The 144179-nt window shown below is 36.6% G+C and overlaps 1 protein-coding gene across 1 annotated transcript; it reads right to left on the bottom strand.

The window, feature by feature from the left end:
• Positions 1 to 72222: 72222 nt before the first annotated feature.
• Positions 72223 to 142660, bottom strand: DTHD1 (death domain containing 1; the record flags this gene model as incomplete). Its single annotated transcript, XM_082838135.1, is given in 15 exon segments — positions 72223 to 72597; positions 72599 to 72646; positions 107235 to 107479; positions 114469 to 114758; positions 116458 to 116622; positions 131690 to 131768; positions 131771 to 131933; positions 133007 to 133186; positions 135797 to 136127; positions 139839 to 140149; positions 140153 to 140194; positions 140196 to 140416; positions 140419 to 140454; positions 142390 to 142441; positions 142445 to 142660. Coding segments are annotated over 15 exon segments (2754 nt in total).
• Positions 142661 to 144179: the final 1519 nt, after the last annotated feature.

Here is a 144179-nt window from a genome sequence, read left to right as displayed (position 1 = left end):
TTATTTAGCTTAGATCTGAAGTGTTATGGTGTTGGTGCATGACGGATGCTTTGTATCTGCAAGGCTAATTTTATTGTAATGAGAGCATAATGAGCAACAGGTTACATTCACATGCAGGAGAGTCCCACCTTTCCCCACCTTTCTTTGTCTGCTAGCTGGACACATATCACACAGAATGTGTGGTTTCCTGTCAGTCTGGAGGTTCCTGCTTTCCTTTGTCTGCCTATGGACCCGCTGTTTACAAGATGCATGATTTCCTGCCACCTGGCCCCTGCCCCCATTTCTCTGCTCATACCTAGCTACCTGCCTGCTGTGACAATTCTAGTCCAGGGTGTCCGTGGACTACACTTTGAGAAACTTTCTTCAGTGTTTAGAAATAGTCTTGTAGCTAATTCCCTATAGTGCCAGGATGCTCTCTGGATAGCACATTGTCTCTAAGTCACCACATTTCCTGTACTTTCCCCTTGCTTTCCAACCCATGCCTGATAGAATTGGAGCTTTGTTCAGCTCTGCATCCATGTGGATGAAGCTCTGACACATAGCCTAACAGTTAATGACTTCTTTGAATCTCACTACTGCTGCACTTCATTCCCTGGCTGTAAAATGGATAGAGCACCTGGATCCACAGTGATGACATCTGTCTGACCTGGTATATCACCACCTGCCATTTGTGACTACCCCCTGGCCATGCCATTTGGATGGGCTGGACGCTCACACCCTGCTGTACACTGTCACTCTCCAATCTCATCGTGTCAAATGTGAACCTGAACTTTGCCTGAGTTTGCCTCATCCCCTGCCCATTGTTGGACTATTCATTTAGCTGAAGCAAGAGTGGCCACTGTCCTTTCTATAATTTTTGCTTCTGCTCAGTCTCTAGTGGCAAATGTTACTAAAGTTCAGAATCCTTATACCTGAATCCCTTCATATTATAAAAAATATCTAAGCAATAATAAGCATAATGGATAAGATATAGTAGCTTATTAAATTCATTAATGACCTAGCTGAGAATAGGACCCTGAAATAAAAGAAATCATGTATTCGTCTGCTTTGCTTTTTTTAGGAGGAGGAACAGTTTCATGAGAATTGGCCCAGAATGGGAAATATGGTGACTTAGCAAACTAGGTGCTTGGGCAGCCTGGTGGTGGCGTGAAATCGGGGGTTTGGAAAAGAACAGATGCAAATGTGTGCTGATGAGTAAAACGAGTTGATGCAATGGACAATATGGGGTTTCTACCCTTGAACTCTTTCCAAGTGTTTCCTGGAACTTGGGTCAAAAACTCTGAATACATCTGCTTAAAAATCCCAGTAAGAAATCTTCCTCTCTCTGCAATGGGTTGACTGTTGATCCACTTTTAGAAGACTGGGATTTTATTCCATAGAGAAGGTAAAACAAAGATACTCAGAACTGATGGATACCAGTCACTGATGCAAGCAGGATTCCTGTGCTGAAAGAAAATAGATGGAAAGGCAATTGTAGGCTGAATCCTCTCAGATGTCTTGCCCAACTAGGTTCCCAGAATTCTGCCAGCCTGTCCCTCCCAAGACCTGGAAGGTCCTTCTCTGAGGACTCTGACCAACGGAAGGGTTTTGAAAAGCTATTCCTGTGTGTAGATTAGCGCAGCATGGCTATCTTTGGATCATATAGTTCTTCTCTCCTTTACACTTCCCTGTATTCTTCCCATTTTATATAATAAGCACGTATCTGTTCTTCTATAATCATAAAGATTAACATTCATTGAGTAAATACGTGTTCTGGGCTCTGAGAAATGGAATATTTCCTGCCGTATCAGTAAACAAAGGATGTCATCAGCGATCGCAGCCCTCTAACATGAGCCTGTGAACCCATGAGCCCTGAAGGAATTCAGGAAGGAAAGAATACCTGCCATCTAGCAGCCATCAGATTGATGCCACTCCCTAAGGTGAGCCCTGAGGAAACTCAGGATATGAAAACACAGGATACTGGCCCCAGATAGCTGAGGTACATATCAAAGGAATGATTTCAGTGAGCCCAGACTTTTGCATCCTCCCGTACATAGAGAAGCCTAAATTCCTTAACTTGGGATATCTGGTTTTCTTTAATTAGCAATAATCTTTTGATGTTATGACTACCTGTCCTTTGTTGCAAAACTCCTATATATTTAGCTCCCCACCTCACCTCCCGGAGCTGTTGTCTCAGGGTAACTTGAGATGCTGCCTCCTGGGCTTGAAGGCCTAAAAATTCCCACCGAATAAAACGTAACTCTCAACTTTTAGGTTTTGAATAATTTTTTAGTCGACAGCACTATGCTAAGCAGCTTAAATTCATTATCTCTTCATTTTTACAGTAATCTTATAAATTAGGTACTATTTAATTTTCATTTAATATTTAAGGAAACAGTGTCTTAGAGATTAAATTGTTTAACGTCCAGTAACTAATTAGTGGCAGAGTTAGATTTGAACACAGTCTGTCTGGCTCCAAGCCTGTGTTTCTAATCATATCCTAAAATGCCTCAAATAATTTTAAAACGTTTTTAAGAAGGAGGAGTTCTAAACCCTTCAAAGTGTTCATTCTCTTTATTCTCATACCTCACCCTAATAAGCTTCAAATTATGATCCAGAATCATCTCTTTTTTCTCCCATTTCTGTTCTCATAATTTGTTTTTGTTATGTGTTTGTTTATGCCCCAATATACCCTTTGAACCTGATCGTTGATATCTGACTCTGCTTTGATTGATATAAATGGGTAAAGTGCTGCAGGGCTTTGGTGACACCACTAGGCAATGGCTCTAGAAACTCTTGTTAGAACATGGCCAGTCTAGTTAGAGAAGTGAGAGCTCCAGAAGGATGTTACCGGTGGTTGTGTCTCCCTCTGTACCTGATCCACCTATGAAAGCATACATATTCAGTTCATACCATGAAATCTTATAGAGCAATTAACTATCATATTTCCAAATAATATTTGAATAATTTTATACAATTCTCGTAAGATAATGTTACAATAATTGCAAGATCCAGAAGCATATGATTCCAATTTTTAAATAACAGCATATATGTGGTGAATGAATATACGTATGTGTGTGTTATGACTTAGTTAAATTAACATTTGTTAAGTAGAGCACATGATGCCAGAAGTTAGCTGCAGTTCAACGACAGACCACAAGAGAAACTGAAATAGAGAAGGCTAACTCATAGGTCCTGGAGGAAATACACAATATGCTTTGAGGAGCCACATGGGGGAGTGAAGGCTGAGTGCAGACAGAGAGAGAAGCAGGACCTGGGGTACCAGGCTTGATTAGGGTCCATGGGTATAGTGCTTTGGGGTTCCCAGGCTGGGCTGGATTAATCAGTTCAAACCAAAAGAGCAGTGTGCTGATAAACTCTGCAGGGGTCTTATGAAGGGGCACATAAGGGGAGGCATTGATTACAAGGGCTGTTGGGAAAGTCACATCAGGAGCTTACATTTGCTTGTGAACCTGCAGGCTGCTATCTAGGGCTTGTGCTTACATAAGGTCCCTGCAGGCTACTTGGCCAAACAAAATAGATGCCATAGCAGTAATACAATGGAGTAACTTAGCTAAACTCTTAACAGCGTGTCAAACTATTGACATTAATATTGTTTGCAATATGATGGCCCATTCAGATCATTTTCAGTTGAAGGCAAACAGCAACAAGCTCCATATATGCTCAAAACTGCCAACCAGATTATAGTGTCCTTTCTTAAAAAATAAACAGAAAGATAAGTCATTGAATATATGTGTCAATTTTTTAATACGACACGTATGGGAACAGAACAACCAACCAGAAAAAGCTATTAGAGGGGAACAAACAGATAGATACTAACCTGGGAGAAGATAATTTTTTTAAATGGGAAAAGAAATAAATAAACTACCATTAATATCCTGAGAGAAATAAGAAAAGGTATTACATTCATGAAAAAACAGAATATTTAATAAAATGGGTAGATTCAGAGACCAGAAGAATCCTGGAATGTTAAAAATACAGCGGTAGGAAAGGAAGACTCTATAGAAAATTGAAGAACAAAGTTGAGGGAAACTGGCAGAAATAGAACAAAACATTGAAAGATTGAAAAAGAAGAAGGTAAAAGAAAAAAGCAGTTAGAGAGCAAATCAAGAGAATTCTTCATTGGGATACCAGAAATAAAGAACAGAAAAACCAGAAAGCATGAAATCACCAAAAAAGTTGCAGGAATATTTCTAAGAACTGAAGAAAATGAATTTTCAATTTGAAAAAGCCCATAAAAATCCATAAACATGGAACAAAAATAGACCTAATTTATGGCTCTTGTAACAATGTAAAAAAATGAGTGGAGAGGCAAGATACTGTTTGTCTTGCTTTGACAGAAGAAAAAGTTAAGTGTTTTCATATTCTTCTAAATACACACCACAAACACTAATTCAAAAAGATATTTGCCTACCTATGTTCATAGCAGCATTATTTATAATAACCAAGATATGGAAAGAACCTGTGTCCATATATATATATATATATGTATATATATATATATATATATATCCCACATCTTCTTTATGTAAGTATATATACATATATGCAATGGAATACTACTCAGCCATAAAAAATGAAATCTTACTATTTGTGACAACATGGATAGACCTAGAGGGTATTATGCTACGTGAAGTAAGTCAGATGAAGAAAGACATACTGTATGTTATGATTTCACTCATATGTGGAATATAAAAAGCAAACAAAATAAATGAACAAACCAAACAAAAACAAACACATAGTACAAAGAACAGACTGGTGGTTACTAGAGGGAAACGGGTTGGGGAGGGCAAAATGAGTAAAGGGGGTGAGCTGTATGGTGACGAATGGAAGCTAAACTTTTGGTGGTGAGCACACTATAGAGTATACAGAAGTTGAAATATAATGTTGTACACACATGAAAGTTGCATAATGTTATAAGCCAGTGTTACCTCAATAAATTTTTTAAAAATTAATAATTTAATTTTAAAAGTTGGATGCAAAGGAAGACAAACTAGAGAGAAACCTTAAACACCCTGAAGACAAAGTACAGACATTTTAAATAAGACATGCAAATTCTAGAAAAGTTTACCTCCCATGTACAATTTCTTGGGAAGCTCCTTGAGAAAGCCCTACCAAAACGAAGGAGGAAATCGAGTAAGTGGAAGACAGGAGATATGGAAATGAGGGGATACACCAGAGAAGCAAAGGACATTTTCAGGGTAATGGTGATGAATGAGAGATCCCATGTTGATAATTGTGCTTCATGCATGGAAGTCTATCAGTGCAGATGAATGCAAGTCAGTAGTCTCCAGTTGTGTTTTCAAAATGACATAAAATCTAAAAACTATCTGATGCATCTGAATATCGAAAAAGTTTTGGTAAGCTCCAGGGAATTTCTAATAAATCAGGATGATGGCCCTGACAGCAATGTATTTACTGTCTAGTAGCGAAGTAGAGTAGCCAGATTAAAGATTAAAAATAATTTTAATATATAGTATCATGATAAAACATGATAAATGTAATAAAAACAAATGATAAAAATAACATGGGGATAGAGAAAAAAATGGGACAATAAATTAAATATGGAAGAACTCATATACCCTGTTTGCTATATTTGACTCTGAAAGAATATGATGTCTTCCAAAAGTTCCATTCATTCTCTGAGTTTTTCTGTGGCTGAAGATTTCCAAAATAATTTTCTGTGGTCTTTGAAGATATTCCAAAAGAGTGCCAAGTGTGCTTTGGGCAGTATTAGTACTATTAGGAAAAAGGTATAGAAGACTATTCAAATGAGGAGAAAGTATCAGGTTAGATTAGGACAAGTATGTTTGTTTAAGAAATTTTCTCACTAACTTATAATAAATCATATACAAATAATGAAACCACAGAATTTTAGAGCCAAGATGTAGTAGATTAATTTCCTCATTTTATGAACTTGATACAATCACTTTTCTTGTACATTTCACTTAAAACTCTGAGGAAGGCACATGTCAGAGCCTCAACTGAAACAAAAATTCTCCCACTTTTTTCTGTTCCTCTGCCTCCATTCAGGAGAAGAGAGGGATGAGGGTGTAACTAAATCTCATAAAAACTAAAATATACATATTTTACATTTAAAAAATTAACTACAGGGCAGAACAGGTCACTAAATTATAGAAATCACAGTGTGTATTTCTCCAAGTAATTATATATCAATTTCCAGTGAAAAAGAATTTCATATCACATTTACCAAATAAGAATGACTGCAAAATAATAATTAAGATACCCTTTCCCTCTAAAACAGATAAGATGATGATGAAGTTTTTTGTATCAGTAAGGTAGGTGATAACTTTTTTCCTCCATGTTATAGCTAGAAATGAGTACATAAACACATTTGAAAAGTTACTACTTAATGATGAAATTCTTTTTAGAGTAATAGCCCACAATTTTGCCAGAGTCTAAGGATACTATTCCTTTTACCAAAGTCAGAATTCAAGGTTAGAGGATTCCTTGCATGTGTCAAGAATGTACTCAAATTTTGCACATTTTCCTCAAAAGTTGTCTATTAACTACAAACATTTTTGTAGGTCATGGGGAAAATTCAAGCTCTTATGTGAATGCCAACTCTCAGTTACCCTTCAAGATTTTCTAAATAATTGAAGAGCAAAGGGAAAAACTGAACACATGCCAAGTTTGTTCTTTGTGCAATACTTCTAGAATCATAGGAAGAAAAATAGGGGAGAAAGAGACTGTATTTTCAAAAGATAACATCTCCGCCAGTTATTTTGAAGAAAAGATGCTTATTGTTTGTCTTTCTCAAAAAGAAGACATTAAAAAATACTAAAAATTAATTAAACATCCACCGTCATTTTGTTCGCAAGTAACAGCATTGAAGTTTGGACACATGCAGAGAACTAAAAGTTTCTGAGTGCCCCCAGGTGGAAATAAGCAATCATTACTGCCTCTTTCAATTTTGTTCCATTTGTTTATTTCATACCTGGTACTTTGAGATTTATGAAGACTTCTGATGAAAGCTGCCCAATTAATCATGTCAAAAAAATTATGATTTATCAGCTTCTCAATTTATTTGATGACACCACTGACGGATGCCAACTGAAAATACAGACAGCGTCATTTTGTTTATCCCTGCATCCCTAATGCTTAGCTTAGTGCTTGGCACAAAACAGAAAGTAAATATTTTTTTGAGATAATAAAACTATGATTATGCAGTCACATAAGCTGAAAATCTGAAGGCAACATTCATTCATCTCTTCTTCACAGCCAGCATCCAATAATCCAGTTCCATCGATCCTACTTCTGAAACTTCACTTGAATCCAGACCATTTCCATTTTGCTGCCTAGGTTTAGGTGTAAGTAATCTCTTCTTTGGTCTTTGGCAATGGCCCCTAACTGGTCCAGTCTGACCCAGTATTTACTGTTAGAAGACTGTCCTAAAACAAAACTGTCCTGTTGGCCTTTACAAAAAAGTGTGGAGAGGTGGGACTTCCAGTATGGCAGAGTGAGGAGGCTGGCACGTTCTTTCCCCAGAAAACAACTATAAAACTAGATAGAAAATTTAAAAATAAACATTTCAGAGCTCTAGAAATCCATGAATGGTAATAGGCCTAAATAATATCTTTTCAGTAGCCGTTAATACTTAATGTTCCAGGTATTCATTTGGGTGAACACTATTTGAAATAATTAAAAGAATAATATATGATTGAATTAAAATTGTGGGTTCCTAGTACATTTTTAAAAAGCTTGCCAATCTTAGTGTATTTGCTTATGTCTTCATTAGAAACTATTTTGATTTCTTTTCAAATATTTTTTTAAAAATTCAAAACCCAGGTTAGTATGAATGCATTAAAAATTAAATTCTTTGTTGGTAGGCTAACGTTATTTCTAATAATAAAAATTATGGGTATATTTTTTAGTAAATTAGTACTTTTATGTCCCTTTTCATAGTTCATTGTCATTGGTATAAATAGAAGTAACATAACTTTGAGCTAGAATTCTCAGTACTAATTAAATTTATTCAGATTTTACTCATGAAGAAAAGGAGGCCTAGTTATTTAATGGTGAGAATTCAGAGTACATATCCTGTGAGATATTCTGCTTTAAAACTTCTCATTTTACCAAAATAATGAATAATTAGTTTTAAATTTACATAGCAAGAATTGAGAATCAAGTATAGTTTTTTTTGTTACAACAATGTGAAGAAAACAAATTCTTATCTCTTTTCTGCTCCCTGTTCCCAGTTAATTTATAATTATTACACAAAAGTTGAAACAAAATGATATTCAGCAAATTGGGGTCACGGTCTGTGCTGTTATTGACAATGTTTAGCAAAAATGAGTTTTAAGAGTTCTTATATTAATTTACCAATACTGCATTAGAGACAGGCATGCGGTACAGTGATGACAAGCTGCTGACAGTTCCTGCTCCTTCCCCCACCAATTTCAGTAGATATTCAAAAACCAGCTTGACTTGGAGTGTGCTTTCTACCTGTTGAATATAGGAATAATTGCCATCCAGTAAACTGAGTTGTTTTGTGTTCCTATGAAAAAAAAATTAAGAGCTTTTCTGTTCTAAACAAAAGTTCAATAATATGTTTTAAATGTACATTTCATAAAATACTACTTGTAGCCATCAATACAAAAATCTCATTTCTCGTCCTATGAATGTATCCTCCCAAATATTGATACAAACAAGAAACACATATGTTGAACTCTTAAAGAATTGTTGATTGTTGCAATTCTGATCAAATATATAATTTTGTTGAAAAATGAGTCTTGTAATTTCATGACACACTTTGTTGTGTAATGATCCCCTTGCGTAGGCCCCAGTCCTTACCCTGATGCCCAAATCATCTTTTCTTGTTTCACTACCACGACCTTGGATAAGCACAAACATGATGATATCACTGCTGTGCTTAAACTATAGTACATCAGGGGTTCTCTGTTGACTCTAGAGAATTGCCAGAGCTCTTTGTATTCCTTCATGATCTCCCTCCTATTTTTCTCTCTAACCAGATTATTCTGCTACTCCTTCTCAATTATTATATCAGCAACAATGGACTCTTTCCAGTTACCCAACCAAACCACGATGCTTCATGCCTCTTTGCATTTACTCAAGCACTTTTCTCTCGGAAGAATTCCCCCTCTGACTCTCAGCGGACCCTCTTCACCCTCCTTCTGCCACACCTAGCAGATTATTATTAATTTATTGATCTCCAGATTCCCCAAGAAACTTTTCATAACTTCCCACCACAAGAGAAAGTTAATCACACCAATACTCTGTAACTTCTGTTTCTTGTCCATGATTCTGTTGTTGCTCTTATGCCACTAATGCAATTTGCTCATTTTTCTATCTCATCAGGCGGGCTGTGAGCTCCTTGATATCAGACACTGAATCACCAACATTTTATCAACATTCTGACACACAGTGGATTCTAAATAAATGTTTGCTGAAAGAGTAAAAGAAAAGAACTGTAACTACACAGGGGCTTGGGAATAGAAACTAAGCAGAAATTCATGTTTGTGGAAATTGAATCTATGAACAGAGAGCCTACCAAAAACTTGGAAGCCACTGTACTATTTATTTAATATAGATTATCCCATTTTTGTCTTTCCTAGACTTCAATCATTGGCATATTTTTTAATGCTTTTGCCATATTAGCCTAACTTTTATACATGCTATTTGCTTGATATTTTTATTTAGATGAACTCACATTGTACTCACTATATTTATTTTAATGGAAACTTTATATCATAACTATAAACAGAAAATTTCGCATTATGTTTCAAATACGCAAGTTATACTTAATAATAAATGTAATGGGAATTGAGCTTAGCTAATGGCATAGTAGGTAATTAGAACAAATCCTTCTACTAACACCAATAGGAAAAGCTAAACAAGATATTTTGTAAAGTTTGTTTCAGCGTGTTGAAAATCTACCAAGACTTGCAAGAATTTAAAAGGCAAGATCTGGGAGAATATAGGAAACCAGAGGGTTGATTCTTGCATTTACAGCCACTTTTTTCCTACAAGTACTTGTTCTTAGATGCTTCAGAGCCAAGCAAAGCTTTCAAAATAGCTGCACTTCTAAAGAGGGGGCAAAAAGAGAATTTCAGGACTTGACAAGGAGGGAGGCTAGTAAATAAGCAGGCTTTTGGTTTGGGCCCCAAAAGTGAGCTAGAAATATGCCAGTCCTCACAAGGGTGAGAGTCCAGCTCTCAATCTCCAACTCTGATTGGATTAGGCTGGTGTCTGTAACCTGACCATTTGTCAGAAAGAAAGGTAAATCTCTTCTGTAACAAGATAATGTCAAACAGATCCCAACAATTATCCCTGCTTTGTTTTATATACAAGAGACAGGTCATGGATTGATAATTAAAAGAAAAAAATAGCCAAAGAGCCATAGTTACCAAGCATAGACTTTAAAATAATTATACTTATTTTAAAAAATATTTAAAATTCCACTTAAACGACTGTGGAACACAGTTGAGATTTTGACTGAGAACTAGAAAATAGATATAAGAAAATAACCATATTGAGGCAAGGTGACAAAAAGGATGGAAACTAGGTATTTTAAATATAAACCTTAGACTAATGAAGTTCCCTTTGGTTACTAATTTTCTAATTTTTTGTTATGGATAGATGTTGCCTTTTATCAAATGCCTATTCTTCATCTATTGAGGTTATTCTATAATTTTCCCCTTTATATTATTGGAATTTCCATATTTTCTATTTCTTATATCAGTTTTGATAATTTTTTCATAGGATTTTGTCCATTTTAATCTAAATTTTCAAATTTATTGGCATTTTAAGTTCTGTAGGATATTCTGTTTGTAAACTCTAATTTTGGTTATTTGTACCTTCTCTCATTTTTTTCTTTTCTTATATCTATTATTTTTTTCTTTACAGTTGCCTTGAGTTAATCTGCTGTTCTTTTTAAAAATCTCTTACATAAATTTGTTCTTTTATCACTTTCTGGGTAACGCAAGAAACTTTGACTGTTTCAACTGCTTTAAGCCTCTTCCAGCTAATATTATATAGACGTTAGGTATTTTAATTTTCTATGTATTTTAAATGTCAAAAGACTATTTTCTGTTGTTTTGTACAGTAGAAATTTGGCATTTATTTAGATTTCCATGAGTGTTTGTGCTTTCCATTGCTAGTCATTCCTTCCTGCATCTCTTACCTTCTTCTGTCCAGGATCATTTTCCTTCTGAGGGTCTCTTTAGTCAGGTTCTCCAGGTGGTGAATACTCAGAGCTTCTGTTTTTTTGAAAAGATCATTATCTCACTTCTTTTCTGAAGCGAAATCATCTGTTCTGAGTATATAAGTCTATTTGGTTATTATTTTTTATGAGCCCTTTGACAATTGGGGGAAAAGGGAGAAAAGAAAAAAGGCAAGGTCATGTGCCGTGATTTGAAGCTTGTATGAATACAGGGGGTGAGCACAGCTGAGACCAGCAGGAAATGAGACCACAAAGAGATTTAGGACTAAATCAGGTAAAGTTTTAAGGATTTCTTTCTTTTAAGGTTTTTACTCTAAATGAAGTAGAATGTCACTAGATAGTTTTGAGCAAAAGGTTCACATGAATTTACTTATGTTTTTAGGCAAAATTATCTCTATCCTATTTTCTGTACTTAGAATAGATTGGGAAGTGATTTGAAAACTGAGATCCCATTCAGGAATCCATTGTAATAATCTACATATAATATGATGAAGAGTTGGGCTAAGGTGATAACAATGGAGTGGAGAAATATGGTTAGATTAATATATTTTTAAGGTAAATCCAAGAGGTTTCACTGATGGATTGAAATGTTTGGTATGAGGAAAAGAGAAAAAGTCGAAAATAACTCTAGGGACTTCCCTGGTGGCACAGTGGTTAAAACTCCATGCTTCCAATGCAGGGGGCCGGGGTTCGATCCCTGGTCAGGGAACTAGATCCCACATGCATGCCGCAATTAAGAGTTTTCAGGCCACAACTAAGGAGGCTGCCTGCTGCAACTAATACCCCACACAACCAAATAAATAAATTAAAAAAAAAAAAACTCTAAGTTTTTGACCTAAGCAATACAAGAGGGAGATTTTTCAATTAATACTTGGATGGTAAAGGGACAAATATTAGAGATAAAAATCAGAAGTTCATATTGGTTATAGTGAAGAGGGAATAAGACCCTGCTTTCAGACTGAACATTTCAGAATGAACAGATACTAAAATGTTGTTCAGTTCACCCTAGGACCAAATGAGTAAGTCTGGAAACGCTCTAGTATTTGCCAAACTGATACTGGAAAAAAGGCTAACTCATTATAATTTCTATTTTTGTATTTTAAAAATTCATCCAATCATTCCAGAATTAAAAAGACTCCTCTGGGGAGGGGTGAATGAGTGGAACACAGAGGATTTTTAGGGCAGTGAAAATACTCTGTATTATACCATAAGGATGGATACATGTCATTATACATTTGTCCAAATCCATAGAATGTACAACAACAAGAGTGAACCCTAATATAAACTTTGAACTTTGGGTGATTATGATGTGTCAATGTAGGTTCATCAATTGTAATAAATGTACCACTCTGGTGGGAGATGTTGGTAATGGGGAGGCTATGTGTGTGTGAATCAGCTCTGCTCATTTAAAGTACAGAACTTGATCATGGTACTTTCTTCCCCTTGTCTGTATGTGTTTATCCACATCTAAATCTCAACCACCTCCTGAAAAGACTACTATTTTTTTATTGCTCTTACATTATAAGCCCAAGTCCTGTGTCTCACTGGTTAAATGGTCGTGCTTCATTAAAGATAGTTTAGAAGTTTTGATTCTAACCAAGTTTTCCAGCTCTGTGGAGTTCTAGGACAAAATGGGATACCATGTTATATCTTACAATGGTCAGCCTGTCCATTTGGTTATAAAATCTGTCTTGCAGTGCACTATGGAACTATCTCGCACAGATAATCTAACATAAAAGAGGTGGAAATTAACAAATCAGCTTCTTAGATCTTTTAAAACTTGTAGGTATACCTGTGCTAATTGGCTTATGAAGATTTAAAAGGGCTTATATAAATTTAAGATATGAGAACTGACAAATTTCCAAAGGAAAAATAACTTTAATGCTTTAAATTTGCTCATTATTTAAGGGGAAAAAAAGTTATGCAATAATAATAGTGGCCTTTTGAGGGTTTTTTTGTTTTTTGTTTTGGCGGTACATGGGCCTCTCGCTGTTGTGGCCTCTCCCGTTGCGGAGCGCAGGCTCCGAATACACAGGCTCAGCGGCCATGGCTCATGGGCCCAGCCGCTCCGCGGCATGTGGGATCTTCCCAGACCGGGGCACGAGCCCGTGTCCCCTGCATCAGCAGGCGGACTCTCAACCACTGCGCCACTAGGGAAGCCCCCTTTTGAGTTATTTTGAAACCTCATAAAGCCATTAAACTATGGGCTGTGGGGCATTCATTGTTTTTAAGTGATTTAACAAGTTTCAATAATTGGCATATAGCTCTAAAAAGGGGCACATTCAATTAATATATTTAATCAAGATGAATTATTGGAAATTATACTGGTTTGATAATATGCTTTCCCTCTGATTTTATCAGAATATAAAAATAATAAAATGTAAAGCAATGCTAGAAAATATTAATATTCTAATTTATGCAAGACTTTTCTTTTTCAATAGAAAGCCTAAATAATTGGAACTTTCTAAGCTTCCTATTCTGGCTTTACTGGTCAAATGCACTAACACCGATGTTATATATATTTCCAATTATGAAAATAAAAGCATGTTTTTAACCTAATTTATACATAATAACTAAAGTTTTTATAAAACAGATTGATTATTACAACTTCCGATAGTGCTGTAACTTCTGTTAATCTAGAGAGCTATCCTACTCAAATAATTTAGATAAATTCTAAAAAGCACTTTACTTCTATAGAACTTTGTAATGTCAACAGTGACCATATTGTTTTGTAAAGAATGACTCTAGGGCTTCCCTGGTGGCGCAGTCATTAAGAATCCTCCTGCCAATGCAGGGGACACGGGTTTGAGTCCTGGTCTGGGAAGATCCCACATACTACAGGTTAACTAAGCCCGTGCGCCACAACTACTGAGCCCACATGCTGCAACTACTAAATCCTGCACACCATAGAGCCTGTGCTCCACAGCAAGAGAAGCCACCACAATGATAAGCCCACGCACCGCAAGGAAGAGTAGCCCCCGCTCACTGCAACTAGAGAAAGCCCACACAGAGCAATGAAGACCCGATGCAGCCAAAAGTAAATAAATAAAAAATAAATAACTTTATATACAAAAAAAAAGAATAACTCTAATTTACTCTCTAAGGCCTGCAACTGAATTTGAGTACTTGAAAGTCATTAGTGAATAATTTTTTATTACAAAAAATAAAAATTCCTATAGAAATCAGTCTCCCTAAATCAGAGAGAACAAATATATCCCTAAATCAGAGAGAACAAATATACAGACTTGTCATATAGTATTTACTTACAATCTTGCAAGAATATTCTTGCATATACAGTTGACCCCTGAACAACATGAGTTTGAACTGCATGGGTCTACTTAAATGTGAGTTTTTTTCACTATGTCCATACTAAAGCATTACACCGTCCATGGTTGGTTGAATCTGCAGTCCTGGAACCTCAGATTGGGAGGGCCAACTGCAAAGTTATATGTGGATTTTGCGGGGGAGGGTATTGGCATCCTTAACCCCTGAGTTGTTCAAACGTCAACATACATCTATGCATTTGTATCTTATAAAGGTTAAACCACAATGCTAAAATCAGTTGTATATAGATACTGTCTTATATATAAATAAGTTTAATTATATTTTAAGGCCAAAAAAAAGAGAGAAACTTTAAATAATATTGTCATCTAACATTGTGCAATATGACTATGCTTTATGTTTAAATATATTATGCCATATCAAAAACAAAAGAATAAAGTCTTAATTATAATAAAAAGGAGAGAACTGATAGGTAAATGAAAAATGTGTTCTTAGATTATACTTTTAGCTTTTAATATGAGGGGGAAAAATAAGTACTGTTTGGCACTTATATAAATATTTTACTCAGTAAATCAAAGCTTTTTTTTTTTAATGTAGACTTTCAAGTCTCATGAGTCTAATTTTGTGCTTTCATGCTGTCTTTTACCACACCCCTAGTTTGTTTTAAATAGAGCAATAAGAATTATTCACTCTAAGAAAAACTAGAATTTTCAATATGTATTATGTTAAACTATGCATGTTTATTTTAAATATTACATGTTATTCTGACTAACAAAGGGGGCAACACACCAAAAATTCTTTGTGTTTTGAGCAAAACGTTCTGACAATGATTTTTAATAATGTCTTTCCTAATTCTGGCCCCAGATGTTTAAAAAATGAAATTGTTATGGTATCTTTTAAACCTAAACTATTACTAGATTTTCTCAGGTGGCCAGTGGCCAACCATAAATACTAGTTCATAAAAGGTAGGACAGAGGAGTTCATAAGTGACATACTCTTCAAATTTTATTTATTTTTGTTTTGTTAACTCAAAACAATTTGAAATCTCTTTTGGTTGCCAAATACAGGATTCAAAAATACATTCACAAATCAAAAGAGAGATCATTCCTCCTGAGTTAATGATATATAAGTAATGTGTTATTAAGACATTACTTTTCAGACTGAAAAGAGGCATACTCGTGCTCGCATAAAAGACTGACACTGTGTCTATAATTTGATAACAAAAATGATTTTGTTCCTATATTTAATTGACTTATAATTGTAACATCACTTATACTAGGAGAAAAAGAGCACTAGCACTTAGAACGCTGGGGAATGGTGCCACAGAGTTCTGCAAGGATACAGGGCTCCCTCACAATTTCATCTTATTCAGTTGTGGAGGAAGGTGCATCCTCTGGCCCCTCCCAAGGTGGGTGAGCACATCTTAACGTGATAAAAATACTAACTTTCCAGTCTCCTTAAGACGATGAACACCCTCCTCTAAAGTATACCAAGACAGTCTTGGCATTTCAATTTCCTTTAGTGTAGGCCATGTTTGAGTCCATGTTTCAGTTAACCAACCAAACAACTAGAGCTTTCTCCAACCCCTCATGCTAAAACTTTGAATCCAGAATCTCTTATATTGGGCTCATATCAATAAATTTAGCTTGATCCAATTGTATATTCTCCCACCATGATCCTAAACCTTTAAGATCCATTCTCACACACATTCCCAAGATTTTTGTCTATATGAATTGAAAAAAAACCCATACAGTTCTTTTGATACACAGTGAACCTCTTCTTGGGTTACCATCTCTACCTTAGCCTTTGGAGCCTACTGTGAATTGAGTCTAATAATAATAGGCTTAGCATCAAAGAGGGGTGGGTGGTAAGGGGCTTGTCCTGAGAGGAATTAGTAGGTACCTTGTCAGGCAACTGCTTCTAGGAGGCCATTATGGTTTCTTTAGGCAAAGATGAAAGGGCTGCTTTTCCTGGCAAAGAAGACTTGGCAGAATTTAGGGGTTCAGTAGCCCCTAAATTATTGGGACCTAGCTAAATGACCCTATTCCGAATTTTATTACTTTCCAGTCAATGCCCTCACTTTAACAGAAGACACCCTGGGAGGTTGGGAATTCAATTTGTATTGTAATTCAGTCAGTCACAGGATGAGACTCTGGGTTTGGTTTTCAGAAATCTTAGCCCTGAAACTACAGTAGACAAAAGTTTCTTTTAGGGAAGATATAGAAGCTTTAAAGTTATTTATACAAAGCTTGTGCTGGGAATTTGAAGTCTGGAGATGATCCTTTTCTTTCTCCACTTTCTATAGCTCAGTTAGGGGCTGGCAATCAATTTCATTATGCTACTTAGTTTGACTAAAATGCCCTATAATAGCAAATACATGCTCATCCAGAACTTTTCCTTCTATAGATATTTGATTAGTAATGTCCAATGCAATACTCTGCATATTTCTGTTGCCACATCAAGCCATGGATTAGGTGCTCTCTTTACTACTGGAAATGGAGTCATTAGTGCCTTAAATCTATCAACTAGAGAACCAGTTCCAGAAAACCCAGAACCAATTCAGAAAACTCATCTTTCATATTCTGTTCCTCTAACCTCACCAAAATTTGTATCAGTCAGTGTTCAACAAAAGAAACAGAACCAGTAGGAGGTATATAATCATAGATTTATTGTAAGAAATTGGTTTATGTGATTGTCAGAACTGACAAGGCAAGTCCAAAATCTGTTGGACAGGATGTCAAGAAGGGCAGCCTGGAACTCTTAGGCACATACTGAAGTTGCAATCGTCTTCAGGGAAACTTCAGCTCTGCTTTTAAGACATTTCAACAGATTGAATCAAACCCACTCATTTATCTAGAATAATTTCCTTTACTTAAAGTCAACTTAAAAGACCATTATATGCTTCTTTGGGTTTTTTTTTTAGTGTAGAGCATGTACTACTTTTGTAATTAAAAATAATAACTATATGACTGAAAGCTTCTCTGTTTAAATGACAGCAGACATGTTTAGACTGAAGTTTGTTTTCTTCTTTGTACTTTACTTAGGCAATAACATAATTGGATCCCTTTTTCTTCCCTGATTGACCTTTCTTTCACATTTGGCCCATTTTCCCTGTGTTTGAACTATCAAAGACAGGTGATGTAGCACACTTAACAGTTCTTGGATGGTGGTTCCAAATTAATACAGCTTTCAAAGATAGATTGCTTTTCCTAAAATGATAGGTTATACCCTGAGATAATTTTACCTTTAAGTCCCAGAAGCTCCATCAAAGCCACAAGGCATTCTTTATAATATTCTGTATAATATTCTGAACTTTAGGTGAATAAATAGTGCACAGTGACTATTGGTTAATGAAGCAAAAGACACATTAATTTAAAAAATAAAGGGGGAGGCACTTTGCCCTAGTTTCTGTAACAACAGAGGGATAACCCAGTTCTACACAGTTTGATATTCAGACTCTTCATTGGCATGGGCTTATTTCCATGGTAGATTCAATTATGCTAAAGGCATGATGCGAAGTCTTTTTAACACATTTTATATCATTTAACTTTGCTCTGTAATCTTGTTTGTTCTCTGTCATGTTCTAAATAGTTCAGCAGCAAGATTTCAAACAAGTATCCACATTCACATTGATTCATTTTCCAGGAAATCTCAATGCTGTCTCTTTTCATTAGAAAAGAAATGACTAACCAGTCAACCAGCAATTTTTGGTGTCCTTGGCAACAAAACAGGGTGACTTCTTTTCAATAAAGACCCTAGAGAAAGTCATTTGTGTTCTGAAAACATTTTTCTCAATATTTTTAAAGGAAAAAAAAATGCCATTCTACTAATTGAATCACCCTGGACAGAAACCTGTTAAAAGTATAATGAGAAACAAATCACACTTAAAAGAATGCATAATTTTAAAATAGGAGGAAGATGTTGCATAGGAATTAACACAGGGAATCCACCTATTTGTTATTTGTGAATTATTAAATAGGTAACTTGTTTTTACCCTTAAAACTTTTTAGTCTATTCCTGTACTTTTTCCTTTATCATTTTCATCAAAAACTGAGAATAAGTTCTGAGGATCAAATGTACAGCATGGTGACTATAGTTAATAATACAGTATTGTATACTTGAAAGTTGCTGAAAGTAGAACTTAAGAATTATCACCACAAAAAGATGAAAAAAAAAGGAGTTAACTATGTGAGGTAATGGATGTGTTAATTATTTTGATCTTGGTAATTATTCCATTTTATTCCGTGTGTGTATGTGTGTGTATGTGTATATATATATTCATCTCATTGTAGACTTTAAATATATACAATTATTTGATATTTGTCAAATACTCATCAATAAAGTCAGAAAAAGAAACTGAACGGGAAAGCTGTCCTATATAGAATTGCTTCCTAAGAATTATTGGTTTGAAAGGGAAGTCTTTTCATACAACTTGACCTCCAAGCAGTTGTGGAAGGAAATTGTTTATATTCAATTGGTGTATTTGTCTTCTCTGTCTGAAAGACATGGGTGGAGCTTCCTGCCCAAGAATGATCTGATGCAATCTGAGGTAATGTCTGTAAGATGTTATTTTCGTCTCCCTGAAACAGAAGATTCCCAGGCTGGGTGGGGTGAACCAGGATATGTATATAATTCTTTACAGTTTACAAAGCATTTCCTTAAAGTATCTTATTTAATCATTTAATCCTCACGGTAATTCAATAAATTAGACACTATTGCCTATCTTTTTAAAAAGAAGTATTTGAACCTTTGACAGAGTCCCTTGCCCAACTTCACATAGCATTTAGCTCATTTCTGACTCTCAATCTCATAGATTTTTCTGTTAGAATGACTTTTTCTCTCAGATGAGATAGCTTATGCAATGCTTCTGTGTTAGTCTGCTAGGGTTGTCATAACGAAATACCACAGACTGGGTGGCTTAAACAACAGAAATTTACTTTCACACAGTTCTGGAGGTTGGAAGTCCAAGATCAAGGTGCCAACAGGGTTAGTTTCTGATGAAGATTCTCTCTCTGGTTTGTAGACAGCTGGCTTCTTGTTGTTCTCACGTGACCTTTCTTCTCTGTGAACTTGTGGAAAGAGAACTTTCTCACCTCTTCTTCTTATAAGGACACCAGTCCTACAAGATGAAGGCCCTACTCATATTACCTCACTTAACCTTTATTACCTCCTCCTGCCTTTGTAAGCTCTATTTCCAAATACAGTTATATTGGGAGTTAGGGTTTAACATATAAATTTGGGGGTACACGATTCTGTCCGTAACAGCTTCCTTACAGAGAGATGAGAATCTGTGTGCTTCATATAGACTCAAAGATTTTTACAGTCTGAAGGAAATTCATTTTAAAGTAAAATAGAGGCCCAGAAAGAAAAATAACCTATTAATATAAACGATCTAGTAATAGTAGAATTGGGACTAGAACTCTGTCTTTAATTTTCATAGCACTACCCTTTCCATTAAACAATTCATGTCTTATGATGTTATTGTTCATATAAAGTTCCACACACAAAGCAGAAAGTAGATGCAAACTCATCAATTTGGAAGGGACTTCCAAGGACACCAGTGAAATTGACCTAAATTGTAAATTGATCTAAGGCAATGTGGGCCCTCATAGTTGCTGCTTAAGTTTGGCATCATAGCATCCAGTCTTTATTGTTAGGTGAGTGCTAAGAGCTCTCCTCCGGACACCTATAGCCAGGTATCAAAGCAATCATTAGAATAAATTTTGTACACATACAAATGTTTATTAGCAAACAGAAACTAAGACAGCCATGCAACCTGTCCCCTTAAGCTCAATGAAATCCCAGCTTTCAGTCCATGGTTAAATGCTTTGACTATGCTTGGCATGAAAGCTTCTCTGAGAAAAAATGTGACAATATGCTAGAGACAGGAGTCTGCTTATCTATTTGTAAGCAATGTACAATTAGATTCTTTCAAAGTAGCTACTGAATACCAGCCACCTTGGGAATAAAAATCCGATTGCTGGGTTCACTCTTTGTGTGAGGGCCAGTGTCTCTATGGTGTTTCTAACGAATATAGTCTTGACCATTACTCACTTCATTAATGAAGTCTTTCTTGTAACATCTGTGATGCTAGGTAAATAACCCCTTCTGTTGATTAGAGATAAATAAAGCTCAAGTCTCCTGACAACATCTCAACAATCTTTCTTCATCACTTACTCTGTTCTTAGCCCCACTAACTTTCACTAAATTTCTTCTTTGAATATACCAATGGCATTCTAATATACATTTATATTTATAATTGGTTCTGTTTTTCTGGAGAACCCTGACTAATACATCTATGTGTGCCCCAAGACTTTAGTGATATACATATATAAGACATTGTTCTTATACTGCTAGGATTGTATTACTAGGGTTTCTTAAAAATATCTCATCTAGGGACTTCCCTGGTGGTCCAGTGGGTAAGATTCCATGTTCCCAATGCAGGGGGCCCAGGTTTGATCTCTGGTTGGGGAACTAGATCCAGCATGCATGCTGCAACTAAGAAGTCCGCATGTTGCAACTAAGAAGTCTGCATGCCACAACTAAAGGTACCACATGCCACAACTAAGACCCGGTGCAGCCAAAATAAATAAATAATTTTTTTTAAAAAAAAAGTATCTCATCGAGACAACCCCTGGTTACATAATACTATGAAGTCTTAGACATAAAAGAGAAGTCTAAGGGCCAGTCACTTGGTTTAAGAAAAAGGCTACAGTGATGACTTTTAATCACCAGAGAGCACCACTGGCTCAGCCACTGGTTCTATAATGCAGAGATATTTTATTATCTGGTGCATAATTAAGATTTCTTCATTTATTCAAAAAAGCAGTTACTGAGCACAAAATATGTTCTAGGTCCTGGGGGGATACAGCAGCGAATATGAGAAATAAGGTCTTTATTACTGATCTTGTTTAGGTTTCACTCAGAAATGATGGTTTGAGCAGCCTAAACTAGTTAGAATTAAGACACAAACAAATGGAAAGAAATCCCACACTCATGGAATGGAAGACTTTATATTGTTAAAATGCCTATACTACCCAAAGCAATCAACAGATTTAATGTAACACCAATCAAAATCCCAATGACATTTTTTTTTACAGAAATAGAAAAACCAATTTTAAAATTCATATGGAACCACAAAGGACAAGGGATAGCCAAATCAAACTTGAGAAAGAAGAAATCCACAACTGATCTTTGACAACAGTATCTGAAATACACAGTGTGGAAATGACAGTCTCTTCAAAAAATGGTACTGAGAAAACTAATTTCCAAAATATATAAGGAACTCCTACAACTCAATAGCGAAAAAAAACAAAACCACTGGTAGCTCAATTTTAAAATGCGCTAAGAAGTTGAATAGATACTTCTCCAAAGAAGACATACAGATGTGTAGCAGGTACATGAAAAGATGTTCACCATCTGTAATCATCAGGGAAACGCAAATCAAAACCACAATACCATATCACCTCACACCTCTCTGGAAGGCTGCTATCAAAAAAACAAAAGATAGCAAATACTGGCAAGGATGCAGAGTAATTGGAACCCTTTCACACTGTTTGTGGGAATGCAAAATGGTACAGTTGTTATCAAAAACAGTATGGAGGTCCCTCAAAACTTAAAAATAGAACTATCATATGATCCAGCAATCTCACTTCTTGACATTTATGTAACATAATTGAAATCAGAATCTCAAGAGATATTAGCACTTCTGTGTTCATTGCAGCACTGTTCACAGTAGCCAAGATGTGGAAAAAACCTAAATGTCCATCAGCAGATGAATGAGTAAAGAAAATGTTGTATACATATACAATGGAATGCTATGCAGCCTTGAAAAAACAAAACTCTGCAATATGTAACAATATGGATAAACCTTGAGGAAATTATGCAAAGTGAAATAAATCAGTCACAGAAAGACGCATACGACATGATTCCACTTATAAGAAGTATCTAAAATAATCAAACCTACAGAGTCAAAGAGTAGAATGTTGGTTGCAGGGATTGGAGGGAGGGAGGGAGAAATGGAGAGTTGCTAATTAATAGGCATAAACTTCTAGTCAAACAAGATGAATGTGCTCTGGAAATCTGTACAACATTGTACTTATAGTCAACAATAATGTTTTGTACACTTTAAAAATTTTTTAAGAGTGTAGATCTCAAGTCAAGTCTTATAACAATAAAATAAAACAAAAATGATGAAATGCTGGGGCAGGGGAGACTACTGTAGGCCATTGTATTTAGACTGGGTATTCAACGGTGAACAAGGTTGTCTTAGTTATTGAATTTACAACATAGTAGGGGACACAAAATTAATTTTTAAATGTCCAATTATGACCAGTGATAAGATGGTAAATAAATGGCAAGGTGATGCCACAATACACAATAGGGTAACTTTTTAGAGTGTAGCAAACACTTTTCTGAAGAAGGCGAACATAAGGATGAGTAGAAATAACCTGCAAAAAATTTTCCAGGAAGACATTCTAGAGAGAAGTAACTGAAAAGAACTCAGTTAACCATAGCATGATATGAGAATGAAGGAAGAACTAAGGACAAAGAGGGTTTGGCATAGAAAAGTGGCTGCTTAGGAAGCTCTTCTAATTTTCTTTTCTTTGTGGTGTTCTGGGACATAGCTGTTAATCTGGCACCTAATCCAGAGTAACCTCAGCCTTAAAACAGCCCCATGACCAATCCAGAGCCATGGATGTTGCTTGTCAAGAAAAAGTAAAACTCACTGAGTTTAATTAGTGTGAGACTGACTTTCGACCTATAATAAGTTAAATAACAATACACATGACTCATAAACAGCCAATGATACAAAACACGCCTAGATCCAGGACAAAAATGCAAGACAGCACTACACAATCAAAATCAGTTCCATTTTAAGTAAGAATGGCAGTTAGTGTCTCAAAGGTACTAGAGATAGAGGAGGACCAATAAGAAATCAAGGTACTCTCATGAATCTGAGGGAATGAGGGATTAGAGATTTTAGGTATATTTAGTTAGCTTCACGAATGAAATAACTAAGTTTGTTATATTTCTGCTTTTTAAAAATAGACCCAAGAAATCACTCTTTTTTGAAAAGTGAAATTGTCTTTTGCAAATAATATATATTATTAAGCTTACATAATTTTTTTTCTTTTGGCTTCCTAGGAACGTGATTTGAAAACGGGCCGAAATTAAACATTAAAAGAAAATTCTTTAAAAAAAGACTCACAAGGGCTGAATAAGAAGATAAAAGAATGCCAAAACAGAGATAGGGAAAAAAGGATAGTAGTACATGTAATTATTTACCGTAATTAGTAATCATCTGTTGAAGACCCACTAAGTGCCAAAAACTGGATTAGACTCTGAAAATGAAATAATGACAGTATTTTTTGGTAATGTTTGCATCTTATCTTTAGGATTTTCTGAGTTTGATCAGGGCAAGAAATATAAAAATAATCACAAAGCAATATGATAAATTCTGTAATCCGGGATACAATCCAAGGTCAGGTGTGAGAATAGTTAACTACCATTATTTTTGCCTTTTTGGTATTTATTCCCCCTCCTTTCTCAGATGACAGAACTCTTCTTTTCAGAGAAAAAACATTTCATGTGGTTCTGTAAAGCCATTGGAATATTTCTTATGACCCCAGTCTAGCCAAACAGGGCTCTGTAGAGCTCTGGTCAGAGTGACTAGTTCAGTAATGATCATGTGCTACATGCCAGACAAATATGTCTTTTTGTGGACTTTTCTTTAAGGACTATTGGGAAAAATTATCCTTCCACTGAGGTCAGTAAGCTTGAAAGATATAAGTGTAGGGCTTCTGGCAGCCATTTTGTGAATCACTGCAACAGCAGAGATAACAAGAGATACAGAATCTGAAGGAGCCCCAGGACCTAGCCATGCCTAAAATTGACCATACCTCATCACATCCAAGAAATTTAGCATGAGATTTTTTTCCTCCCACTTGCAAGTAAAAATAATTCTGACTTACACAGTGGACATCACTATACTACAGTCAACTAGTATATACGTTTTTTTTAAAAAGAAAAACTATCTTGAATTTCAATCTTGAATATTTCATTAAGGAATTATAAGGTCATAATTTTTCCATTCAAAGGCGGACATGTCTAATGAATTCTGATTTTTTTTTTGCATTGTTGATTAGGTATATCTAAAACAGTTCAGAAACATAAAAGAGAAAAGCAAGTTTAAAAGCAAGTTTATGAGATATTAGACTACAGGACTGCTGAGATTATTCAAACAACACAATGGCTTGTGTTGGATTTTAAGATTGTGAATCTGGCATGAAGGTAAAAATACATACAGGAAATTAGGTGGATTATTGAGTGTGTGGAGAGAATCTAATTTAAAACTCATTGTAAAATTTACCTATTAACAACTTAGTCCACTACACATTCACTTATAAGTGTATCTTAATAGACCACAAAATGAAAGAGAATGTATGAAATGTTTAGCTCCCAGCATAAAGCTGCTGGAGTTGACAAGTTCATTTTTAATATTTGATTTGAAAACCTTGGGCACAGCAGTAGCAAGTTAAGATGCAAATTAAATTTTTCAGGAAACAGCAGAGATGCACATTTCAATTGAATTTCCCATGAATAAAAGGTTATAAAGTCCCCACTGGAGGGGAAGCATCCTTGTTTCACAGCCTGAATTTCACTTTGGGTGGTTTGGGAGGAAGACTTAAAGTTATCTTTTTTCTTATTTTGTTCTCCAGTTTGAATTAAGAATCTCAAAATATTATCAGAAGGACTAGCAGAACATAAGCTTTATTTTAAAAACAGTCAAAGGCAACCAGGTGAATGAGTTCCATGTGATTTGAGATCTGAGGCAGATGCCTTGATAAAGGCAATTCATTCCCTCAAGGACACCTGCCCAGGTAATGCTGGGCTAGCATTTGCATTTAAATGCCATCTACAAATTTTTCTCTCTGAAAAATCTCAGTGAGCCTAAACTAAATATTAAATCCCTTATTCTTTGACCACCTAAGGGTAGCCAGCCTTTTCTCCTCATGTACAGGTAGCCCTTCACAGCTTCATATTCAACTTTTAAGACAAATACAGAAGGTTAAAAATGCTATTATCAACTCTACTAATGTTGTAATGAATTACAGTATTCTTTCCCTGAAAGACCCAGAGGCTCACACATGATAGCCTCCCATTTCGTGTCTGATGCTTTCTCCATAACGCTATAAACATACAGATGCATGAGAGTTTGCTAAGACAAGAGCAGTAGAACGAAAAATGGCATCAGGAATTGCATTTTGAAAGGGAAAAGATTATCATGTTCCTTTACTGATGACAGGGATGAGATTTCAGAATGAAGCTCCCAAAACAATATCAATAGAGAAATGACAGGATGGGAGGTGAGCGTGTGGCTTGGGTCCAGAGCCCGGGGCTGTCATGTTGCAGCTGTGTGAAGTCAGTCCAGTTCCAGACTGAGCTGGTCACCACAGTGACAGCTGGGACAAGAGAGGAATGAGACTGAGAGACACTGAAGCCGTGCAGAAGAGGTGTTTGCTACATGGGGACCGATGGAAAACTTAGATCCAAGTTTGTAGCCAATGAATGCAGAGAACATATGCCATGCATTGTGTATATTAACTCCAGTTGTTTTAAATCAAATTTCTAATTTTTCAGACCTTTACCCAAACTTACTCCATTTATTTTTCTTTGCCTTGAAGCAAGCAGGATTTTGCACCTGTAACCAAATTTGTAACAACAGCAACTAAACCCCACTGTGGCCAAAGACTATACTATGTGCAGTTTATGGCTGGTAAAATTCAATGTTGTATATGATGAACAAAGAGAAAATCTGACATTTTGTTACATTTGAGATAGTTGGAATTCTACCAGTACAAACCTCTGGTATCAGAAACTTCTTTTCCCTCTTATAGCAAAAGACGTTTAATATATTGAAAATGCCTTTTGGCTTTTACCTTTATATGCTATTTCTATCTTAGAAACTCAATAATTATTTCATAACTTCTGAAATGTCCATAATTAAGTTTTTATTATATGTGTGTAAGAATATGTAGAGTACGTTGTATGTGCTACATGACATAAATACAAATAACATATATATACATATATATGTATATGGAGAGAGAGAGGAGGAATTGGGGAGATTACATACACTTTATTATGTGCTACTCTGATGAAAACATGAAGTTGATGTTTGTATCATTTATTCTAATTGGTCTAATGTGCATTTTAACAAATTACATTAAACAGAAAGCCAGTTGCACTTCAGTAATGGCACTGTCCTGATTAACAATGATCCAGAGAAGAAATTACATTTCAATTTAGTCTGCAGCTATTCCTAGGAAATGTAAGCTATTACTGTGTGGAATTTTGCACATTTAAATATTTATGATTGGTTTATAAATATTTTATACTTTAATAATTCTGTAGATTAAAAGTAAATGAAAACCTGCTATAAATACATACTAGAACTGAACAATTATGTGAATGGATGGTGGGTGGTAGGTGCCAGGTTTCTCAGTGTTATAGTGGGAGGTTACAGATAAGCAAAGCCAAGAGGCTATAATGATCTACATGGTAGTGGATTATAGTTGGAGACATCAGTATGACTCATTTAGCTTAATGTAGTTTCAAATGGTTACATGTGGAAATATATAGAGATATGTGTATATACATAGGCTAGTATATGCACATACATCTCCTTGCTTTGTCAGCTGAGAAGGTCTAGAAACAACTTGGTAGCAACAAGCACACCTAGTGCCCTGATCTTGGTTGCTGATACCATTCTCCAATAAAAGACACCAGGGCTCCTCGGATCCTTAGAGAAAGGGTTGACAGTAATATGGGCAGGAAATATACAAGATGAGACTGGAGCATTTTGTGGTGTCAGAAAGTTAGGAAGTGCTAAAATTTTAAAAAATAAATATAAAAACTATGTTGATGGGAGTATGTTAAAAGCACTATAGGGCCTAATGAAAGAGCTCCAAATGCCAAAGTTAAGCAACAAAATAAAGTATCATTGGATTATAACCCAAAGTATAAAGCAAGTACCAATGAGTCCATCCTAATATAAATAAATGCGTTAGACTATAACTCCCCACTCTTCAGGTGTGCATTGCCTATAGCAACTGTTATGGGTTGAATTATGTCCCCCAAAACTACATGTGTTGAAGTCCAAGCTCCTAGTACCTCAGAATTTGACTTTTTTGGGAATAGGGCCATTGCAGATGTAATTAGTCAAAATTAGGCCATACTGGAGTGGGGGAGGGGGGCTCCTAATCTAATATGACTAGAGTCCTTTTAAAATGCGGAAATTTGGACAGAGTCACAAGCACAGGGACAACACCAAGTGAAATGAAGGTAGAGATCGAGGTGATATGTGTACAAATCAAAGAACTTGACAGATGCCAGCGAACCGCCAGAAGCTGGGAGAAAGGCATGGAACAGATTCTCCCTCACCACACTCAGAACAAGCCAACTGCTTGACCTCAGATTTTCTCGCCTCCAGAACTGTGAGACAATAAATGTCTGATATGTAAGCCAGCCAGATAGTGGTACTTTGTTACGGTAGCCCCAGGAAACTAAACTGAAGCAACTTCCTTTCAAAGAGTAGAATATGGAAAGAAAAAAGAGTAACTTTACAGTGGAGAAACCTGACAAACACCATCTCAGCCAGGTGATAGAGGTTAACATCAATAGTGATGAGTCACATTTATTTATCCTTAATGTAATGTGATGAAAAGGGCACTTTCCCTCTGTGATCTTCCTCACAAAAACCCATAACCCCAGTCTAGTCATAAGAACAATATCAGACAAATCCCAACTGAGGGACAGTCTATGAAATACATGACTGGTACTCCCCAAAACTGTCAAGGTCATCAAAATCAAGGAAAGCCTGAGGGACTGTCACAGCCTAGAGGAGTCTAAGGAGACCTGATGACTAAAGGTAATGTGCTTTCTGGATGGGATCCAAGAACAGAAAAAGGGCATCAGGATAAAAGTAAGAAAATGTGAATAAATTATAAACTACAGTTAATAATGTGTCAATATTGGTTAATTAATTATAATAAAGGTATCAAACAATATAAGATGTTAGTAATATTACTTATTAAAGAATAAGAAACTGGGCCTGGGTTATATAGGAATTCTCTGTATTCTCAACTTTTATGTTAATCCAAAACTTTTCAAAAATTGTTTATTTTAAAAAGTAAGTGAAAAAAATTGGATCAGCTACACATCTGGTACTGTACTTAAAATGCGTAAAGCAAAGTATTGTGAAATACAGGTATATTTTATGTGAAATTCAGTTTGCAGTAATTCCCAACATGCTCATAAAAGCCAATGTGCACATTAAATAAAAAATAGTGTGATCATAAATTATTAATACAAATTATGCAGTTCAGTGAGGCAGAATGACATTTCAAACATGATCTCCAACAGTTTTTTTTCACGCAGGCTCAGCGGCCATGGCTCATGGGCCCAGCCGCTCCGCGGCATGTGGGATCTTCCCGGACCAGGGCTCGAACCCGCGTACCCTGCATTCGCAGGCAGACTCTCAACCACTGCGCCACCAGGGAAGCCCCCAACAGTTTTTTTATCCTTTCAAAATTGAGACTAGTAAATCGTTTTTCCCTGTCAGTTTACTATCATAATATTCTTTGACATATTATCCTCAGACAGTTACATAAACAACTTGTGGTTCATTTCATTTCAGTTGAATAATTTTTTATGTTCTACAGTAAAGACTTAAAAAAAGCAGAGTCAGATATTTATCAGTATTTTTTAATCCTGTGTATTACGTGCAAAATCAAGCCTGTTTTGGGATTTGGGACAGACTTGTCAATTTCAGGCTATTGCTTTTTAAAATCAACAGAAGGCAAGGTGGACAATTTTAAAAAGCATCTGAACCATTAAACTACCAAGTCATGTGTATTATATTAACTTTCTCAACAGGACAAATTTTTTCCATAATTACTTTGTGTGTGTGTGGGGGGGGCAACATTTAAAATCTACTCTCTTAGCATAGGTTTCAAGTATATAATACAGTATTGTTCATTATAGTCATTATGCTACATATTAGATCCCCAGAATTTGTCTTATAACTGGAAGTTCGTACACTTTGACCAACATCTCTCCATTTCCCCCAGCTCCCAGCCCCTGGCAACCACCATTCAACTCTGTTTTTATGAGTTTTATACTCTCTATGAGTTCAGCATTTTTGGATTCCAAATATAATTGAGTTCAAAGGGAATTTGCCTTTCTCTGTCTGACTCATTTCACTTAGCATAATGCCCTCAAGGTCCATCCATGTTGTCACAAATTGCGTGATTTCCTTCTTTTTACTACTGAGTAATCTTCTGTGTGTGTCTGTGTATTATTCATTCATCTATTTATGGACACAGGTTGTTCCCATGTCTTGGCTATTGTGAATGATGCTACAATAAACATGGGGGTGGAGATATCTTTTCAAGATAGGAAAATCTTTATAAAAATTGAGATATAGTTGATGTACAATATTATATAAATTACAGGTGTAGAACATAATGATTCACAATTTTTAAAGGTTATACTCCATTTATAGTTATTAGAAAAGATTAACTATATTCCCTGTGTTATACAATATATCCTTGTAGCTTATTTATTGTATACATAATAGTTTGTACCTCTTAATCCAATACCTCTACCTTGCCTCTCCTCCCTTCCCTTTCCCCACTGGTAACCACTAGTTCTCCATATCTGTGAGTCTGTCTCCATTTTGTTATATTCACTAGTTTGTTGTATTTTTTTAGATTCTGCATAAAAGTGATATCATACAGTCTTTATCTTTCTATGTCTGACTTATTTCGGACATAGAAGTGATATCATACAGTCTTTATCTTTCTATGTCTGACTTATTTCACTTAGCATAATACCCTCCATGTCCATTCATGTTGTTACAAATGGCAAAATTTCATTCTTTTTTATGACTGTGTAATATTCCATTTTATGTATGTATGTATGTATGTATGTATACCACATCTTTTGTATCCATTCATCTGTTGATGGACACTTTGGTTGTCCATATGGAACACTTTGGTTCTGTGTCTTGGATATTGTAAATAATGCTGCTGTGAACATTGGGATAATGTATCTTTTTGAATTAGTGGGATTTTTTTTTTTGGATATACACCCAGGAGTGGAATTGCTGAGTCATATGATAGTTCTATTTTTAGTTTTATGAGACACTGTCATACTGTTTTCCACAGTGGCTGAACCAATTTACATTCCCACCAACAGTGTATGAGGGTCCCCTTTTCTCCACATCCTTGCCAACAATAGTTTTTGGTGGTCTTTTTGATGATTGCCATTTTGACAGGTGTGAGGTGGTATCTCGTGGTTTTAATTTGCCTTTCTCTGATGATTAATGATGTTGAGCATCTTTTCATGTGCCTGTTGGCCATCTGTATGTCTTCTTTGGAAAAAATGTCTGTTCTGTCCATTTTTCAGTTGGGTTGTTTGTTTTTTTGGTGTTGAGTTGTATGAGCTGTTGATATATTTTGGATATTAAGCTCTTAAAAATTAAAAAGAAATATAATTATCAGTCATATCATTTGCAAATATTTTCTCCCATTCAGTAGATTGTGTTTTTGTTTTGTCAGTGGTTTCCTTTGCTGTGCAAAACATTTTAAGTCTAATTAGGTCCCATTTATTTATTTTTGCCTTTATTTTCTTTGCTTTAGGTGATAGACCCAAAAATTATTGCTTCAATTTATGTCAAAGAGTATTCTTCCTATGTTTTCTTCTAGGAGTTTTAGATATCTGTCTTACATTTAGGTCTTTAATGCATTCTGAGTTTATTTTTGTATATGGTGTTAGAGGGTGTTCTAAATTCATTCATCTACACATAGCTGTCCAGTTTTCCCAGCACCACTTATCGAAGATACTGTTTTTTCCCCATTGTATATTTTTGCCTCCTTTGTTGTAGACTAATTGACCATAAGTATGTGGGTTTATTTCTGGGTTCTCTATTCTGTTCCATTGATCTATGTATCTGTTTTTGTACCAGTACCATACTGTTTTTTATATTTTATTTATTTATTTATTTATTTTGTGGTACGTGGGCCTCTCACTGTTGTGACCTCTCCCATTGTGGAGCACAGGCTCTGGACGCACAGGCTCAGCGGCCGTGGCTCATGGGCCCAGCTGCTCCGTGACATGTGGGATCTTCCCAGACCGGAGCATAAACCCGTGTCCCCTGCATCGGCAGGCGGACTCTCAACCACTGCGCCACCAGGGAAGCCCTACCATACTGTTTTGATTATTGTAGCTTTGTAGTGTAGTCTGAAGTCAGGGAGCATGTTTTCTCTAGCTCCATTTTTCTTTTTCAAGATTGTTTTGGCTATTTGGGGTCTTTTTGTTTCCATACAAAATTTTAAATCTATTTGTTCTAGTTCTGTGAAAAATTCCATTGGTATTTTAATAGGGATTGCATTGACTCTGTAGATTGCCTTGGGTAGTATGGTCATTTTAACAATATTGATTCTTCCCATCCACGAACACAGCATCATCTTCAGTTTCTTTCATCAGTGTTTTATAGTTTTCTGAGTACAGGTCTTTTACCTCCTTAGGTAGGTTTATTCCTAAGTAATTTATTCTTTTTGATGCAATGGTAAATGAGATTGTTTCCTTAATTTCTCTTTCTGATAGTTTGTGGTTAGTGTATAGAAATGCAACAGATTTCTGTATATTAATTTTGTATCCTGCAACTTTACCGAATTCATTGATGAGCTCTAGTTTTCTGGTGGTGTCTTTAGAGACAACACTTCTTAAGAATAGATTAGAAACATTTTATTGAGAATTATATGTCTGGAAATAAATAATTTCCATCTTGCTTCTCATGTTACTAATAATTAGCATTCATCTTTTGTTGGTGAATCATCCCAGTTTCAATGAGTGGAGAAGTGTCAGTCTGAGTGTTTTTGAGTTATTATAGGAAGTAGACCTTACAGAATTGTTGAAAAATACAGGTCCAGAAGAGGTTTTGGATCAGAGGTTGAGTCACCAACCAGTCAATTAGAGAAGCCATGTCCTACCAGGCATAGATGTAGAACCATGAAAGGAGAGTTTGTGGAGAAGACTATGAGAAACCATTGCTTCTGAGTAGCTGCTGAATCAGTGAGTCCACAGCCAAGGGACTGGGGGAGAACCTGAGGTCACTGTTGGTCAGCATGGCCAGGAGCCAAAGAGGAACAACCTCAAAAGTTGCTGTGAGGAATAATAATGAATGTCTATGAAAACTCAGCACACAATAAGCACATGGTAAGTACTCCATAAACATGAGATCTATGAAGGCAGGGATTTTTTTATCTGATTTGTTCATTGCTGGAAGCTCAGCTCCTAGCCCTGCTTAGTTACATTTTATATAATTAATTGATTAATAGCAGCTGCTTATATTGCTGTTTTTGTATTTGTTGTTAATGTAAGGTCACATGGTTTATGACGTTCATGAAAAGTGATATCATGATTTCTTTTTAATCTCCAACCCACCTAGGCAGGGCCCATCCTTAAAATATTTAGGTAAGACAGGTGTGCTGTTGAGTTTCCAATATATCAGGTGTTTCTACCTTCTTAGACTTTGAGAATCAGTCTTTTCTAACATCCTTATTATTCAACAGCATTTACCCCTGCCCCCCATCTCCCAATTCGTCACATGAATGCACTCTTAAAGGCTTGTGGTAGTCACTTTTGATTTTTACTTCTCTCCTTAGGCATTGTAGCATAACCTTTGCTGAACAAACTTCTGTTATTTCCCAGCTCTCAGAGTCTACGTGTAATACTTTATAACACTTGAAGTCATGTGTCATGCTTTCTCCTCTCTTCCTGTTAGTTTCCTGGGTGTAGCAAATGTCATTGTTGTTTCACCTAACCCTTGCAGTGTCCAGCATATAAAGTGGGGACAAAAGTGTGCCCTTTTAAAGGCTACAGCCATTTCTAAATTCTAGGGTGAATGCCAACATCCTCCCTTTGCTCTTTTAAGGACCTCTTTGATGACTCTTTTAGCCTTGCATATATAAGGACATGAGAAAGTGAAAACACTCATGCTTCAGACCAAGCTGTTGCTAATATTTAATCATATAAAAGACTGCTTATTTTGAGTTGAGTTAGTCTTTGCAAAGATTATTATGTTGTTAGGATACATTGTTTTCTCTGGCTAAGAACAAGTAGGGAGGGTGAATTAGGAGCTGAGAAAAGATGAATTTATTCCAAAGAAAGAGAATCAAGCCCCATTAATATGGAAATAAGCCATCAGCTGACAAAGATGTGTCTAGTGGGAAAATTTAGATCAAAGATAATGAGGCAACACATTAGAGGAAGAAAATTATCAGAGAGCCAGTTTTAACCTTTCCTTATCTAGACTATAATTCCTTTCCATTTAAGGGAATGGACTCTACAGACAGATTGCCTGGGAATGAATCCTGGGTTGATCACTTATTAGTTAAATGTCTTTGGGAAATTTATATATCTTCCCCATGTTTCAGTGTCTTATCTAGAAAGCAGGGATAATAATAATACCTTTATCATAGGATTGGTGGGATAAATAAGTGAATATATATACAGTGTCTAGTCCTAGCAAGTGCTGAATGTATTATTGTTATTATTACCAACATTATGATTATCCCCAAGAGTTACTAAAATAGTAAAGATAAGAGTATCGCTCTAGCTATGTTTAGGGGCCTGTGTCCATGTTTTGGGATGAAGTATGTTCAGGAATGAGAAAGTGGTGATGAGACAGCTGGAGGCAACCTGTAAGACAGAAAAGAAGTGATATGCAAGACAAAATGGATTTCTAGGACACACAAGGAGTGATTTCAGAAATACTTAGGAAGAGAATTAGACTTCTTGCAGTTATGCAATATGGGAGCTCAGATTATTGTTGCACATATATTAAAAGTAATAAACATCCTAGAGGGCTGAAGAACTTCAGGACACTGAGGTTTTGATTATTATTTTAATAAATATTTACATATGTCACAGACAATTTATTGGTCACTGTGTGAGCATAACACTTTCTAGGTGTTAGAGATACAGCTGGAACTCACATTTTGGTTGGGGAGAAAAATAATGAGCTAGTAAACAAATACATACAAGATAATTATGGATGGCGACAAATGCTATTAAGCAGGGCATAATGATAGAGAGTAATTTCTAAGCACATACTTTCCATAAGGTTATCAGGAAAGGATTCTCTGAAAAAGAAGTATTTTGGCTGAAACATAAAATATGTGAAAGACGGAGCCTAAAAAGCCAAGAGAATAGTTTACCAGGTAGAGGGAAAGCCAAGTGCAAGTGTTCTGGAGCAAGAAAAATCTTGATGTGTTCAAGACACAAAAAGGAGGCCAGACTGGCTGGAGTTTCGTGCAGCAGGGAAAGCAGTAAGAGATGGTGCAGGCAAGAGAGGTAGAACCCAGGTCATGCTCAACCTTGAAGACAAGGGTGAGGGTTGTGGATTTTCTTCTAAAACAAGGAAAAATCATTCATAGGTTTTAAGTGGGGTGGGGGGTGAAATAATATATTTTATAACTTAAAAATACTGTAGATGAATTTCCATGTTTCTAAAGCAAATCTCTCCACCGATGCCCAAGATCAAGGACATCAAATTGTCCTTTCTAGTGGATTTTCCCCAGTAACACTCAAATATGCTCTTTTTTCTACCATCTTTTAAAAAATGTTCTCAATCCCCATTCCCACTTTATTTACCATCTTATTTCTCTCATTTCCTTTACATTAGAAAGAAGGAAGGAAGGAAAAGGAAAGGAAGGGAGAGAGAGAGGAAGGAAGGAAAGGAAGGGAGAGAGAGGGAGGAAGGAGGGAAGGAAGGAAGAAGGAAGGAAGGAAGAAGGAAGGGAGGGAGGGAGGAAGGAAAAGGAAAGGAAGGGAGAGAGAGAGGAAGGAGGGAAGGAAGGGAGGGAGGGAAGAAGGAAGGAAGGAAGGAAGGAAGGAAGGAAGGAAGGAAGGAAGGGAGAAAATGACTTGAAAAAGTTGTCTGTACTCTCTTACTGCAAGGTATCTAATTCCATTCTCTTTTAATCACATTCTAAATAGACTTGCACCCCACTCCACAGAAACTGCCCTTTATCATGGTTATCAATGACCTTCATGTTACTAAAGCCACCTTGTCTGTTCTCAGTGTTTTATCTCAGGTGACCTATCAGCAACTGTTGCCACTGTTCATACTACCTCCTCCTTCCATCACTGGCTTTCAGGATAACACGTTCTCCTAACATCCCTCCGACTCTTTTGGATCCTCAGTCACTTTGGGTTTCTTCTTGTCTCCTCAGTCTCTAAATGTTGGCGTCTCCTGCACCACTATTCTATCTGTATTCCCTAGATTACTTTATCCATTCCTGTACCTTTTAAATATCATTTATATTTCTGAAGTCTCTCACATTTAGAGCTCCATCTTGAACCCCTACTCTGAACTTCAGACCCACATACTTAACTGTCTACTTAACACCTTGGATGTCTAACAGAACATGTTAAAGCAGCGGTCCCCAACCTTTTTGGCAGGGACCGTTTTGTGGAAGACGATGTTTCCACGGCCGGGGTGGACGGGGAGACAGTTCAGGCAGTAACGCGAGCGATGGGGAGCGGTGGGGAGCGGCCGATGAAGCTGTGCTCGCTCACCACTGCTCACCTCCTGCTGTGCGGCCGGGTTCCTAACAGGCTGCAGCCCAGTACAGGTCCGCGGCCTGGGGGGGTTGGGGACCCCTTGTTTAAAACGTAGCTCCTGCTGCCTGTCCCCCACCTGCACAAAAAGAAATGGCTCCGTTCTGTTCATGGTAGTTTCATTGTTCCAATTGCACAGGCCAAAACCTTGAAGCCATTCTTAAAGCTTCTTTTATCCACTTTATTGTCAAACCTGGTTGGTTCCACTATCAAAATGTATTCATAAGCTCTCTAGTTATTTTTACCTCCACTGTTGCTATCCTTGAAGAAAACACTATTATCTCTTGTGTAGATGCTTGCAATTGGCTCCTAAATGTTACCTCTGTTTTTATTTTTGTTCCCCTAAATATATTCTTACTATAGCAGCCACAGTGATACTTTTCAAACAAATTTCTCGTCATATCACTCCTCGATTTAAAGAGGAGTAGTTTTGGTAGATTCAGTGGTGTCCCTTCCCACTCAAAATAAAAACTAAAGATTTTTTTTGTCTGTAAGTTATGAGGGTGTACATGATCTGGCCCTTTTTGACATCTCTAAATACTTTCTTCTCATACTCTGCTCCAACCACAGTGACTTCCTGGCCGTTTCTCAAACATTCCAGGCATGCTTCTGCTTTATGAGCTTTGAACTTGCTCCTTCCACTGCCTGGACAATCCTGTACCTAGACATTCACATGGGTGGTTCACTAACTTTCAGCAGATAGTAATCAGCCTGGAAACACAAACCAAATGAAGTCTTTCAACAGAGAAGATTTGATATGGAATTGGTGAATCAGGTGAAGGACAGGAACAGCCAAAAGCAACAGTAAGGTTAACACCAGATAGTAAAGGCAGGAAGCAGCTACCACCTCTATATGTAGGAGAAGAGAATGGAAGGGTTTGGGGCTATCAGAACCCAGCAGCTCAGAAGAGTGGCCATGGAGATGCGGCTCAGACACCTGAGGCTGGCGTGCTGATCATCTGGTGTTGGGACCTCAGGAGCTCAGAGGAGGAACCCAGAAGATTTTGTCCTGTATCGCAGAGGAAGAACCATTGCCCATTTGCACTGATGCCTCAGAGGAGCAAATGAGGGGACTGGAGAACTGAGACCTAGAACTGTGAATTGGATGTTCTCAGGGGTCAGAATGAGACTGGTTCTGAAAGTGCCAACAAAAATGGAAAAATAGAATCAACTTTCTTCCAGAAGGTGCCACTTCTAGAGTGATGCTGACAGGAATAGAAAGCAACTAGGAATGAAGAAATTCCTTCCTTCCTTTTCCTGCATTCCAGTCTCTTCTTAGTGAACTCTGTTGGGAGAAATGGTAAGAAACCAGCTGACAATAGAGAAATACAACTTATAGAGCTCCAACCATCAACCTGCAGAATATAGAATCACAATGACTTGATTCCTGGGCTCTATTCATAGAGAGAAAGTCTGACTCAGTAGATGTTAAGTGAGTACCAAAAACTCCAAAAATCGGTGTTGCTGTTGTTGTTTTTGGCTGCACGGCATGCGGGGATCTTAGTTCCTTGACCAGGGATCGTGCCCTCCTGCAATGGAAGCACAGAGTCCTAACCACTGTCTGTCCGCCAGGGAAGTTCCCCCCAAATTGGTGTTTTAAGGTATCCAGGTGATTCTGAAATTCAGCTAGATTTGGAAACCCTGACCTGGAATAAACCCTTCATTCTCTAGTAAGGAAACTAAACAAAGAGAAGTGTCTTATGGTCTATGATGGCTTATTTTTATGTGTCAATTAGCCTGGGCCATGGGGTGCCCAGCTATCTTAGTCAAATGTTATTCTGGGTGTTTCTGTGTTTTGGAGCGAGTTTAACATTGAAATTGGTGGACTGGGTAGAGCAGTTTGCCCTCAATGATCTGGATGTGCCTCATCCAATCAGTTGTTCTATTCAGGCCTGCATAGAATAAAAAGGCTGACGCCTCCCTGATTAAGAGAGAATTCCTCCTCCCTGACTGTCTTTGAGCTGGGACATTGGCTTTTTCCTGTCTTCAAACTGGAACTGAAACATTGGCTCTTCCCAGATTTCAAGGCTGAGGGCTTTGAACTAAATCTACACCATTGGCTCTCCTAGGTCTCCAGCTTGTTAAATGCAGATCTTGAAATTTTTTTGTTTGTTTGTTTAAAGTGTTTTTTTTTTTAACTGAAGTATAGTTGATTTACAATGTTTCAAATGTAGAGCAAAGTGATTCAGTTGTATACATATACATATATATATATTTTCAGATTCTTTTCCATTGTTGGTTATTAGAAGATATTGAATATAGTTCCCTGTGCTATACAGTAGGTTCTTGTTGTTTATATATTTTATATATAGTAGTGTGTAGCAGATTTTGGAATTTGTCAGCCTCCATATTTGCATGATCTCATTTTTATAGTAAATTTCTTTCTATGTATATTGGTTCCGTTTCTCTGGAGAATCCTGACTAATATATGGTGTGTAACTCTGAAGTAAAATGTAAGAAAAAAATGAAAACTTATCTTCCTAAGTATTTGTCATCAACAATCACTGTGTGCTTAGCACGGATCATTTGTTCTTCTATACTTGGTTTATTGATCCACTGGGTATAAATTATGTTTCACATTCACTTGAATGAAAACATAATCACATATATTAGATTATAATGATACACTGTATTTTTTCCCAAGTAATTAGGAGATGGCCATTAGGGCACCACAAAACCCAGCGTTTAGCCCAGTGATGTCTAACAAATTGTTAGACATTAGACATTGTTAGATCTGGAAGAGAGAAAGATAATAGCAAATGTATAAAATATGTGGGTGATGCAAAGATTATAAATGATACAACTAACAGAAAGGGAAAAAATGGAGTAAGCATTACTTTCAGGGGATTTTATGTATACAGAATGAACAAAGTGGGATTGAATATGGAAAAATATCCCAATCAATGTGGTATGAAGTGAGAAAAATATTCCAGTAAGATGCGAGCCATTTGAGAACAGGGTATGATTGCCCTTTTCTGTGTGACTGTGGGGAAGCTTCTCTGTGTGTTAACAAGCACGTTTGGTGGGGATAATAGCATGTTTTCAGTCTAGAGCACTGTGTCATAAACCTATATGATTTAGATTTAAAAATACTCCAGACTATTAATCAAAGGAACAGAATCAATGCAGGCGAAAGGCACTCTAAACTTACCCTGTCCTCCATACATTTTGGAACACCATAGTTCTAAACTATGAAGGCTAGAATGCCAATGGAGAATAATTAGAATAATTGTACTTTAAGATTCAAATCTGGGACTATCTGATTACTTCTTTTCCTGATAGTTTCTCTTCTCACCAAATATATTAAATATCTTAATATATTGCTGTTCTTCCCCCAAATATATTAAAATATAAACTATTTTTATTAAACTTGCTATTTATTCTCAAAGAAAACAGAGATAATTCTTGGTATTTCAAGCCTATGAGAATTTTCCCTTGATTTCATACACTGCTGTCCAACTGACAGCAATAAGCAGAAAAATACATGCACAGGACTTTGCATGACATCTGCTGGTTAAGAGTGTACATGATACAAGAGCTTATGTTTCTCCAAACACATCAGTGAGTAACTTCTCAAGGCTGCCCATGTAAGGACAATGCCCGCAGAACCAGAAGGCTTCCTTTCACCCAAAGTGTTCCATAGATCCATTCTTTAAAGGGCAGGATTTCATTTTACATAAGTAAACACTAATAAATTAGAGGCCAAAAGACAGTCTGATTGGGACATCCTAACCTCCTCATCTCCTGTATCTGACTATTTTCTTGCATGCCATGGCATTTCCTCTGAAAACACATTAACTTAGCAAATCAGCAACTGCAGCTAACTTAAAAGTTGGTGAATGACTGAAAGCAGCAGTTAGTTCTAGTAACACAGAAGGTGTGTGATAGGGATGGCACCTTGTAAGAGATCAGTATGATCTGAGGGTCAAGAGGTAGCCCTCACCAGCCCAAGGTATTTCTTATCATTACCTTAAGTTACACTATTTGAAGATTATATCTTTAGTTTAAGGTATATCCCTTATTAATATGCAATAATATAGTTTATCCATTTGCAACGTAATTAGAATTACTTTTGTACTCCTAACTCTCCATTTGCCTCTCATCTGGATCCAGTCTCTGACCTCTGCAACCCCAGGTCTTGACCACAGCAGACTGCATCACCCAGGCTCCCTTGCTCTCTGGCTTCTGGGTGGGTTGGCCAGTGCGAGGCAGCAGCAGGAGAACAGGTGGCAGGAGGAGTGAGAGATCACAGTGTTTTACTTTACTCCTTCCCTGCTTGGGTGCTGTGCCTTTGGCAGGGGCTGTGTCTCTCCATGAGCATAACTCCCATCTAGGGTTCTTCCTTCTGGGTTCAGGAACTTGCCATTGTTAGTTTCTGAGTGTCCCCACCATCCTTTGTCATTCCTGTAGCTTTGATCATGCCTCTTTAAGTAGTGGCTTCAATAATGGCTCTTTATTTGAACCCTATCCTTATTTACCAGGACCTTTAATGATAACTTTCTATGGGAGACCCACTTTATGTAAAGGGGAAGAAACAAAAGGAGAGGAGGGGTAATAGAAGAAGGAGGAAGGGTGATGAAAGGTCAGGAGGCTACAAGGGTGGGCTCCACACTTTATTTGGGACAGACTTTCCCAAAATGACAACACCTAGGTATGTGATAGCCCCTACTATACAAATTAATATTCTGTGTCTGGGGGTGATTTTTGTTTATTACTCCATTAGAACTTAGGCTCTATGAGAGCAGAGTAGTTTTTGGTTTTGTGTTGTTTCTTTTTGACTGTTTTGTCTACAATAACCAAATACCTAAAACTGAGCATATAGTAACTCAACAATAAGTATTTGTTAAATTGGAGTAGTAACTGGATTATTGTTAGAATACATAAATTAATGGATGGATAGATGAATAGTCATTCCCTGATTCATTTTCTTTAAATAGCCTACATATCCTTGGATCCTATCCTGATTATTTCTTGGAGACACAGTGATATATACTAACTAAGGTGCAATCAGAAAAAATAGGGGATGCTGAAATGATATGCTCTGATAGCAAAGGATTCTACTTAATTACATTTAACATAAATACACTGTACAGCAATAAAAAAATTAAACTTCCCAGTTATTGCAAAGATTAAAAACATACATTATAACAAACAGTTTTGTTTTGTTTTGTTTTTATTGACTGGGTCATTCCATCATTGGATGACTTGAATAATATATATATATATATATATATATATATATATATATATATATATACACAGCAGGTTCTTATTAGTCATCCATTTTATACACATCAGGGTATACATATCAATCCCAATCGCCCAATTCATCACATCACCACCACCACCACCCTGCCGCTTTCCCTGCTTGGTGTCCATACATTTGTTCTCTACATCTGTGTCTCAATTTCTGCCCTGCAAACCGGTTCATCTGTACCATTTTTCTAAGTTCCACATATATGCATTAATATACGATATTTGTTTTTCTGACTTACTTCACTCTGCATGACAATCTCTAGATCCATCCACGTCTCTACAAATCACCCAAATTTGTTCCTTTTTATGGCTGAGTAATATTCCATTGTATGTATGTACCACATCTTCTTTATCCATTCGTCTGTCGATGGGCATTTAGGTTGCTTCCGTGACCTGGCTATTGTAAAAAGTGCTACAATGAACATTGGGGTGCATGTGTCTTTTTGAATTATGGTTTTCTGTGGGTATATGCCCAGTAGTGGGATTTCTGTGTCATATGGTAGTTCTATTTTTAGTTTTTTTGGACCCTCCATACTATTCTCCGTAGTGACTGCATCAATGTACATTCCCACCAACAGTGCAAGAGGGTTTCCTTTTATCCACACCCTCTCCAGCATTTACTGTTTGTAGATTTTTTGATGATGGCCATTCTGACTGGTGTGAGGTGATACCTCATTGTAGTTTTGATTTGCATTTCTCTAATGATTAGTGACATTGAGCATCCTTTCATGTGTTTGTTGGCAATCTGTATATCTTCTTTAGAGAAATGTTTATGTAGGTTTTCTGCCCATTATTGGATTGGATTGTTTATTTTTTTTTTGATATCAAGCTTCATGAACTGCTTGTATATTTTGGAGATTAATTTTTTGTCAGTTGCTTCATTTGCAAATATTTTCTCCCATTCTGAGGGTTGTCTTTTTGTCTTGTTTATGGTTTCCTTTGCTGTGCTAAACGTTTTAAGTTTCATTAGGTCCAATTTGTTTATTTTTGTTTTCATTTCTACTTCTCTAGGAGGTGGGTCAAAAAGGATCTTGCTGTGATTGATGTCATAGAGTGTTCTGCCTATGTTTTCCTCTAAGAGTTTTACAGTGTCTGGCCTTACATTTAGGTCTTTAATCCGTTTGGAGTTTATTTTTGTGTATGGTGTTAGGGACTGTTCTAATTTCATTCTTTTACATGTAGCTGTCCAGTTTTCCCAGCACCACTTATTGAAGAGACTGTCTTTTCTCCATTGTATATTCTTGCCTCCTTTATCTAAAATAAGGTGACCATATGTGCGTGGGTTCATCTCTGTGCTTTCTAACTCGTACAATTGATCTATATTCTGTCTTTGTGCCAGTACCATACTGTCTTGATTACTGTAGCTTTGTAGTATAGTCTGAAGTCAGGGAGCCTGATTCCTCCAGCTCCGTTTTTCTTTCTCAAGATTGCTTTGGCTATTTGGGGTCTTTTATGTTTCAATACAAATTGTGAAAATTTTTGTTCTAATTCTTTGAAAAATGCCATTGGTGGTTTGATAGGGATTGCATTTAATCTGTAGATTTCTCTGGGTTGTATAGTCATTTTCACAATGTTAATTCTTCCAATCCCAAAACATGGTATACCTCTCTATGTGTTTGTATCATCTTTTATATCTTTCATCAGTGTCTTTTAGTTTTCTGCATACAGGTCTTTTGTCCCCGTAGGTAGGTTTCTTCCTAGGTATTTTATTCTTTTTCCTGCAGTGGTAAATGGGAGTGTTTCCTTAATTTCTCTTTCATATTTTCCATCATTAGTGTGTAGGAATGCAAGAGATTTCTGTACATTAATTTTGTATCTTGCTACTTTACCAAATTCCTTGATAGTTCTGGTAGTTTCCTGATAGCATCTTTAGGATTCTCTATGTATAGTATCACGTCGTCTGCAAACAGTGACAGTTTTACTTCTTCTTTTCTGATTTGGATTCTTTTATTTCTTTTTCTTCTCAGATTACTGTGGCTAAAACTTCCAAAACTATGTTGAATAAGAGTGGTGAGAGTGGACAACCTTGTCTTTTTCCTGATCTTAGAGGAAATGATTTCAGCTTCTCACCATTGAGAATGATGTTGGCTGTGGGTTTGTCATATATAGCCTTTATTATGCTGAGGTAAGTTCCCTCTACACCTGCTTCCTGGAGGGTTTTTATCATAAATTGGTGCTGAATTTGTCAAAAGATTTTTCTGCATCTATTGAGATGATAATTTGGTTTTTATCCTTCAATTTTTTAATATGGTGTATCACATTGATTGATTTGCATATATTGAATAATCCTTGCATTCCTGGGATAAACCCCACTTGATCATGGTGTATGATTCTTTTAATGTGCTGTTGGATTCTGTTTGCTAGTATTTTGTTGAGGATTTTTGCATCTATGTTCATCAGTGATATTGGCCTGTAGTTTTCTTTTCTGTGACATCTTTGTCTGCTTTTGGTATCAGGGTGATGGTGGCCTCGTAGAATGAGTTGGGAAGTGTTCCTCCCTCTGCTATATATTGGAAGAGTTTGAGAAGGATAGGTGTTAGCTCTTCTCTAAATGTTTGATAGAATTCACCTGCGAAGCCCAATCTGGTCCTGGGCTTTTTTTTGTTGGAAGATTTTTAATCACAGTTTCAATATCAGTGCTTGTGATTGGTCTGTTCATATTTTCTATCTCTTCCTGGTTCAGTCTCAGAAGGTTGTACTTTTCTAAGCATTTGTCCATTTCTTCCAGGTCATCCATTTTATTGGCATATAGTTGCTTTTAATAATCTCTCATGATCTTTTGTATTTCTGCAGTGTCAGTTGTTACTTCTCCTTTTTCATTTCTAATTCTATTGATTTGAGTCTTCTCCCTCTTTTTCTTGATGAGTCTGGCTAGTGGTTTATCAATTTTGTTTATCTTCTCAAAGAACCAGCTTTTAGTTTTATTGAATTTTGCTATCATTTCCTTCATTTATTTTTCATTTATTTCTGATCTGATCTTTATGGTTTCTTTCCTTCTGCTAACTTTGGGTTTTTTTTAGTTCTTTCTCTAATTGCTTTAGGTGTAAAGTTAGGTTGTTTATTTGAGTTGTTTCTTATCTTGAGGTAGGATTGTATTGCTATGAACTTCCCTCTTAGAACTGCTTTTGCTGCATTCTATAGGTTTTGGGTCGTCGTGTTTTCATTGTCATTTGTTTCTAGGTATTTTTTATTTTCCCTTTGATTTCTTCAGTCATCTCTTGGTTATTTATTAGTGTATTGCTTAGCCTCCATGTGTTTGTATTTTTACAGATTCTTTTCCTATAATTGATACCTAGTCTCATAGTGTTGTGGTCGGAAAAGATACTTGATATGGTTTGAATTTTCTTAAATTTACCAAGGCTTGATTTGTGACCCAAGATGTGATCTATCCTGGAGAATGTTCCTTGAGCACCTGAGAAGAAAGTGTATTCTGTTGCTTTTGGATGGAATGTCCTATCAGTATCAGTTAAGTCCATCTTGTTTAATGTGTCATTTAAAGCTTGTGTTTCACTTTGGATGATCTGTCCATTGGTGAAAATGGGGTGTTGAAATCCCCTGCTATGATTGTGCTATGGTCGATTTCCCCTTTTATGGGTGTTAGCATTTGCCTTATGTATTGAGTTGTTCCTATGTTGGGTGCATAAATATTTATTTACAATTGTTATATGTTCTTCTTGAATTGATCCCTTGACCATTATGTAGTGTCTTTCTTTGTCTCTTGTAGTAGTCTTTATTTTAAAGTCTATTTTATCTGATATGAGAATTGCTACTCCAGCTTTCTTTTGATTTCCATTTGCATGGAATGGAAATCATTCTTTTTCCATTCTTTTTCCACCTTTTTCCATCCTGCCCTCACTTTCAGTCTGTATGTGTCCCTAGGTCTAACGTGGGTCTCTTGTAGACAGCATATATATGGGTCTTCTTTTTGTATCCATTCAGCCAGTCTATGTCTTTTGGTTGGAGCATTAATCCATTTACATTTAAGGTCATTATCGATATGTATGTTCCTGTTACCATTTTCTTAATTGTTTTCAATTTTTATTGTAGGTCTTTCCTTCTCTTGTGTTTCCTGCCTAGAGCAGTACCTTTAGCATTTGTTGTAAAGCTGGTTTGGTGATGCTGAATTCTCTTAGTTTTTGCTTGTCTGTAAGGTTTTAATTTCTCCGTTGAATCTGAATGAGATCCTTGCTGGGTAGTATAATCTTGGTTGTAGGTTTTTCCCTTTCATCACCTTAAATATGTCCTGCCACTTCCTTCTGGCTTGCAGAGTTTCTGCTGAAAGATCAGCTGTTAACCTTATGGGGATTCCCTTGTATGTTATTTGTTGTTTTTCCCTTGCTGCTTTTAATATTTTTTCTTTGTATTTAATTTTTGAAAGCTTGATTAATATGTGTCTTGACATGTTTCTCCCTGGATTTATCCTGTATGGGCCTATGCACTTCCTGGACCTGACTGACTATTTCCTTTCCCATATTAGGGATGTTTTCAACTATAATCAATTCAAATATTTTCTCAGTCCCTTTCTTTTTCTCTTCTTGTTCTGGGACCCCTATAATTCGAATGTTGGTTCATTTTGTGTTGTCCCAGAGTTGTCTGAGCCTGTCCTCCATTCTTTTCATTCTTTTTTCTTTGTTCTGCTCTGTGGTAGATTTTTCCACTATTTTATCATCCAGTTCACTTATGTGTTCTTCTGCCTCAGTTATTCTGCTATTGATTCCTTTTAGAGAATTTTAAATTTCATTTATTGTGTTGTTCATCATTGTTTGTTTGCTCTTTAGCTCTTCTAGGTCCTTGTTAAATGTTTCTTGTATTTTCTCCATTTTATTTCCAAGATTTTGGATCATCTTCACTATAATTACTCTGAATTTTTCTTCAGGTAGACTGCGTATTTCCTCTTCATTTGTTTGGTCTGGTGGGTTTTTACCTTGCTCCTTCATCTGCTTTGTGTTTCTCTGTCTTCTTATTTTGCTTAACTTACTGTTTTTGGGTCTTCTTGTTGTAGGCTGCTTGTTCGTAGTTCCATTGTTTTTGGTGTCTTCCCCAAGTGGCTAAGTTTGGTTCAGTGGGTTGTGTAGGCTTCCTGGTGGAGGGGAATGGTGCCTCTCTTCTGGTGGATGAGGCTGGATTTTGTCTTTCTGCTGGGCATGACCACATCCGGTGGTGTGTTTTGGGGTGTCTGTGAACTTATTATGATTTTAGGCAGCCTTTCTGATAATGTGTGGGGTTGTGTTCCTGTCTTGCTAGTTGTTTGGCATAGGGTGTCCAGCACTGTAGCTTGCTGCTCGTTGAGTGGAGCTGGGTCTTAACATTAAGATGGAGATCTCTGGGTGATATTTCGTTGTTTAATAGTACATGGGGGTGGGAGGTCTCTGATGGACCAATGTCCTGAACTCAGCTCTCCCACCTCAGAGGCACAGGCCTGATACCTGGCCAGAGCAATAAGACCCTGTCAGCCACAGGGCTCAGAAGAAAAGTGAGAAAAAAAGAAATAAATAAGAAAAAATAAAATTTAATAAATTTATTGAAATAATTTTTTAATTATTAAAAATAAAATATTTAAAAGTACTAAAAAAAAGAAAGAAGGAAATAAGAGAGCATCCAAAGCAAAAAATAAATCTACCGATGATAACAAGTACTAAAAACTATACAAAAAATAAATAAATAAAATAACAGACAGACAGAACCCTAGGACAAATGGTGAAAGCAAAGCTATAGAGACAAAGTCACACAAAGAAGCATACACATACACACTCACAAAAAGAAAGAAAGGCGAAAAAACATATATATCTTTTGGGACATCTGAGGTCTTCTGCCAGTGTTCAGTAGGTGTTCTGTAGGAGTTGTTCCAAATGTATATGTATTTCTGATGTATTTGTGGGGAGGAAGGTGATCTCCACGTCTTACACCTCCACTATCTTGAAGTTGTCTCAGTATATCTAATTCTAACTTCCTGCCCTGATATTTAGGGATGCCAAATGTCAAAGAACAAGACTGTCTGCTAGAGGGAAGTTTCCATGACAAGAAGTCCAGCTGTGTCACATTTCTATTCCTTTTAGGCTCTTTTTGTACTGTTTCAGTCATTTCAATGTGAAAAACAAAGTGTCCTGAAAACAATATACTGATAAAAAGGGACATATTTGTTACTGTTTCTCCACATTTTTATCAGTTTTATATCTATAACTCTACTTTTCAAAATTTATTTTACAATGAACCTAATATACGTTTCAGCATAATATACTGATATGGTAAATATATATAAGATTAATCAGTTTATTTAACATCCTTCATTTCCAGTACTCCTCCATGTAGGAAACAAGCTTCTTCCTTCTTTGTCTCCCTGATTCTTTAGTTCTGAAAGAATAGGTTGCCCTGCTGGGAGCATTTAGCCTACAGCTCCACCTACAAGCCACAGAGAATCCATTAGATTTTATTAATATTCTCGGCAAAGTATTAAAAGGAAAAGTCCAAAATAATGATGGCAGACACCTGGCCATGTCTGGTTTTGTTTACTTTTTTTTTTTTTTTTGTGGTATGTGGGCCTCTCACCGTTGTGGCCTCTCCCGTTGTGGAGCACAGGCTCCGGACACGCAGGCTCAGCGGCCATGGCTCACGGGCCCAGCCGCTCCGCGGCATGTGGGATCCTCCCGGACCGGGGCACGAACCCGTGTCCCCTGCATCGGCAGGCGGACTCTCAACCACTGTGCCACCAGGGAAGCCCTTGTTTACTTTTATATCCTCAGAACCTAGCATAGTATATGGCACATAGTAGACATTCAAATAATATATGCTGTATGAAAGAATTACTGAATGAAATCTTCTCTAGAAAAAAAAATGTTTTCAGGTTGTTGAAGTCACAGCATCTAACACTCTACCCAACTCTAGCTGATTGGTATTCAGTAATTAATTTGATGAGAAAACAATCATGAATGAATGAATGCAAGAAATGATCTTCTTTGAAAAATGCACAGGTGTTCAATAGGGGTGGATACTACCTCACATTTGCTTTTCTCTATTAGGAGAGATATTCAAAAATTGTAATCTGTCTGCTGACTCTATCATCCTAATATAGTCAAACGAAAACAGTCCCTGTTTGTCTGGTGAGCAGAGTACTATGGAAGCCCCAAGACTGCAAACTGATTAATGGGGAAGTACTTTCCCATTGATCCTTCCAAGATGTGCAGGGCAGCTTTGGCTCTGCATCTGTTTCTATTGCTCATGGTGCCAGTGTCACCACAGGTGTACTTGCTGACTTCTCAGCTGCCAAGAAAAGTATCTTTGCAGAGTCCAAGGAAAGATGGATGTGTTTTCAAGGATATTTCTGGTGTTCAGTTGTCAGATTAATGAATGGAATAGATATTTCTACTAAGGAAAAAAAAATGATAGAGTGGGTGTTTTCCTCCAAAGCAAGGACCACATCCATCAGTCTCATGCTTCTGCCAGAGCTCAGGAGTGAGATGCACTCCTATTCTTACCTACTTGGCCTCAGTGTTGATCCAGGTGCTTGCTATTCAATTGTAGAGCCCTTTATAGTCAACCAGAAGTTCCCTCTACTTTGACTCCCGATTTACAGGAAAAACCATCCCAGAAGTAATGTTTCTTTTAAAAGGATGGACATTTAGGTATTTTATTATTCAAAAAAAAATTTCCTGAATGATGAGCAGACACTAATTGCACTTCTGATCTATCTACAGAAAATTGAAGTAGAGGTATTATATTATAATTCTTCCACACTAGAGTGGGATCTTCTTGAGGAAAAAAAACTGATGTATTCATCTCTGTATGCTGGATAGTATAGATGCTCAATAAATGTTTGCTGGTTAGTTTTGATGAATGGATGGAGAGACAGATGGACAGATGGGACGGACCTGCATATACCAAAACCAAGCAGCCCTCAACATGGAAAGAGTGTGAGGAGGAATCATCTCATTTATTTGCCCTTGGTCCCAGACATGTAATGCTAAATAAAACATCTTCCCAGTGCTCAAAGAGCTTACAATCTATCTGATAAGTGATGCAAGTGATGGAGAGTTTGCTCACTAACTAGTCTTTTGCAAACAGTTCCTTTAAATGGAAATTCTAAAACACTTTTGGAGAAGTGGTATCAAATAGGTGATCACAGCAGTATCTTTCTCAGTCAAGAATGAGCGGGGTGGCAGGTGAGGTACTCTAGGGAGGTAATTGACTGCCTTTGGCCTCAGTTGGGATGAATCATACTTAAATTAGAATATATGGTAAGTGAGAGGTGATTCAGAGCCTTCCCAGAAACCAGGGCTGAGATCATTGCCAGGCTAACTGGGAAACATTTTTTAAATTTGAGAGCATGCCATTTGGTCTCTCTTCTTCCAGTAGAAAATATTCTGTACTATTACATGGAACTTTTTACCTCTTTATGTTCGTGTGAATTTATTGTCTTTTTTCATCAGTAATGATAATAATGGTAATATTTTTTACTTAAAATTTTTGTCTAAAAATTAAGTTTCATGTATGTTTCATAAAAGATTTTGGTGGAAATGTATGAAATATAATACCCCAAAAGAGCAGCCTCACAATTAGGCAAATTTAGTAACCTTCTTTGTGGCAAGAACTGAAGGAGGCCAAGAAAGCTCTCACCCACTCTACCACTGGCTGAAATGTCTGAATTTGCCCATTGAAATCTATATATATATTACTATTTAAGTGTTTCAGGCTTTCAGAGGCCCCTTATGAGATTGATAGCAGTTATTAGTATCAAATAGTCTTTAAGTTGAATTTGCCAGTTATGTGATACATGAGCCTTCATGACATAATCACTCTCTCCTTCACTTTTAAATTGGTCACAGCATTCATGGTGGTAGAATCCTCAGAACAGACTTCTAGGCAGCCATGCCAAGGGATTAGAACTGAACTACAAAATGATACATATTTGCTCTCCCAGCTCTAAACAGATCTACCGAGAGCTGGCAGAGATTAAGAGATTCACCTGCCTTGATCTCAGTATAAAGCATACAAGTGATCACAGAAAAAAATCCCTGTGACAATTTTGTGATTATCAATTATCAAAATGTTAGTCACTCCAAAGGAAAATATAGCAATAATCTGGGCTTCTCAACACTTGAGATAAATTAGCGATGTAAAATTAAAGAAAAGCACAAGGAAGCATTCATCTTCGTACAAATTGATTGTATGAATAAATGCTCCATATCCATTTTGAACATTGTCATAGAGGACCCCAAGGGAATTGAATAAGCATATATGTTTTGCCCTAATGAAGTTTCCAATCAGAAGGAAAGTTATATTGTTGAGCTGTGAAACCATAAAACACCATTAAGGAACTGAGTAAAAATATAAACCCAGGACTGAGAAATTCAGAATTTTAAAAAATAACTTGAAAAAGCAATCTACAGATTCAAAGCAATCCCTGTCAAACTACCAATGGCATTTTTCACAGAAGTAGAACAAAAAATTTCACAATTTGTATGGAAACACAAAAGACCCCGAATAGCCAGAGCAATCTTGAGAAGGAAAAACAGAGCTGGAGGAATCAGGCTCCCTGACTTCAGACTATACTACAAAGCTACAGTAATCAAGAAAATATGGTACTGTTACAAAAACAGAAATATGGATCAATGGAATAGGATAGAAAGCCCAGAGATAAACCCACATACAGATGGTCACCTTATTTTTGATAAAGGAGGCAAGAATATACAATGGAGAAAAGACAGCCTCTTCAATAAGTGGTGCTGGGAAAACTGGACAGCTACATGTAAAAGAATGAAATTAGAACACTCCCTAACACCATACAGAAAAATAAATTCCAAATGGATTAAAGACCTAAATGTAAGGCTAGACACTATCAAACTCTTAGAGGAAAACATAGGCAGAACACTGTATGACATAAATCACAGCAAGATCCTTTTTGACCCACCTCCTAGAGAAATGGAAATAAAAATTTAAAAAAACAAATGGGACCTAATGTAACTTAAAAGGTTTTGCACAGCAAAGGAAACCATAAACAAGATGAAAAGACAACCCTCAGAATGGGAGAAACCTAAGTGTCCATTGACAGATGAATGTATATATGTGTGGCACATATATACAATGGAATATTACTCAGCCATAAGAAGGAACAAAACTGAGTTATTTGTAGTGAGGTGGATGGACCTAGAGTCTGTCATACAGAGTGAAGTAAGTCATAAAGAGAAAACCAAATGCTGTATGCTAACACATATATGGAATCTAAGAAAAAAAAAATTTGGTTCTGAAGAACCTAGGGGCAGAACAGGAATAAATACATAGATGTAGAGAATGGACTTGAGGACACAGGGAGGGGGAAGGGTAAGCTGGGACGAAGTGAGAGAATAGCACTGACATATATACACTACCAAATGTAAAATAAATAGCTAGTGGGAAGCAGCCGCATAGCACAGGGAGATCAGCTCGTGGTTTGTGACCACCTGCCACCTAGAGGGGTGGGGTAGGGAGGATGGGAGGGAGATGCAAGAGGGAGGGTATATGGGGATATATGTATACGTATAGCTGATTCACTTTGTTATACAGCAGCAACTAACACAACAATGTAAAACAATTATACCCCAGTAAAGACGTTAAAAAAAGCAAAAAAATAAAAATTAAGTAAATAAATTGACAAATAACATGGCATAGTATAGTCACTTAACTGTTTTAAATGCAGCATTTCCCAAACTTGTTATTTCCATATGATCTTCAATTATTTTTAATCATTTCTGCATACTACTTGTATAATTATTTAAATGAGATTTAAAATTAAAATTTTAAAATATACATTTTATTTTAGAAGAGTTTTATATTTATAAGAAAATTGTGAAGATAGTACAAAGAGTTCCCATATAACCCACATCCAATTTCCCCTGTTTTTAACATCATACATTAGTATGATGTATTTGTTCCAATTAATGAACCAATACTGTTATATTGATATTAACTAAAGGCCATGGTTTATTTGGAATTCCTTAGTTTTAACTTAATTTCTCCTTCATGTTCCAGGATCCCATCCAGGTTACCACATTATGTTTAGTCATCATATCCCCTTAACTTCCACTGTTTTGATAACAGTGACATTTCAGAGGAATATGGGTCAGATATTTTGTAGAGTGTATCTCAACTTAGATTCGTCTGATGTTTCTTTTATGAGAAGGAGTTATAGATTTTTGTGAGGAAGACCACAGTGGTAAAGTACCCATTCTGCTTGTTACTACATTGTTGCTAGTCTGATGGTAGAAGGAAGCAGGGTCCACCATTGCCTTGATTCAGGTTCAGTCTTAGGTAGGCTCCGTATCACTGCATCTCAGGTCTTTTAGTGATCCTTCCCCTCCCTCAGTGGTAAAAGATATCTTATGGCCTGGGCCCTGGACATTTCCTGCCCCTACCAAGATGTAGAGAGTTTTTTCCTTTTCCATTTTCCAGGCCACAGTGGGTCTTGACCTGTGACCTGGGTGTGGCAGGATTTGCTGCCTATCCCTCAGTAGCTCAAGGCTTTTTTTTTTTCCCATGGGGAGAAGCATCCAGGTGGACTTTCTGTCTTTCCCCTGGTCGTGGCCCTTCCCCTTTTCCATACCTGGACCATGAGGGAAGCTTCCTCTCTGTTTTTACCTCTTCCCAATCTTTCTGTGGGCATCCAGTGGAGAGCTGTGGAGAAGAGCCTCTGGGTGGGTGCAAATTCCCCTTGCATCTTCAGCTCTGAGGGGTTCTATACTCTCATACTTGCCCATACTACACTTTTAGCAGCTTTTCACTAAAATTTTTAGCTGAATTTCTCCTACCAACATGCATGGAAGCCCCATCTTCCACATGTGATCTTTCCTATGAGTCAGTGCCTAAGGCCTGTATCTCCTTGAAAGTACCTGTCTTTCCTTTGCATTCAGGCTAGTTGGTGGACTTGCAACTTCGTCTCTGATGGATTCAAGAAAATGTAGTTAATCTTTCTGTTTCTGGTTGTTAGGGTATAAGCAATGCCTTTCTCAGACTTTTATGTCCTGAGCAGAAGCCAGAAGTTCCCAATGCATTTTAAAATGAATGCATAATAATTTTTAGTGTTCATCCATATCCACCTGGAACCATCTAGTTTACTGCCAGCATTGTTAAGTATCAGAATTTGAAATATGCTACTATACTGATAGGTAAATGGACTGGATATCAAGAAACTTGGATTCTATTCCTGCTTTGCCAATAATTAGGTACATAGCCTATGGAAAGTTATTTAAATACCCTAAACTTTAATCTTGTCATTTGCAAAATGAAGGTGTCACGTAGATCCCTAAGAGCCTTTCCAATTCCAACTTCTGTTATATTTCATATTTTTTGTAAGTAAACTTATATTTTTCACTTGTTTTTAATTGTGTGCACATTGTTTATTGAATAGAGAACTGAAATCAGAACTCAGAGAGACAAATTTTCCCTAGGAGCAAACTACTTCCTGGCAGCAAGTTGGATACTTGATAAATTACACCAAATGTTAATTGTTACTTTAATAAGTGAAGATATTAAATAGCCCACAAAAAGTTCCTCTGCTTTACTAGCTGAGACCATTAATTTAAAAAATTGACTAATTATTGGCAAAATGTAGACAAAAATAACTCCACAAATTGAAAAATTATAAAAAAGTGAGTTTTCTCTAAATAACTCCCATAGAATTGTACCCCAGATTTTAAGTTTATAATTCACTTGAAAGATTAAATTATCAAGAATCTTAATATTTTCATAAAATGTTATATGTATTTGTGTTCACTTTAGTATTCATCATTTTATCCTAAATGAAGTATCCAAATAAATACTACTTCCAACTATCCAAAAAGAAAACTTGTGTTATGTTTATCTGTCAAGATTTCTATTTGTCTTGACTTAAGATATAAATAAGAATTACTTGTTGAATATTTACTACAGTAGAAAAACCACAAGATTTAATATAATTTATAATAGAGGAAAATATATGCTAGCATATTTATTCTTTGGTTGTCTCCAGTAGCAATATTGAATTTTTTCTTTTTTTTAATTGAAATATAGTTGATTTACAACGTTGAGTTGGTTTCAGGTGTATCGCAAAGTGGTACAGATATATATATCTATATATCTAGATAGATATATATAGACATATATATATTAGTTTTTAGATTACTTTCCATTATAGGTTATTATAAGATATTGAAGACACTTCCCTGTGCTATACAGTAGGTCCTTGTTGGTTATCTATTTTATATATAGTAGTGTATATATTTTAATCCCAAACTCCTAATTTATCGCTCCCCACCACTTTCCCCTTTGGTAACCATAAGTTTGCTTTCTATGTCTGTGAGTCTATTTCTGTTTTGTAAAGTTCATTTTATCATTTTTTTAGATTCCACATATAAGTGATATCATATTATATTTGTCTTTCTCTGACTTACTTCACTTAGTATGATAATCTCTATGTCCATCCATGTTGCTACAAATGGCATTATTTCATTCTTTATTTTTTATGGCTGAGTAGTATTCCATTGTATATGTGTGTGTGTGTGTGTGTGTGTGTGTGTGTGTGTGTGTGTATCTTCACATACACATCTTCTATCGATGGACAGTTAGGTTGCTTGCATGTCTTAGCTATTGTAAATAGTGCTGCTGTGAACATTGGGGTGCATGTATATTTTCAAATTATAGTTTTATGTGGATATGTGCCCATGAGTGGGATTGTGGTATCATATGGTAACTCTATTTTTAGTTTTTTTAAGGAACCTCCATACTGTTCTCCATAGTGGCTGCACTAATTTACATTCCCACCAACAGTGTAGGAGGGTTCGCTTTTCTCCACACCCTCTCCAGCATTTATTATTTGTAGATTTGTTTAGTGATGGCTATTCTGATTGGTGTGAGGTGATACTTCACTGTTGTTTTGATTTGAAAATCAAAGCAATATTGAATTTTTAATCTACATCGAGTCTCTTCTTATTCTCAAACTTTATCTGATAAATGTTGGCATAGAATTTATGTGAATGTCTAATATTACATTAGAAATATTTTTATTATGTAGCTAAAATACAGGTTGTAATCTGACCATCCCACTGACCTATCATACTGAGTATTTCCTGATTCTTGCGAGAGAGCAGTGCTCCTGATTGACCTGCATGATGGTTTCCAGGTGAAATGTGAGGCACAGTTCCCTCAGTGTCTGAAAGCAAAACTCAGATTCTAGGTGAAACTCCCAGATGTGCTGGTCCCAAATCCCTACCATTCTCCTTTGCGGTGTCGTGTCAAACCCAGCCACATTTGTTGAGTGCACGCTATGCACAAAATATCAAAAGTGATGATATAGTGAGCCTTAAATATAAGTGAGACAGTTTCTCCTTTTAATATGCTTACAGCGTCAAGGAAAACAAAGGAAGACAGTACCCAATACTGCAAGGATGAGTGTCAAACCCAATACAAGAAAGCTCTTTAGTTTCAAATATCATACCATATATTTTTACAGTGCTTCATAGCGATGATTCTAAAACCTAACTGATAGTCAGAATGACATAAGGGACAGAATCAGGACCACCAGCTTTGGTCCCAGGGATCTGAATTTTTAGAAAACTCAACAATGACTCTGATAGTCAGCCAGGATTGGCAGCCACTCTTTTAGAGTTCAGCAAAGTGAGGAACATTTTGTTTAACCAATTTTTTTCTTCTGGTAAAATAACCACATTGGTATTGAGTGAAATGCCTTAATTAATGCTTAAGTGTAGAAAGAAGGTAAGGCTCTCACCCAAGGCTGGGGCTGATAGTACCAGACTTTAAGGGAGAAGAGATGATGTTCAGCATAAAGATGGAGGGGTGTGTTGATCACTCTGTTCCTTGTCACCATGAGTGTTCCAGAACCTGGTACCCTCCTGGTCATGACGCTATATTGAGGATGGTCCAAATACTATGAGGTGGAGGTTTTATCATTTATTTTGGGTGAGAATCCTTCTCTTCAGAAACATGTGAAAGAATCTAGGACAGTCAGCGCTCTGTATCCTCCAGTTCCACATTCATGAATTCAACTAACAGTGACTCAAAAATATTCAGAAAAAAAAATTCCAGAGAGTTTCAGAAAGCAAAACTTGAATTTACCATGCATGGGCAACTATTTATGCATGTACATTGTATTTACAACTATTTACATAACATTTACATTTTATTCGGTATTATAAGTAATCTAGAGATAATTTGAAGTATATGGGAAGATGTTTATAGGTTATACACAAATACTACACCATTTTATAAAAGGACCTCAGTGAATTTTGGTATCCATGAACCAACTGGTATCCTGGAACCAATCCCTCAGGAACACTGAGGGATGACTCTATGCTACAATCATGGGTGAAGCCAGCCTGTGTACAGGACAACTCATTGACAACAATGGGTTTGAGAGAATCACTGAGAATTAGTATAAAAGCTCCAAAGCCCTCCCTTTATAGGAGAGGATGCTCTAAATTTTTCCCAACTTGTACACTTATCAGTATGTGAACTGACATATTCATTCTATTATCTTAACTACTTTGAGTTAAATTTTGCCTTTCTTGTACCCTAAACCAACTTAACCAGTTTATTTATTAAATATTTACTGAGCACCAATTTTGTGTTACATATTATTCTCAGCACTTGGGAAATATTAAAGAACAAAATAAAGAACCTGTCTGCATTTTGGTGACCAATTGCCCACGTGTACCACAAGTTACTCTTAACTGGAAATAACTAGTTGCTTCTTTGGCGGTGGGGCTGCTATAGTGTTTGCACCTAGCCAATAAATCTAGTTCTTCGATTAATGTGATCATTCATTCAGTAATGATTTATGGAAGCCCTATGAACTAATCATAGTAATTAATCTATAACCATATTAATGTATTTTTTGGGTAATGAGCTTTCTTTCCTAGATAATAGACTGTTTTAACACAGTTCAAACGCCTCTGCTTCCAGGAGGAACTTAAAATGAGAATGAAGAGGTTTACATATTTCAACTTCCTACGGAAGATTGCCTGCTGTGTATAAGAGAACAGACATTATTTTCACTCTCAGCCATGAGTTAGATTTGCTGATGTTTACCCACAACATGATTTTGAACGGGATATATGTTATATTAAATGCTACTCTTTTCCCACTGGCTGGCATTTCCTTCAGGCCCCCATTAGGTCATCTTTCTCTCTACTTTCTATCAAAGCTCCCTCTAAGGGAAGGCTTATAAATACATGTTGCCCCGGGGGAAGACTGTAGCCAAGGCCTCTTTGGCTTGGTCAGCATCTGAATGAAGTCCAGTCTAGCTGACACTCTCATGTTCTCCGACACCATGAGAGCTTTGCACATATACATTTTTTAAAAAAATTAATTTATTTATTTTTGGCTGCGTTGGGTCTCCGTTGCTGCGCGCGGGCTTTCTCTAGTTGCGGCGAGTGGGGGCTACTCTTCGTTGCAATGCGCGGGCTTCTCATTGCGGTGGCTTTTCTTGTGGTGGAGCACAGGCTCTAGTCACACGGGCTTCAGTAGTTGTGGCACTTAGGCTCAGTAGTTGTGGCTCTCGGGCTCTAGAGTGCAGGCTCAGTAGTTGTGGCGCCCGGGCTTAGTTGCTCCGCGGCATGTGGGATCTTCCCGGACCAGGGATCGAACTGGTGTCCCCTGCATTGGCAGGCGGATTCTTAACCACTGCACCACCAGGGAAGTCCCTGATATTTTAATAATTATATTCTACGGGCTATAAATTCTCTAAGACAAAAAACCTTTTGGTTCATGATCCCATTCCACTTTTTAAAATGGAAGACATCAAAGTGTTTTTTTCTTGTTGGTTATATCTGGCTATAGTTACCATATTATAATTAAAACAAAATTCGTGAAATATTTATTAATTCATTTTAAAATAACAATTATAAGTCCATTATATGTTAACAGAAATAACATATTTTCTTTAAAAATACTATATTTTCCAAAACAGAAAAACAATAGAGAAGAGTGGCATGGTTTAAATTTTTGCAATTTAAACAATTTACATTATGTAGTCTCTGGGAAACTCCACTGTATATTAATAAAAGAATGAGAATGAAAAGGGCAAATAACATGTTAGTTATATTGCTGAGAGTTTTGACCTCATCTTCTGAGATCCCCTGACAGAGTTTCAGGGACCTCACCACTACCACCACATTTTGAGAACTGTTGCCCTAAGCAATAGTTAAGATAAAAGAAATATCAGTGGCATCTCACTGTAGTGCCATCTACAGAAGTAAAACTAACATGGGAAAGGTTAAATTTAATGTATAGTTTCACTTGTCCGGTCATGTAGCTTGATGTTTACCTGCTCGGGTTCAAAGATGAGAGAGAGGCTTCCCCCAGCACCTTCTGTTCTGTTGCTACCAGATCTTTGAACGGTGTTGGTACAACCAGAATGGTCCTGGTAGGTGAAATATGACTTGATCTCAAAGTCTTTATTATACCCATCCTTTAGGAAGGGAGTTCATGTCTCCTGTCATGAAGCCTCAGGCAGATAGAGGAAGCCTATGACTTCTATTCAGACTGGTGTTTTCCAGTTCAAAATTAAATACATAAAGTTACAAAGGAGAAATTATATCGAAGTAAAGGCATCAATATATTTTTAATTGAGATACAATAGTCTCTGGTCTTTTAATAACTCATAAAATAACAAAATCTAATGAAGTAAAAATAACCAATGTCATGTCAAAATAGCAATGTGCGTAAACCCTATCTTAAGAAACTGAAATCTGAAGCAATTTGAAATAATTGGAAGGTGATAATAAAATATCCCTGATTTCTATTGTGACAAGGCCAGGTGCTACTACTATTTCTGTGATTTATTGCCTATATTCAGCATTGGTTAGTAAAAACACAAATATAATTTTTTTTCAAATATAATTTTTAACGCATCTTTTTTCATGAACTCTCTGAATTCTATCCATAGATACCTTTGAGATCTATGAACTCTAGGTTAATGAACATTCTTCTAGGGAGCAGTGTTTCTCAAAATGTGATCCTCAGACCAGCAAATCACAATTACCTGGAAACTTATTAGAAATACAGATTCATGTGTCCTACCCCAGACGTACTGAATCATTTACCAGGGTCGGGGCCCAGCAATCTGTGTTTCAGCAGATGCTGATGCACACCAGTGTTTGGGAACCACTGTCCTAGCAGTCCATTCTACTCAGGAACAAAGTATGTCCTGCCTTAAGGAAAGGGCAGGCAAGCAAGGCACGTAGTCAAGAATTGGAGCGAAATGGGACCCTCTTTGAGGTCATGCAAACTTCCTTGTAACAGAAGGTGCAACAAGAAACATAGAACACTGGAAAAATAGAAGAAGATTTGGGAACCATCTATTCCAGGAGTGGTATATTGTTTCATGTTAAATGATAACTCAATGTTAGTAAGTATATTGAAAACCACTGAGTTTAAGAATGAGGATTTTGGTTGAACTTGAATGAATGATTGTATGAATTGTGTCAAGATAAACTATGTGTTATGGATACATGTAGAGATGAGAGAATAACAACCCTCAAGTAGTAAATATGCTATCTCAAATATATCCAATCCTTTCAACTTTAAATGAAAAAAAATGAGACAAAGATATTAAGGGACTTGCCAAAAGTCAACAGTGAGTGAATTTCAGAGCCTGAACTAGAGATTCAGGACATCTGACCCATAATCTAATACTGTTACTTTCACATATGTCATAAGGCAGTAGATTGACAGCCCATACTGTGCAATTTTTACATACTCTAACCCAGACTGTTCTCCAAAAGGCAAGTTGCTCCTCTGCAAGATTTTATAAACTAGGTAAATATAGCTCCTTATTGTATTCTATTCAGTGACTAGAAGTGACAATTTAACTTCTTTACACGTTATTCAAAACAGTGCAAGGCCTAAACAGACAAGATATGCATGAACTATTCTCTTCTAGAAAAACAACTTGAGACATTAATTGAAACAATGTTACTGAATCTAAAGGTAATTACGTTCCCAAATACATAAGAAGAACGAAGAAGATGGGGATTGTTTTCTTGAATAGAGATACATAATTCAGTGTAATGAGTTAAAAATGAAAGAAAAGGAAATTGAACCTGGATGAAGGGCATCCTGACAGCAAATACTAATGAATAATGGAGCACACTTCAAGAGAGACACAAAGAAGATCCATTACTTAGGAAGCTTAGACTACTTTCTCATGGCAAGATCTCCTTTCATAATACTGTAGGATGGAAAACCAGTTTGCTGCTTTTATGCCTTATTTTTGTATTTGGAGTAATATTTTACATAGATCTTGGAATGGGGAAGGGAGTCTCTTAAAATAAAGGTCATTTATTTTCCACATATTTTAGTTAAATGATATTTCATTACAGATACATATTATGAATAGGGAAAATTGAAACTATTCATGAAGCTTTTGTTACAGAAGAATAGTAAGGTTAAATAAGAAAGGATCTTGAAGAAAAATTACAGGGATTTGTCCAAAAAATTTCAAATTGCCAGTGAATATTTAACCCATGCTAGATAAATAAGAAGAGAGGAAAAAACATAACTGAAGAGAAGTCAAGGTTATGGTAGAAAATACATACGTTGACGTAAAAGACAATAGTAATGAAAGTGCCCTTATACTTGTTCATACTATTCTCAGGGGAAAAGCTTTTGCTTATGTGAGACTCCTGAGTCTCACATAAGGAAATAATGAAGAATTCTAGTCCAGCTGCTGCAGAGACTTGTGTAGTCATAAGAAAGTTTTAAAAATGGAAATGTCTAAATTAAATTTTCACAGCCCTGAAAAATATCTCACATTCAAAGTTATATATTACAGGTGGACCAGTACTGCCACAAACTTTTCCCAGAGTCAACCAATAACTCAGTGTATCTGGAAAAATTAATAAAATTCATAGAATAACTTTGAAAAGAAGGGACTTGAGAGGTCATGAAATCATAGAAAATAAAATCATAAGCTCTGATTTAGAGGACAGCTTAGAGATCCTCTATTATATTCATTTCTCATTGCTTTTTCTTTTTCCTTATTTTGCCTTGTTCTTTGTTGAACATATTTCTAAACATACTGTCATACTTTCCTACCTTTTCAAGCAAATAATTCTGAACATAAGTTATAGTTTGATTAATGATGACTCAAAGTTATTAGCCTAAAGGAGAATTCATTAGTTTTCTCTTGCTGTGTAGCAAATTATCACAAACTTAATGACTTGAAAAATACCTATTTATATGTTTATAGTTTCCATGGGTCTGGCATAGTTTAGCTAGTCCTTCACTCAAGCTTGGTCTCAGAAGCCTGAATTCAAGATGTTGGGCAGCTGTGTCCTCATTTGGAGGTATGACTAGGGAAAGATACACTTCCAAGCTTCATCAGGCTGTTGATAGAATTCATTTCCTTGTGGTTATAGGACTGATGTCCCATTGTCTTGCTAGCTGTCATCAGGGACTGCTTTCTTCTCCTAGAAGCTACACTTAGATTTTGCCATGTGGCCCTCTCTATCTCAGGAATTGAGAACCTTCCTTATCTTGAATTTCTTTCATGCTTCAATTCTCTCTGACTTCTTCTGAGATCAGCTCATATGATTAGGTCAGGCCCAATTGAATAATCTCCTTATTTTAAAGTCAACTGTGCCATGTAACATAACCTAATTCTTGAGTTAAATCCTTAATATTCATAATGCTGGGGATTATTCAGAATATGTATGATAAGAGAGTGAGAAATCTTGGGGGTCAACTTAGAATTCCATCAACCACAGAGTCAGATAGAGAGGGATTTAAAGCCTAACTTCACCACCCAGTAATATAATAGGTGCTTAACAAATACTTCTTGATTGGGAATTCCCTGGTGGTCTGGTGGTTAGGACTCTGCGCTTCCATTGCTGGAGCACTGGGTTCGATCCCTGGTCATGGAACTAAGATCCTGCAAGCTGCACAGCATAGACCAAAAACAACAACAACAACAACAAAACCAATACTTCTTCATTGAATGATGAGTTAGTGAATAAATGAACAAATGAAAAAGGGAATGTGTAAATGAATTAACATTTCAAGACCTGTTTCATCATCTAGGAAAGAAAAATAATAGCATCGAATTGAAGGATACTTATGAGAATAAAATGAAATGACATGTAAAAGCTCTTGGCACACCGTCAACATTCAATAAATTGGTATCTATTATTAGTCTTTCTTCAGTGCCATAGTATTTGGGCTTGTCATACCTATAATGACTTTCACTTCCCCCCATTTGCTAGAGCAGTCTGCTGTTAACGCCAACAATTCCAACCTTTGCATTTTTGCTGCACTTCTCGTCACTTTTTCTTCTTTATGCTTTCCTTATAAAGCCCATGGCTCTGCTCCTTTTATTAAAGTCTGATAGCATTGATAACCAACCATAGTTTTTTCTTCCTTATGCTTGGTAAATTAATTGCATCAATCAGGAAAATAGGGAGTTACAATGAAATATATTTTTCTCACATACTTTTTATTCTGTGTGTCACAAATAGGCTATGAATCTCTTCCATACTCCAGGATCCAGGCTGATAGAACATTCTTAATTGAGACATTGCTGATCTCAAAGCAGAGAGAAAAGAAACATAATGGAACCACTCGATGGCTCATGTAGCTTCTGCTCAAATATAATACTCATATTTCACTGGGTGCTCTAAATCACGTGACCAAGAGTAACAACCATGGGGCAGGAATGCATTGCCTTCCCACAAAGAGAAGTGGCAAATATTTTAATACAATCAATCACATTTTAGTAGTTATCCTTGTATATTGACTGTTTTCAGCTCTGCTTATTTTTGCTTTATGTTCAGGGGCTGCTCTCTTGCCATCACACTGTTGTTGGTTTGTGTGTTTTGTGATGCTTTGTGGAGGGGTAATATTCACTTTTTTTTTTTAGAATTTAATCTCAGAAATACACTATTTTAAAATCACAACTAAAAATATTCTGAAAAATATCATTTGATTATTTTTAAATAATAATCTTAATTCAGAAATCCACTTTGAATGTATGTAAGCCAATTTTACTTACTGGCAAACCATAACAACACTGTATTCAGAACATTTTAAAAGCTAGAAGGTAATTATCTAGAAATCAAATCAGTTAAATCAGTTTACTTTCTTAGAAAGTGAAGTGAGTCAAAAATACATTTATTCCATGATACATTCAATAGTTTATACTTTTAATTTTTATTTCGAGATAATTTCAGGGAAATTGTACACATCATTTCCTATGGTCAGTAATAGACTGGAGTCTTATTTCCATTGCTTTGACTGAAGAAACATAAGATATCATGTAATATAAAGGTCTCTAAAAATGCAGGAGTTTCTGTATACTTCGTTTCTTTATATCAAATGAGAATTAGACATTTCAGAACATTAGAGCAGAATTTAGCCACAAAATGATGTACGATTACACTAACAATATATTGACCATAAGTGAGGTTATGCCCCAAAATAACTTATAAAAAAATTTGTAAGCATCATGCAAAACAATCCTTTGACAACATAAAGGGATTTCTCTGTAGTGTTGAATGTTTCCTTAATTTTATCTGAGACACAGAGGCCCTCTTGTGGTGGCATCTAGGCATTTGCAGTGACTATTTTTTTAAGTTTCAACTTGTCTGGCACAGACATGGCCTTTCAGGTGGAGCAAGGCCTGGGTCACTTTCAATTTTCGAGGCCCTCAACATATATAAAAATGGACAAAAAGATGTCTACAAAGAATATAATATAGTGCATTTAAAATTTTTAGCACACCTAATACAATGAAATATAAATTTGCTCTTTAAAATTAGACAGAAGTTCAAAAATACTAATTCACAGTGTACAGTTGGGTATGTAATCTATTAATGGGACCAAATTTAAAGGCATAGAATAATCAGCTTCCAGGGGAGTCAGTTCATCTCTGTGATTTTGGCACTACTGTTCTCATTAAGACAGATTACTAAAACTCTGTATTTAGCTCCTCTGGGTCAGATGTTCCTCCTTCCCAATTATCCCAGTTCCCTGCCTCAGCTCTTGATGCTGCCCTGCCTAGTCTTGTGAACAAATGAATTGTCTCAAAAGAAGACTATAAACTAAGAGAAAAAAAAATCTTTTATATTCAGCACAGCACAGAACCTGCTCTGTTTTTTTTTTTTTTTTTGCTTTCCCTCCTGTGTTACTCTTGGGTCCATGCTAACCATGAAAAATAACAATAAAGTGCTTTGGGCAGGAAGTAAATAGAGTAGGCAACATCCTTCAATTTGTACGTATGTAAACATCACTTGAGGTATTCACTGAGAATACGGATTCCTCAGGTCTACTGACAAAGTTGCTGACTTAAGGGGCTGAGCTGTGTCCTGTGAAACTGAATTTTAGCACCCATTCCAGATTTTTCTAGGTCCATTTGGCCAGAAGAATGATTCTTAGCCTTGGCTGCAGAATCAACTGTGGGGGATGGAGCGGTGGGGGGGCATGCTATAAGATTCTGATTTCTGGGCTTCCCTGGTGGTGCAGTGATTGACAGTCCGCCTGCCGATGCAGGGGACGCGGGTTCGTGCCCCGGTCCGGGAAGATCCCACATGCCGCGGAGCGGCTGGGCCCGTGAGCCATGGCCGCTAAGCCTGCGCATCCAGAGCCTGCGCTCTGCAACGGGAGAGGCCACAACAGTGAGAGGCCCGCATACCGCAAAAAAAAAAAAAAAAAAAAAAAAAGATTCTGATTTCCAGGACTCACTCAAGATTACTTCAATCAGGATTTCTCAGGATGGGTCCAGGAACCTCCTGCTGATTCTAACATGCAGACATTGAAAACTACTGGATTAGAGCACAGAAGCATGGATGTCGGAGCCCAAACAGCCTAGGACTACCAGGCACACACTTAAAGTTTAACAAAGTTGGGTTGATTGACTCATTGCAATGAGGGAGATTACACACCAAAGGAACAGTGGTGTCTCACTGAACAAAGGCAAAGACAGAGTTATTTTAAGTCATAGGCATAGAGTGGAGCTGAGTGTTTTGACTGGCTCAAAGCAAAGCAGAGCTTGTGTAAAGGGATCAACATCAGGTCTGCACTGCAAAGTGGGCCTAGTGTTCTGTTTCCTTGGAAACACTAACATTAAGACAGATGTGCAGTGTTGTATCCAGAAATCCCTTATTTGATGCTCTGCATCCAGGTTGTCGATCAAGACTGCTTTTCTTTGTCAAAGTGACTTAAATCCTCCAGCCAAGAGAGGGATATTTCTTTCTTATGGATATGATTTCAAACAGCAAAGTTTCTGATAGTCTGTGATTTTGGAGAACAAAGTTTCTCAGCATGTAAGAAAGCAGCAGTCACTCAAAGAAAGGGACACTTTACAGCTGTGGTGTGTTTGGGGAAGAAAAATCAGATCCTGGTAACTTTGCAGCAGGTTTCATCTGTGTCTGTTATTCCAGCCTGATGAATGACAGAGCAGATGTTTACAGTCCAAGCTAAATTTTACCTTTTCAGACAGAATATCTGCCCACACCGTGTTGCTTCCAGAAGGAAGATGGAACAGGAGAAGAGGGTCCAAGCATGTCAGTATAGAGATGTCATTCATGCATTAATTCAACAAAGACTTATTGAGTACTTACAATATGCTGTGACATGACAGGGTAATGGAAATTCAGTGATGAACAAAACTCAGTCTCTGCCATCAAGAAACTTACAGACTGGTTGGAGAAAAACACAGATAAATAGGCAACTACAACAGGGTAATAGAAGTGCTATAACTAGACTTAAGAATAGGGTGCCAAGGACCATTAACCGAGCCTTGGTTATTCAAAAAACTGGAAAAACGTTACCCGAGGTTATGGAAGAGAGAGAGCTATGGATGGGAGAGGGGCGAGGGAGCCAGGGGCAGAGTGTTGGAAGCAGAGGAAAAAGGACTTTGTAAACAGAATCATCTGGGCTCTGATCCAGGCTCTACCACTGACTGGGTATCACTGTAACTCTGAGCTGCAATTTTCTCATCTGTAAAATGAGAATAACAAAACAGAGAAACATTCAATGAGTGCCAGACAGAGTTCTAAGTAATAGGATTACATTAATGAACAAAAGGGACAAGCTCCTTGACCCTTGCATGACATACACTAAGGTGGTGATTTACAAAAATAAATAACTGTAATTGAAATATGTTATTTAATATGTTAGATAATAAGTGCAGAGTGATAAAAATTGAAAGTCCCAGTGGAGGACACCAGGGAGAAGGGGCGAGTTGAGGATAAAGGATGTGACGTCTGTCAAAACACCTTGACATAGCACAGGGGCATTCTGATGAGGTTAGGGCCCAGAAGCCGGCTTAGCCAAGATACAGGGGAAACCCGAGACCTGCGTCAGCCGCTCTTTCGACCTCACTCAACATTTCCCTTTTCTTCTGACCTACTACTCTTACAAATTCTTCTAAATTCAGGGAGCCTGACTATGTACCTTAGATGAACTTCTCATTCTAAAGCACAGCTCTGGGCTATACCCCAGGGGGAACCCTCATTGGGGATATTTCTGGGCATGTCATCAGACAGCAGTTGACATTTCTTGCAAACACTGATAGCAGTGAGAGTTTAAGCTAGGACCCTCTTTTGCTCATAAATTTCTAAATTTCCTTTAACTTATTCTTCCCCCTTTCTTTTATGCCCTGCTTCAAGCCAAAAGTTGATTAAGACAGTGGTTCTCAGCACCCTCCTTCAAGGTTCATGACACCCTATTTTTAAGTCCAGTGACAGTACTTGTACTCTCCCGACCCCCCTCCCCCATGCCTGGATGTATGTGGAAGGAATTTTGTTTCTCATAGTTACTAGGGTCAGGCAGAGCTCTGTGTATTTGGTGGGCAGAGCTCAGGGTGCTGAATGGCTTACGATGCATGAGCCAGTTCAGGTCACTTAAAAAATATTCCATTCATGGGGCTTCCCTGGTGGCGCAGTGGTTGAGAGTCCGCCTGCCGATGCAGGGGACACGGGTTCGTGCCCCGGTCTGGGAAGATCCCACATGCCGCGTAGCGGCTGGGCCCGTGAGCCATGGCCGCCGAGCCTGCGCGTCCGGAGCTTGTGCTCCGCAACGGGAGAGAGGCCACAGCAGTGAGAGGCCTGCGTACCGACAAAAAAAAAAAAAAAAAAATATTCCATTCAAAATGCCAGTAACACCCCCACTGAGAAACACTGGGTTAGGAAAATAGAACTTTCCTTGAAAAATTTAGCTCTTTCAAAAGTTGCATCATGATGCCCTCAAAGTCTACCTCACTTGCTTATTAAGGTATTTCTATTTTACTCTAAAATACTTCAGAATATACAATGTGATATTGTGTATGCATTCATTTAGGTTACATTTTTTAGGAATAATCAATTGTTCTAGTCATGAATTTATACCCCAGATATGCCAAGCATCTGATCAAGATAACTATGATGTAATATCACAGGTTTTGTTCCTTAGAATAATAAATGTTAGAAGTATTTTAATTTATAAAATATGGTACTTAATGATTAGCAAAATGATGGTTGTATTGGGTTTTCATTAGTGAAATTGATATTAATAGAGAGATGTAGATCAGCTCTAAATGGTAGAAACATTCTTACCCCTTTATGGTATAAAACAGGCATGTCAGTAATGATGCCTAAGGCTTTATTGCTAAATGGTCCTGTTTTGCAGCCGCTATTTTGAAGCGCTCTTGATGTGCCTGAATAGCCAAGTTGTGGTAATGTGGCTCTACTTATTGGTGATTACTGATATCTACTGCAAATAGCACAATATTTGTACATCACCAGTTTGTGTTAGGTCAATATGCAATATGATCCTAATCAGTCAGTCTCTTAAACAAGTCTAAGAGAGCATTTAACTAATTGAGTTGGGACAACTATCAATGATCACAACCCCTTCCCACCTCCTGACCCTTCCCCCATCCCCATCCTCAAAACGAATATCTATTTGTACTGCTGATATGAATTAGAAATACTGTTTTGCAAAATGAGAAGTAGGAATAAAGTTTAGGCAACATGATACGGTGGGAGCCAAGCCAACAACCTAACTTTGAATCCTGTGTCACTCACTTGTGACCTTAAACAACGCACTCAATCTTTCTAATCTCCAGTTTCCTGTCTTGTAAAACTGGGCTGTGTACCTGCCTCATAGGACACTGGGAGAATTAAATAAGTGAATCCTTGTAAAGGGCTAAGCCGAAAGAGCTTGGTTCATTACAGGCAATGAACAATATGATGATCTCATTCATTCGATCTCCCTTTACGCAGAAAGCGTAACCCAGGGGACTGTCTCTTACTCATTTTTGTACTTCTGGCATTGAACAGATTGCCGATTGCTTGACCCAGGGTTTGTGTTCAGTAAATATCTGTTGAATAAATGAATTTAACATTCGTTTTTTTGGAAATTAGCTATATTTGCTAAGTTCTCTGATATCCTGGAATCTGTCCATATGCTATATTACTCCTCCTTTTGATACTTTTTAAAGATGACAATGCCACTAGAATATGCTCTATTCATTAGTAGAAGAAATACTGTAAAAGATTTAAACCAATATCTTTTTTTCCAATAGAGCAATTGAAGACAATCCAGGCTTACCTAGGATGTAGAACTTCATGTTATGTGCCTCAAGTTGATTAATTTATGTAATAAATGTACTTAAATATACTGTTTTCCTAAGAATCTGCATAACCTGATGATTAGAATATAAAATGGCAATTTGGCAATGTGTATCAGGAGCCTTAAAAATGTTCCTAGTAAGTAATCCCATTTCTAAAAATGTATCCTAATGAAATAATAATTTATATACATATGTAGAAAGATGATCATTGCATCGTTATTTTTATGAGAAGAAGGAAGTCATCTGAATATACAACAAGAGGGGAAAGGCTAAATGAACTATGGTAACCAATTGTAGTACTCTTTAAGTATATGTTTGGAAGAAATTAATATATACGTTCACTAAAATGTGTCTACAGAAAGTTCATATAAACCCCGTTTGTGATAGCTCCAAATTGGAGTCTACTGAAATACCTATTTACAGTGAAATGGATGTATAATATATAGTATCTACATATAATGGAATATTATTTATTAATGAGAAGGAGCAAACTATTGCCACATAAACAACATGGATGGATTTCAACAACATAAATTTGAATTCGAAAGCCAGACATAAAAGAATATATACTGCATTATTTCACTTCTTAAATTTTCAAAAGTAGGTAATACTAAAGTTAATTATGCTATGACTATGAAGTGAGATATTATACAGCTATTAAAACATTTAAAGACATTGGAAAATGCCCATAATTTAATAAAATTTAAAATTTAATTTAAATTTAAAACTGTATATATAATATATGACCCCCATTCTGGAAAAAAAAAAATATGTAAGTTGCTATTAGAAGTACCAGTCAGGGTCTCAATAGGAAACACATGATACACTCAAATTAGGATAATTAGAGGAGGCTTTGTCTTAAAAGGGGGGGCAGGGTATGGAGCACCACAGGGAACAGTGCAGCCATATGGCTGTCACTACCCCAGACCAGATGGGACGTGAACAGGAGTGGTTCCCAATCCCGGGAGAGAGCTGCCCATAGAGGAGAGGGGCAGCGGCCTTTGGGTGAGGGATGCATCCCGGCTTCAGTGAATTCAAGGGAGGAAGAAAGGGGATCATCTAACTCACTCTTCTCCCTCCTCCCAGCCTCCTGCTGGGGCTTCCCATTAACCAAGGCCACCCAGAAGCCAGAGCATTGCCAATGTGGTCCCTACAGTTCAGCCCACCAGACAGAGAGCAGGATGCACAAGGGTAGGGCATGGATGTGGCACACATGCCACATATGGGACTGATAATTCCTTTGGTTACCCAAGGGAGAGGAGGTGCTGCAGAGATGATCAATTCTTTTTCTTTATATACCTTTATATTATTTTACTGCTGCCATAATACATGCATTTTTTAAAATTCTGGGGAAAAATGTGTGTCAGCATGTGTGTGTGAAGGGATATGTGCCCGTGAGGGTATGGATGTAAATGAGTTTGTGTGTGTGTGTGTGAGAGAGAGAGAGAGAGTGCAGGTGCATGAGGATGTGTTTGTATGTGAAGGTGTACAGGTAACGTGAGAGAGCATGTGTGTGTGTGTGTGTGTGTGTGTGTGTGTGTGTCGGGGGGGTATGCATGTTGACAAGTATATGTGTGCATGTGCTGCAGGAGGGTGGTGTGTATGCCTGGGTGAAGGCATATGTGAGGGTGTACACGTGAATCTGAGACTGTATGTTGTGTAAGGGTGTCTGTGCGGGGGAGACGTATATGAAGAAGTGTGTCTGTGTGAGGCGGCAGGAGTGCGGTGTGTGTATGTGAGAGTGTATGAATGCAGGTGAGAAGGTACAGGTGGGTGAGAGTCTGTCCCTGAAAGGGGCAGAAGTGTCCGTAACAGGTGTGTGGGAGGCTATGCGTGTGTCTATATGAGTGAGCGTGCTTGGGGGGTATGAGGACACAGAGAGGGGGTGTGAGGAGATGTGTGAGTGAGTGAGGTGGTACATCTGAAGAGATTTGCATGTATTTGTGTGTAAGTGTGTGTGTGTGCACATAGGTGTGTTTATATACATCTGCATACACAGAAGTAGAAACCTTTCCTTCCAGGAAAAAAGAAAAACTGGAAGAAAATATTTTCATAATAGTAGTCTCTAGTGGCGGAATAAGAAGCAAATTTTATTTTCGTGACTTCTTTTTTACTTCGTAGTCAGAAAGACAATGAACATTTCAGTCTGTTTGCTTCATTCCAAGAATATGTGACAAATATTGTACCTTTCTGGAAACATGTAAAAATGATAAAAATCTTGACTGCTGAAAGGTTTCTTGATAGGAACGTGTTTGAAAATTGGAATTCTCTTTTTTTAACATATAACGAAATAGATCTCTAAGTCTCTGGTTAATTTAATAGAAGGAAATGCTGCCTTTAAATCTGAGAACCATATACATGTTTAATTTTTCATGTAACTAATGTAAGGCCCACTCATGTCATGCTGTTACAGGAAGCTAAAGTGCTTTAGGGTTTCCAAAGCCTCAAAACATAAACATTAACAGGAATTATCGTTGATGGAGGGGCTTAGGTAATTATTGTCTTTTTCTTTTAGTTTTTGTTTTTTTACAGGTGGTTTTTTTAAAAAAATAATGCTCCTATAGGGCTTATGTAGTAAGGTTTCTGTCAAACTGATTTAGTAGCAGGTTGCTTTCCTAAGTCAGTGCAAAAGGCCCTGAGTTCTTTCACTTACGCTCCATGATCTCTGCGCTGCCCCATTTTACTAATAATAACATATGAGGTTTTCCCGATTCTAGGCTAAATCTTATTAATAGTTTGTGGGAGTAAATGGCTGAAGTGTTCTTCTATTTTTAAGTTATTTCAACCTTAGATGTTTTCTTAAAGTGATTTGCTATCATCAACATCAGGCATCTGCAGCCCAATTTATTTTGTACTGTTATCTGTGGGCTCCATGGTATACACATAATGTGAATCAGTTGCTTGGAGTCCTGGGTAACTAGTTTACTTTTATGTAGATAACAATAAAAAAAAAGGGATTCTGTATACCATACCTTTCCTTTACACTTAAAAAGCAACCCCAGCTATTAAAATACACACAGGGCAAACTCTATTACAAATGCTATTAAGTTTGGCTGCAGAACATGTATCACTGAACCATGAGTGAGAATTCAGACCCACAGATGCTTTTTATTGTCTGATTAGTGCTTCTTCACTTGTCTCAATAACACATCTATCAAAGAGATTCACTTCAAACAACATTACTTGGAAACTGCTAGTAAAATGTTGACAGAAACGGTCTTCAAACCGACTGTGACACTTTTCCTAGGGCAAAAGAAAGAGCAACGGGGCTGAACTCCACCACATCAGACCACTGCTGGGGTTCAGTGAACACTTTATTTTCCCACTTGAATTTGAGCTCTTCTGCAAGGTTACTCCTGCCGATCTTGCGGAGATGGTGAGCCAGAAGATGAAGTTTGTCCGTGGAATTTGGGAGTGATCTTTTCCAAAAGCAAAGAAGTTCGTGGGTCTGTTCTGTGAGATCATCAGGGTTCTTCAGTTTGATGAGCTGAATGGTGCTGTAGCGAAGGGGGAGGGATGAGAAGAGACACAGGGCGTTTTCTTCTGAGAGCTCGTCTGCCAGCCAGTAGAGCAAGTTGTCCCACAGGGCTTCTGCCAGGCACACGTGGGACACTCAGTGTTAGGACCCTTTCATGGAGGGTGTGCTCATCTAACCCTCCAACTGTTCACAGGAAACTTAATCTCTGGTTTGGCCTCTGAGAAGCAGAAAGATTTGGGACCAGGCGGATGGACAGTTGAGAGTCTTTGAACCCCTGCCCTTTCTGGGGTCTTCTTCTGAGGGAACCACCTGTTGCAAAGGGTTAGAAATGCTTCTCAAATTTTAACTTCCCTGAGATCCAGTAGGGCTCATTAAAATGGTGTTTAGGCCCCCAGCCCAGATAGTCTAATTAAGTAAAACTAGGATAGGGGCAAATCTTGGCATTTTTAACAAGTTCCCAGATGATGCTGACGCTGAGGTCCTCAACCACACTTTGAGTAGCTCTATATTAGAAGACATTTTTAGATTCAAAAACTACTTCCCTTAATTTGTACTAACCTGATGCATAAATTATAGCAGCAGCTAGGCAATCCTCATGCTCCAACCCCCCAACTACACACACACACACACACACACACACACACACACACACACACAAACTCACCAAAATTCAATATCCAAAGAGCAATTCTGTAGAAGGTCCATTTCACCAACATTCCCCCTGGCTTCTGGACTATTTAGAACTACACACATCTCTGAATATATCCTGTAAGTTCAGCATACCCCTTCCCTTACCCTGTGACTCCTGGCTACCACCTAAACTCAAGATTCCAATTTTCCGTTGTTTGGTTGTTATTTATTTTATTGTGTAGCTCAAATCCATCGCTCTCAGCAAACCCCTCAAGCCCTTCTCTCTCCTTGCACACATCAGCCCTAACTTGCATCAGTGATTTTCTCCCACTCATGCAAAACTCTGCTCCAGTTTCCCTGGTTTGGTGTCAGAAAAGAATTCTATGTCTGCCACCTTTTACTCTGTTCTTTCCATCTACCTACTCACATAAATTGCATCTGCTTTTACACTATAAATCATGCCACTTTTCTGTGAAAGCTACTCAGGAAATGGAGCCAACACATCCTTCCCCTCCATTGCCACTTTCAAACCAACATTCTGCTTCCCCCTTGCAGTATATTCATTTTTATTGTCCATGCTACATGGGTAGGCTTTCCTCTCTCCATCCACATCAACTGTCTCCTGCCATTGGCAGGCAGCAGCAACAGCAACTCTGTTGATAGTCAGTCATACCTCTGACCACATGATTTCTTAATCTTGTCAACATCACTGACCTGTGTGGTGTCTCCATATTAAAAACTGACTTACATGGCCAATCCTTATGTTTCATCATTAGCTAGAACTATTCCACTTCCATGGCTTCAGCTGCTCAATATTACTGCTCACCACTACCCCCTAAACTTCCACAGCTTCTGTTCCTTTGTTCCTGCTTAATATGTTTCTTGCCCCATCACTAATACAGCAAGTCCTTTGACGCCCACAGTCATTCCATCATCTCTGCCTCTGTACCCATACTGCCCTAATGATCAGCTGTGTAGGTCAATAATGGTCTTGCATCCACCTTAAAATCTGTTGTCCTCTTTAGCTTTCAATGTTCTCAATTTGTCAGTCTCCAATTCTGTCTTACTCACATTGCAGTCAACTACAGGGATGCCCAGGGTTATGAAATGATACTGAATGTGATCAACAAGCTCTAAGCTTTGTACACAATTTAAGCCTTTAGCAGCTTACAAATCCATTAAAAACTCTGTTTCTTGAATTCAATTTAAAATTTTCCAGAGCAATGACATAATACTTTCCTACCATCCTTAAGCCCCAATCTCACTCTTATTCTGTTTCACTCGGCCAGTGTCAGTCTCTCCTAACTTTCCCCAAAGCCATTTGACCAGAGTTCTTATAACCTCGTTTTCATTTCAAAATCACTTTCTTACAGAATCTCACTCCTCCATGTTTGCTGGGTGCCATCCCCACAGTGTTTTTCATCTAATAATTTCCCTTCACACCTGTTCCTTAACCTCCTCGTCAGGTTCTTTCCATTCTTCCCACAGGCACTCTCATGCCTCCCCTTTCCTTGCTTCTGCTGCTGTTTCAAGCTCTCAGGCTATCTCTCCCCGTCCTTTTACCATAAAATCTTTTCATGCCTATTGTAAATCTGATGCCTTAAGTCCATCACTATCAACTCACTCCTTAAGCCCTTGCTTTAGAGGCTATATAGCCTCTTTTTAAAAAAATTATTTTATTGAAGTATAGTTGATTTACAATGTTGTGTTCATTTCTACTGTACTGCAAAGTGATTAAGATATATATATATATATATATTCTTTTTCATATTCTTTTCCATTATGGTTCATCACAAGATATTGATAACCTCTTTTAAAACTCTATTAAAGCCTTATTTTCCAATCTTTCTAGAGCCCTCCTAAATACTACTTACAGCAACTGATTCTCAGTCTACATCTTCTCCAACTTCCACAGAGCATTTTACTCCTTCCCTTCGGTTCCATGGCCTGCCCTGCTCTTCCTCTTCCCTCTCTTTTCCCTTTGCTGACTGTCTTCCTCCCGATTGTGCTGAATTACTGCTTCCTATCTCAGGCCCTTTCTATTTCTGTCCCCTCCCCTCAGTGAATTCACCAACTGCCTTAATAAAGGGTTCTGCATAATTGCCATAAAGATGCTCACCAAACTTGGGAGAAGAACGGATGAACACAGTGAGAACTTCAACAGAGACAGAAAATATAATAAAATACTAAACATAAGTTATAATTGAACTTAAAAATACACTTAAGGGATTCAACAGCAGACTTGATAAGGTAGAAGAACAAATCACTGACCTGGAACACAAAGCAATAGAAAACCAAGACTGAGCAGCAAAATGAAAAAAAAAGAAAAAAAAAAAAGAAAGAAAAGGAATTTTAAAAAGTAAATATACCTTTAGGAAAACATTAAATGGAATAACTTTCACATTATCAGGGTCCCAGAAAGAGAAGGAAGAGAGAAAGAGCCAGAAGAATTCTTTAAAGAAACAGTGGCTGAAAACGTCCCTAATCTGAGTAAGAAAAGAGACATCAAGGTCCAAGAAGCTCAGAGATTTACAAATAAGATGAACCCAAAGAGACATACACCAAAACACATTACAATTAAAATGGTAAAAGTTAAGTATAAAGAGAGAATCCTAAAAGTAGCAAGAGAAAAACAACTTGTTACATGCAAAATAACCCCCCATAAGTCTATCAGCAGACTTTTCAGCAGAAATGTTACAGGTCTGAAGGGAAAGGCATGATATATTCAAAGTGCTGAAAAAAAATTATTTTCCAACCAATAATTTTCTATCCAGCAAGATTAGCATTCAAAGTTGAAGGATACATCAATAGTTTCCAGATAAGCAAAAGCTAAAGTCCATCACCAGTAAACCAGCCCTGCAACAAATATTAAAGGGACTTCCTTAAGCTGAAAAGAAATGGCACTAATTAATAGTAAGAAAACATACAAAAGTAAAAATCTCATTGGAAAAGGTAAACATATAATAGGGGTAGTGGATCAATCACTTGTAAAGCAAGTATGAAGGGTAAAAGACAAAGGTAGAAAATTAAAATTACAATAATTAGTTAAGGAGTACATAAAATAAAAAGATGTAAAATATATCATCAAAAATAGAAAATGGGGGTGGGAAGTAAAAGATAAAGATTTGGAATGTGTTCAGATTTAAGTAGGTACCAACTTAAAACAGGGTACTATTTACATTGGGTGTTCTATGTGAGCCTCACAATAACCACAGGAAAAAAAATAATAGTGAATACACAAAAGAAAATGAGAAAGAAATCTAAACAAAACACTAAAGAAAACTACCAAAACACAAGGGAAGAGAGAAAGAACAAAAAAAAACTATAAAAATAGCCAGAAAACAATTAACAAAATGGCAGTAAGTACATACCTATCAATAATTACTTTAAATACAAATAGACCTAATGTTCCAATCAAAAGATATAGAGTGGCAGAATGGATTAAAAAAAAAAAAGACCCATCTATACATTGCCTATGAAAGACTCATTTCAGAAGAAAGGACACACAGATGGAAAATGAAGGAGCAGAAAAAGATATTCCATGCAAATTGAAATGAAAAGAAAGTGGAGTAGCTATAGCCATATCAGACAAAATAGACTTTAAAACAAAGACTGTAATAAAAGACAAAGAAGGGCATTACATAATGATAACAGGATCAATCCAGTAAGAAGATATAACATTTATAAATATATATGTACCCTACAGAGAAGCACCAAAATATATAAAACAAATAATAATGGACTTAAAGTGAGAAATTTAAGCAATACAACAATACTAGGGGATTTTAACACCTCACTTACAACAATGGATAAATCATCCAGATAGAAAATCAATAAGGAAATATTGGACTTAAATGACACATTAGACCAGATGAACTTACTAGATATACACAGAACATTCTATCCAAGAACAGCGGCATACACATTCTTTTCAAGTGCACATGGAACAATCTCCAGGATAGATCATATGCTAGGCCACAAAACAAGTCTTGATAAATTCAAGAAGACTGAAATATTATCAAAGCATCTTTTCTGACCACAATGGCATAAAACTGGAAATCAACTACAAGAAAGAAACTGGAAAACCCACAAAAATGTAAAGATTAAACAACATGCTACCAAACAAACAGTGAATTATTAGGAAATCAAAGAAGAAATAAGACATACTAAAATCTATGGAAAACCACCAGCAAAAGTGGTTCTAAGAGGGAAATTCTTAGAAATGCAGTCCTACTTCCAGAACAAGAAAAATCCCAAATAAACAATTTAACTTTATACCTAAAGGAACTAGTAAAAGAAGAATAAACAAGTAGAAGGAAGGAAATTAGTAGAAGGAAGGAAATAATAAACATCAATGCAGAAAAAAATGAAATAGAGACAAAAAATAGAAACAATGAAACTAAGAGCTGTTTTTTTGAAAGATAAACAAAATCAACACATCTTTAACTAGACTAACCAAGAAAAAAAGAGAGAGCACTCAAATAAGTGAATTCGGTAATGAAAGATAAGTTACAACTGATACCACAGTAATAAAACAGATCACAAGAGACCATTCTAAACAAATATATGACCAAAAATGGGCAATCTGAAAGAAATGGATAAATTCCTAGAAACATACAATCTCTAAGGGGTGAATTATGAAGAAATAAATCTCAATAGACAAATTACAAGCAAGGAGATTGAAGCAGTAATCAAAAAGTTCCCAACGAACAAAAGTCCAGGACCAGATGGCTGCACAGATGAATTCTACCAAATATTCAAGAAGATTTAATACCTATCCTTCTCAAGCTCTATCAAAAAATTGAAGAGTTGGGAACACTCCCAAACTTGTTTTACAAAGCCAGCATTACTCTGATATCAAAACCAGTCAAGGACACCACACTCACACTCACACACACACACACACACACACACACACACACACACAAAATCCAGACCAAATCCCTTGATGAATGTAGATGCAAAAATCCTCAACAAAATATTATCAAACTGAATCCAACAATTTATTAAAATAATCATATACCACAACCAAGTGGGATTTATTCCAGGAATGCAAGGATAATTCAATGAATTGATAGCCACAAATTAATTAATGTGAAGAATCACATTAACAAATGAAGGATAGAAATAATTTGATCATTTCAATAGATGTGGAAAAAGCATCTGACAAAATTCAGCATCCATTTATGATAAAAAAAACTCTTAACAAAGTAGGTATAGAGGTAACATACCTCAACATAATAAAAGCCATATATGACAAACCCACAGCTAACATCATACTCACTGGTGAAAAGTTGAAAGCTTTTCCTTGAAGTACAGGAATAATACAAGAATGCTCATGATCACCACTGTTATTCAACATATTATTGTAGTCCTAACCATAGCAATTAGGCAAGAAAAAGAAATAAAAGACATCCAAACCAAAAAAGGAAGAACTAAAACTATCATATTTGAAGATGATATGATGCTGTATATAGAAAACCCAAAAGATTCCACCAAAAAACCGTGAGAACTAATAAATGAATTCAGAAAAGTTGCAGAATACTAAATCAATATACAGAAATGTGTGGCATTTCTGTACATTAATAACAAACTATCAGAAAGAGAAATTAGAAAAAAAATCCTGTTTACAATTGCATCAAAAAGAATAAAATATCTAGGGATAAATTTAACCAAGATGAAAGACCTGTATATTGACAACTATTAAACACTGAAGAAAGAAATTGAAGACACAAACAAAGGGAAAGATATTCCATGTCCATGGATTGGAACAATTAATATTATTAAAATGTCCATACAATTCAAAGCAATATACAGATTCAGTGCAATCTCTATCAAAATTCCAATGGCACATTTTACAGAACTGGAACAAATAATACCAAAAACTGTATGGAACCTTAAAAGATTTCAAATAGCCAAAACAATCTTGAAAAAAAAGAGCAAAGCTGGAGGTGTCATGCTCCCTGATTTCAAACTATACTACAAAGCTAATCAAAAGAGTATAGTATGGCCATAAAAACAGACACACAGATAAATGAAACAGAATTGAGAGCCTAGAAATAAACCCACATAAATATGGACAATTAATTTATGACAAAGGAGCAAAGAACATACAATGGTGAAAGGATAGTGTATTCAATAAACGGTGTTGATAAAACTGGACAGCCACATGCAAAAAAAACAAGAAAGAAAGAAACTAGACCACTATCTTACATCATACACAAAATTGAGCTAAAAATACATTAAAGACTTGAATGTAAGACCTGAAACCATAATAATCCTAGAGAAAAACATAGGCAGTAACCTCCCTGACATCACTCTTATTTATGTTTTTGTGGCTCTGACCCAAAGACAAAGGAAACAAAAGAAAAAATAAACAAATGGGACTATATAAACTAAAAAACTTCTGCAACATGAAGGAAAGCATCATCAAAATGAAAAGGCAACCTACTGAATTGGAGAAGATATTTGCAAATCATATATCTAATAAGGTGTTAATATCTAACATACATTTAAAAAACTCATACAACTCAATAACAAGCAAACAAATGATTTAAAAAATGGGCAGAGAATCTGAACAGACAGTTTTACAAAGACAGAGATGGCTAACAGGCACATGAAAAGATGTTCAACATTTTTAGGGAAATGCAAATTAAAATGACAATGAGATATTACCTCACACCCATCAGAATGGCTATTATTGAAAAGAGAAGAAATAACAAATGTTAGAGAGGATACAGAGAAAAGAGAACCCTAATTGTTATGGGACTGTAAATTGGTGCAGCCATTATGGAAAACAGTATGGAGGTTCCTCAGAAAATTAAGAATAGAACTACCATATTTCCACTTCTTGATATTTATCCAAAGAACACAAAAACACTAAATTGAAAAGATGGATGCACCCCTATGTTTATTGCAGCATAGAAACAGCATAAGTGTCTATTGATGGATGAATGGATAAAGAAGGGGTGGTATATATATACACAATGAAATATTACTCAGCCATAAAAAAGAATGAAATCCTGCCATTTGTGACAACATGGATGGACCTTGAAGGTATTACGCTAAGTGAAATAATTCAGGCAGAGAAAGACAAATACCACATGATTTCATTCATATGTCTAATCTCAAAAAACAAAACAAAGGAACAAATAAAATAAACCCAAAACAAACTCATAGATACAGATATCAGAATTGTGGTTTCCATAGAAGAAGGGGGTTGGAGGGTTAGTGAAATGGGTGAACAGGGTAAACTGTATGGTGATGGATGGTAACAAGACTTGTAGTGGTGATCACTGTGTAGTGTATACACATGTTGAATTATAATGCTGTACACCTGAAATTTTTATAATTTTTAAAAAACTTACATTAAGAAGTTTTAATGGGAGGAGGTTAAGAATCAACATAAGAACAATGTAAATTTAAGTATATTGATACTGTAGCACTGTAAGATAAGTGAATAGAATTTTTGAGATATGAACTATGTACTTAATCCTCTCAAAAAATTGAGAAATGCCAATTTAAATAGTGCAGCAGATTCTATCATTCCCATCAACAGGCATATGACCTGAACTGAGTCTAGGACAAGAGGTGCACATTGGATTTTTTCTTTTCTTTGTGTAAACAATTTACCCCCTCAGTCATTCTTTCTTCGCAAATGTCTCATAGCACCCTGATGCACTGAGAGTGATTCTAGTGTTTATGTATTTTTTCACATACGTGAAAATTCAAGCCACATTCTTTATCTGGTGCCCAACCACAGAAGCAGTGGATTGTGGATGCACAGGAAATCTTGGGCTCTTTTACACTTCCAGGCACTGTGCTGGTCTCCCATATAGCCTTGTTATTCAGGGATTTTCAGTGCCCCCTTCCTATTCCTTCCCTTCCCTTTTCTTTTTTTTTTCCCCCATGGTTTTTTTCTGTGCACTATTTTTGCCTTGCATACCACCTTTAAATTTCACTGGTACTCAGGGTCAGCTCCAAGCCAAACAGGGAAGCCTCTGTTTGTCCTAGAGTGTCCCCTCCCACAGATTCTGTATCTACATGTGTTTCCTTGGATGCCTTCATTGGCAGGACTGGCTTTAACTTTTCCCTACTTTCCTCTCTTCCCTTCTTCCAATCAAAAAGTGCTATTCTGTTGCATCTTCTCAGGATCTACTATTTGCTAAAGGAATTTTTATTATTCCTCTCAGGTAACCTGATTTTATGTTAATATTGTATATTTTATTTTGCTTAATGCAGTTTCTAAAATGTCACTGTCAACGTGTTACTGCTCAGGAAGATTGTCTGGCAAATTTAAACCTGGCTCTCAAGTTCTCAGTAATATACATATACCTTGTAAAAGGGTGTAGTGGGGCTTATGTGGCAGTTTTTCTTTCACTATAAGTCTTTCAAGGGCATCAGTATAAAAGTATAAATAACTCGGATATGTACAGATATGTCTTATTTATGCTGCAAAGCACAACAGAGATCTCATTGACTTAGAAGTGTTTTTAAAAGATTGGAACCAAAGACAGCCACTCACACCTGAAAGGGGTATGTGTCTTGAAGTTTACAGGTCACTGTTTTTTAAGACTCCTTCAATTACTGACTATTCTTTCCATCCTTCTTAAGTACAACCCTGTTATTGAATTCTTAAAACTAAGCAAACCATTTTTTAGTTCAGATCATACATGTACCACCTTGATCTTTTGTGTGCAACCCAATAAATTGGACTTGGGCACAACCTTTATTTTACCCAACATTGTTTTCCATGGCACATCTTAAAGTTTCCTTTCATTGTATCTTTACACCACTCCAAGAACCAGCCATGATCAGCCTTGGCTGTACTTGTTAGACTGCCATCTCTTTGAGGGCCAATAAGGTATCTTGTTCCTATATTAATTCTTCACCATGCTTTACATGGTATTGACATATACACATAGGATAGTAAAAACTGTTTATATGATACCTTCTCTTGACTTGAATGATCTCCTCCTTCAAATCCTACCATATTTACAAAGCCATTGGTCAAATTCCACCTCTTTTATCAACTACACTAGTCCCTGGTTTCTTATTTGTGAATTTATGCACTGCCACTCAATTTATCTCTTAACTCAATGTTGTCTTGTGTTGTCATCAATGCCATTCATATATCCTTATTCGCATATGTTTGTTTTCCCTCCCCAATTAGACTTTCAGTAATTTTTATATCCTTTTATTTTCAATCAAATAAATAATTTTATTAACATCATAATTTTTTTCCTCATCGTAAAGTTTTGATCTCAAATAACTGTCAGGTCTGCTACTCAAATGAATTTATAGCTGGACAATTTATGGAACCCTGAAGATACCTGTTCTCAGTCCAGGTTAGTGTCCATTGCAGATAGTTCTCACTTTCCTTCTCCAGCCCCTCAAGGGCCTTTGCAAATATCTCTTTCATTTTATGCCCAGAATCCCCTGAAATGTATCAGAGTATAACATCAACTTGTACAGAATACCAAGATCTCATCTCCTATTCTAGTTTCCTTGTCAAAAAAGCTGAGTTAGGCTATCCAAACAAACTGGCCAGACAGATTATATCAGATAGTGTGTCACACAAAATATAAATTTTCAACAAAATACATCTTTCCTTCTTTGGTCTCACACAGAAACTAAAGTCCCAAAATACAAACAATACCATCCTCCACCCCTTCTTCTGATTCATCAATCTTAGCCAAGTCAGCCCCATTCACACTCCCAGTAGGAGTCTGGTCCCCTGTTCAGCTTCTTTAGCAGTTGCTGCATGAAATCATCTTCCAATAATAATGCAGCTCCTTTGGCACCTCCAGAGCTAGAGAACTCCATCTGTGAGTCTCATGAGCCACACACACAGACCCAACATTCCAGGGAGCTATCTGGTCGCACGAGAAAGAGCAAAGTACCTCAAAATTTAGAAATAACCCAAAGCCCAGGAACAAATGTGATTACAAGATTCCTTACAAGAAGCTTGCAGCTTCTCTTACCACTTCAAGAGGCTTAGGCACTAATTCTCATATGTAAGGGCATTTCCCAAATAAAAGTTACTTCCCCAAACAAAAATTTTTGACACTTACAACTCATATTGAGTTCATTAACCACAGACCATAGCAGAACCTTAGTGTAAGTGAGGACAGTGTGTAAACAGAGAGAAAAAGAGAAAAAAGACTCTCTTGCTTCAGCTTCTTTAGGTTGTCAGCCAATCTCCATTGCTTGACCAGAATCCATTATCTATAAACGGCTGACCCTCTTTCAAGACAATTGCTTTTCTTTATCCACTGGACTAGGTCAGCCAACATCTATCTCTGCTATCTTTGCAGTTTCCTTCGCCTTCTCCTCCACCTTTTCACACCTTTCAGTCAATCTGCCCTCAATTCCATCATCTGGATTCTGAAGATGACTCAGAGTGCTTTTCTCCAAGGCTTCCACCTGGGTTTTTATTTGGATGAATATATGGTCCATCTCTTACAACTTGCTCCTATTCTGCCTATATGCTCTCCTGTGCACTCCGGTGCAAGACACAATAGTCTCCTGCATCTTGCTGATGACTGCAAACAGGAACTGCTCAAAATATTCCTCAGACCCCAGCACTTTCACTTTCCCTGGTTCCACCAGTTCCACGATGTCCAAGAGCTGCATTTCCCCTGCTACTTTAGAATCACAGTGTGGACCTGAGCACAGAGCGGTGGACAAGCAGTTGACCTAGAGGTCAACCAGAGCTCTGAGTGTCATGGCCCCTTTCACCACAACGCTGTGCCTCTACTGAAACAAAGCTCCTTTCCAAGGTGCCACATCAGCAAACATTCATGTCCCTGTAAATGCTCTGCTTGACCAGAAAGGCAGTGTATCCAGTCAGCCAGTCCCCAAAGGCCAAGCCAGCTCTGGGCCTTCTCACCCCCAACAAGAGTGACTATGTGACCCCAGCCAATCAGATATTTTCTATTTGTCTCATCCTTGTTCTTTTTCTTTATCTTATGAAAGTTTCTTGACTTCCGCCCTATTTTGTAGTTCTCTGAAAGGAGACTGTCCACTTCATGAAGTCTTAAATAAAGTTTATTTGTATGATGTAAATTGTCTTCTTTAATCATTTTAGCACCTCTTACAGTCATGCCACTGGTAGAACCTATTGTATCATTTTCTGTGTTTTCTTTTATATCAGCACTTCTATTTACCACAGGGTTACCACACCATACCCTCAATCAGTTCCTGATAACTTCAAGGACTCTCTGTGGACAATTATGAAGATTATTATCACCACAAATTTAAAGTCTGTAGTTTCAGCTGGGCACCAGGGCTGCTCAGCAATATTTTTATGTATCACTGGAGATTTCTTCCACCATTCCCTACAGAAGACATTGCAACTCTTTACTACTCTTTGCAAGATCTCTACCTCACCCTTGGCTACCACTCCCACCAAGGAGTTTGGTCTTCTACTCACTGAGAAAATAAGGCAGTATTCTCAAAGCTTAGTATTCATAAAAATGAATCTTGAGAAAAAGGCAAAAAAGTAAGCCCACACTTTGATAGACTTGGTCTCAGATAAGGCCACATTTATAACACAGGTGTTTCTGATAGCGAAGTAGGGTGGCTCCACTTAGAAAAGCACAATCAAGTAGGAATTACATCAATTATCAACTTGCATTCCAAAGGTATCCCAGCAAATGCATGGAAGAATGAAAGAAATATATTTATCCAAGAAGTTATGAAGATTTTCAATATCATGTCAGGACCAAAGTGAAATTCTGATTTCACTTTAGTCCTGATGCTATAGAGATACAGTAATAAAAATAATTTCTGATTTATAAATTGCCCCATGGGTGTCATACAGATGACCTAGTTCTGGTGCATTCCTCCTCACGCAGGAACTCCAACTCTGGCAAAGTCCTCTCCAGGTATTTCTGGCAGTCCTATGGGCTTTACTCTCTTGGTATCCACATGTTCTACCAGGTACACCACAATGCTCAGCCAGGAAATGCAGCCATCCACGCTCTTTTTGTGGGCACAACAGTTTCCTTCCTGTGTCTATCATGGAGTCTATCATGTGCACTACCACGTAGTGCACCATGTTGGTTTCTACCCATACCACACTTTTGCTCCCAAGGTACCACATAAGCACAGTTGTTCCACATCAGTGGTCACCACAGGTTTGTTCTGCTGCAGTCCCAGCACCGTTCTGCTGGATCCTTCCAGTAGTGATACCTTTCTGACCTACTCTATATGGAGCCCATGATCTCTCCTACTTTTCTCCCAAGCAAAGCAATTCTCCATTAGTGGCCACCCTAAGCCCTCTTGGTATGTAAGTTGTATGGTAAAGTGTGATAGAATGAAGGAAGTTTTTTTGTTTGGTTTTTTTTTTTTTTTTAGTAAATTTATTTATTTATTTTTGGCTGCATTGGGTCTTCGTTGGCTGTGTGCGGGCTTTTCTCTGTTTACCTTGAGCAAGGGCTACTTTTAGTTGCGGTGTGCGGGCTTCACATTGTGGTGGCTTCTCTTGTTGTGGAGCACAGGCTCTAGGTATGTGGTCTTCAGTAGTTGTGGAATGCAGGCTCAGTAGTTGTGGCTCACAGGCTCTAGAGTGCAGGCTCGGTAGCTGTGGCACATGGGCTTAGTTGCTCCATGGCATGTGGAATCTTCCTGGACCAGGGCTCAAACCCATGTCCCCCGCGTTGGCAGGCAGATTCTTAACCACTGCACCACGAGGGCAGTGGTTTCCCATTCTGCGCTTCATAATATGTGTGATATCATTGTTTCCCAATGGATAGTGGGAAACAATGATATTCTTGACACCTAGAGCAATATCCTATCTCTTTTTTTCTTTTACTGAAGTATAGTTGATTTACAATATGGTGTTAATTTCAGGTGTACAGCACAGTTATTCAGTTTTTATATATATATATATATATATATATATATATAGAGAGAGAGAGAGAGAGAGAGAGAGAGAGGGAGAGAGAGAGAGGGAGAAAGAAAGAGTTCCCTGTGCTATACAATAGGTCCTTGTTGTTAATATATTTTATATATAGTAATGTGTATATGTTAATCCCAACCTCCTAATTTATCCCTCCCCCCACCTTTCCCTTTGGTAACTATAAGTTTGTTTTTTATGTTTGTGGGTCTATTTCTGTTTTATAATATAAGTTCATTTGTTTTTTTTTTAATTCCACATATAAGCGATATCATATGATATTTGTCTTTCTCTGTCTGGCTTCACTTAGTATGATAATCTCTAGGGCCATTCATGTTGCTGCAAATGGCATTATTTCATTCTTTTTTATGGCTAAGTAATATTCCATTTGGGCATATATTTGTAGAAAATTATAATTTTAAAAGATACATGCACCCCAATGTTCATTGCAGCACTATTTACAATAGCCAAGACATGCAAGCAACCTAAATGTCCATCGACAGATCAATGGCAATATCCTATTTTAAATTGTAACTTGGGTGGTCACTAATTTCAGGGGCACCTACAAGAATATACTATTGCTATTTGATGGATATAGAAATAACAAGTGGTAGAGTTTTCTTCTTTAATTTCTACCTGCCTACTGGCTCTTGGAGTCTCTACTGAAGAACCAGTTTTTGTGTAAGGTAACATGCTAAGAACTTTCTGATACTTGAAGCACCACCTAACATGGATGCTTCCCAACCTTACAGCTAAATGTCATTGTAACACATCCAACAACAAAAAAATGTGATGCTGGCATTAGCATTTTTATCATCTGCCCTAAGGCACTTATCCATGAAGAGATTTTCACAGGTGATTACTCTAATATCGTGTGGCAACAACTCTTCCATCCAGCCTTAACCCCCATATTCCTCCCACCTCCACGCACTTATTGTAGATTTTTCTGATAAATAGGTCATTTATTTTGTAGTTAGAAGATATAGAAGTGAGAGTGGTATGAATAATAAACCAAGGGAATGTGCATAATTAGTATATTTCCATGTATCTTTACCACAGATTTTACCAGACTTCACAATACCATAGCCAACCAAGTATCAGTTTTCACTGCTTACTCTGCTCTGTATTTATTTCATAGAGAGATCTCTTCAACTAAGTAATAGTTGACATTTGCTTGAGTTCATTTATTGAATCATAATAATAAATTGTAGAGTCTCAAATTTATAATGTATGACTCCTATAAGATTCTTAGTGGTTTTACATTGTAAATACATTAGAATATTGATCAAAGAAGTAATCTGATACAAAAGATTAATGTCAGCATAAAAACTCTGTGCTTCAGTTATGGGTCCAACATAATACAAATCAAATAAGAACTTACATCAGTGTTGGGTGAGGACATACTGGCATGAAGAAGTGGGCTAGACTTTCGGTTTCCAGACTAACATGTGAGAGGTTAAAAGTTGCCACTCTGTCCTAAAGAGTAAAAAAGCAGAACAAACTGAAAAATCAACAACTCTCTTTAAATCTATCAGAGAAGTAAGGTCACAGGGCAAACCTCTGTGCCAAATTCTAAGAGACTGACAGGCAGATACAGAGAATCCCAACTTACCAGAGCAGAAACCCACAAGCTCAAACCACCATGGGAGCTACGGCCAGGGTAAGGAAACCTGAACCAAAATTGATAAATTGCTAGAGGCTCAGTACGGATAAGTCCAAGAGTTGTAAACTCCAGGGGGACCCCGTCATGGGGGGGAGTTTCCACACTTTTGTGAATTTTACCTCCAGGAGTTCAATCGGGTTCTCATAGTGAACACCTGAAAGAAATCCCGTTGTGCTTCCTGCAGGGAGAGGGGAGAGGAAGCATTCTGAAATATCCCCAAACACTCTGTTCTGAGCCAGGCCTGCCTTCTGAAGAAGCTATTTAACCAAAGCCTAATCTTTTGGTGTTTTATCAGAGCCTAACTGACCTGCGGAAGGGAAATACCCAACTTCAGGCCCCTCTAGCCATCCTGTCCCTCCAAAGCTGGGGGTGGGGAGGAGACTGAGACTGAGAATCAGGGAGACTGAAGTTCACAGGCTCACTGAAGACTGAGACCTAGTTACAGGCCTATAGAACACTTCCCTGCCTTCACACTTACCACCACATCACAGAAGGGCTATTTACAGCAGTTTCTTTTACCTGGTACATCACATTCAGCTATCAAGAAAAACAATTACAAGACATACCAAATGGCAAAAAACACAGTTTGAAGAGACAGAGCAAGTATCAAAACCAGTCTCAGATATAGCAAGGATGTTAGAATTATCAGATAAGAATTTTTTAAAACTATCATTAATATGCTAAGAGCTCTAGTGGAAAAAGTGGACAGCATACAAGAACAGATGTGCAATGTAAGCAGAGAGATGGAAATTCTAAGAAAGAACCAAAGAGATATAGTAGAGATCAAAAGCACTGTAAGAGACATGAAGACTGTCTTTAAAAGGATTATTAGTACATGTACATAGCTGAGGAAAGAATTTGAGCTTAAGGATATCTCAACAGAAACCCCAAAACTGAAAAGCAAAGAGAAAAACACAACATACAAAAACTGTGAAACAACTATGAAAACATATGGATAATAGGAATTCCAGAAGAAGAAAAAGAGAAAGAAACGGAAGTATTTGAAGCAATAATGAGTGAGGGTTTCCCCCAAATTAATGTCGGACACCAAACCACAGAGCCAAGAAGCTCAGAGAATACCAGGCAGGGTAGATGCCAACAAATGAGCTAAATGTGTAACTGTATTATTTCATTCCAAACCCTTAACAGTAGTCTGAAGAATTGTCATCCCCATTTCACAGATGTAACTTCTCCAAGGTAACATGGAACTAATCTTGAAATCCAGGTCTGTCTAAAGCCCTGACTTAAATCATAAATATTATTGCCTCCAGATAATGATATCAGCTGCTATTTTAACTACTTACCATGTACCAGTAATTATTCTAATAACTGAAAATATATAATCTTGGTAGAGTCTAGTACATCTATAACCTTGTGAGGTAGCTGTTATACCTACTTTACAACTGAGGAAACTGAAGTTTATTTTTTTAAATTGAAGTATAGTTGATTTACAATGTTGTGTTAATTTCTGCTGTACAGCCAAGTGACTCAGTTATACATATATATATATATATATATATATATATATATACACATTCTTTTTTCATATTTTTTTCCATTATGGTTTATCATAGAATGTTGAATATAGTTCCCAGTGCTATATAGTAGGATCTTGTTGTTTATCCATTCTATATATAATAGTTTTCACCTGCTAATCCCAAACTCCCAATCCAACCCTCTCCCAACCCCATCCCCCTTGGCAACCACTGGTCTGTTCTCTATGTCCATAAGTCTGGTTCTGTTTTGTGTCATATTTTGGGATCCACATATAAGTGATATCCTATGGTATTTGTCTTTCTCTTTCTGAGTTACTTCACTTAGTATGATCACCTTTAGTTGCATCCATGTTGCTGCAAATGGCATTATTTCAATCTTTTTTATGGCTGAGTAGTATTCCAGTGTATACATGTACCATATCTACTTTATGCATTCATCTGTCGATGAACATTTAGATTGTTTCCATGTCTTTGCTATCGTGAATAGTGCTGCTATGAACAAAAGAGTGCATGTATCTTTTTGAATTATAGTTTTGTCTGGTTATATGCCCGGGAGTGGGATTGCTGGATCATATGGTAATTCTATTTTTAGTTTTCTGAGGAACCTCCATACTGTTTTTCATAGCGGCTGCACCAACTTACACTACCGCCAACAGTGTAGGAAGTTTCCCTAGAAAACTGAGGTTTAGAGAGATAAAATAGTTTGACTAAAAACATACACACTAAGTGGCAGATATAATATTTAAGCTAACATTTATAAGACTCTGGATCCTTTATTTATAACCTATAAGTTAAAACATACATAAAGTGAAGGATGTGAGGTCAGTCTTTCCCTAGGCCATTCTAGTACCTCTTGCATTATGCTCACCATTCACAAATATCATCATCACTGCTCTGGACTTAGAAGCAGTATTAGATGGAGGGAAAGAGCTCAACTCCTAATCACATTCCCTTTAACCTTGTGATTTTATAGGTTTGTGCCTTGCTTGCCTCATTCATAAAATGGCCATGATAATAGTATCTGCTTCATAGTGCCATTAAAGGAAACCTTTAGCCATATCATGTAACTTAGAGCAGGGCACCATATGTAATAAGTACTCAAAATAATAGCTGCTATTACTTAACATTTTTCTTTAGAATTACTTTTCTACCTACACAGCTACATTTTTAAAAGAAACCATATTTCAGTCATAGGCGGAAATACTATATATAACATGTATAAACACACGGAAACCTTAAAAACACAGATAAAGCAAAACTCTATTATATTCTCTTGCCAGTCAAGATCTCTGAGCCTGAGAGTTGTTCCCTGTTTGTTAACAGGGAAGTTTTGCAAGTGTTAGAGAGAGATAAAAACATGCAAAAACCAATAGAGGGAAGAGATATGGGAACATATGTATATGTATAACTGATTCACTTTGTTATAAAGCAGAAACTAACACACAATTGTAAAGCAATTATACCCCAATAAAGATGTTAAAAAAAAATTCATTCAAAGGTTAGTTAAAATAAAGAAATATTTTTTTTTCCAAAATGAAAAAAAAAAAAACCAATCTGAGATCTACTCAGAAGATCATGGATTAAAAAGGATTAAAAATAAAATAACTGCCTTACATGTGAATCTATTTTATTCAAAGCTGGTATGTTATTGTCCTAAAAAAAAAATCACTTACAATTCCAAAATTTAGGAAAAACATGACTGAGCATTGACTTTTATTTGCCAGGAATCATATCTTTTACTCTCTTTTACTGTAAACATGCATGGAAAGTATTTGTGTTCTTTTAAAACCATAGAGAACATTTTGAGGGCATCTGAGTGATAGATCATCAAAAAAAGCAAGGAATGTGAACTCACAACCTAAGCCAGAGAAAGCTGGAGCCTTCATCATGTTAAAGGGATGGCCATTATCTCTGCTCTGAAAATGAGGAGCTATGAGCTGATGTCACTATGTGGAAAGAACAGAGGAACTTATTGGACTGTTTAGAAGTGACTATGCATTTAAAACCAAGATGATAGAGATCTGCCTCAATAGCTAAAAATTCCAGATAACAAAGGAAGCCACCATCTGAGGCTATGGTTGCTCTATTAGTTTCATCAAAAGGTACAAGCACTCTGGCTCTCTGGAAGATCTAGATTTGTCAAACACACTGAAGGGGGACAAACGATATGTGAGGCTATATGACATAGTGACAAAAGTGGCAGACATAAGGAAACAAAAGACCCGGCTTGCACAAGGAATGGGGGAAGTGGAAAAGCATGAGAGAAGAATGACTTTGAATACTGGGTCCTCACACAGCCTCTGTCCCTGTGAGGTTATACAAGTCGAGGCAAACCATCTAAATGCTCTTGCTAAAGTCTCAGACTGGTGAAACAAAGATGATGGTTCCTACCTCTGAAGTACGCTACGAGGCTAGATTAAGATGATGTCTGTAAAGGACGTCACCTACACTGAGAATTCAGCAAGTGGTGGAGGAGACCCACAAACCAAATGCAATGTGTGGACAATTTTTAGATGTTGTTTTTGAACAAATTAACTGTAAAAAGAGAAAAGTAAATCAGTAGGTGAATATAGGGCTGGGTAGTAGACGCTATTAAGTAATAACTACTAATTTTATTGGGTTTTGCAATGGTTTTGTGGTTGTTTGTTTGTTTTAAAAGTCCTTACCTTTTAAAGAAACTTATAGAATTATTTACAAATAAAGTTATAGAATAGCTGTGATTTGCTTTAAAATACTCAAACAAAAAACCCTATTAGATGAAACAAGAATGGCAGAAAAATGATGAGTGATGGGTCCACATAGGTTCATTGTATAGTTCCTCTATTTTTGTGTGTCTCTGAAAATTTACACACACACACACACACACACACACACACACACCTTTTAAAATAAATATATAGAGATTAAAAGACACCAGCATCAGTTAATAAATATCCTGTTATTGTTTTCATCACAGACATTATTTTAACTACACACTCAGTGCAGACTTCCTGTAGGTTTGGTCCACACAATAAAAGGAAGGGCTTCTACATAGAAAGATCTAAAGACCAGAATAAGCCCATGGAGAAGCAAGACTACTGTGGAAAAAAAGTAAAAACTGAGTTTAGAGCAAGAAGAACTGACCCAGAGTGGTCTCACTTGGAAATAAATCTAGGAATTAAGATTTTTGGAAGTGAAATCAGGCTGTTACCAATCCCAGAAGAAATGTCCATCCATATCTTTCTTTAGCTCAGATCTTTCTTAGTTTTAAAACTGTACACCATTTTTTTTTTTTTTTTTTTTTGCTGTACACGGGCCTCTCACTGTTGTGGCCTCTCCAGTTGCGGAGCACAGGCTCCAGATGCGCAGGCTCAGCGGCCATGGCTCACGGGCCCAGCCACTCCGTGGCATGTGGGATCTTCCTGGACCGGGCCACAAACCTGTGTCCCCTGCATCGGCAGGCGGACTCTCAACCACTGCACCACCAGGGAAGCCCTAAAACTGTACACCTTTTACTGCAGCCAAACTTACATTTTGTTTCTTCATTATTTTTTCAATTGCTCCTTAGAAAATGACTATTTTTAAGGCTTCAGTTTGATTATGACTTTGTCAAGAGGAAGGGATTAAGTATCTGTCAGCCTTTGAAGGAGTTAGTCACAGAAGAAGACAGCTTTAGGAAACCCAGGAAACCAGATAGACCAATTCAAGACACCCCAAATGATCTAAAGAGCTGGCAGAGATAGAAGGAAGGGGCCCTAGGGATGGGTGCAGGTATAAAGTAAGCAAGGTCTGGATAATTCAGGAAATATATATGTAATACACATGGAACCAGTAAAGGAAAGTTGTCAAAAGCAGTCTGGAATAGGTAAATCTAATTTCTAAATTAATGTCTCCAGATTCATTTTTTAATCTACCAAAGGGTGAAGCAGTAGACATACCACGTGGGATTGCAGTGAAGATTAAATGACATAATGCATAGAGAATACTTCAAACACGCCTGGCACTTACCAAGCACTCTGTCAGTGTTAACTATGGTGAATATGGTTAAAATTTTGCTCACTATTCCAAGCAGTTCTGGCCAAAGCAGATGCTTTTGATGCATAAATGCAGCTATGTGGGAGACCATATTGATTTTAAAAGCAATTCAACAAATCAAAGATACACAGCACTATTAGAACTTGCATAAGTTTCTACCTTCTCTCTTTATTGTTTCATTTATAAATTATAATCCCAACAAGTTTTTGTCAGTCATGAAGACCTGTCAAGTTTCCTGCTCAACTCTGAGCAAAATTCTTTCTAGAATATTCTAACAGATTTTTTTTAATTCCCTGATTTTTTTTTTTTTTTTTCTTCTAGATAGGAATAGCCTTTCTGACAGAAACGGTGATGTGAATGTGCCAGGAAAGGCCTGGATAGCTACAAACATCTTCCTCCCATATCTGGCCAGAGTATGTGAAACCCCCACATTAATCATTCCTTTGTAGGCATGAAAAACTACTCCTAAATGTAACTGTTAGCTCGGAAAGGAAACACATAAAGCTTTTGTCAGCTATTAAGACTCCACCTTTAATTGTTTTATCCATTTCCCCAGCATGCATTCATTTATTCTTTAATAGTTCAACAAAACATTATTGAATGTGTACTAGAGATGGGATTACAGAATTTAATGAGCTATGCTTCCAGCCCTGAGGAACTCTATCACAAAAGAAGACACTGGGTATAGTGGCTGGGAGTGCCACCATTGGAATCAGACAAACTTGGGTTCAAACAGTAGCTTTGCCATTCTCTACTTATTTCCTCTGGAGCAAACCTCTCTGTACTTCAGTTTCTTCAACCACTGACCTTTTTAGTAAATGGCTTAATAGGCGTAAATGCTTTATCAAGTTACTATCAGGGAATAACAATAAATATTAGTTATTATTATCATTACTTTTCTTTCATTACTTTTCTTATTACATGAATTAAAATTATAACAGACCATAAGTTAGTACATATTCAAAGTGCTTTGGTTGCAGATACAGTGTACTACCTTATTCTGCCTGGGAAATTTAAGGGCTTCTTCTAAAGAGATGATAATAGAGCTAAGTATGGAGGCAGTGCTGTCACAAGGGCAGCAGTAGGAAGAGCCACGAGGCAGTTAAGACCACAATATGTAAAAGAAATGAGACCTTAAGTGGAACTAGAGCAAAAGATGTTAGTTGGGTAAATGTAATATGAAGGGTTTGTAAGGGTGAGTTGTGGGGCTTTGTGAAGGGCCTTATAGGCCAGGGTAAGTGGCTTGGACTTTGATCAAGAGATAGAAAATGCCAATTGAGAAGTTTTAGAAGAAGAGTGAAAATTATATTTGTTTTTGAGAAAAACGACTCTATCACTTGTATAGCCTAGAGTAGAAAAGGGAACTGGTGATAGGCCTTCAAGGAGAAAGTTGCAATCATCTACTGGATGGGGCAACATTAGGGGGAATAGAGATGAAATGCAAGTTTGAACATACTCCCAAACTAAAGTCAGTGAAACACGAAGTTGTATCATAGGACAGCAGCACAAACCAGTGTCCTGGGAGCCACCCTAGGAAGCACCCACTCCACAACTTCCTCCATCTCCCAGTGCCCTCTATGCACCAACCCGCATATGTGTTTACTCTATCACCAAGTCCATTTGATCCCAAGTCCTAAATCTCTCTCCAATTCTGCTCTCTACTTGCCATCCTTACTGCTATGGTCTGAACATCAGGCCATCACCACCTCTTCCAAGGACTACCTCATTAGCCCATTATTTCACTGTTGCTAAGCTTATCGCTTTCTAATTTATCCTTATAGGCGTCACAGTGATATGCTAACAAAATTTGATCATGTCACCCTCCTGGTTAAAATTTTCCAAACACTTGCCTCTACCTATAGGACAAAATATGAGCTCAACGAAAACTAGATACCTACTTCTTCATCCTCAGTTATGGCCGGAGTCACTCCAAGAATACCAGTGGCTGAGAGATTTTGTTGTTTACTCATATGCTAAGGATCTCTGGTTTGAATCTCTTCTTTGCACATGATCTCTATGTCATGAAATCAATCACATTCTTTTGACAAATTTTGAGTAAAGGATCCCCCATAACAATTTCACAGAGACATTTGGATGACCTAAATAAGACATTCAAGGCCCTCCATAATCTTTACCCATCTTTTTTCCAATGTGATTTTTCCAGATCTTTCACTCAAGCCACATAGGTCTATTCATTGTCCTTTCTTGAAACACACCTGGTGCTTTGCTACTTCTAAGTTTCAGCTCATGGCATCCCTCTTATGTGGAACCCACTGCCTCTTTCTCTCTTCCTCTCCAGAACGTAAATATTCTCTACATGTGTCTTGCTCTGTGAAGTGTCCCCAAGTCACCTCAGCACACCGGAACCACTCTCTTTTCTGTACCTGCCATCTCGGCCACTTATTTGCAATTTATCATCAGTTCCTGTCTTGTAATATTACTGTATTGTTGTATTCAATTATTTATCTCTTGCATTGTTTTATAACTTTTAAAAAGTTTATGCTTTATTTCCTGCACCAGAGTGTAATTTCCTTGAAAGCTAGGACTTTAACATGTATTACTTTATATATATATATATATATATAAAAATATATATTATATATAAAAGTGCCTTCTTTTTAGGAGGGCCTAAAAAGAAATAATACATGAGTAATATGTATATAGTTGGCCCTTAATTAGTAATTAACAATTAATTAGTAATTGTTCATTGACATGGCTGATATAGCTACAGGAGAAAAAAGATTTGTAGTTCATGAACTAGAAAATTGTTTGAATTAATGAACATCATTTTTTACTTATTAAATGTTACAATTTTAACAGAATATATCCAAATACATCAATTACCTATTTTTGTTACATTTTCCCAGACAGGAAAGAATGTATGTGCTTCCTTTATGAAAGAATTATTGAGGGCTTCCCTGGTGGCGCAGTGGTTGAGAGTCTGCCTGCCGATGCAGGAGACGCAGGTTCATGCCCCGGTCCGGGAAGATCCCACATGCCGCAGAGCGGCTGGGCCCGTGAGCCATGGCCGCTGAGCCTGCGCGTCCGGAGCCTGTGCTCCGAAACGCAAGAGGCCACAACAGTGAGAGGCCCGCGTACCGCAAAAAAAAAAAAAAAAAAAAAAGAATTATTGAAAGTCATATGACAAAACAGTGCACAGTTCTTGGTTTAGTTATACTGCCCACTGAGCAGAGAAAACCTTCCCTTTTATGGACAGAGGATTAAGGAGGAGGGACAGAGATGGAGAAAGGGGAAGAGGGAGGGAAGAGATGAGGGGAGAAGGACAAGGAAAGGGAGGGGGAAGCAGAAGAGGAAGGAGAAGGAAAAGAGAAGGGAAAGGTTCTCTTCTGATTAAATCGGTGGGCAAAGCACTTTCCAAAAAAGAATGCAGTATCCTCTTGCTGACTAAACCAGTTTTTCTCATTTTCTTCCTTTCACATGTCATGTACAATATAAAGTCTATTTTTCACTGACATGGTCAAAACTGTGTCTTTGAAGATCATTCTGATGGCTTAGAGGAAGTTTAGACTACAGGTAGGAAGGGCATGTCTAGGCAGCGCCAGGGGCGCCAGCATTGAAACACTGGGAAGAGTGAGGAGGCTTTTAAAACTTTCACAGGTTAAAGAAATTGACATGATAACTCTACTTACCAAGATTCTAGTGACTTTCTTCTATAATTGGTAGGGGGTGGAGTATGAAGCAACATAGTATTATAATTAACTCTTGTATAGAAAGCATGAAACTAACTTATTAAAAAATTTTAAATTACTATTTTAAATTCACTATTGTTATTTTAAATTCATCATTCCCCCCAACACACACAACCCTGATTTCTCTTACAGGTTTTTTAAGATCCATGCTTTTCCTAATCTGCTTTCTTAATAGTTACCAATAGCGTTAAAAGCTCCATTTCATTGTTGAACCTTAATATAATTTCGTAAACTATTACAACTAAAAAGCCTGGGTAGAATTGAAGTGCCTGTGAGTGTAAAAATTTTCAGTAGTGGGAAACTTCTCATTTATTCAATCAAGGTTATTCTCTAGTAGTTAATATCGTTAGGGGAAAAAAAAATAATCAAATAGAAAAGAAAGTCAAGGGACTTCCCTGGAGGTCCAGTGGTTAAGGTTAAGACTCCATGCTTCCACTGCAGGGGGCGTGGGTTTAATTCCTGGTTGGGGAACTAAGATCCTGCATGCTGCGCGGTGCGGCCAAAAGGAAAAGAAAAATGAAAGGAAAGTCAACCCTGGCAGGGCAGGGATATGGCAATGAAAGTCCAAAGTGGTAAGAAAGTGGTGATTCTGAAGAACTGCATGTCACATCAGCCTCTGCATGCTTCCTCCCTTTGACACAGCAAGTTATTTAATGTGGTGAGAAAGTAAGTGTTGAAGCAGTATCATTCTTTACTAGAAATCACATGTCAGGAGTTCAGTTTAAAAAAAAAAAGAGGAAGTTCAGGCTAAGCAAAACTTGGGTCAACAGCTGGCTTACGTAAATGTGAACGTTATGTATGACTGGGATGCTGCAGCCTCAAACAGAGTCCACAGAAGCAGCCACCTGGAGCCCTTCTCTCCTTCAAAGCAAAGCCTCTGAGCAGACAGGAAGAGTCAGCATTCAAAGGCAGCCACAACGCAAGCTGGTGCAAATAACGGAACAGCACAGACAGTCACCTATGTGACTTGATTTCAAAAGCACACACGCATGCCACTTCCTGCCACCTAAAATAATCTTTGACAGTTCTCTGAAACTTGCCTTGTTTCTGCCAAAGCACAAATAGACATAATGTGAACTGAATTGACTTGAATATTCTGTAAAATGAGGAAGTTTGAAGCATAACTTAGGAAAAGTTTAGAGATAAATCATCCTTCTTTTCAGCCATACATTTTCACATGTATTGACTATGTGATCGTTTTCAGAAGATCATATTGAAATGTAAACTATCACCAGGACCCTCTTTGTCTCTCAAACCTCATCCCTTTTCTCTGTTCCTCATGTGTGCATTCACTATGATAGTCTTCCTTCGAGTCCTCGATGAGAAGCTTATGCCCATTGCAGTCTGGGTGCTTGCCATTTGCCTCCCTGGGTGCTCTCCTGGCTGCACGAGCACACAGGCCTCTTGTCACTGTAACTCCTCAGCCCAGAAGACACCTCCACAGTGCAGCCCTTACTGGCCATCCCGTCTGTAAGTGTCCACTGCGAATTCTGTCTATCCACTGATGCTAATTTACTTTTCTTCTTGATGCTTCTTATGTCCCTCTTTAAACTTTTGGTATTTAACATGCAAGCTCTATTTATGAACTCACCCATGTAACAAACATGTGTTGAGCACCTAACGTATGCCAGACATTATTCTAGGTCCTTGTGATTCATCGCTGAACAAAACAGATAAAGGTCCCTGCCCTCAAGGAACTTATGTCCTGGTTGTGGAGTGGAGGTGCTCCTATGATAAACATAATGAATGAGGAAATACATGTTCAAAGATAAAAATGCTTTCGAAGAAAGAAAAAAATCAGAGCAGGGGCTTCCCTGGTGGCGCAGTGGTTGAGAGTCCGCCTGCCGATGCAGGGGACACGGGTTCGTGCTCCGGTCCGGGAAGATCCCGCATGCCGCAGAGCGGCTGGGCCCGTGAGTCATGGCCGCTGAGCCTCCGCGTCCGGAGCCTGTGCTCCGCAACGGGAGAGGCCACAACAGTGAGAGGCCCGCGTACCGGAAAAAAAAAAAAAAAAAAAAAAAAAAAAAATCAGAGCAATTTAAGGAGGATAAGGAGTGTCAGGCTGTGTGTGTTGCAGCTGATTGCAATAAGAAATAGAATCAAGGTGGGCCTCAGAGAGAAGATGAAATTTGATCAAAGTGAAGGAGATGAAGGTGTTAGCCATGCAGATATCTGAAACCAAGTCATTGCAGGGTTTGGAGCAGAGGCAGGAGTTGGCTGATGGTTTAAAGGCTCACTCTGCCCTCTGAGTTGAGAGTAGTCTGTAGCGAGGCAAGGGAAGAATGAGACCATATACATAGGAACACCACTGTATGCCTGGCCCATGAAGACAAGAAGTGTTTGTTGAATGAATTAATATATGAATGAATGGAATATGGAGGCTGAAAAATAAGAGATCCTCACAAGCATGAAGTAATGGGCGATATCTTCACATCTTTGGGAAACAGACATAGTACATTAAGGTCACATCTTATAATTATTTGTATGTGAATATGTGCGTGTTTATATCTATATACATATATATGAATATGTACTGCTTGCCTTCTCTGTGGAAAACACTTTGAGTTTTGACAGATGCCTTCACCTAATTTATGCCACGTCCATAAATGTATGCATAATGTAGTTTTCATTAATGCCAAGCTCCATATAATGTGACTACTTCCATTTCCTGAAAAATAGCACATTCTAATACTGCCTAGCTGAGATGCCTTTTTTTTTAATTATGAACTTTATGGAAGAAGTCTGTTCTCATAAAAACAGAGGTCATGGTTTCAATTGAAACCATGTTTCATGGTTTCATGGTTTCAATTCCCATTTAGGTATGTTAGTTTTAAATGAGGAAAAAAATTTCTCCAGCCACAGAGTCTTTCTCAATGCCAAAATGTTACTTGTGAAAACTTACTTTAGGCATGAGAAAGGGCCAAAAGAGTGAATCCGGAAATCCCTATACAAACCAATTTGGAGGAAAAAAAACAAACAAACAGGTGGCATACTGGCTATAGATTAATATATGAAAGGCAGCATACATTTAAAATGTAATGTTTTTTAAAAATGCCAATATAGTTCCAAGATGATAAATTTCAAGGTTGGACAATTTTAAGGTTTGAAAAATTGTCTCATTTATCTAATAATTTACAAATAATTATCCAACGTGTACTATGCTTGGCACCGACAATACAAATTGAGCACAACAGTGGATGTGTTTGTATGGTTGATTGCACTAATTCCCAACCAAGGTAACATCACTCTCAAGAAGAGAAAATTTGCTCTTGGGCAAGACAAAAAAGCTTAAACTTTTAACGTATAAAACATAGATATACATACAATGCATAAACAGACATACAGTCTAAAGATCCCTTAGGAAGGCAAAAACAAACAAAAAAAGGTTGAGAAACACTTGTCTATTGGAAAGCTAGGGATTATGATAAAATAAGATAACTGCACTGATAGGAAAAGTGTAGAATGTTGTGGAAACACACACCAGGAACACCTAACTTGGTTTGAAGGGGAGGTCGGGAAAGGCTTCCAGGGAGAAGTCACACTTCAGCAGAGCTGTATGGGATGACCAGTAGGGACTGCTCAGGCAAGCAGGTGGAGAGTGTTGTTCTAGAATCAAAGCAGAGGAAGAGCTCATGCAAAAGATATGGACGATCACTAGCACAGACTTTCCTTGAGGAAAATCTATATAAACCCCTTAATTATATAGCTTGGCTAAGTTGGCTAATTAACTCACAATGTCAGATAGGCCACAGAGGAAACACTGTAAACTGAAAGTTGAATTTGGGTCACATTTTATACCTCAAGTGTGTCCTCTCTCACATAGGAGTCTTCCTTTCCATCATCCACCATCATCACAGTGAGACTTTCACCACTTCCTGCCAGAGAGTTCCAACAGCCCCCCTTACTTGTTTCCCTCTGCTCACCCCATACATCAGAACAACACAGCGATCTTAGGAAGTAAAGTGCTAAATCAAGCTATCAAGAGGTCACCCCTGATGTATCCTTTCTCTGCTCTCAAATATTCATGTTGATCCAAATCAGCTCCTTGGCCTGCCAGCTAAGTGTTTGAATAGCCAGGCTCTAAACCACTGATGTGAGAGAACTCAAGTATTCCTTTAAGTCAACAGTTCCTAAACTTTTAGAATCTAATGAACTCTATAGTCCTCCCCGCATTCATCCAGTCACAAATATTTAGAGTGCGTACAATATGCCCAACACTGTTCTAATTACTGATGCTAGAGTCGGAATAGGGTAGACAAGGTCCTTAGCTCATGGGACTTGCTCTCTCAAGGAGGAAAGTCAAGTCAAAATTAAATAAACAAATAAATAAATCTAATAGTTTCAATTGATGATAAGCATTATGAAGTTTTAAAAGGGTCAGGAGTTAAAGAGTGACTTGAAATAAGGAGATGGAGGAATAAGGATAAGGAGGTGATAGTTGAGCTGAGACCTGACTAATGAGAACCAGTTACATGACTATCTAAGGGAAGAGACCCCCAAACATAGGGAACAGCAAGGGCAAAGGCCCTAAGATGGAAGTGAAAACTCTCAGAGGAAAAACCGATAGTGGGTATACACTGCCCTAGCTATACCATTCTTAAAATATAATTTTCACTATCAGTGGCTTACTAGACTATGCTACCCTACACATGCCTCCCAAGAACTCCAGGATCTCCCCAAAACCAGCAAGTAAAGGGTTGATGTCTCTAGGACCCTGCTCAAATGGCTACTTTCAATGTGAATGACGAGAACCCATGTCCTATCATTTGTGAAATAATTTTAATATCACCTCTACACTAAAGCATGGTATACATGAAATTGTCATACAACTTCCTGGGAGAACCCGAATGTCCTAAAATCCATCCTGTATCCTTGACTAAGAATCCTAGTGGTATCTGCTAAAGAGGAAATAGCACACAGTGGTTGCCTATGTGTGAAGCAGATTTTCTGGGTATGAATCCCACTTCTGACACTTACTTAGTTACGGGTCCATGGGCAAGTTGCCTAAAATTTCTATGCCTCAGTTTCCTATAAAATGAGAACAGTGATAATGCTTCATATGATTTTTGTGAGGATTTAATGATACAGTGCATGGAAAGCATTTGAAAGATCTTTGGCACATTAGAAATTATTTTAATGGTGGTTATACGAATTCTGAATTCCTGCCTACCATCCCCGGTCAAATTCATTCCATTTCCTCAGCCTAACATACATTTTTCTTCATTCCCAATGGCCAAATTTCTACAAACTTACAAAGCTCAGATAAAATGCCACAACCACCATGAAACTTCTATTGATTTTAGCTTCCAGAAAAACAATTTCCCTCCTCTGAATAACTGTTTGTACACTGTTTATACCATTAGTCTAATTATTCACAATCTTACAAGGTGATTTTGTATACATGTTTTGCATACTCTGCTAGATTGTAAACAATTTTGAGCAATGATGTCCTATAGAAATATAGTTTGAAACACATAATTTCAACTATTCTAGTTAGCCACATAAAAACTTTTAAAGCATATGAGATTAATTTTAATAATATATTTTTGTTTAACTCCATAACCAAAATATTATAACTTACTATGAAATCATTATGAGCAAAATAACGAAATATTTTCTATCTTTTTGTACTAACTTTTTGAAATCCAATGTGTATTTGACACTTACGGTACATCTAAATTTGGACTAGCCATATTTCAAGTGCTCCATAGACACATGTGGATAGTGGCTGCATCCAGGACAACATAGCTTTAGGGCATGTATTATCCTATATATCTCTGTATTTATCAGAATGCTTAGCATAGCATATTTCAGAAGTTCAATTAATATTTGTCAAATTAATGACTTACTTTACTAATTTATTCAAAATCAGTACAAGATCTAATCCCATAGAAAACATGTTTCTGCTATTCATAACTCAAGTAAAACCATGTAAAACTACTTCTGGCTTTCTTTAAATGATAAAAAGTTTGTTCTTCCTCTGGAGTGATAAATTTTTCAGTTATATTTCTCATTAGAATGTAGTTTAGAAGTACAAGTCCTGGATCACTGAAAGAAATAGTACATACAACAATAAAATTATTTACTTTTTGTTTCACGTGTTGAGAGAATTCATTCCTACACTCCTGATAAGAATAAGAATTTTAGAAAAAAGTAATTAACTCTTTTTAAAAATTGAGGTAAAATTGGTATGTTATCAATACATTATATACGATTCAGGTGTACATTACAATTTGATATCTGTATACACTACAAAGTGAACAACACCAAAAACCTAGTTACCAATCATCACCATACAACTGACATCTTCAACCATTTTGTCCCCCAAACCCCCCTCCTCTCTGGTTGGTAATCACCAATCTGTTATCTGTATCTATGAGTTTGCTTTTGTTTTGGTTTGTTTGATCATTTTTTTGTATTTTAGATTCCACAGATGAGTGAAATCACATGGTGTTTGTCTTTCTCTGTCTGACTTATTTCACTTAGCATTGTACCATAAAAGTTCAGCCATGTTATTGCACATCGCAAGATTTCATTCTTTCTATTGCTGCATAGTATGCCATTGTGTATATATACCATATCTTCCTTATCCATTCATCCATCAATGGACACTTAGGTTGTTTCCATAGCTTGGCTATTGTAAATAATACCGCAATGAAGATAGGGTGCATATATCTTTTCAAATTAGTATTTTTATATTCTTTGGATAAATACCCAGAAGGGGAAGAGCTGAATCATATGGTAGTTGTATTTTTAATTTTTGAAGAATCTTCATACTGTTTTTAATAGTGGCTGGATCAATTTACCTTCCCACCAATTTACATTCCCACCAACCCCAAAGTGTATAAGGGTTCCCTTTTCTCCACATCCTCTCCAATACTTGCTATTTCTTATCTTTTTGATAATAGCTATTCTATACAAGAGGTTTGAGAGGATATCTCATTTTGGTGCTGATTCTCATTTCCCTAATAACTAGTGATGTTGAATATCTTTTCATATGCCTATCAACCACCTGTATGTCTTTTTTGGAAAAGTGTCTATCTGGTTTCTCTGCCCACTGTCTAATTGAGTTGCTTCTGTATTTGTTGTGGTATTATATGCATTCTTTATATATTTTGGATATTAACCCCTTCTCAGATATATGATTTGTAAATATTTTTTCTCATTCAGTAGGTTCAACTTTTATTTGGATGATGATTTAATTCACTATGAGGAAGCATTTTAGTTTGATGTAGTTGAATTTGTTTATTTTCATTTTTGTGTCCTGTGCCTTTGGAGTCAGATCTACAAAGACATTGCTAAGACCAATGTCAAGGAGGTTATGCCTATGTTTTCCTCTAGGATTTTCTTGGTCTTACACACAAGCCTTTAATCCATTGTGAGTTAATTGTTATGCATTGTGTAAGATACTGGTCTAGTTTCAGTCTTTTGCATGTGTATGTCCAGTTTTCCCAACATGATTTATGGAGGAGACTATCCTTTCTTTGTAGTATGTTCTTGGCTCCAATGTCATAATTTAATTGTCTATATGTATGGATTTATTTCTGGCTTCTCAGTTCTGTTCTATTGATCTGTGTGTCTGTCCTTATACCAATGCCATACTGTTTTGATTACTATAGCCTTGTAATATAGTTTGAATCACAGTGCTTGATCCCTCCAACTTTGTTTTCATTCTCAAGATTGCTTTGGCTATTTGGGATCTTTTGTGTTTCCACACAAATTTTAAAATTATTTGTTCTAGGTCTGTGAAAAATGCCTTTGGAATTTTGATAGGGATTGCATTAAACCTGTAGATTGCTTTAGTTAGTATGAACATTTTGACTATATTAATTCTTCCAATCCATGAGCACAGGGTATTTTTCCATTTATTTGTATCTTCTCCAAATTCTTTTATCAATGTCTTACAATTTTTAGTGTATAGGCCTTTCACCTCCTTGGTTAAATTTATTACTGGCTTTTCTTTATACAATTGTAAATGGCATTGTTTTCTTAAATTCTCTTTCTGATAGTTCATTATTAGTGTATAGAAGTGCCACAGATTTATTTATATATTGATTTTGTATCCTGCAACTTTACTGAATTGATGAATTAGTTCCCACAGCTTTTGGTAGTGTCTTTAGGGTTTTCTATATATATATTATTATACCATCTGCAAATAGTGACAATTTTAAAATTTGGATTCCTTTTACTTATGTTTCTTGTCTAACTACTGTAGATAGGACCTTTAGTACTAAGTTAAATAAAAGTGTCAAGAGTGGGCATCCTTGTCATGTTCCTGATCTTAGTGTAAATGCTTTCAGCTTTTCACCATTGAGTATGATGTTTGCTGTAGGTTTGTCATGTATGGCATTTATTATGTTGAGGTAACTTTTCTCTATACCTGCTTTGTTGATAATTTTTATTATAAATGGATGTTGAATTTTGTCAAATTTTTTTCTGCTTCTATTGAGATGATCATATGATTCTTATCCTTTATTTTGTTAATGTGGTATAACACATTGATTGATTTGCAGATGTTGAACTATCCTTGCATCCTTGGGATAAATCCCACTTGATCCTGGTGTATGATTCTTTTCATGTATTGTTGGATTCACTTTGCTAACATCTTGTTGAGGATTTTCGCATCTACATTCATCAAGGATATTGGCATGTAATTTTCTCTTTTTTGTGGCATCCTTGTTTGGTTTTGGTATCAGGGTAATATTGGCTTCATAAAAAAATTTTGGAAGCATTCCCTCCTTTCAAATATTTTGGAAGAGTTTGAGAGGATAGATAGTAAATATTCTTTTGAATGTTTGTTAGAATTCATCCATGAAGCTGTCTGGTCCTGGACTTTTGTTTGCTGGGAAGTTTTTGTTCATTGTTTCAATCTCCTAACAAGAAATCAGTCTATTCAGATTTTCTATTTCTTCATGACTGAATCTTAGAAGATTTTTTTGTTTCTGGGAATTTATCCATTTCTTGTAGGTTGCCTAATTTGTTGGTATATAATTGTTTGTAGTAGTTTCTTATTATCTTTTTTTATTTTTGTGATATCAGTTGTAACTTCTCCTCTAGATGTAACATTTATAAATATATATGCAGACAATATAGGAGCACCAAAATAAATAAAGCAAATATTAACTGACCTAAAGGGAGAAATTGACAACAATACAGTAATAATAAGGGACTTTAATATTCCACTTATTTCAATGATAGATCATCCATACAGAAAATTAATAAGCAAACATCAACTTTAAACAACACATTAAACCAAATGAACCTAATAGATACATATATAAAGAACATTCCATCTAAAAGCAGCAGAATACACATTTTTCTCAAGTGCATGTGGACCATTCTCCAAATAGGTCACATGTTAGGTCACAAAATAAGTCTCCATAAACTCAAGGAGATTGTAATCCTGTCAAGCATCTTCTCCAAACAACAGTGACATGAAACTAGTAATCAACTAAAAGAAGAAACTGAGAAATTCACAAAAATGTGGAGATTAATCAACATGCTACTGAATAACCAATGAGTCATTAGGAATTTGAAGACAAAATCAAAAACTACATAGACAAATGAAAACAGAAACAGGACATACCAATATCTATGCTAAAGCAGTTCTAAGAGGAAAGTTCATGACGATACAGGCTTACTTCAAGAAACAAGAAAAAATGCAAATAAGCTAACTTTACACCTGAAAGAACTAGAAAAAGAAGAACAAAAAGTCCAAATTTAATCGAGGAAGGAAATAATAAAGATTAGAATGGAAATAAATGAAATACAGTCTGAAAAGACAGTATAAATGATCAATGAAACTAACAGTTGGTTCTTTGAAAAGATAAACAAAATTAACAAAACTTTAACTAGACTAACCAAAAAGAAAAAAAAAAGAACTCAAATAAACAAAATCAGAAATGAAAGAGTAATTAACTCTTAAAACAAACGTGCAGGATTTGGTAAGTCTCACTGAAAATATTTTTATGTCATTTTCCTTGTCACCACATGATTTTTCAAAAATTGTTGTGTTCTGAAAGGTATTCTATGTTTTTATAAATGATTTTTTTTAGTTACTCAGAATCAGTTACAGAAAATGAATGACATTTTTTCAATAGTCATTAACAATATACTGTCAGGACCAGACCAATTTGAATTGTTCCTATTACAAAGTTGATATGGAAGAAAGTAGAAATCCTGACATGCATTCTATCACTCTTGTAGCTTATCCTTCTTTATCAACATTATTCCTATCTTTCTTTTCAACCATAAGTATCCATATTTATGCAGTATTGAATTTGGTAGAGAATTATAGAGAATTAACAAAATACAGTAATTAGGGAAGTAAAATGACTCACCTTTGGCAATTTCAATGGTAATTTGCAAATTGGCAACTGATAATTGTTTTCGTTAAGTATAAGAGATTGATCCAAGTTGTGGACTATCTTTTCTTTAGGTACTTTATAAACTACAATGGTACCCTTATAATGAGGGCAGCTATAGTTTCCAAATTCATCCACCTCTTTGATTTGGAGTTCCAGTCTAGGTTTCCTTTGTAAATGAAAAATAAGCTTGTAGTCTTTTCTATAATCCTTCCCATTGCCTAAATAGAAGTAAAATGCATTTGTTACTATTAATATATACCACTTTTTTTACTTATTTTTTAAAAATCCAAATAATCATTCATTTTAAAAAATTTGTCTTTTTTGTGTCAATACCTCTTGTCAAAACATAACCTAATAAACCAGCACTAGGCTGAGACTGTATAAATTACCAAAATGATTCTCATCTATACTTGGACCAGGTGCTCTCTGGCTGCTTCTAGGTCTAATAATCTTTGATTTTCTTTTTCTTTTTTTATGCATTTCTGGGAGTCATCATTGATCTGATTTTCTTTTTCTATTCCATTTTGCTACAACAAGAAACCATTGGAAATACTCATCCCTTTCTCTACTTAGAAAATTATTTTCACTTTTTAAGAATGATATTTTTCCTTTCACTTAACTATTCATATCACATTGCACACTATCACGACCTCACAACAGACATTCTAGAACTGTGCTCTCCTATACGGTAGCCACTAGCAGAATGTGGCTTTTAAAATTAAAGTTAAAACTAATTAAGATCAAAAATTCAATCCCTTAGGTGCTCTAGCCACATTTCGAATGTTCAATAGCCACGTCTGTCTAGTAGCTACCATATGGGAGAGTACACATATAAAACATTTTCACCATGCAGAAATACAGTGCTGTTCTAGAACTTCCAAATGGAATAGTTTCTAGATTTAATAGTTACTGAAATTTCTATTAAAACCTGGTGAATTCTCCCCAAACAAGCATATGTAAAAGTCTTCTCAACTGTCCACTGAAAATAATGGAGCTTTAGTGAACATAACATTTCACTCTTGGGGGTTTTACCATGACAGTCAGGATATTTCACCTTCTCATTGCAACAGTAAAACAGACACTGCGGTATTCGTAAGGCAAGTGTGCATTACCCTTAGCAAAATTTAAAAGTAAGCTGTAACGTAGCAGTTATAATATGTTTCTGACGTAAAGATCTAGATCCATGTTCAGCCTCTAATATTTACCTACGCCGTGATATTTATCCAGTTCTTGCACATCTCTGAACTTCTTGGAGCCTTAACTTCCTTTAAAACGAGAAATAAAACTAATGTCCTAGGATTGTTCTGGGAATTAAATGAGGGAGTATGGATAGAATGATTGGCACAGGGCCTGGCACATAATAAAGGCTCAGTAAATAATAGCAATGACAGCAAATGAGAAGAACGAAGACGGATTCTTACATTGTTTTGAATTTGTATGACAAAAACCAACCCACTTAAATTTTTTAAAATACTGTCAATATGAAGCTTTTATATCTAAGTTGCAACTTTCTGCTGCTCTCAGAGGCCTGAAAGTTGACTGCCCAGAGCTTTCTCTTTCTCTCTCTTTCTCTTATGGGAAGCTTTCCCTCTTGCATTCTGTGAGAGATGTAAATGACACTAATACTTTTCTCCTTGTTTTGACTGCTAGAGGTCATTTTGGTGAATTTCTAAAGCACAATTAAATCTAGAATTAGAATAACTCCAGGTTATGGAAGGTATCGGAGTATGTCCCTTTGCTTAAGTCTACATTTTAGAGGCAACCTGGCTCCTTGAACAAAACAGATTCCTAGGACATCCTAGGACAGGCATGACTAGCCAGGGTTTGCTTTAAAAGTTTCATTCTGGTAAGAAAGAAAGGGAAAAAGAAAAAAAAGGTAAATTATTTGGAGTCACTGAAATATCATCTAGTAAATAGTAAATTAGAGTTTCTAGATCTCTGTGGGAATACTTAGCAAACTTCTACTTCCATGCCACTAGAGTACTACCAAGAAAAATGTTGCTACTTTTGTCCCAACAGAATATAATTTAGTAAATTTCTCCTTCCACCCCTTGAATGATACTCCCTGCCAGGTATACAATTACTCATAAAGGATAATGTATATAAGTATATAAAGATTGGAGGATGAGGCGTAGTCACATTGGTTCTACCTATTTCTAAAACTTATTTACCTCGAATTGCCAGTTAATTTAAAAAAATAAAGATTTGCAATGTAAATCTCTAAGAACCACATTTATATATGAAATAAGGATGAAATTATTGAGGATTTACTAGTAATAAATGCATGATCCTAGTGTTATCAAAGAAAGTATTATGTAGACTTAAGTTGGAGTTTCATTGTTGCTAAGATGTAACACTATATTTTGAAGACCCTTTGTCACAGAAAAAAACAGAACCAAAAAAAGAACAAATAGCACAAAGAAATTGCATTATTTTATTTTTTTCTCCCACTCTGGCATATTTAGAGAAGTAAAACCAAAAGTCACTCATTAAATACCAAAATTACGAAAGCAATCATTAGTTGACATTTTGAAAACCTCTTTCTCGTCAGTGTGTTATGTACATAGTTCCTAGCAGGGATAGTAGGGTAGGAGCTATACAATAAATATTTGTCATTTAAAGAACTAAATAATTTATTTATATTTTGTGAGTTACTAGATATTTTTTATAGCAATGTATTTTCTTCTCAATAATGCATATTGGAATATTTTTCATTGAAGACATAGGAAGTACAAACATAGACCTATATGCTTTTGCTTAGAAAAGTCACATGAAGAAGTGACATGCTACCAACACAGAGAACCAGAATACTCTCATGAGAACCACTGGCTCAGGATATTTCTGTGTCCTAACACATCTCCACCAGTTCTAGGTACTTTCACCATAAGCATCTTTGCTGTAGACATCTTTGCCACAAGGCTTTTTTCCACCACATTTTTGCCATATAACTATCTGGCCATAAGGCAATTTTGCTGTAAAAGATAAAATAACTGGTTAACAGTTTGGTTTGACATATACAACAAAAAAATCATGACAGATGACGATGTTTTACCCCACGAATTGGTTTCTTATTTCGAAACACACTACACTGGTAGAGAAAGAGGCTGAGACTGAGAGCCTGGCAGGCCCAGAGTTGAACCCACATTTTCCATAGAACTTTGGAACATCTGTCAAGAGACATGTGACAATATGCAAAGGACAAACAGCGTAGAAGGTTTTGCAATGCAACACAAAGCTCAGTTACAAATATGCATCCTAGTATATGGAAACTGATACCTCTCTCAGTGAAGGATGAAGTTTTAGTGAATAAGAAAAAGTGCGATGCCAAACAGAAAGATGAATAAACAAGTTAAAAAATGTATAAAATACTATGAACAAAAGACTTGGAAGACAAGTGCTTAGGTACAACCCACAAAATAAAATCAGTTATCTGTGCAGCATTGTCATGAATCTACACACATTTTAACTGTATTTAAATATTTTGTGTCGCAGTAAAGTCTTTATAATTTTGTTATTCATTTTTCATGTTTCATTATGTGCTTTTAAATGTCCCTCTTTTATTTTTTGCCATTATACCTTTTATGGCAAAATTGCCTTATGGCTAATTAGTTATTCAGTAAAAATACTTGAGGCAAAGATGTCTATGGCAAAGATGCTTATGGCGAAAATACCAGAAACACTTTCTAATACCTTTGCCTCTAAGCCTCCATCAACCCTTGCTTGATTCATTGCAATGGCTCATTAACCTGTCTCCCTGCTGCTACACTTGCCTTATACCATCTAATCTCAACACAGATATAATCTGACCCAGATCATGTGATGGCCCTGTTGAAAACCCTTCTTGGCTTCCCACTTCATTTAGAATAAAAGGCAAAGTCCTTGAAATGGCCTTCAAGGCATGACCAGTACCTACCTCATCTCCTCCAACTCTCCTCTCCCTCCCTCTCATCCAGCCATCCCAGCCTCCTTGCCCTGCCTGGGACAAATTCTCCTGGGATAGGATTATGGCTTGCTCTCTCATCTTCAAGTCTCTGCTGAAATGGCACTTTCTCTGACGAGTCTATTTAAAATTGCAAATCTGCCACTCTCTGAGACTTTCTATTCCCTTTCCTTTATTTTTCTGTAAGGAATTTTCCACCTCATTAAGCTGTACATTTTATTATTTATTTGCTTCTTCTCTGTGTCTCTCCAGTAAAATATAATGTACATAAGGACAGGGAATCTTTGTTAAATGAGTAAAAGGAAGGTCATTCTAACATTCTAACACGTGTGTCTGGGAAAACTATTTCTCTGGGCCAAAGGGCATTTGGGGCAACTTGGACACACACAGACCTCTTTGGGGCATTACTCGATGTTATGAGTAGTGCTAAGGTGTCATTATATAAAATTCTGTCTGCCCTTTTCCTAGCACTTTATGAATTTTCTGAGCACTGGGGGCTTAGATGTGATGCAATAGAAAGCTTAAGTGCTGAATCAACAGCTCTAACCTAGAGAGAGAAAGAAGATTCTAGCTGTGTCCAGAAGAATGCCAAAGGCCAATATAAAAACCAAACGAACACCTATCTTATTTTCTCTTAGAAGTAGAAATTATCTCTATGTCCCAAGGTCCTCAGTCAAAAGAACCATCTGTATTCTATATAAGGAATATAGAGATTTTGATATTTCTCAGAGGGCAGTCATCTAAATTTATTAATTAAAGTTTTAAATACTTTTAATCACATAATACTATAATGTTAAGGTTGTTCCAAAGCTTTTGTCTTCATTCTTCAAACAAATACTTCTTCTAGCTTTTAGGCACCTCCCTAAAATAAAGCAGGCCCACCAATAAAACAGGCCCTCCTTTCATGGCACTGTAGTCAGAGACACTGACATTGATCAAACAATTAAAAAATAAATAGAAGATTATATCTATGACCATGTCCGCTAAGAGAATTACATAAGGATCTGAATAAGTAAAATAAGAACAGAGGTAATCAGGAAAGATAGGAAAAGCTTCTCCAAACGTGATCATTATAAGTGACATAAGAAAATACAGTAGGAGATGACTAGAGAAGATGGTGGGGATGCATTGAGGGGAGGACCTCCAGGCAGACAACCTCTGGCAGTTTGTATCTGAGATTCACAGAGGCTACCACAGGCCCTGATGGAAGGATCAGGTATCAATTCTTTACTGAGGGTCTTGCTCCTCTTAGATGGAGGAAATCCAGTGAAGCTCCAGATCTGGCCATAAGTCTCTAGAAAAGGCAAAGGAGAAAGGATCCTGGCATCCTGACTGACTCATTTTCTTTGAGTGAAGAGGAGTTCTTCATTCCTATATGGAGGGACCGCACACATGCTGCCTGTCTCCAGGCACTCTTATTTTAGCATATACTCCCTATTCCCCATTATAGGCAATAGTACACTCAACCGTTGCCTATGAGAAGCACAGTAACTCTCTCCTGTTTGGAGCAGGAGGTAAACACAGCTGCTGTCCCAAGTACTACAGGAAGTCATTTGCATCACTAGTTTGGGTGGGACACTTCCAGGTTTTGACTCTCTCTTCTTAGAGGGATTATCCTAGCATAGTTTCTATTCCGGAAGCCAAGTAGGAAGGGATATCTTCCACCCTTCCTTCCTCTCCTCCCCCTTCCCCTTTTTGTGACATTCTGTCACTCACTCCATAGGTCCCATCAGCTGGCTCAGATGGCTGAGACTCTGCATGCGAAAGTGGAAGACATACTTCAAATTGGGACATTTTGAATTTCACTTATTTCTGAGATACCAAAAACAGGGCAGCCTCAGCTTTAAGCCACATCGTTTTTGAAGCCACAGAGAGCAAAGAGCCAGAGGAGCTTAGAGTAATTTCCAGAATTAGAGAGAAAATAGGCACCATTTAAAAATCAATGAGATCTATATTAATTTATAAGTAAACAGAGACTCTTACTTCAAGTCAAGTCTATCACAGGACTCCAGGGCCAGAAATTCCCACAGAACCCATTCCTGAATTTCCCCCACACCTCATCTTTACATGCATGCTGTTTGATATTATTCTGCCTCAAGGAAAGGAGTTAGAAAGGAAAAGGGGTTGAATCAATAAAAAAGAAATGGCTGTGAGGGCAACCCCCCCAAAGCTCTTTTTCTCTCTTCTCTCACACAGCTGTTTTCTCTCTGTTCTTCTTTTTCTTCCTTTTCTCTTTCCCTCCTTTTATCTCTTCTGTCTCACCCATTCCCTCACTTCTGCCACATCTCTTGCCACCTCTCATAGTCACTCACCCTGTTTGTCTTCCGCAGCATCATCATATATTCATTGATTCACTACATATTTATTGAAAGCCCTTGATATATCAGGCACTATTCTAGGCTCAAGGGTACACAGCAAGAAAGACACAGTCACTGCCCTAATGGAATTTACATTCCAGTGAAGAACGTAAATATAAGAATGAAAAGTATATAAACAAATAAATAAGTAAAGTAATTTCAAGTTGTGGTAAGATTTATAATGGAAATAAAAGATCACTAGATAAATATAAAGATAAGAGGTAAGCAGGGGTATGTCATCTGGGTCTGAGGTTCTTAACCACTTTTGTGCCATGGTCCCTTTTGGACTTTGGTGAAGCTTATTGATTCCTTCCCGGCATAGTCTTTTAAATATATAAAATACAATAACTGGAATTATAAATAGTACAGTTATGCTGGAATATAGTCTATCCACACGTCTCTTGGGAGTCCACTGACCTCACGTTAGATTCTTTGTAGGACAACATAGAGTTTGGGCATTATTTAAAGTGGAATAGGAGGTAATTACAAAGTTTTAATCAGGGAAGTAATAAAGTATGACTCATTTTTAAAAGATCACTGTTATTACTCTATGGAAATATTGATACATTCCATTTCACATGGCTAATAGTGAAAACAGAGGAATATTTACGAGGCAACGACACTGGTGTAGGAAAGAGATGATCCTAGCTTGAACGCAGCTATACAAATTATGGAGATTATTTCTAAAAGTGTCACTTAGGGTCTTCCCATTAAGGAATGTGCATGCTCTAAAAAGAGAAGAAGCAGACTGGAAAGAAAGAAGTAAATAAGTCCTTTTTCTCTTCCTACTTTTCCAAAGCTTCCCCTCAGTTCTTTGAAGATTTCCTTAGTAAAACATGTTTAGTGGACTCCTTCTGAAGCTTGTGGCTGATAGCCCATAGAATATGCAAAAAGATTTCTTGATACTTACTTGAAGCAAATATGTTTCCAGTAAACCTTAAAAGGAGTTGTTCTCCTTCTTTCACTTGGAAGTGGCGAGATGGCTCTGGAGGACCACTAGACACTTCCAAGTGCAAGCTCCTAAGCACCTGATGTAAATCTTTAGAAGGCACCACTAAAATGACAATTCTATGTGGGTTGTCTTTCTGGTGATAAAGTACAATGCAAACAGTGATGCTGAACATGGCTTCCTCCAAAGACTTCACAAAAGAAACCAAATGGCTATTGTCCACAATGGAAGACGGGTGAAGCACTATAAACCTGCACGGAAGAAAGAAGGAGTAACCTGAGGGAAACAGCCAGTTTCAAAAATATCAAGAATAACTAATAACACCCCCAAAAAGCCATTATTAACCAAACCTCCTTTAAAAATCAAGCATTCTGATGACTAATTGATTAAATTCATGAATGACTTGAGTGAAACTCTTGGCAGTCAGGAAACCAGCTTAAATCAAGTTCTAAAACAGATGCCCATAAGCAAAGAAGTCATCCAGCCTCAGCTTAGCTCTAAATATGGCAGCATATCTTAAATTATATTTTAACTAACATTACCAAAGAGTATTACTTCAAAAAGAGAAAGATGATCCAGATAATCTGTTTACTATCAATAGGACACAAAATATATGTCATTATTAAGTGGAGATTGAAATATTCATCTCTGTCACTGTGTGATAAGAGTTGTTATGGTGGACCCTGTATGAGTTGAATTGTGTCCCCTCCACCCAAATCCTGTGTTGGAGGCCAAATTCCCAGTACCTCGGAATGCAACCTTATTTGAAGATATGGTCTTTACAGAGGTAATCAAATCAGTGTGAGGTCATTAGAGTACACCCTAATCCAGTATGACTGGTGTCATAAAAAACAAATTTGGACACAAATATGCATACAGAGAGAATGCCATGTGAACATGAAATGAGCCATCTATAAGCCAAGGAAAGATGCCTGGGACAGATCCCTCAGAGTCCGCAGAAGGAATAAACCTTGCCAACACCTTGATTTTGGACTTCTAGCATCCAGAAATGTAAGACAATACATTTCTGTTGTTTAAGCCACTGAGTTCGTGATACTTTATGATGGCAGCCTAGCAAACTAATTCAAATCCCTCTTCCTGGTCTGGCCCACCTGTAGCCCAACCGTTCTCAAGAAAATTGCTCTATAAGAGCCCCCTCCCCCAGAACAGCATCACATCCACAGACAAAGACTAACTGATGCAAGAGTGTAAAGCCAGCCTCCTTGGAACTCACACTTCAGAGCTCCCCTGAGGTATCAGGCTGAGGTAAAACTTCAGCTCAAGCCATAATTTCTCCCATTTCTTCCCTTATCCTCCCTGCTTTCTTTCATCACTCTACAGGAGTCTCCTGAGAGCCCTCTCTCAAAGAATCACTTGCATTCTCATCGTAGACTCTTTTTCTAGGGAACTGACCCAAGACAATTATAGATGTAAGTTCTTCCTTTATGAGATAAAGGCTATCTTTGGACATGTGACTGCCCTCTCTTTATGAGTGTCTACTTCTCAGGAACCTTAACATGTCTAACTCTTCTCATAATGAGCTGTCTAGAAAACATGGAAATGAGAAAGCAAAATGAGGACACTGGAATAACAAATTCAGTTTATATATACATAGGAGATAAGCATAATATGAATGGTTAATTACTATCTCCATGAAATTTCAGAAATGAAGGTGCTATTTTAAAACTATTTTGGAGTTAGAAGAAAGCTGTAAAAATAAATTTAAGTTAAGAGTGGTTTCCAACAGCACCTATTAAACTATCGTGAATGAAATTACTGATAGTATATTCATGTCAGGTCTAGTTTGCATTTTAAGCACCCCCTAAAGGACTATTCATATTTCTATTTGAGGAATAAAAGGTCTAATCCTATGATTCTACTTCTGTAAACATCAATTACGAACCATCAGGATATAATATCATCAATATTTTTTGTTTACTGTTGTATTACCTCTCTAAATGTTCACACAATTCAAATGATATCAAGCCACTTTGCACGGTTCTTACCACGAAACCATCAAGCACAAACCAACCACTGTCTTGGCTTCTGAATCCCAATAATTTCAAAGATTCACAAGCATTGTTCCCAGGTTTTCTTATGGAAGTGCTTTTTGTCCTATAATCCAGAAACAGAAGAGAAACTGGTAAAATCTGTGTAGCATAAATCATATTTAATGCATTCATTCTTTCATTAAGTGAATAATCCAATAACAATTCATTAAGTATATGTTATGTGCCAGTAATTATGCTGTGCACCAGGAACATAAAGATAAGGTATATATTGCCCTTGCTCGACAGAAGCTCACAGTATTACAATATTAAACAATCACAGGACAAGGTGATCTGTGTGGTAATGAAGAGAATGTACAGGGTGGTTTAACAGCAGAAGGAAGGTGTTCAGGAAAGCTTGCAAAGTGAAAATGCTAGTATTGAAGATGAGCTTTGGAGAATGAGAAACATTTTACTACTGGCAAAAGAGTTAAGGGAATATCCCAAGTCAATAAATTCACTGATGTAAACTGATGCTTTAGGATAGCCAAGTCTTGTGGTATAGCAACCATAGACTCTGGAGCAATACTGCCTACTTCCAAATTCTGAGTGGCTCTGCCTCTTATTAACTGTATGACCATGAACAAGTTATTTGACCTCCCTATATTTCAGTCTTCTTATCTGTAATATGACTGTAATAATACTATCCACCTCATGGGATTAAATGAGTTAAAATTTGTAAAGCACTTAAAATTGTAGTAAGGATAAATGGTATTGATATTCTCACCCTAATTCCTACAGCAGACATGGCCAATTAGCTTTCTTGTACAATTCTCCTTGCTAACTTGCCCCACTCCAAAGCCTTAAAAGAGACAGCTGTATATACTATGTGATACCTTCTCCCAACCAGAGCTGATTTCTCTAACACTAGGTCAACTTCCAATACCCAGCCAATTTGATTTCTTTCTTTGAAATTTGACTAAGAAAAAGGCCCAGAGATTGTAACTTATTGTCCTTTGGCTGTAGTGCCCTGGGCTATGAATATGAATAAGCAGAGAGATTATTAAGAAAGGAAAAACAGAGCAGATGCTAAGAGAGAAAAGGAAAAAAAACAAGGTGAAAGAATTAGGGTAATTTTAGAGATGGAGAAAGCAGAGAGTACCTATTGTAGCCTTACAATAAGCTCTTCTTAAATTCACTTAAATGGGTATCTTAAATGGGTATTCACTTAAAAGCTACAGAAAGAAAAATACTTGATACTGAACATCTTGCTAGAAAAAGGAAAACAAAACCTGGTCTAATGCTGCTAAAACCCACAAGGGGGACAGAACCGTTCTAGGTAGGTACTAAAGTATGAAGATGTAAGTGTGAATCCCACATCTTTATTTGTGAATAGAATTAGTTATGGGTTTAAAACCACTTTAGTTTCACAGGTTTAGCTGTCCTATAAATCATAAATTAGGAACTGAACTAGATTTAAAATGTCTGCTTTGAAAACTTTAGACTCTGTTGATCAACCAGATTAAAATCAAGAGGATAGGGGAAAATATAACCGTTTTTGGCTTATACAAATATGGTAAAATTTTTAACACTTGGAAGGTAATAATCTATTAACACAGGAAGATATACTCATACTGAATCCAGAACTTTGGTCATTTACTAGAAATTGACTTAATTATATGTAATATATATTTTTTTCTGATAATAACTCCTACTTTTTTCCTAATAATAGTCTGTTTTCTGTGAAAACCTACATGTTTTCAGCTGCAGTGGAGCTGACCCTACTCCCAGGTCTAGGTGGGTATATGACCTGAGCCAATTAGTACATTTGGCATTCATCAGTGTTGTTTTCAAAATACCCAATTTCCCCCTACCATTCTGAGCTCATGATAGAGTTTCACTTCCTTGTCCCCTATGGTTGAGTGGGGCCATGTGACTTGTTCTGGTTAATGAATAGTGAACAATGTCATTCTGTCATTTCCAGGCTAAGCATTTAATTACGAGTGTGGGTCTATCCAAAGGTCTTTCTTCTGCCACCATGACAGCAACCAAACAGTGGCTGCCCTTCAGCTTAAGTCTAGGAGTGAGACGACCAAGCCTGTCTTTGATGAATCAGGTTTGTGTTACCATGCCATAAACTAGGCTAGCCTGCCTTGTACAGCACGTCTTCCTTTTGGTTTTAGTGATCTGTTCAGTGATGGGTTTGTGACAGATTTGGAGTAAGAATAAGAGCCAGGGCTTTTATGTATACTCATGGGGAAAAGAAGTTTCCTCTTTTCTGCTGAACTTGGAGTTTTGAAGACATAGCAATATTACCAGCATGAGGAATAAGCATGTTGGAGGATGGAAGTGACACAGAGGAAGCAGAAAGAGAAGATAGACTGGGTTTTTCCTGGTCCAAGAGAAATATTAAAAAAAAAAATATCCCCAGATTTGTAATTTATGTGGACCAAAGAATTCCTTTTTTCTTAAGCACTTTGGGTTTGTTTTTCTGTCACTTAAAATCAAAAAAGTCCTTAATGATATTAAGGTCAAATTTAAACTATTTTTTTTTCCAGTTGAGATATAATTGACATGTAACTTTGTGCAAGTTTAATATGTACAATGTGATGATTTGATCCTTGTATATATTGAAAATTATTACCACAGTTAGGTGAGTTAGCACATCTATCACCTAAAATTTAGACTTTAATATGATAATAGATACAACTTATATTGAAATTAAATAATTTAGTGGCATCCTTATTTATCCCAGCTGTTCTTAATAGCACTGCAACTAAACACTTTTTTTTTAATACATACTATTAGCAAACTTTGACAACTAGTATTGCCAGGCAGTGAATAGCCCTTGATTATACTCCACAAAAGATGACAGTTTGATATACTAATAGTTTCATAAAACATAATCAACCTTTATTAAATCAACTTGTTTATTCAAGAATAACTGACTTTGCTATTTCTTGAGTTCAAGGCTCTTTCAATGTCCAAAATTCCAGGCATTAAGGGAATTATGATTGGCCCATTTGGGGTCAAATATTCAAATATAATGAACAGGAACATTGAAGAACATGGAAGCTCCTTTAGATCCACTAGGATAGAAAATATAATTTCCAGAATTTCTGGTATAATTACCCAGAAATAAAATAGTAGTGCAGACAAACCATCAAGTGTCTTCCCCAGGCTGCCTTTGTCAAGTCTAAGAGTGTCCTGATGCATCATTCCCAGGTACAGGCCATAGTGCCACACAATTAAGATTTTTCCCTGAGATAAAAAAGGTTGTTCCAAGGTACCTCAATATTTTGTCTCTGCAAGTAGAAATAGACATTACAGGGAACTTTTCAAGGGTAGTTTCTTTTCTTGTTTTTTAGACTATATATTATTAAAATTTTTATTGGAGTATAGTTGCTTTATAATGTTATGTTATTTTCTACTGTACAGCAAAGTGAATCAGCTGTACATATACATATATCCCCTCTTTTTTGGATTTCCTTCCCATTTAAGTCACCACAGAGCACTCAGTAGAGTTCCCTGTGCTATAGAGTAGGCTCTCATTAGTTATCTATTTTATACATGGTATCAGTAGTGTATACATGTCAATCCAAATCTCCCATTTCATCCCACACCCCCTTCCCCCTTGGTATCCATACATTTGTGCTCTACATCTGTGTCTATTTCTGCTTTGTAAATAGGATCTCTGTACCTTCCTCTCAATTTTGCTGTGAACCTAAAACTGCACTAAAAATAGTCTAAACCACTAATCCATCTCACTGATGACGTATGATGTGGATCATCTTTTCAAATGTTTATCTGCCAACTGTACATCTTCTTTGGTGAGGTATCTGTTAAGGTTTTTGGCCTATTTGAATCAGGTCTTTGTTTTTTTATTGTCAAGTCTTAGGAGTTCTTTGTAAAGTTTGGATAAGAGTCCTTTATCAGATGTGTCTTTTGCAAATATTTTCTCCCAGTTTGTGACTCACCTTCTCATTCTCTTGACATTGTCTTCCCCGGAGCAGAAGTTTCTAATTTTATGAAGTCCAGCATATCAATCATTTATTTCATGGACTACACCTTTGATGTTGTATCTAAAAAGTCATTGCCATAACCAAGATCATTTAGATTTTCACCTATGTTATCTTCTAGGAGTTTTATAGTTTTCTGTTTTACATTTATGTCTACATTCTACTTTGAGTTAACTTTTGTGAAGGGTATAAGATTTGTGTATAGATTCTTTTTTTTTTTTTTTTGCATGTGGATGTTCACTTGTTCCACTGTCTTTGCTCCATTGTATTGCCTTTTCTCCTTTGTCAAAGATCAGTTGACTATATTATGTGGATCTATTTATGGACTATTTATTCTGTTCCATTGATCTATGTGTCTATTCTTTTGTCATCAATACCACACTGTCTTGATTACCATAGCTTTATAGTAAGTCTTAAAGTCAGGTAGTCCTCCAATGTTGGTCTTCTCCTTCAATATTCTGTTGGCTATTCTGAGTAATAGTTTCTTTTTGATTTGGAAATTAAATTAAATTCTTCCTCACTTGGCTTTCCAATCCACAGGTAACATTATACGTTCTTAAGTATAAAAGTATATAATAAAGTAAAAATATTTCTAGTATACTACCTCCAAATTTAATAAATGTGAAAAATCATATTTGCTCAGTAAGCACTTACCTCAAAATTTTGCTGAAATAATTTCATTCTATTAAGTGAGATTAACCTGTGTCAACAACATTGTACTGACTGATCAGTACAAAGAAAAATATGGCATGTGTGGTTTTACTTTTTATAAAATTACCATTTCTTAATGTAAAACATGGTGATTATAGTTGATAACACTGTTATATAGTTGAAATTTGCTAAGAGAAGAGAGTAGAATTTAAATGTTCTCACCAAAAATTTTTTTAAAAGGTTGATATGTGAGGTGATGAATGTGTAAATTAGCTAGATGGGAGGAATCTTCACAGTGTATCCATATATAAAATCTCCATGATGTATGCTTTAAATATTTTACAATTTTCTTTGTTAATTATACCTCAGTAAAACTAAAAAGTAAATAAATAAAATGATTTTTTTACGTGGAGTCTTTTAACTATTATAAATTAAATATACAAGACACAAGATTATAAATAACAAATTGACACTAAGTAATCTAAATTCTCTATCTCCCTAAGGCTAAACAACTAAATCCTGGTAAATATGCTTTCTAATGTGTGTTTTTTTTTGGCTTGCAATAAGTAGAAGGAATCTTAAAGGAATGTCCCAAATTCCCCTCCAAAACATCTGTGAAGCCAGGGTCAAATCAGGGGGCAAACAGCCAGGAATTATGGGATTACTATGAGGACAAATTCCTTTCCAATAACTTAGATACAGGAGACTAAAGTTTTAAGTGATAATCAAGTGAGCAAAACAAGGAGCTGTGATCCTTGAGATCTTCACCATAAAAGGTGAACTTGAGAACTTGACCAAGACTCTCAAAGAGGTTGAAGTAGTCCCAGGTAAGTAGCACCTGGTTCTCAGCATAGACAGAAATATATGCCATCTGGAGGAAAGCAGCTCCATTTACAACTGCAGAAATCTCATATATACATAATCACAAACAAAAGTCCCCAAACATATAAAGAGATAAATACCATGAATGACAGCCAGCAGAAATAACAGGCAACACCCTCAAAAACTGCAGGTATCAGAATTAGTAGTTACAGTATGAGAAAACAACTATATATGAAAAGTTTAATAAGATAAAGGACAGTATCATAAAAATAAGCAGTCAGCAAGAGACTATCGAGAATGATGAGGGAAATCTGAATATGAGCTAAATAGAACCTTAAGATATAAAAAATATAATTGCTGGAAACAAAAAGTCGATGATAGATTAAAAGTATATTTTAAAGTATACAATATTTGTGGCAATTGAACTGAAATGTGAAAAAATTACACAGAATATAGCGTACAGAGACAGGAAGTTGGAAAATGTAAAAGAGAAGAAAAGAAATATGGAATTTAGAAAGATATGGCCTAATATACATCTCATTGGAAATCCAAAAGTATGGAGTACATAAAATGGAGGTGAGGCAATATTTGATTAGAAAACATATAAGAATTTTTCAGAAATGTGAAAATGCTGTATGATAGCATTTATATGTGGAATCTAAACAATACAACAAACTAGTGAATAAAACAAAAAAGAAGCAGACTAACAGATATAGAGAAGAAACCAGTGGGGAGAGGGAAAAGGGGAGGGACAAAGTAGAGGTAGGGGAAGAAAGGGTAATTATGGGATTATATGAAATCATGTGTGTGAAACTTTTAAAAATTGTAAAGCACCATAGAATTTTTAAAAATCTTTCATTTAAATAAGTAAATAAAGTCCTTCAAAACCCCAAATGAATAAGTAGTTACAAGAAGGTCTAAAAGCAATAAAATTTATTTTTTAAATCTAAAAAAATGTAAATCCACTTATTCAGAAAGCATAATGTATTGTATTCAGAAAAAGTGTTTAAAATTTACATCTAGATACATCATAGAAAAATTCAGAAATCCAAGTACAAAGAAAAGATATTAAAAGCAGCCAGCAAGATAAAGCAGATCACCCAAAAAGTTATGAAAATAAAATTCACTGAGATCTTCACGGCATCGATAATTAAGTCCATGAACAGTGACATAATATCCCCAAAGAAATGAGGAAAAAATATAAATCAAGGATCTTAAGCCAGATCAGTAGCTGGTCTCCAGAGATACTAACCATACCTCTCAATATTCACGTCACTGTGTAGCACTCTCCCACAATGGACTAGAGACAGTTCCGAGACTGGCTTCAATCAATAGAATATTTCAGAAATGGTGATCTGATAACTCCGGGCTTAAAAATTAAGAAAGCCTGGCAATGTCTGCTTTTGTACTTTTGAAAGCCCTGATCCTCCATGTCATTAGTCCAGCTATTCTTCTGGAAAGAGCCCATGACAGAAAGAGGCCATAAGGAGAAGTCAGGTGGAAAGAAAGAGACCTTGAGACTACCTGGAGAGAGAACGAGGCCCAGCCATTTCAGCATACCAGCGGAGTCCAGGCTTGCAGCTACCACTGCCAGGGCTCCAGACATGTGAATAAACCCATCTTGGACTTTCCAGACGCAGCACCATCTTACTGCAATGCATAACAGACCCTAGGCAAGATAAACCAAAGAACAGTCCAGCTGAGACCCCAAACAACCCACAGAATCAGGAGAACTAGTAAAATGGCTGTTGTTTGGAATAGTTTGATATGAAGAAATAGATAACTGAAACACACAGCAAAATTCTATTTCAAGAAAAACAATATACAAACAAATGCTCATGGATTGGAAGAATTAATATTCCATACTACCCAAGGTGATCTATAGATTCAATACAATCCCTATCAAAATCCCAATGGTACTCTTTATAGAAATAGAAAAAATTTTTCTAAAATTCATATAGAACCAAAAAAGACCCTGAGTAAGCAATCTTGAGTAAGAACAAAGCTGGGGGCATCACATGTCCTGATTTCAAAATATATCACAAAGCTACAGTAACAACAGTATGGTACTGGCATAAAAACAAACATAAAAACCAATGGAACAGAGTAGAAAGTCTAGAAATAAATCCACACATCTATAGCCAACTGATCTTCTACAAGAATACCAAGAACACACAATGGGGAAAGGCTACCCTATTCAATAAATGGTTTGGGGAAAACTGGATATTCATATGCAGAATGAAATTGGACTTATCTCACACCACATGCAAAAATTAACTCAAAATGGATTAAATACATAAACATGCTGACTGGAAGGAAAAACAAAACTTTCATTGCTTAAAGTTGATGCAAGAGTTTACATAGAAAACTTGAAGGAATTCTCGAAAACAAATATTAGAAATAATGAGAAGGTTTAGAAGGGCGGCTGGCTTCAATACCACTGCAGAAAAATCTAGTGTATTCATATATATATATATTTTTTTATGAGAAAACAAAAATTTTGCATACCATTTATAATAGCAGTTAAAACTATAAGGTATCTAGGAATAAGCCTAGCAAAGTGTGTGTAGTACATATGTGGGACTTTGATAACACTTCACTGAAAGACATTATAAAACTACACAAATTGAAGCATATATTATAGGTAACAGATTTAAAGGCTTAATATGCTAAAGATGTCATTTTTCTCCAAATTGACCCATACGTCAGAGGAAATTACTAGCAAAATCCTAACAGAGTTCGTTCTTGCGGACCTTAACAAACTGATTCTATTTTATATGAATGGGAAAGTTTCAAGATAAACAGAAACAAAAATTCTCCTGAATAAAAAGAATATGATATGGCTTACCTATCAGATATCGACTTTTTAATTATAAAGCCTTAATAACTATGACGGTGTTAGATTGGCTCAGAACTATGTAAAAAGACTGACCAATGGGACAGCTCAGAAGAAGAAAACTTGTTATGTGACAGAGGCTTTGCAGATTGTTAGGGAAAGAAAGAATCATTCAATAAATCATGCTGGTAAAATGTTATCCACATGGAAAAAAAGAATTCCTACCTCACACTGTATATAAAATTCAATATCAGATGGATCAAAGACTTCCTTGAAATTCAAACCTTTAAAATTATAAGATTAAAAAAAGGACCATTTTTATAATTTAGGAGATATAAGTATTTTAGGACTGGGCAAAAAGCACTGATCATAAAAGAAAAACATGATAAATCTGTCACATAAATATAAAAATACAGGCCACAAACTGGCAAAGGATTAACACTGAGACCATAAACAATCCTACAAATCAATGTAAAAAGTTCAAAAATGAGCAAAGAAATTAAGATACCTCACATATAAGAAAACACAATGTCTAACAAAAGCCATTATGAAAGATGTCACCTTCATTGTAATCAGAGCATTGCAGATTAAAACCACATGAGATCCATTTTACATCTATTAATTTTTCCAAATTACAAAATCTGACAATATGCAAGGCTAGAAAAGATAAAAAGCAATAGTGGGAGCATGAAATGTAGTTCTACCAGTTCGTAAAACTTGTAAAATTGTACATGTGCATACCCTATGACTGAACATGACTTCTAGGTAGATACTCTAAAGAAATGCTTACACAAATACACTTTGAGTGAAGAATAATCATAATAGTACTATTCGTTTTAGCAAAAAAGTTGAAATTACCCAAATGTCCATCAGTAAGAACACTGGTAAATAAAATACAAAGTTATTCAATAGAATATTATATAGAAGTGAAAATGAACTTTTTTATAAATGGAAAAGCAAGACTATAAGACTATACACAGTAGGGTACCACTTTTACAAATGGTAAGCACAAACAAAACCAAACAAGGTATTGTATAGTGATGAATAAAAATATATTGGGGCTTCCCTGGTGGCGCAGTGGTTGAGAGTCTGCCTGCCGATGCAGGGGACACGGGTTCGTGCCCCGGTCTGGGAAGATCCCACATGCCGCAGAGCGGCTGGGCCCGTGAGCCATGTCCGCTGAGCCTGTGCGTCCGGAGCCTGTGCTCCGCAACGGGAGAGGCCACAACAGTGAGAGGCCCGCGTACCACAAAAAAAAAAAAATATATATATATATATATATAGACAGAGAGAGAGAGAGATAAAACTAACAAGTAAAAGCAAAGGAATGATTCATAATTTCCTAGTAGTGGTTAACTTTGGTGAAGATGAAGAGCAATTAGGGTAGCGAGGTAAGGGATGGGATGGGGAGAGATAAGTAAGGAGATGTAATTGTACTGATAATATCTAATTTCTTAAGTTATGTGGTAGCTTTACCAGTTTCTCCATTTTATTATTTTTTGTGATATGATGCATATATTGTACAAATATTCTTGTGTATGACTCACTTATTACATTTTAATAAGATGATCTTAAAACCAATAGCATTATATAGAAATGGCATTTTTCATGCAAAAAATTTCCCATCTAACTCTCTAAAATATTTCTTGCATAATATGGAATAAGTTTCCATTTAAGAAATTAATTTCTCCTTTCATTACTGTCAAGAAATCTTTTCTGGCTGATAAGTAAATAACTCTCATCTTTTCCCCAGAAATCATTTACACATGAAAGAATGAACTGCAACAAAGACCTTTTATTCTTTATATTCAAACTATGTTTTGACCTCAAATCGTTTTTATCTTTTTTATCTTCTGAGGTATGGATTGCTTCATTGTGTTTCTATTTCCACAGAAAATGTTCAACTGGCTTTCACTCTTTGATGAAAGAATGTTAAATAAATAGTTCATACAGGTTCTCATTTAATTGTTTTATGCTACACTGGATGGGGAAAATGCACCACCCATGTCTAGCTCTAATAGCAACAGAGCATGTTATAACTTATCAATTTAGTATTGTCAGAAAGTATAGAAAATTAATGACACAATTTACTTTTCCACAAATTTACTCATTAATTTATTTAATTCACCTAATTCAACATAGCACCGACTATGTTATAATTATGCTGAGGGATGATAAATGGAAAAGGGAATTTAATAACACTATGGTGTGATTTAGGATGTACAAAAGAATAGGGCTGACACAAAGAGAGGAGTGTTCAATCCCTCCTGGAGATCAGAGACTGTCTTGACAGACAAGGAAAGAGCTGAGCTTCAGCTTATAGAATAAATGAGAGTTCTTCAGCTAAACATGGTAGAAAAAGCGAAGAGATCATGTACTAAGGCAAAGAAATGGAGAAGAAAAAAGAAATTGACACTTGCTAGTTGAATTGGTGACAAATGGCAATCTTAGAATGCTGGATGAAATGTCTCACACACACACACACACACACACACACACAAGTTGGAGGAACTCAAAAGCTGGAAAGAAAATCTCCTAGATTTGGGAAAAAAAAATCTCAAAAAGCTAGAATCCTCTTTCCTGTCTTGGGAACATGAGGGACTGAATCTATGAATCCTCCCACCCTCATCAGCCTGCTCCCCACCACCAACCATGCACACACACCAGATGTGTGCAGTCTAGAGTCTAACATGTACTCAGGCACACTAGATACAGCCTCCAGCTGTCAGCTGGAACTAACTCAGTCAAAAAACTGGAATCCCCAAAGGGCAGCACTGGCTGTGAAATGAGAAACAACAAAAACAACCAAAATCCCTTTGAACACTAGCTCAAGAAAGCAACAAAGAAGCACACAGAAGCTGCTCTGGGTGGAAGGGAAGGGGAGAAGAAAAGCTGATCTGATCAAAAATTATAATCAATACTCAGAAATGAATTTCTAAGGCTAAGAGTCATAGAATGGAATTAGTATGATAGTCTACTAGATTAACCATGGTAATAGATAACAGTTAACATCATGCTCATAGATGATAGAATAATCTGAATGAAACTTAAAAAAAAAGTGTTTACAATGATTAAAGGAATAAAAGAAGAAATAGGAAGCATAATGTAAAAACAGAGTACCTTGGGAAAAGTTTTCTTAAGACCTTTAAAATATAGCAATAGCCTTTTAGAAATGAGAATTTTAATTAATAAAATGAATAGCTTAAACAATTGACAGTAAAATTGGTAAAATATATAATAAATCTAAGGAAACCTCTGCAAATACAGCATATAAAGTATTAAAAAATATTTAACATTAAGGTGGACAACAGAATAAATTGTTTAACGCATTTATATTTATTTAATATAACTGATGATTTTATTTATATGATATTTTCTCTTTGATGTCACCATGCTGTTTTCTTGTTTACTTTCTGTTGCCACTTTGCCGTATGAATTTTTACTTTTTCTTTTGCTTTTATATTATTTATATTCAATACCAGATATTTGAAAATAAGAATTACTCTCCTATTCTTGATTTCTTAAATTTTATTTTATCCTTAGCTCATTAATTTTATCTATTTATTTATTTTGTTAAGAACAAGTGAGTAGTACATTTTGTGAGCCCTTGTATTAAAAAACAAAAAAACTTGTTTGTTAGGTGAAAACCCTAATTCCACAACATCTTCCCTTCAAATCTTTGAAGGCTTTAGTCCATTTTTCCTTGATATTTCATGCTGCAAAGAATAAGCCTAGGTCTAGACTGATTTTATTCCTTCTTAATCTGTTTGTGCTGAATGGATGCTTATAGAATTACATTTTATTTAAATGTACATTTCAATTTGCCATGTTTTATCTAAGTATAGGGGTTTTTTTCCTAAATTTTGAAATCAACACTTTCTAACTCAAGGTTTTAATCAACATCAGAAAATCACATTTTCATGCCTTTGATTGTTGCTTCTTGTATGATTGTTTTGGTCTCTTTCAATGGTACTTATAATTATTAGGTTACATCACTTCAGATGAGTCCTTATCATACCTTGGTGACTTTTCATCTGAGCTTTTTATCTTTGTATCTCATCCTGTTGTTCTTCATTCTTTTCCTGGTCTATCCTGATGGCTTTCTGTTTCTTAGAAATTTTGCTTATTGAATACTACTTAAACTTGCAAAATAGATTTCTGTAAAATCCTCCAGGTAACTGTAATTCTCATTATTCAAATTACTGTGAAATGTCAGGATGACATTCTCTTTCCTTATTTCTATAGTTTGTTTTTTGTTATTTTTGTTCTTCTTTTGAAGTCTTGGTACTGATTGGTATTGATTTTTTTTTTCCTTAAGACATCATGGAGGACTTGGGTTTTTTCTTATCCTTGAAAATATTTTTCTGCCCACTTTCAATTTGGTTGCTGTTTGAATCTCTTTCTTAGATCTAGAGGGCAGATCCATGTGCATAATTTCTAAACCAATTTTCAGTGTCTAGTCATTTTTACTGAGTATAATTTCTCTGGATGAAGGTGTAACCTTCTCCTATCTGTGCTGATTGGATTTACAATGCTTTGAGTCGACTAAGTGTATGAAAATGTGCCACGCTCAGCATGCATATCTTTTAGAGATCTTATTGCCTCTATCATTATCCCTATACTTTTGGCAATTTCATTTTTGACAATGCAATACGCTGCCTCTAATTTCTTTCCACATTCTGCCCTGTTGTTTCTGAGGGATATGGAAATACAGCAAAGGGGAGGCAAAGGAACACTGATCTAGTCACTTCCACAAATGATATCTGTGTATTACAGGGATACATTTTTATTCTCATTGGTATATATAGACTATGGGGTCAACAATCAGGGACAGGCAAATTGGTTTTCTATTATCTTTCTGTGACATAGAACTGCTTTGTTTTATGATGTAAAGTACACATCAGGCACAAATTATTTTTATTAATCCTTTGCAATCTACTCTGTAGACAGTAGAAATACTAGATTCTAGCAATAGGTGACCAGTCAGAAAAAATTTTTAGAGTAAAGCTCTCATCTTTAATATATATATGTATATATACATATAAAATGTATATGTATATGAAGTACGTATTTCTATATATTTTAGGGGCTTTTGAAAGAGAATGTCTTAATCTGTTAGACTAATACATTTAAATAGGAAGCTCCAGGATATTTCCGGTTTTAAATCTTACCTTACCATGATATACAGGAACATGGATTAACTCAGTGCCAATTGGGAGATATATATATATCCCAAGTAGCAAAAGCAGGTACAAATGGATCATGTCTATATTTCTATGTTCTCTCTCACTTACCTAATACTAGGGAAAGTTTAACTTCATCTTCTAGCCACAACCCAATGTTCTACTATTGTCAGCTTCCTAAATTAGAAACAGTGGTAAAGAGCAAATAATCCACTTCTCTATTTCTAGTCTTGCAGCCTCAAACGAAATAGATGATGGCTACATAGAGTCATGATTAGGAATAGAGATATGTTGAGTCCAGACCAAGCTTGCACACTTCTCACGTACAGTCCTTCCCTGGTATCCAGATGCAAGAGATTGATTCTAGGACCCCCAGAGGTACCAAAATCTGTGGATGCTCAAGTCTCTTATGTAAAATGGCGTAGTCTTTGCATATAACCTACACACATCTTCCCATATACTTTAATCATCTCAAGATTACTTACAATACTTAATACAATGTAAATGGTATGTAAATAGTTGCCAGTGCATGGCAAATTCAAGTTTTGCTGTCAGGAACTTGCTAGAATTTTTAAAAAATATTATCAACCCACAGTAGGTTGAATCCTCAGATGTGGAACCTGGGGATAGCTGTACAAGTTCTTAATCTCATTGAGTTTCAGACTTCTCACTGATAAAATGAAGGTAGAGTGGTGCGGAGATTGGATGAGATAATGTACATAAGGAACCTGGCAAATAGTAACTTCTCAATTAATAATAATTTTTATTTCTTTCTGAACTTGTTTCTCCCTCTGATGTTTTTAAAAAGAAAAAAAAATTCCCTTCAGTAGCAAAGAATAGAAAGGTCCCCTTCTACATTTCTTATTAGGAAAAAAAAGTAAGTATTAAATGAAAGGGCAGAAAATAAGATCAGGGTTACTATTATTCAGTGTATCCTATTTGTTGTTAACATCTCATTTCTGATTTCATTTCTGGCTGGTAACTCAATATGTATATTAGTCTTATTTGTGGGGATTTTTTTGAATTATAAAAATTAGGAGAGAAAGGAAACTGCCTATATGGCAAATATAGACTCAAATTTACTGCCTGCCAATGCAGGGGACACGGGTTCATGCCCCGGTCTGGGAAAATCCCACATGCCGTGGAGCGGCTGGGCCCATGAGCCATGGCCCCTGAGCCTGAGCGTCCGGAGCCTGTGCTCCACAACGGGAGAGGCCACAACAGTGAGAGGCCTGTGTACCACAAAAAAAAAAAAAAAAAAAAAATATATATATATATATATAGAGAGAGAGAGAGAGAGAGAGAGAGAGAGAGAGAGAGAGAGACTCAAATTTAATTTATTTTTTTAAAAGATCAGGTTAATCTTTTCCCACATCAACGGAATGCTCTTAAACATAGAAATTAAAATCATCATATCACATCTTTGTAATTAACCATATCATAAATTTTTTGAAAATAAGGATTGATTTTATCTCTTTTGTGTCAATCTTTTCACATAGCATACTTGTGAACCTGTTACAGCTAAAATCATTACCCTTCTGGATACACAACATTTTATTTCCATATTAAAAATATTTCATCATATTTCAATACTGATATTTAAATACATCTGATTATACTTTTAATCATTTAAGTTTCTTTGTTTACCATCAAGTCAACTAGAGACATTAGGGTCTAACACACCAGTTGAGGTATAAAGGTATGATTCTGTTTGTTGTGGCACTAGCTGTTCTTTTATGATCTATCTCAGACCCAAGATTTTTTTATCAGGGTGTGTAGAGCAAGGTAGGAGTACAGTGATTGGCTTCTGGAAAAGATGTGTTGATGGGTGCTGAACATGAATCAGAGGGCTTGTGGATAGTACTGAGTAGGAAGTATCTTGCTGAGTTTTTAAATATGCCACCAGAGATGGGTCAATTGGTTGGACCTATACAAAGAAAAAATAGATATATATTCCTATATTTTAATAGCAGAAGATACAAAGTATCAGCACATTTCTAAGTCAATTTCCTGAAAATTTAATAGAACATAGTTTTATACATTTTTCTCTACATTGTTAGCTGGAATCTACACTATATTAATTTATAAAAGATCACAGGATTTGGTCTTCTTTTTGCAAAGTCTTTCTGAAATCTAGGTTCCTTGCTCTATGTTATAAATAACTGAGAAACACTCTTAACTGTAGGCAAAAAAATGACCTAGAAAACAAAATAGACATTTTATATAATTTCTAATTAGAACTATTGTTAGATCAAGTGATCTTCAGAAACTAGAAAAACAAGACTATATTTATTTGTTTCCTCTCACATAAGAATGGCTGATAAAAATAGCTAACATGATTCCAAAATTTCAAAGTTTATGGAAAATATTCTTGAATAAATTGTACATAATATGATTTCTTCCTAACTTTTCTTCTTTGCTTACCACTTATGGTAACAACTGGGAGAAACTAGGAGAGCATGAGGGAGAGTTAGGCTAGAAGGAAATATTGAGGAAATATGTCTTCTAAAATGTACATTGATATGTCATTGTACACCTTGTAAATAATGTTTGTATGTATTAAATTATCATCCCAGAAAAGTACTGTTTAATAATTAAATATAACCAAATATTTACAATCATAAGTATTTTAATTGATTAACCTTTCTTTTAACCATCCTCTCAGGTGGAAAGCTTGAATCATACGAAAGTCCCAATGTCTGTCATTAATTCTATCATAGATACTCAACATTTGTTTTTGTCAACAAATATCATAAATAAAACAACACAAAAAATTAGCAAGAAAAAGCTTTAAAATAAGGCAGGGATTTATTTTGGAATGAGATTTAATATGCTCCAAATCATCACTATATCAATGATGACACTGTAAGTTAGGTTATTAAAAGTATAAGAATTCATTTACTGTTATATTAAATATTTGTATCTTCTCAATCCTTTTCGGATGATGTTTGATGACCCACAAAATCTAGGAGAAGAAACTCACCAGTTTTTAATATTTACCTTTAATTGTACAAGTACTGGTGAGCTGAAAACTCCTGGAGGGTGATTTAAGGATATTTGAGAATCCATGCTTGGCTTAAGAGTAAGGCCTTTCTTTGTTACTGTCAAGGACTCTTTCTTTAAACAAGACACAACAGAAAAGATACCCAACTTATAAACTTTCACTTCAGCACAGGTCACCTGTGTGGATTTAAGGACATTAAGACAATGACATTAAAGGACATTAATAGTGCATTGCTCTGGAAGTACATGCTGTACATATTCTCTGGCTATGGGAAAAAACAACAACTATATGCTGTCCCTGTAATCTCCCACAATTGAGAATTACTTCATTAACCCCAAATGGATGGTCCTTTCATGAGATCAAGTAGAAGTAGATACTAGGAGTTTCTCAAATTTGAACTACATGATAGAAAAGAGAGAAATAAATGTATTTTAAAATTTAAATTATTCCCCACAAAAGGTAAACGGATAATGGGCAATCACATTTAGTGTTTTCACAAATATTAATTATATTTGGAATCCTATCCTGGACTTGGACTTTAAATATTGCCCTTTATCCAGAAGATTTAACAATGTTTTAGGAATTCCAAGGACTGAAAAATTTCATCATTTGGGTAGTTTACACAAATCCTACAGCACTTATACTATCAGCAAATTCTTCCTGCTGACAATTCACAATCTCTTGATAAAGTCATTTTCTCTATTTCTCTCTTCCATGCAGGGGGAGCAGATGATTGCAAAGAGACACATTTGTGTTTCTTTTTTATATAGTGACATTTAAATTTGGAATGCATATATGCAGGGACATATTCAAGCTTTTTTATCACAAAAAAGGAATTGAGTACATAAATGAAAACAAAATTATCTACTCATATAATCACCAAAGCTTAAAATGAAGAGGAAGACTTAGAAGTAATCTGGTCTATTCATGCTTCCCTAAACATCAGCTGGGCTCCACCCAGGCATGAGAGGATATTCATGAAGACACACACACAAACATTTCAGGGACAGTAACAATGGAAAATAATCTATCATTTGAAAACTGATTAAGGAAGAGATTTCACAATATCTTGTCATGAATCCATTGTTGGGAAAATTCAGGGCATGATGGATGTTCTTAATTGGCCAGAGGGAAAATGGTGAGAGGTAAGAAAGAAAGGTTTTCTGGGAACTCATTATGGTTGCCATGCAGTTAGAGTACATTTGGTAGGTTCTGGGGAAATGGAAGGGTTTTTAAGCAGGGGAGTGTCAAGAGCAGAACTCTGATGATGGTTTGTCTGACTCCAGAATTAGAATTCTTAAATGTTGTATGAACCACATAAAAATTTGGAAGGAACCTAGAGTTTAAATTTTCTTGAGCTAAATATAGGGATAACAACCATTAGAAAACTATGAAAGAAAAGTATATGCTTTTATTTTTTTCAGTAGACAATGGCTCTCTTATTTTTTTCTTTTGCATTTTCTATTTGCTAATCATCTTGTATACCCATTTGGTGAAAAGCATATATGCTATGAACTGTTTTTGTTTTTATTATGATAGTCACACAGATGGGTCAAGATTAAAAAGCCACACGTAAGGGCAATGATAACTAGACTATTATACTTACAGACTTCCTAGACTAAATATAAAATATTTTCGTTGCATGAATTGGCATAATTAGAACAGGCTTAGTTTTCATATCCAACTGTATAACTTTGTTTGTAACTCAGAAAAGACCCAAATCAGAAGAGATAAATTAAAAAGAATTGTTTGCATGTGTGGCTTTTTTTTAAACATTTATTCCCTGCCCTCTTCTTCAAATAATGATATAAAGATGAAAACTTTTATAAAGCTGAAAAGACAAATATTTTCATTATTTAAAAATAAGTTCAGTGATCCACAGAAGAACCTTAAACTTTAACTCCCATCAACTCTATGCTAAGTTTGATAATTATGTATATATTCTTTCTTCAAAACATATGAACTTGTCACCATGGATGGCTTGAGAGTTATTATAAGAAAATTTACCATGAAAAAGATAATTTATTAACTACTAACATGTGTTTATAGACTTCCTTTTATCTTCTTAAGTGTTTTTTCTCATTTAATCCTTATTACCCTATCAGGTAGACACTATTATTGTATTCATTTTTTAGATGAAAATAATTGAGTCATATGAAGGTTACATAATTTACTCAAGTTCACATAGCAGGAAAGTGTAGGAACCAAACTTCAGACCCAGCCAATCTTCCGCGACAACCCACATCCTAACTACCACATATACTGTTTTCCACGTACAGACTAATAAGTAGACTTAATAACTATCTCAAGGCATACACACACACACACACACACACACACACACACACACACACACATAAATTGTTGTTTTTACATATTTTTCCAACCCATGAATGATAAAAATAAAGCTAACGTCATCTGGGGATACTAGAATTCTTAAATTTAGACAGAGGTCCATCCCATTAGAAATGTTAGTCTAAAGCTAGTCTAAGGTGTGAAGCTAATTAAACCATGATGTTGGCTTTGTTTCCCAGGCAAAAATATAACACTTGCTGAGTCCTAGACTCAAGTTCTTCACTCCCAAATTTGACCAATAAGCTCTGCTCTTTTATCTTTATGGATAACAAAACAAAACAAAACAAAAACACATGAATTCACTGGCATAAATCTTATCAACCCTTCCATTTTATACCAATGGAGTAATTGTATCTGTACTATGATCTGGTAGTCTGAGTAATAGTTAGAAGTCAAACAGCAAATGTATGTGTAGTCAAGGATTTACCAACCTTGTAACTTCCTCTCATTCCTTCCAGTGAATTTGGAGTCAGGTAACTTGATTGAAGGTCTACATCAGACACTTTCACCATGATGTCTCTGTAATTTCCCCTGTAACGTTCAGTAAATGGAATTGCAATGCATATTGGAAATGGAATTCTCTTTTCCATATCTGAGCACTCTACAGTGATAACATTGCTGACCAATTCTTCATTATCACTCACTATTAAAGAACTCATGTTATTAATTATCTGGCATTCTAGATGTTGTAGAACATAGGATGGTGCTGTAATATAACAAGACACTTGGGTGACAGTATCATCACTCAGCACATCAAGATACCTGCAGGGGAAAAAAAGGACATCATTTTTTCAAATATTTGATTTATAGACTGTATAGTGAAATGCCTAAGAGCACAAGCTCTGGAGACACGTTGTCATGGTATGAATCCCTGCTCTCCCACTTAGTAACTCTGTGACCTTGGGCAAGATACTTAACGTCTCTATGCCTCAGTTTCCTCAACTGTAAAATAATGATAAAATAATACCTATCTCATAGGAAGACTGAGAATTAAATGAACTATTATACAGTAAGTAATTAAAAAGCTGTGCCTGGCACTTAGAAAGTACTATATATATTAAGCTATTGTTACTATTGTTATTACTATTATTATTTAAGCAGACGATTCATTCCTGTTTTGTTCACTTCAAATATAAATCTGAAGATTGCTGAAGCTTCTTGATAAACCAAGTACTAGTGCCTGAATAGTCTTCTAAATTTTGAGGAAAGGTATAGATATGGTACTGGAATTGTTTATTACATTTTTAAGAAAAATAGAGAAAGGTACAAAAGTACTGTGAATGTATGTTTAATCAAAGTAAATAGAAACAGAATATTTACAGTCCTCAAAGAATCAATCCAGAAACTGATTTTGACAATTGGTTTTACTCTTGCTTTTTGTACCATCACCTTTGCCTAAGGTTTTAGAGTCTTATAGATTTGAATTCAGTTTTGAGATCAGTCACTTACTATTTGTTTGACCTTTAACATCAACTATTATTATTAAAATAGCTAATATTTTAGCTCTTTCTATGTACCAGGTTTTAGGCTATACATTATTTCATTCAAATCCTCACACCATGGGTATGAGGTACGACTCACCCATGGGCAGGTACTACTGTCATTACTATTTTACAGATAAAGAAACTGAAGTTTAGAAATTTTAACTTGCTGAGGATCACACAGATGGTAAGTTGTAGAATCAATAAATGAGTCCATCTATCTTTAACACAAAAGCCCAAACTTTCTAATATAATATCATACTTCCTCAAATCATTCCAAAACACTGGTTTCTTTATCCATTACAAACTGAAATGAATACCAGATTCACAATAATGTGAGGATTGAATGAGATAAAATATTTCAACCTCTTACAATAGTGGGTTAACATAAATGAGTGTTCAATAAATGTTAGCTCTCTATATTAAAACCACCAGCTTGCATTTCCTCTCTTCTCGCTATTTCTCATTTCATACCAGTGAAATGATTGAAATATAAACAATGTCAAAGAGAAATAAGAGGATCTTTATAAAATGCAGCATTAATATCAAGTTCTAGAATAATCAGCTTTTAATTATTTTTCAATTAGTAAATTGAATGCTATAGTGCCCCTTAACACAGAAATCTAGAAAATATGTTGAAATTTCAGGGAGGGTTATTTATTTATATTTACAATTCTGAACCCATAAAGTTAAAAGGAATAGAAAATTATCCAGCACATGGGTCTGTTTGAGTCTTCTCTGATCATGGTGATAAAGGTATTTCAGAAAATTAGATACATTGCTTAATATATACATTGTTTAATATCCAGTCTTTTTCTAAATCATCATAGCATTACTTTATTCATAAATTAATGTAAATCTTTAATATCATAAAATAGACAGTGTTCAAATTTCCCATTGTTGTTTTTAATTAGTTTCTTTTATCTGAATCCAAATAAAAGCCACAAATTGCAGTCAGTAGAATGTGTGTTTACGTCTTTTGCATTATATATGTTTCCCCTCAATTTCTTCTGTCCTTCCTTCCTCCCTCCTTTCCTCCTTCCTCCCTCCCTCTCTCCCTCCCTTCCTTCCTTCCTTTTGGTCTTACTCTCACTCTCTTGGTCTCTTGCTCTCAGGCTGGGGGAATACTACAGATCCAGTCTTGTATAACTTCAAAAACGACTCTCTTTTGTGCCCTGGAAACCCAACTCAATACACTCTTCTTGCAAAAGACTGACAGATGAAGTAGGGCAAGGGGCCCTGTAAATGCTTCCATTTCCCCTAGACCTAATCAAATAGATCTAGTCCAGCCACTAAAATAATCACATTGGTTTATTCTAGTGTCGTTTCCCTTTGTATACACTAAGACAACTACCCTGGAAGAGATAGGCTTTTTTCAAAACACTCTCCAGGGAGGAATCACAACAGATTGTGAGCTAGGTTTTATTTATGACTCTCATCTTTCTTGTGGCATGATGGCTTCCTAGCCTGAGGAATTGCAATGAGTAGTCATCTTCTGAAACATGCAAGCCAAGCAAACTTGGTTTTCATGCCACAAAGAGGAAATCACTAACTAGGAAACACCTAAAGGAGGTGTTAGAGGGAGTGGTTCAGCAATGACTCATTAGTTGATGCTTTGAGTCATTTCTGAATGTGAGGATATGAAGTGTTAATGTTTTTCTCAAGCGAAATGGGCAACCGCATATTGACTACTTTCATAGTTGTTTTGCAGGGGCAGTAAGCCTTTCACACCAGAGGGGGGTCTTTCACGGGTTAAATATTACTCCTGTGACACCTATAGAATTCATTAGATTTTCAGACATGCAGGAAACCTTACAGCTAAACCAGCTCAACCTCTTCATTTTATAGATGAGACACTAAGGTCAAAGCACGCAAAATGACGTGCCTGAGATCATAGACTCATTCATTCTGTTGTCCTGGAAATGGTATTGTATTCTGAAAGAGCAGACATGGGATAAGTGAAGTTTGGCGGTGTGTGGGAGTGGAGAACGTGAAGGTTGTTGGGGGTGAAATAAATCAACATACTAATATTTAGCTGAGAGTGAACATCTGCCAAGCAACAAGGCGCTAGGCCCTTCAGGTGATTTTCTCATTTGACCTTACCAAATAATCCCAGCAATAATTTCTATAAATAAGAAAATGGGGCTGAGAAATGAAACAAGTTGCCCAGGGTCACAGAACTAGTAAGTAATAAAACAGGAGATAAATTTAAGTCTGTCTCCCAAACCAATGATTTTTTTTTTTATTCCCCATTACCTTCTAAGGGTCTTAATTTTACTGTGAAAATATGGCTTGTGAATATTTTATTTTATTTGGACAATTATGGATTATTATCCCCTTGTATAGGGGAGATAATTCACAAAATAGATCAGTCAGTTTCAACATATTTTTTCGAAGTCATGGGCTCTTTGAGAATCTGGTGAAAGCTCTGGACCATCTCCAAGGAGATAAAATAGGTGTGAAAATATACATTCAATTTTAGGAACCTCCCGAAGCTTATCCATGAGCCCTCCCAGAGTTCTTAACCCACGGATTAAGAATTTATGATGATTTATAAATAAGATAAATGTGAGAATTCATTTGAGGATATAAATAAAATAAATCTGAGGCTTGGAAATTCTCTTCTAATATTTGAACTCTGCAGTCTCCTAGTTTTTTCTTAAGATAATCTAAAGAGTAGTGATTTAGGAATGTGTCCATGTTCTCGACAATTGTCCATTTTAACTACTTTCTCATACAGTCAATTCTTCCTTCCTTTAAAGAAACCTTTAATATTTTTCCTGAAACTATAAGAAACAAACAATATTATTAATAGCAGCCATAAACATTTTTATGGGAGTAATTTAAACTGAATTATTGATTTGTAATATCTTTTGGAGATCTGAAATGTATATATAAAATTTTATTCATGTATAAATATTGTTTTATATACAAGTAGAAACACACATATAAGCAGGAATATACAAGCACCTCTCACATTGTATTTACTCACTCTTTTTCCATGATGTTATGCTTTTGCTTTAGACTCTCTGAATCACTGGGAAGAGGGCTATTCACGTATTTACTGGAGATATCACATGTTGTTGAGGATGTGGTAATCTCTTCACTTTGGCTTTCTGAGGTCTCTTGAATTTCTCTTTCTCTTGTCTGGATTATGTCATGCATCTCTTCCCTGTTGCTATTTATGTCCTCAACAGTCATGTGTTCTATTTGTTTATCATCTTCATTTTCTGCATTATCTGGGAACATTTTGTTCTGTGACACTTCTTGCCCTGTTACATCTCCCTTCAATGATGTATTGTTTTATTTTCCCACTAGTTCTGAACTCCTATGTATTTTATTTTTTTTTTAACTGAACCTGGTTTGTGTAATGACTTTCCTCTCCATTTGCGGGAGAAACAGTAGCTGTTTCTATGACATTTTGTTCCCCTCTTGCAGCAATGTCTGTTGCTTTGATATCTTGAATGGTGGACATTGTCTGCAGTGGAGTACATTCATCATGCATGCCGCATAAATTACACATCTCCTTTTCTTCTTTCTTTAGAAATGTAGCAGTGCTCCCCAAATATTACTTCTTTTCATGAGGCAATCTATGAATGCAATGATTTCTACACACACATACACACAGAGACACATTAAAAAGAGTAAATACAAAACTAAACCAAATTATGTTTCTCCACTGACATGTAATGAAATATGGAGAAATTACCCTAGAAATCTACAAAGACCCTTACTAGGCTTTTAAGCCTACCTCCCTTCTGAAGAAGTCATTTGCACAACTGTAATTCTTTTAACACATCTAGAAGTTGGGGATAAATTGCTTTTTAACATAGTAGAAAAGACTAAATCTAATCCCTCTTGCTTGTGAAAATGCTTTGAGTATTTGCAGAAAGGTATCATGACCCCCATCCATAAGATGCCATTCAACTGAAGCCAATATCTCCCTCAGTCATTCCTCATTTGGTATGATTCTGAGAATTGTTTTTCTTCTTTGGATGTACTACGCAGTTTATCAATGATCCACATATAATTATTCACCTAAAGTTTAGCAGAGCTCTCCAGATGAGACTTGGGTAGCAGGCATACCAAAGCTACATTATTTCTGCTGATGCAGATGCTGTATTTTATTGGGTACTTTGTTTGCTATTGTGATTGGATTAGGTTTATACTACTACTCCTGCTGGACTTGTGATGACTGGAAATTTTCAAATGAATCTTTCAAAAATAGCTCTAATTATATCAATTCTCTGATTAGAACCTGGCTACTCAAGGACTAATAAACCAAGTGAAGCCTCTTTGCTCTGGTGTAAACCATCACCATGATCTGATCTGATATAATCTCTCACTCCATCCCCATTTCTTATTATTTTCCTGTTTGTTCATTCCTCCTCTCCTCACAGCTGGGGTCACCTGATGGCTTCTTACAGGCTTAGCAACTCTGTAATCTTTAGAATTCAATTCTGAACTCAAGAATATGTAATTTAAGGCCCTATAACTCAGTGTTTTCAAAATCATCAGTAAATCATCCTTTAACTAGTCTAGCCTTATCATTGGGCTCCAGTTCTGACGACTTGTTTTTTTGTCTTGTATCTGAGACTCTGTCTTTATTTTGAACTCCTATTCCGGTAGCTGAGTCATCATCATTTTCCATGAATGATCATTTGTGTTGCCTAGGACCACATTCAGTTCTCTCCAGAGATTCCATTCCTGGCTATGAGATCCAGCTGATGGTCTCTAGGTCATGCTGCCTTTGGACAGATTTCCCTCATGTCCACAGTCTGCCCTCTAGACTGAATTTCTTAACGTTATCTGGATTCCTGATTGATGAGACCTGCCTGCTTGCCTTGACACTACATTATTTAGAGTTAGATTTGATGATGCCACCTATCTTCTTATCTAGAGTAACTTGTTGTTGTCTGAGATCATAGACATCAGATACCATGTTCTTCCTGCCATGCTGTATTTCACATCCATAACTGGCCTATTACCAAGAACCTGCACCCCACTTCATGTGTGTGGGGGGTCTAATTTCATATCCCATCCCATCCCATTCTTCCCAGTGTTTTTTCAATTAACAGGTTCAAGTTCAAATAAGTCTAAGAATAGAGTATCATACTCCAATATGAAAAAACTGCTTGTCCTGCATCACACTAATCCTATATTTTCCTACTTCTAAGTGTTGTGTCCTACTAATAACATCTCTGCTGGAATGCTCTTTAAGGCACCCGGTTTCTGGCTGCATAAATCCAATTCATTCCTTAAGCTTCAGGTTAGTTACTGCATTTGTGCTAGTGAAATTCCCCACTCTAAAAATGGAATCTCACCTATTTCTGAAGACTTAACGCATTTCATTTTTATGTCTCTAATGGAATTAGCTTCAATGTCCCTTGCATTATTGTGCAATTGCCTTAACTGATTTCCCATGTTAAATTGTTAGTCCCTTGTGGGCAGAGACTCTACCCTGGTTTTTGTACGCTCCTTAGCGCTCTCACAGTGGCTACTCAATCAATATTTCTTAGAGAAAGAATAAAGGAAATACTTGCCTTGTCTCCAGGTACAATAATTCTCTTTGTCAAGCAGTACATACAGCTGCTGTTAGGTGGAGCACAGAGTCCCTGCAGTATGTTCCAAGAGTGGGTGAAGGGCCTCACTGAGTTCTTGACCCAGAAAGACCACTATGGCTATCCAAGTGGCCCCGCCAGCCCCTTCACAATGGTCTTCACCCAGGAACTCCTGCTTTAGCATCAGGTTTTGTCTCCAAATCTGCTTCAATATTTGGCCTAGTTTACCTGAGCCTATGTCTTCTGTATCCATTTTATGCTCCACAGGTGGGATGTTTTCTAACAGCAAAGCCTAAAGGTTTAGCAAATTCAAGCTTGGCTGTGGTTTTTTTCTTCTAAAATCTAGGAGATGATCCAAGTCAGCTAGCCAAGTACTTTCCTGCAACATAATAGTTTATTCAGCTTCTTGTTGACCAGTGAAAAGTTACTAGGTGACCAAAGGAGGGGCGTTCCTGCACCATGGGTGCCACTGTGTACAGAATAGATTAACCACAGGCATGGAGTTACCTCACACAATCCCACTTTCCATGTAAGTTTTACACTTTCGATGTACTATGGAAGCCTCATATACTTTTCAAGTTTTGAGGCAACAAAATATGGATTCTGTGGTAGGATGAGGAGTATATTAATCAAAGGTGAACTCTTTTAATAATACTGCTAATAACTATATGAAACTCAGAAATACTTATGGGGCTTCCCTGGTGGCGCAGTGGTTGAGAGTCCGCCTGCCGAGGCAGGGGACACGGGTTCGTGCCCCGGTCCGGGAAGATCCCACATGCCGCAGAGAGGCTGGGCCCGTGAGCCATGGCCGCTGAGCCTGTGCATCCAGAGCCTGTGCTCTGCAACGGGAGAAGCCACAACAGTGAGAGGCCCGTGTACCGTAAAAAAAAAAAAAAGAAAACTTATGAATGAACTAATATGTTGTCTGAATTGCTTCAAAAGAAGCTGGGAGTGTGGGAGCAGTGTATAGATGAAATAAGGTTGGCTGTAAGTTAATAATTGTTGAAGCTGGATATGGTTACATGTGGGGGTCTTTACAATTCTCTCTAGTTAGCATAGAACATTTTTATAATAAAGAATTTTAAAAATATTACTCTGCTGGAGCGGAGTCTATTACCACTCTGCTCTGTTAGGTTAATCAGTACCTTCTTCTATGGCAGGTCTGCAGTGAGATCGAGATAGGTACTTGGCCTCTTTCCTCTCTGATCATTTCTCTCTAATTGGGTAAAATGCTCCTCCACGAACAGAAAGCAAATCTGAAGAGTGGCTTTCTCTGAACTAGCAAGGAATCTTCACCATGTGTAATTAAAATATAGTCACAGCACGTTCTCACGGCTGCTGGCCCCTTCGTCGGCACATTTTATATGACACCATGGCGTCACAGGACCTGATACCGGGCGGAGCCCCGGAGTCCGCAGAGGAACCCAGAGCAGCCTGCTTCTTCCTCTGCAATCCCCTCCTCTCATAAGGGAGAACACGGCACCGGAGGGAGAGGGCCGTGCATTCCAGACGGGCTCATGTTCTCTCGGGGGCACTGGAATGAAATGAAAGCTCCCAAAGCACAGCCCGAATCCCTCCTGCCCACAGCCATCACCTTATCTCATCTTAAGCACTGGGCCTCTTAGAGCCACACTCAAGACACCTGAAAGAGGAGACGGGGAAACACAAACCCAGTGAATAAGGAATAGAAAACGAATGCCACCACAGGCGTAAAATACTGCCCAAGCTGCTTTTGGTCTGCAGAGGCTGAAGGAAAAGGAAAGGAGCGGCGG

This window comes from Leucopleurus acutus, assembly GCF_964270905.1.
Source record: "Leucopleurus acutus genome assembly, chromosome: 4".
Classification (NCBI taxonomy): Eukaryota; Metazoa; Chordata; class Mammalia; order Artiodactyla; family Delphinidae; genus Leucopleurus; species Leucopleurus acutus.
The sequence above is the reverse complement of the archived record's forward strand: the minus strand, read 5'-3'. Positions and strand labels throughout refer to the sequence as shown.